Source organism: Miniopterus natalensis, chromosome 8 (assembly GCF_054644295.1).
Source record: "Miniopterus natalensis isolate mMinNat1 chromosome 8, mMinNat1.hap1, whole genome shotgun sequence".
Taxonomy (NCBI): Eukaryota; Metazoa; Chordata; class Mammalia; order Chiroptera; family Miniopteridae; genus Miniopterus; species Miniopterus natalensis.
Window position 1 is genome coordinate 51,583,151 of NC_142088.1, and position 144,179 is coordinate 51,727,329.

At 37.5% G+C, this 144,179-nt stretch overlaps 2 protein-coding genes across 4 annotated transcripts; both read left to right on the forward strand.

Moving 5' to 3' along the window:
- Positions 1–4,644: 4,644 nt before the first annotated feature.
- ACVR1C (activin A receptor type 1C) lies at positions 4,645–41,417 on the forward strand. Of its 3 annotated transcripts, XM_016201827.2 has the most exons (8): positions 4,655–4,867; positions 25,898–26,137; positions 30,795–31,025; positions 33,780–33,947; positions 35,304–35,460; positions 37,176–37,300; positions 39,282–39,412; positions 41,282–41,417. In XM_016201827.2, the coding sequence occupies exons 1-8, from the start codon at positions 4,714–4,716 to the stop codon at positions 41,408–41,410; spliced, it is 1,335 nt and encodes a 444-aa protein (XP_016057313.1). In that variant the 5' UTR covers positions 4,655–4,713; the 3' UTR covers positions 41,411–41,417. The 3 variants fall into 3 exon arrangements, with proteins under 3 accessions (XP_087675556.1, XP_087675557.1, XP_016057313.1); XM_087819430.1 differs by lacking the exon at positions 25,898–26,137 and having other exon boundaries at positions 4,645–4,867; XM_087819431.1 differs by lacking the exons at positions 25,898–26,137; positions 30,795–31,025 and having other exon boundaries at positions 4,645–4,867.
- A 69,251-nt stretch (positions 41,418–110,668) lies between these two features.
- On the forward strand, positions 110,669–134,171 carry CYTIP (cytohesin 1 interacting protein). Its single transcript, XM_016195611.2, has 8 exons — positions 110,669–110,842; positions 117,317–117,366; positions 117,598–117,652; positions 120,371–120,473; positions 120,701–120,794; positions 123,880–123,949; positions 130,598–130,664; positions 133,292–134,171. Exons 1-8 carry the CDS (start codon positions 110,669–110,671, stop codon positions 133,756–133,758), a joined length of 1,080 nt encoding a protein of 359 aa, XP_016051097.1. The 3' UTR covers positions 133,759–134,171.
- Positions 134,172–144,179: the final 10,008 nt, after the last annotated feature.

Below are 144,179 nucleotides of genomic sequence, written 5' to 3' on the forward strand. Positions count from 1 at the left end.
CTCATTTGACCCAAAAGCTTGCATTTATATTACCTGTATTTTATTAATGCTTTCTTCCTCTACTCTGTTTTTTCTTCCTGATAAGAAAGGAAAATGCTTTCAAATGCCCATATGACGAGAAAACAAAGTTTTGAAAAGGAACAGAAAGGGAAGACAGATCTCTGCCCGGTTTCCTTGGCCCCTGCCTGGCTTTGCCTCACAGCCACGAGGCCAGGTGTCCGCTTCCTTCCTGCTGCCGTGCTTCTCGGACTCAGCGCACCGACCAGCTTGAATTGCTCGGTTTGTTCATTCACAAGCCTGCAAACGCTGAAGATTCCATATTCAGCAGGTCAAATTTGAGAGTTTTCTGAAATTAAAAAATTATCTTGTGTTTACTAGCCTGCCTTAAAATTAGGAATTTTGAGTCAACTAAAGTCTGTAAAAGAGGAAAGGGTATGTGTCAGAAATTTACATAGCACACTGGTCAATAGATATTTTATTATGTAGACCCAACAAGGAGGAAGCCTAGAAAATATAAAACCAACTTACTGCAGATCGTATCTAGTATAAAACAACTCATATTTCTCAGGCAAATATTTGACATTTCATGCAAGTAGCACATAAATGCAAATCGATAACTTTGGTTCATGTTTTGTAGCCTGGCAGTGTTCACGTTTCCGGACACCAGCGTGTGTTCGCCGTCACCTGTAAATATGGATGAAAAGTTATTTTCTGGTTGATTAGGAGCGTGCGCATCCGATGGTTTCATGCGGCTGACAGATGTCTGTGGGTAACAGATGTCTTGGTTCTTACAGGCTAATCGGCAAAGTGGAGGGAAGGGGATAATTAAAGGGGTGGGACGAGACACGGGGAAAGTGCAGTCTTGCTTGCGGGGAAACCCTAATAGACCTCCTCGTTACGGGTAATTACCTCCTCCTTCAACTTCATTTGCTATCTCTTTCCATATGACTCAAGTAGAGTATAATAGGAAAGTGTAAAATAAAGCAACGTAGGGCTGGACTAGTTTGCTAGCAACCAGATTTATCCTGTCATGGAATATCCTAGTATAATTGATTCATTTAAGAGCAGCTTTTTAAAAACCCCCACAAACAAACAAACTAGGAAAGCATACATCTAATCACTAATGGCAATGTATGTTTTAATTGGCAACACAAGGGTTCTACGTCGAGAATGGTTGACGTAAATACGGTTTAATTGTGTACCCAATGTGACCAGAGAGAGGCTTGGTGGGAAATGAAAAACGCCAGGCTGAATGCGCTGAATGTTAGATATACATCTTCGGCTCTTGTAACTTGCTGTTTGTTCTCTGTCAGTGCTATAGTCCTGCCAATTGACCTGGAATAAATGAGAACACTAAGCAGATGTTTAAAACCGTTCTCATCAACAAATTCTCAATTTTGTCAGTGTTTCCCATTGCGCAACATTTTAAAGCAAGGTGTCATTTGCTACGTCTTAGCTGTGTTACCTAGGTCTGCATTCTGCTTCTGGTTTCTACCTTTCACGATAAACTGAGGGTCATTTTATAGCCTGTTAAACAGTTAGGGAGTGTCCATATTATTCCTTGATGAGAACTATTATGTAATCATTTTTACAAGGAGCTAGTATTGCTTCGAAGAGAAAGTATCAGGTTAGGTACTCGGAAGCTTACGCGTAATACAAAACTCGGATAACCTGAAGACAAGGTTATTTATGCTTGATAGAAGGCACGCTATGGGCTTGTATGGGACCGCCTGTCTCCTCAGAAAGTGCGTAGGCAGAATTTGTTTTAAAAATATTCAGTGCTTTACAAGGTACTTAGGGCAGTGCAGATCAAAATCCCAGTTGTTAGTTGATTTTTCATTTCTTTCCACTGTCTTAGAATTACATTTTATTCACCATCGCTAGAACTTGGTGAGATGGGAGAATGGTTTCTGTCCCCATTTTAAAAATGTATCAGCTTGGGTAAAATAGAAGCAACATTGCTTGAGTAGTCTAACGACCACATTAATTCAGTCACTTGGTCTTTTTGAGCCTCATTTCGTTATCTGTAAGATGGGGAGAGTGACAGGTAGCACCCACAGTGGCACTGGGAATTATACGCAGTGATAAGCACACAAGAAACATATGTCTAGTTGTTGAACACTTTACGGGTGTGTTCGCTCAGCGGGTCTGTATTCCTTAGTTGCCTTGGTTTCCAGGTCAAGCTTCTCTTGGAAATAGAAAACTCCAGGGGACTCTGATGAGGAGTCTAGTAACAAATGGGCTGAGATTGTGTCAGGAGATTTATTCTTCCCAACTTCGGCCCCTAAAAATACGAGTCCGTCTCTTTATATCAAAGAGTGTTCCAGACTTTGTAATTGTGAAAATCCATCAATTATAAATTTATAAAATCTTATAATGTTGGGACCATATGAGACTTCAATATTTCTGGATCCATGACCACCCCCAGTTTATTTCTCATTTTCCGAGGAAGGCAGTGAGAGCCCATGAAATTCAGCATCTCCAAAGACAATCAGCGAGTGAGGGACAGAGCAGGGACTGGGGCCTTGATCTTTTCCTCACTTTTGTCTGGACCATCACCAGAGACCGCCCTGCTGTGGGTCTTTCTATCTAGGTTCTAGTGTGAACAGTTAAAAGAATGAAAATACTGAACTCACTGGGCAGAGCAGAAAGAGATGTATTTTTATGCCTTTAACATGGCCTGTGCACCCTAGTTCATTCAGCCATTCCTTTATGGATTACAAATGTATTTTTATTATTTGCGTAGGGCAACTGCCTTTCTCCCCTCTAGTAGGAAAAGAGATAGTCACTAATATTTACATAGTACTTTCTATGTACCAGGCACTGTTCTAAGGACTTTACATAGATTAACTAATTTATTCTTGATAACAACACTATGAAGAGGTATATTCTTATCTTTGATATAAGGAAATGGAGACACAGAGGGGCCACATAATGCCCAAGATTAAAAAGCTGTTATAACCAGGATTTGAAGTCCTTAGGTTAGAATTAGAAGATGCCAGAGGGATTTCACTTTCCAAAGGCACCTGGGTGGATGGACCCTCATGATATGAACTCTCTTTTATGCAAAGAAAGTGACTTAAAACTCAGATCACTTAGATTTAATATATCTAGTTCTACTGAATCCCAATCAATCCAGATTATAGATTGTGTGTTCTACCATATCACATAAATATCAACCACAGAGTATATTTATATTGACCACCATCGGAATAAATAGAAGAATGAGCTATTATGCTTGGTCCAATGTTGATAACAAAATAGGATTTCCTTTAATGTTTGTATTTCTCTTAGCACATAATAATAAAAATATTTATGGGGATGACATTTTGCTGGTCAAGAAAAATTATCAAAAGAAGAGATAATTTCTGTTAATCACTATGTAATTTTTTCTTTCTTCCTCATCCACTGATATAGGAATATTAGCCATATTTGCTCCTATGTTGGTATTTGAAGTTGAGCATATTAATTGCCATTTATGTATCAAATATTTTATAGGTATAAAATCAGCTCCAATTTGAATAATTTGTAATTTAAAGACTTTCATTTGAGTAAAAATGATTGCATCATAAAAGTCTGGATATTCAGATAATTGTGGGGGGAAGGCAGTTATGATTTTAGAAAAAGTTTATTAAAGTAAAAATACAAAAGGCTTATTCAGTATTGTATTATTTGAAAACAATGTGATTAAATAAAATTTAAATAAATTGCTCACAATCACTGGACTTTTCTGGCTGACAGATATTTTACATCAGAACAAAAGTACTGCAACACTTGGAGCATGTGAGTTAGTGTGTGTGTGTGTGTGTGTGTGTGTGTGTGTGTGTGTGTGTGTGTGTGAAGTGGGGAATGTGGAGGAAACTTGCGAGGTAAACAAATTAATTTGACAAAATCAATTTTTTGAAAGTTTTATTGCAGTAGAGATGTGAAATTCTATAATTGATGTGTTTTGCATTATTGAATAGATGTGTTCACTAAAGAAAATTGCCTGAAGGTCATGGTCTATGTTCAAATGACTCTCATTCTAAGCTTTATTCTTTAGTGAAGAGGGGGAAACATAATGGCTCATCATTGCTTTAAAGCCACTACAAGAATAACAATAATGTGAAATATCACAGCATATGCATATACTGTCTTTTTAGAGCTGTAAATATCTATGGTTAAGTTTGTGTTTAGCACATTCACTTAATAGATTATAGGAGAAAGAGTAAATGAACAGAAAAACTGCATCGTTTGGTTACACAGCTGCTGTAATCACACTTGAATGTTCTACAAGTTCTGCCAGACAGGCCCCCTTGGTTGCTGTGTTACTGTATCCTAGTGTTTCATAGGAGCTATTGATTTAGGAATGAGCTGATTAAGCTTAAGAAGGAGGGATTTAGACCGTGGATGAGAAAATGGTTTTAAAATATAATAGCAATAAATTCACAAAAAATCCAAACAAAGTAAATGATTGGGCAACCTGTTTAACCAAACACATGACTGAGAGAGAGGGAGTTAATGTGTTCAGCTTGTGTTTATCCAGTGCTCCCTCCCTCAATTTTCATCAAGATTGGATTGCTACACTTAAGTATTATGAAACAAATTTTCATGGTGTCTTTTGTATCTTAAAGCTTTTTTGCCTTATACTTTTCAGGACTGAAGTGTGTATGTCTTTTGTGTGACTCTTCAAACTTTACCTGCCAAACAGAAGGAGCATGTTGGGCTTCAGTTATGCTAACCAATGGAAAAGAACAGGTGATCAAGTCCTGTGTCTCACTCCCAGAATTAAATGCTCAAGTCTTCTGTCATAGTTCCAACAATGTTACCAAAACCGAATGCTGCTTCACAGATTTCTGCAACAACATAACACTGCACCTTCCAACAGGTAAGGGGTTTATCTTTGTTCATTCCAAGTTTAATTTTACTTTTGGGAAACCATACACATGGTAGAAATCAACCTGTTCTATGTTTCTCTAAACAAAATCTGTTTTACAGTCCCCACCCCCCCTTCCCCTTTGGACTGGTAAAATTGTCTAAAGCCTAGCTGAGTTTGATTTTTTAAAATTGTGCAAGACTGTCAAAACATTGACAACACATTATAATTTTGAAAAAATTTGTCCACGTGAATTATGTTTTTGGAAGTGATTAATGGACCTAAAGTAAATGTAAATTTTTATGGATTCTTTTAAAGGAAAGAAAGACATTTGTACACCAAGAAAAGAAAAAAGAGAAAAAAAGAGCAAAACTAAAAATTGTAGATTTCCAATGTTTATGGTGTCAGAATCTTTTTTTATGGATACTTTCTGCGTAGCTTCTTTATGTGCCCACACTCATGTGAGAACATTCATTAGCAGAAAGATATTAGTTGTTAAGATATATTCCTGCCTTCCCCCAATTTCATGGTGTTTTATCCCAATTTACAAAATAGTGAAAATCTTAATGTCACTTTTTATCAGCAATCTGGGATCTAAAACTTCGGGGGATATTCAAGAACAAGTAATTCAAACTAAAAACTAACTTATGACATGAAAATGTCATGTTAGTGAATCTTCTTCAATATTTATTAACACAATAATAATTCAGTGCTTATTGATAAGTTAATGTCTATACACAGATACATATTCTTCCTTGTAAATTAACATTTTAAGGTACTGTTATCTAATCTTAGGTGTTTGTATATCACCATATCAATATTTCACTATAGTATTTTTAACCTATTTTTAAAATAAATTGGTTGCTCCTCTTTTTTTACTGAATAACATTTATTTTATTCAGTACCTTGGAATCACTACCACAAATGAAAAGCCAGTTTACTTGCCATAAATTAAAGATAACTATGTAAATAAACAAACAAACATTTCTATTGTATTTCAGGGAATTTTATATATATATATATATATATATATATATATATATATATATACACACATATATAAATAAATATATATAAATATATATATATATATATATTTTTTTTTTAAAGACAGAAGGCATACTAGCACGAAGTGAGGCTTTTTGAGACATAACTAGAAAAACTAAGAACTAGAGAAGGAATCATCGTGTAATGTACTATCATGTTTGGTTTACCATTCCAATTCACCTCAAGAATCCTTAAAATCATTTCATGTATCACCACGGGTACTTGTTCAATTCTCTGGGAAAGAATGTGCTGTGAGGCATTACCTATATTATTGCATCCTCAGAAGTTATACTTGGCATATTTCATCCCTTAAAGCCACTTGCAGTCTTGCTTTTGTGGACTACACTTACCTTCTCTCAGATTCCGTAGATTCCTTGGTTTGGTAGTGATCTGAACACCGAATGTATTCTGGACACTTTTTTTCTTTATATTTTCTCCCCTGGTTATCTGTGGGCCAGAGATACCCTAAAGTGAGGGCTTCCTATGTTTGATGTTTGTCTAACCCATGACCAAGATCCAAAAGGTTAAGGAGGGGAAGGGGCGTCTACTCGTTAGTCTGTGGCAGTGGCCTCTTAAATGTGCCTTCTGAGTAATGAGTTACCTGCAAGACCACAGTCTGCCAGTAGCAGGGGTACAAGACAGTACTTTCACTGCAATAAAAGGACTTGGAGAACAAAATGGCTAATGTGCAGTTGAGCAAATCAAACCAGATGTACTTAGTGCATCGGGTATGCAGCTCTTTCCCCGCCCAACAAAAATTCAGCCCAACTACCGAGAAGCCTATATCCTACCCTCAAATGTAATAAGGGGCCAGTCTTTCTTTCAAAAAAACCAATTTTATTTGTGATCTAATTTAGATATAATGAAGCACACATATTTTAAGTGAACAATTTGATGAATTTGACACATATATATACAGTGGTATCTCGGTTTTCGAATGTCATCCGTTCCAGAGGACCGTTCAAGGTCTGAAACGTTCGAAAACCAAGAAATCCACAACCGACACATCTAAGCCTCAGGATCTTGCCCTCAGTGGAAGCTGTGTGGCATGTTCGACTTCCGAGGCGTGTTTGAAAACCGAAGCATTTACTTCTGGGTTTGTGGCATTCATAAGCCGAAATATTCATCAATGGAGATGTTTGAAAACCGAGGTACCACTGTACCACTACCGCAGTTTCATTACCTCAACATGATCTGTCAGTCCCCACTTTCGTTAAAGCTAGATGACTGATCTGTTTTTCACCACTGTCATAGATTTACCTTTCCTAGAGTTTCACATAAAAGGTGTCATATGGAACATATTTTGCATTTGGTTTCTTTCACTCAGCATGTTTTTGAGATTTATTCATGTCATTGGGTGTATCAGTAGCTTGTTCCTTTTTTGCCTCTGGGTAATGTCCCATTGTATGAATATACTACAGTCGGTTTTTGTTTTTATTCATCTACCTTTTGATGGGCAGTCAGGTTGTTTCCACTTGGGGACTGTTATTAACAATAAATAAGCTGCTATGAACATTCATGTGCAAGCCTTTAGATAGATGTTTTCACTTCTCTTGAGAAGATAACCTGAGTGACCTTGCAGGGCTATATGATATATACCTTTATACATATAATTTCCCAAATAGTTTCAAACCGTTGATACCATTTTACATCTCAGCAGAAATGTATGATAGTTCCAGTTGGTCCATATTCTTGCCAACACTTGGTATAATGAGTTTTTTTTTAAATGTTAGCTATTTAAGTGATTATACAGTGGCATTTCATTGTGGTTTCAGTTTGCATTTCCCTGATAACTAATGATGTTCAATTACTTTTACATGTGCATATTGGACATTTGTGCTTCTTCCTTTATAAAGTATTAAATCTTCTAGACATTTTAAAATTGTATTAACTTCTTATTGTTGAGTTCTCTTCGTGTTCTGAATATGAGTCCTTTATCAGATATGTGTATTAGGACTATTTTCTCCTATTCTGTGGATTGCCATTTTGTTTTCTTGAAGATTAAAATTTGATGAAGTCTGTGTTATCTTTCTGTTATCATGGTTCTCTGTTTTCATGTCCTAATTGAGAAGTCTTTACCCAAATGTTATAAATATTTTCTTTTATGGTTTCTTATAAAAATGTTTACATTTCAGCTTTTACATTTAGGTTTACGTTCAGTATCTTGGTTATTGTAGCTTTACAGTAAGTATTAAAATCAGGTCTTATGACCCCTCCAACTTTGTTCTTTTTCAAAATTGATTTGAGTGTTTTAAGTCCTTTGCATTTCCATTTAAATTTTAGAATCAGCTTGACAATTTTTACAAAACATATGCAGAGATATTGATTAGATTGAGTTGAATACATAAATTTATTTGGGGAGAATTAGTCATGTTAGCAACAATAAATCTTTTGATTCATGAACATGGTATGTTTTTCCATGTATTTGTTTTTTCTTCAGTTACTTCTGTGGTGTTTTGTAGTTATCAGCAAACAGGTCTTATGCATTATTCATTGAATTTATCTCTAAGTATTGTATGTTTTTGGATGCTATTGTGAATTGTTTTTAATATCTTAATTTCTAAATGTTAATTGCTAGTATATGAAAATTAATTTTGTGTATTCACCATATTTCCTACAAGTCTGCCAATTTATCTTATATTAGTTCTAGTAGATTTTTTTCAGATTTTTGACATTTTTACATATACAATCATCTGTGAATACAGACAGTTTTACATCTTCCACTCTGATCTGTATGCATTTTATTTCTTTCTCTTGCTTTTTGTCCCTGGCTAGCACTGCCAACATGATGAATAGGAGAGATGAGAGTGAAGTTCCTTATCTTTTTTCTGCTCCTGAGAGGAGTTCCTTCACACTTTTACCATTAAGTATGATGTTATTTAGTTTTTTTATAGATGCCTGTCATCTATGGAAGAAATTTACTTTTATTCCCAGTTTAGGGGAAAGTTTTTTTTGATCATGAATATTCAATTTTTTCAAGTGTTTTAATGAATTTATTGAGGTTACCAAATGATTTTTCTTTTTTAGTCTATTGGTATGATGGATTACATTAATTGATTTTTCAAATGTCATTTATAATAGGGAAGATATATGTTGTCTATCCAGTAATTAATCCTATGGGATATTTAACTCAATTCAAATTTTTTTTTTTTTTTACTTAAACTGAGATTTTTGTTGTTGTTGTTAAAGGAATTGTGTGGTAAATTGACATGAAATTAAATAAGACTGTATATGCAGTCATCATGTGGCAGGTTGTTCTCCCTGTGAGGCAGCACTAAGTGCTTATTAGCTGTATTTGGAACAGCAGCTGTTTGGAGAGGCTTTGGGAATCTCCAGGCTGAGTGCCGACACACCCAGTGCCAAGAACTTGCTGTTTCAGTGTCATCAGTGAGTGTGATTGATGTCCCCTCTGCCTAGCAGGGATTTATCAATTTTAAATGTGATCATATATATATATAGGAGCACTCTGAAAAATAGTGTGACATTTCTACAGTACTTAATACTCTGCATCACTTTCATGGGCCAAAGAAGGAAAGGTTGGGAGGTGATCAGAAGAAGCTGGAGAAAATCTGAGACATCCCTTTGAAGGAAGCCAAGTGGATCTTTGCCTCTTTGGCTCATTCATTCATCACCCCAGACTGTGGGGCCATCTCTGGAGAGCTGTCTTGATGTAGGTATGGTAACTCAGTCTTGTCGTATTTCAGCTGGCCCCCTTGTGTCCTCAGATCCTATGTGTAATCTTGGGCTATTGCTTACTTTCTTTGTGACAAAGTTCTTACCTGGAATACTGCTTGGGACATTTCTCTCCTCACTCCTCTCCCTCCTGGTTCTCTGGCAATTTGGAGATTGGAGCACCGTAGGGGCTCACTCTCGCCCTCCTAAAAAGCCTCTTACGTGTTTGACTAGTTCCGAAAGCCTTAGACTAGTGACTTTCATACATGTTTTCATTGTGACACACAGGCAGACATACATTTTACATAATTTCCCCCAACTTGCATTCACACACAACTGAAACAAGAATTTTACAATATATTCTTACCATTAAAATGTGTGAGGTACTCTATACTCTTTCATGCTCTTTCATTAAGTAAAAATATTGGTCAGAACCCACTAATAGATTATGTTTACAGTTTAAAAAACACTGTTTTAGTTGATATTTAAAATGTGGTGATTTTAAATGGAGCAAAGACATTTATTATTTTAATTTAGTAGTAAAATATCTATTAAGAATCTATTAATTTCAAATGTTTTTCTTTTAAATGACCTTTTTATTTTAAATCCTCACCTGAGGACATTTTTTCCATTGCAGGATAATTTTTCCATTGCTTTTCAGAGAGAGTAGAAGTGGGGGGGGGGGGGGGAGAGAAACAGCAATGTGAGAGAGACACATCAATTGGTTGCCTCCCACCTACTCTCTGATGGGGGCCGGGGGTTGAGCCTGCAACCAAGGTACCTGCTTTTGGCCGGAATTAAATCTGGGACCCTTCAGTCCTCGGGCTGAGGCTCTAACCACTGAAGCAAACTTGCCAGGGCTTAAATGGCCTTTTAAAAAACCTTCTTACCCATTCACTTTCAAGATTAAATTGCATTAGACTTAAGTCTAATTAATTCATATTTTTGTAAGCAGTATTTGATTTAGATCATATTAAATTCAGTCACTTGCCCTTAAAATATACTTTCTTCTCTGACATTGCCTATGGGTTTAATTTTTAGATGTTAATAATTTATTGATAGAAATAATTTTATAGTTTGGTAGACATATAACAACTTGCCCTCTTCCCTGAAACTTATTGAAGTAGATATCTTTGATGTCACTGGAGTGACCATCCAAGTTCAACTGTTATCACAAAAATTTAGAGGATTTTTTTCTATGTAAAACTTGAAAGGCAACAACCATTTCCAGAAACAGCCATTTATTTGAATAGTGCTTTGAGTTCATGTCCCTACTAACAGCAAATATGTTATTATTTTCACAAAACAGAGTATTGAATACTGAAAAATTAAATATAGACTATGGAAATCAGTTAAGAAACAGAAGCATATATATTTTATATAGTGCTCCCTAATTTCTTCTTCCTCTTTATTTTTATGCCAGATAAGAATATCTATCTTCAATTCTAAAAATATCTGCCCACGTTTCTGGATGCTACTTTTCTTGCTCTGAATCCAGTGACCTTTGATCTAATACTCTCAGGGGTCATTAATATACAGTAACTTGTACAGATTGTCTACTCTTAGCTTTTTCTGAAATTAGGAGAGAAGCCACATTGGTGGAAAAATTCACCTCCAAAAGTAAATGATGTATTCTTAACTCTTCAAGAATATTCTGTTTCAAAAATAAAAGATTTATCTAAATAATGTGCACTTTGGGGGGTAGGGGGCACAAGGTAGAGTAAACAAATAATAAGTGAAAAAGTTCCATTCGCATAGGAAGATGTTTTGGGGGGTTTTTATACAATGGGTTCTGTCTGTGAGTCCTCTAATAAGTTCTCCTCAGTTCTTCTCACAATCCCTTCACTGATTTTGCATAAGTTGGGCCTTCTGTAGCTATTCCCCATGCCTCTTAAATTCCTTTTCTCATATTTGAATCTCTGATAATTTCAGTATTTATAGCTTCTGTGAGTTTGAATCTGCTGTTTTTGATTCTACTGGCTCATATTCTTAGTGGCTGCTTTTCTTGTGTGTTTTGTGATTTTTGATTATGACAATCTTTTTGGGGACCTTATCTGGAGGAAACTTTTGTTTTTTTAATTTCTCTTTATTGTTGAAAGTATTAAAAATGTCCCCCTTTCCCCCGCGTTTATCCCCTCCCCCAACACCCCTCCCCCCAGCCTTCACCCCACTATTGTCTGTGTCCATTGGTTATGCATATATGCATATAAGTTCTTTGGTTAATCTCTCCCCACCCACCTTCCCTCTGAGATTCATCGATCTGTTCCATGCTTCTATGTCTCTGGATCTATTTTGTTCATCTATTTATTTTGTTCATTAGATTCCACATATAAGTAAGATCATGTGATACTTGTCTTTCTTTGACTGGCTTATTTCACTTGGCGTGATACTCTCCAGGTCCCACCATGCTGTCTCAAAGGGTAAGGGATCCTTCATTTTTACAGATATATAGTATTCCACTGTGTAAATGTCCAAGAAGGTGCTTGATATGATTTCAATCTTCTTGAACATGCAGACTTTTATGTCCTAATATGTAGTCTGTCTTTGAGAATGTCCATGTGCACTTGAGGAGAATGCCTTTTCTGCAGCTTTGGAGTGGAATGATCTGTAAATGTCAGTTAAATCCATCTGATCCAGTGTGTCATTTAGAGTCACTGTTTCCTTGTTGGTTTTTTGTTTGAAAGATCTATCCAGTAAGTTTGGTGGGGTGTTAAAGTCCCCTAATATGACTATATTGCTGTTGACCTCTCTTTTAAAGTCCTCCAGAAAGTCCTCCCCCCCCCCACCCCCCAGCCTATGTGACTCTTTTGTTCTGAGGTGGGTCTCATGTAGACAGCATATATTTGGGTCTTGTTTTCTTATCCATTCAGCTGCCCTATGTCTTTTGATTGGAACATTTAATCCATTTATATTTAAGATTATTATTGATAGGTACTTATCTATTGCCATTTTATTCCTTTATGCCTATGTTTCTCAATCTCTCTATTTCAATTTCTTTTTACAGCAGTCTCTTTAACATTTCTTACAATGCTGGTTTGGTGGTGATAAATTCCTTCAGCTTTTTTTTGTCTAGAAAGTTTTTTATTTCACCATCTATTTTGAATGATAGCTTTGCTGAACAGAGTATTCTTGGTTTCAGATCCTTGCTTTGTATTACCTTGAATACTTCATGCCATTCCTTTCTGGCTTATAGAGTGTCTGGTCAGAAATCAGCTGACAGCCTTATGGGAGCTCCTTTTTAGGTAACAGCTTGCTTTTCTCTTGTTGCCTTTAAGACTCTTTGTCTTGGATTTTTGGCATTTTAATTATGATGTGCCTGGGCATGGGCCTCTTTGAGTTTTTCTTGCTTGGGACTCTTTGTGCCTCCTGAACTTGTGTGACTTTTTTCTTGATCAGTTTAGGGAAGTGTTCTACCATTATTTCTTCAAACAGGTCCTCTAACCCTTGCTTACTTTCGACCTCTTCTGCCACTCTGGAAGAAACTTTTGAGCCTATATTTAAAATGTGTTCCTCCAGAGAAGATTTATATTAGCTTCTGTCAGATATCTGGGGTGATGTTTTGATTAAGTTGTGTTTTTCTTTTGGCCTGCCTGTATGGGTACACACATGTGGTAAGGAACTCTTGAAAAGACTTTTTTTGTTGTTCTGTACTCAAAATCAAGTTTGAGACAGACAAATATGTACACTGTCTCTCTCTGCACACCATGTTCTCTTTTGTTTTGTTTTCAATGTAATGCCATTAATAATTTCCTACTTTATACAAGGACCTCTAATCTGACCTTTCATTATTTTAAGAACCAGTTTTTTAATATAATGTTTTTATTGATTTTTTTTTTTTAGAGAGAGAGGAAGGGAAAGGGAGAAAGAGAGAGAGAAACATTGATCAATTGCCTCCTGCATGCCCCCCTACTGGGGATTGAGCCCACAACCTGGGCATGTGCCCTGACCAGGAATCAAACTGGCAACCTTTTGATGCACTGGATGATGCCCAAACAACTGAACCACACTGGCCAGGGCAAGAACCAGTTTTTATCTCCTGATCTTGTGAATCAGCCTGGTAAACTAAGCACTTAACCACCAAGAACTGGCCGATGCTTCCAGGGTATATGGCAACCCTTGTGCTTAAGCACCTCTCTCAATTTGCACTTTATTTTTGCCTGCTGAACAATTTTTTTTTTTATTTTTCCACCAGCTTAATCATGTAACAGAAAAAATGTTTTTCATTTATAGTTTATTCAGCATTTTTGTTTGTGCTATATCAAGAAGAGTGTCTGTGGACATTTAAGTGTAAGTTGGCAGAAATGGAAATTCCAGGACAGTTTATTTTTGAAAAGATGCTGTCATAATTATCTATCCATCTGGAAGAAAACAGGGCTGTACAACAGTGTCATACCATATACAAAAATAAATTACAGCTCAATTAAATATCTAATTGTGAAATGCAAAACAATTTAAATGTCAGAGAAAAATTTAGAAAAAAAGATTTTTGTGACTTTATCGTGTGAAGGCTGTTCTTAAATTAGAGGAAATCCAACTGCTATAAAAGGAAAAGATAAATATAATTGACTATATGCAAAGTAAACTAAAAATGAATGATGAAAGATAACATAAATCAAAGATAAATTAAATATGGGAGAGAAATATTTGTAGCATATATGACTGGAAAAGTGGTAACTACTTATAAGGTTGGTTCTGTGATTTACTAACGCAGAGACTCAATAAAGTCACCAGCCTACTTCCAGATTTCTTGTTATATGAATCAGTGAACACGCTTATTATTTAAGATATTATTTTCTAACTTTCTGATACTTTTATCTGATAGTTTTATTGTCATGTGTGTCTTTTGTTTCTAATAAGGAAAATCTTGGGTTTTGTTATTAGGGATCTCGAGGTTCAAGGAAGACAAAAGTTAAGAAACACTGTTTCCCCAAATTGGGTTGAAAAGATGCTGGCATAATTATCTATCCATCTGGAAACTTCTGTGTTTAGCAGAGATATCAAAACTCTCTGTCCTTATTGTGAGTGTAAAGCAGATATAAGCCTGTCTTCTTGTAATCCCAGGGAGGAAGCTTGGGCTTATGATTAAGCAGAGCAGGGAAAAAAGAAAAAGAAGGAGAGAGAGAGAGAGAGGAGGGAGGGAGGGAAAGAGACAGAGAGAGAGAAAGACAGAAAAAAAGGAAGGAAGAAAGAAAAGGAAAGAGAAGAAACAACAAGAAAACAAACAATAAACCTTGTGTCTGAGAAGCTGTCAATATAGCCTGTCCATCACACAGATTTTGGGCTTAATTCCTCTTACCTGAGTGGTTCAGGGACTCTCCAGAGGAGAAACGTTCTTTAAGGCAGTTCCAGACTGTTAGTTCCCCCAGTTGCGTGCTAGAAGAACATACAAACTATCTATAGGAAGGCACTTTAATATTAGGCCACAAGAGACACAACAAACACTTTCCAAGGACATGAGTAGTATGTAGTAAAGAACAGGAACCCCAAGCAAACAGGGATGTAAGACAGCATGAGCATGAACCAGCAGAATAGAGAGCACAGCAGAAACAGATCGCAAAGGTTTCATATGTTAGAATTATTGCACAATAATTGTAGATCAACTACTCTTCTAGTTAAAAAAAACAACCAAAGACAAGTTTAGAAATATTTTCAGAAGATTTTGTATGCAGTATATAGAGAATAATAATGGAAAATATGGAAGAGAGAATGACAAATAGAGGAAAACATAAGAAGGTTTGATCTTTTTTTTTTTTTTAATAGTGGTCCATAAAGAGAAACAAGAACAAACTGGGCAAAAGTAATATCTTTAAAGACAATAGCTCAGAAATTTCCAGAATTGATGAACAAATCCAAGAAATTTAGTGAAGATGAAGAGGACACATAAAAATAAATCCAAACCTTGACATAGCATAGTAAAACTGCAGAACACCAAGGACAGGGAAATGTTAAAAGTTGACAGACAAAAAGGTAAATGAAATTCAAAGGAATTACAGAAGAACTTAATTTGTTTTAAAACATAAAGTAAAAAGAGAAAAAATGGAATTATATCTTCAATATTCTGAAATAAAATAACAGGCAGTCCAGGATTCTATACCCAGCAAAAATATCTTTGAAGAATGAGGTAAAGGTAAATACATTTTCAAAGAAACAGGAATAGGTGAGTTTGACATTATCAGATTCTTTGATAAAGGAAATTCTAAAGGATATATTTCAGGTAGAAAGAAACTAATACCAAAACTCTGACATGCAAAGAGGAATGAAAAGCAAAGAAAGTGATAAATATGTGAATAATTCTAAAGAATATTAGTCTGTTATATCAGTGTTTTATGGGGTTTTAAAAAAAGTGACAGAATAGGCATTCCATATAAAAATAGCATATAACATATGTCAGGAGGGGGGTTAAATGAGTTAAAATTTTCTAGGGGCCTTGTTTTGTCTAAGAGGACAATAAAGATATTGTTCAGCTTTATGCTTTAAATGTACTTGTCATTTCTAAGTTAATCCTAAAGAATAGACTGTGACTATGTTCCCTCTAATCCACAATAAATAAAAATGGAATAATTAAGAAAAAGAAGTAAAAAAAAAAAGAGAGAGAGGAGAGAAAAGGAAGCAAGCACACAATAGATGTAACATAAAGTATCCAAATATGTCAGTAATACTTAAATGTAAATAATTTAATGGAAGTAGACAAAACATTTCAGTTAATAAACAATGATTATTATATGGGATAATCCAATTTAATTTTTAAAATGTATTGAAAGTTTATAGAAATGTTAAAATTATTGTGATGGAAAAGATAGGCCATGCACAATTAAACAAAAATGTTGATTTATTTATATTAAGAGCAGACAAAATAAACTTTAAGGTAAAAAACAGAGTAAAAAAGGGTCACTTTGTAATAATTAAAATTTAAATTTACCAGGGATTCTTAATAAATTTAAATTTCTGTGTGCTAAAGAACATGGTCTCAAAAATAAGGAAAATATTTACAGATCTATAAGGACAAATAGAGAAGTTCACAATCTCAAAAGGAGATTTTTAATACACCACTATGCTGGTAATTGATAGAAGTAGATTTAAAAAATTAATAAGACTATATAAGGTTGAAATGACATGATTAATAACAACCTAATTTTTTAGAACATTATAATTTACCAAACTTGAATAGTCTTATGACATTAAAGAACTTGAATGAGTAGTTTGTAAAATGGCAGTAAAAATATATACCCATAAACAGAATTTTAAAGCCCAAGAGGCTCTAACAGAAAATTTTGCTAAGCTTCTAGGAAGAAATATTCTTGTACAAACTCATCCAAAACATAGATAAAGAAGAAACACTCCTTACCTCATTTTATGCATAACCTTGATATGAAAACCCAGCAAAGACAAGATGAGAAAAGAAATCACAAGCCATTCTCATTCATGAACACGTATGTAAATATCCCAACTTGAACATGGAACCATATAGAAAAAGGGGTTCTGGGAACCACAGTACAAGGGCAAGGAAATGAGCATTCTCTGAATCAGGATAATGGTTACTCTGGGGATAAAGTTGTGATCATGTTAGGGTATTTCAGAGTGGGGTTATGGGGGACTGGGGGGGTGGGAATTTATATATTTCTATACTCAATCTATAAACATATCATGTGTACTTTTCTGTATATTATATATCCAACAAAAGAACACAACATCATTTTTAAAGTAAATTTTGAGTGTAGTAAATTTATGGAAATATACACATTCTATTAACATCTGGAGTTGAGATTGGAGAGCTATCTGGCTAAGGACATTATGTAACCCTTTTCTTATCAATTCTTACACTGGCCTGTTTTGTTGCACATATGTTCTTTTCCTAATGAAAAATATCTAATGGATGAATCAGAGTTTACTATGAGTATAAATAAGTGTTTCAAAGATATCTAGTTTCTTCCAATACCCATTTAGTAGCAGAACCTAGACTTTTAACTGGTTGTATGGCTGTCCATCTAACAGTATTTTCAGCTACCCACACAGGTAAGTGTGGCCGTATGACTGAGTTCTGGCCAATGAGATGAGTGGTGTGTTTCGGAGAACTTTTAAGAAGACTCTGAGACAGAGCTGGCACATTACTATGCCCTCCTCCATCACACTGCCTGGAAGTAAAGGGTGGAGTCCTAGCAGCTGCCTGAGGCCATGGGGGTAATGGCTACACCGCAGGGATGGCAACAAGGCAGACGGAAGGAGCCTGACCGAACACTTCAGGCAGCCACACTGCTAACATTGGACTACCCGTCTTCCAGTTCCTTTTACATGAAGGAAAAGGGAAAACTTCTCTCTAGTTTCCTCTGTTATTTGTAGCTAAAGCCAATTCTAACGAACATGGAAACAGCAAAACAGGTCATCCAGAGTTTTATCTACTTTGTACCTGGCCTACAGACAAGTTTTGTTTGATCAACATAGTTTCTGGAAAATAGAAGTGAATTTTTTATAATGTTAAAAATGAAGAGTCTTAAAATGAAAATCCTGATGTGTCCTGAAAAATCAGGAGATTTGGCATCGTCGATGTCTTTCTCTTCTTACCAGTTGGCTGAAACTGCAGTGACTGACCCTTCCTTATTGGGCATGGGCTTTCTCTCTTCATTCATTTATTCAGTATGTAGTGAGCTTATAGCCACAAGCCCAGACCTCTCACTATAATAGTTTAGTATATTTTCTTTCTTAGTATAGTTGTGTTACACTGTTTAGTACAAGTTTCTACCTTACTTTTCTCCCTTATTATTAAAACATACTTTCAATAATGCTGTTTTCCTATGTGAAGGAATCACATTTTGTTGCTTGATTCTTTCATGGCTGGATTGCATTTCGGTTTGTAACAGAAATGATTTCTCCATCCTGGCTAGTGTGGCTCAGTTGGCTGGGCGTCATCCCATGCACCAGCAGATTGCTGGTTCCATTCCTGGTCAGGGCACATGCCTGGGTTGTGGGCCCGATTCCCAGTGGGGGGCGTGCAGGAAGCAGCCGATCTATGCCTCGCTCTCACACCAATGTTTCTCTCTCTCTCCCTCCCTCTCCTTTCCTCTCTCTTTAAAAATCAGTAAAAAAAATCTAGAAAAAAGTATTTCTGGTTGAGTCTAGGTGACATCAGACAAATGCTTAGACAAACAGTGGTGATATCATGTAGCATTAAGGGTACTCTAAAACTGTATGAAAATTCATCCAGGATAAGGTCAAGAAACCTGAGTTAGAGAAGTTGGTTATTTATAGGGTTAATTTTTATAGGAATTGCTATTTAGTTCCTGCTTGCACTAATTACTACCCTTCATATGGAAATAGACTATTCAACAAAAACATTCAAGTTCCTGGTATCTTTGTTCCCATTTTGCTCCCAAAACATACAGTGCTTGGAAGGGTAAGTGTAGTAATAATTTCTGATTTTTCCTTTCAGATTTCAGCACACTGTTTTAATAATGCTATTATATTTTTGACTAATTCAAATAATTAGTTTCAATAAAGAAAATACACGCACAATATTAAAATGTAGGTGCTTTATTAACCTCAGTACAATTTCCACCTTCCTGTTCTGTTCTCAGTTGTGTCAAGATAAAAAGAAAACATTATTTGAATCAGTTAGAGTAGGTGAACAATGAATATTGATTAGGCACATGTCTAAATTAGACTTCAATATATACCAAACCGAAGGGAGGTAAACTGCCAAAACATTAGAATTGAATGTATCAAAAATTAATAATTTTAAAGCATGCTATAATTATAAAAATTGAAGATTTAGTAGTGAGTAATATTTCGGGGGGGGTTTAAAAGTCTTATTTGTATTTCTTTAAAAAATTTATGATTGTCTTAACTTCTATGGTTTTTTTGTTTTAAACATAAATTCATTGATCTAGTCAGTGTAAGGTGACATCTACATGCTGAGAAATGCTCATGGGACCCCTTGTGGAACTGTTCTGCTATCACATGAACAAATCCATTTATAGCTCATTCTCTGAGAATTCAGAGCACACCTGGCAGGTGTGACAGATGTCTTTTCTCCCTACAAAATGAAAGATGCCATGAATTTTACATTTTGGAAAGGGCTATGACATACAAGTATGCAAAGAAGTTAAACTTGTGCTTTAAAAGCTTAATGTAGGCAGATAGGAAGCATTTCATGTCTCAAGAAACATGTACACTGATTTCAATTATAAAATTTTGTTCTCAGGGATGTAATGGAAAATTGAAAGTAAAATTTAGAACCAATTCTAAATTTAGGATTTTACCTATGTAAGCCCCTACTCTCTCAGTTCTGTAAATACTATTACCTGTTCACTCAGTGATCTTTTTGGTTGATTATCATGTACGGACATTGAGCTGGGTCATGATGTGATTATCTCACATCCATCTTTTCTAAATGAGCAAAATGCTCTGTATGAATGTGTTACCTGGAGGAGAAATTATATTAGCATGAACTTTAGGACAGAAAAGTGTAACTTTTCCTTTGTCATCAATATTTTTTTAAATATATGTTTTTTTAAATTAATTTCAGAGAGAGGGAGAGGGAGAGAGATAAAAACATTAATGATGAGAGAGAGTCACTGATCAGCTGCCTCCTGCACGCCCCCTATGGGAGATCGAACTCAAAACCCGGGCATGTGCCCTGACTGGGAATCAAACCGTGACCTCCTGGTTCATAGGTGGAAACTCAACCACTGAGCCATACCAGCCGGGCTGTTATCAATTTTTTTTTGTGCCTTCTCTGAATGGGGTTCTCTGCTGTGAGCTGGGGAAACAGATGTGAGAGCAATGGGTGGGGCTTCAAAGGAAGTTTTCTTTTTCCCATGTAGAAGGTTGGCTTAAGGAAAAAACTGAAATATTCCTTGAGTAATTACTATCTCATGTCTTCACAGAGAATATGTGTTTTGATGACAGATTAAGAAACTAATCGCTGGGTCCATACCCTGAGCGCCCATTTAAATCATCCTTCCTATGTTGTATTCACCTCACTTCTGCTTGAGTCGAAGTTCTTCATACCCCTTGTGCCTAAGACTATATTCTTCAGTCTTACATTTCTATTTCCTTAAAATATAAAAACATTATTATACTTAAATTCAGATGCTAGTGGACAAAAGAAGATTTGAAGCTTCTTAGTGTTCCTCACATCCTCCCAGAAAAGCAGAAGCACAGGAACTGTTCGGGAAATCTTTTTGTATGTGTGGTGCTCCCTGCCTGCTGTACACTCATGAAATCAGGCCGGATGAAGACAGAATATGCGAATGGCCACTTATAGATTGTGCAATTAACAACGGAATGGTCCATCAATGGCTCATCTGATATAGTTAAAAGGCAGAAAGAATTTCCATGTTATTTCTATCACTGTCATGGCTCAGTTGAATCTCTAAGATTAGAAAATATTCTGATGCTGTTCAGTACTTGAGGTCCATGTTGATCAAAAAACAACCTGTTTGACATGATTATTCTTGCTCTGAGAAAAAGGGAGACCATTTGCTGCTCTTTATAGAGGAGCGTGTTGGAGGGATCCAACCGAATTAATTTCTAACTGGATTATTCCTGATGACAAAGGTGAAGGAGATTAAGAGGTAGAAACTCATAGTTATAACATAAGTCATGGGGATATAAAGTAAAGCACAGGGAATACAATCAATAATATCACAGTAACTTTGTACGATGACAGATGGATAGTGGGCTTTTTGTGGTGATCACTTTGTAAGGTATAAAGATGTAAAATCTCACTATGCTGTACACCTGAAATTAATATAATATTATATATCAACTATACCTTAATTAAAAAGAGCTTTACATACCAGCATAAAAATTAGACATGAAGCCAAAAAACAAGCAAACACACAAACAAAACAACCATGTTTGTGACTTAGCTCCTTAGACCCATTTTGCTTCACATATGTGTACTTCACACGTGTAAGTGTAGTTACATATTCTTTTATATTGGACTGATTCACCATGAATGGAACTCTTCATGATGATTTTTCCCCCCTCCCATCTCCCTTGATCTTACATAAAGTTTCCTCCATATTTTTACTTGCAGAATTGCTTTGGAATTGTTCCCTAGATGAGCCATGTATTCCTTAGTAGAGTTTAAATGCCACAAGGATGTGGACTGTGCCCACCTTCTCTGGCGTCCCCCCGCGGAGAGTAGTCCTCAGTGCAACGTTATACAAGCCAATCCACCTGGATCCAGTCTTTGAACCAATTTAGTAAAGCAACAAGAAACCAATTAGAAATGTATTTTAATTACTACCAGGCAAATGTTTGAAAGATGGTACCCACATTTAAGGATGCTTTGAAATGGCAGGTTAAAGGACCTTTATCATGAAGATTTGGGAGGTTTCTCATTGCTTAGCGTGTCACTCTGTTTTTGACGAACAAAATTATTCATTTGTTAATACTTCCTTCCTCTGCACTGCCTTGGTTTAATGTGTGTGGAACTTACACAGGGGAAATATTTGTGAGCTGGCTCTCACCCTTCTAGATCGGTGCTTTTCTCTCTTCTGCTCCGCATTCTCTGTTCAGTTTACTAGGCAGTGAGGTAACTTGAATTAGCAATGCAGCTCTTCCCAGACCCAACTTTTGGGATTAACATATGCCCCCATGGGGAATGCATCTCAACTGACAATCTCAAAAACTGGAAATGATCAAGTAATAAGAGTTCTCTTACGGTTTAAAAATGTAAAACCTGCTAGAAAAATTAATATGCACATCAGATGTAACTTATTAAAATGTCTTCTTAACTGTACTGCTGTCTCCTACCATGACTCATGGGATGTAGACTACAATTTTTCTTCATTTATCTCCTATGGAGATGGCAATCAACATTTGATATAGAAGAGAGTTTTACAAATGTTTGCTTTAAAAAAATTGCTCAGTGTTTAAGGAGCTCTTTCTGGATGGTGTTGCTAGCCTTTTTCTAGCTGAGTAATCTTTTTTCTTACTAACTTGTATCAGTAAATTTATTCACATAAAAAGAAACATTACCCACCTGTAATAAACATCCCTGAAAGTGCAGTAGCATTCACTAGAGCAGTGCACTTTTATGGAGATGATTCTATTTTCAGGGTTGCTGACCTTTTGCCTTCTTATTGGTTGCCATAGTGATGATCTGAGCTCTTAAGAGAGCTTTACTAGAATGAGGGAATCAATATGTTTTTTAACTGTAATGTTTACATTGATAGCTCCTAATAACATATATCAAAATAAAATTTAGTCCAATATAAATGTATCCAATAGTGAACTTTTATTTTTAGAAACATGTTTAAATAGGTCTTTATGTAAATTGCAAGTGATTAAGTGTATTCTGCAGCTTTCTTAGAATATTTTTGTGAGCTCATAAAAATATAGATACAACTTGTAAATGTATCTATATTTTTGTAAATTTAAATTTGAAAGATCCATGTGAAATGGGTAATAAAACTCTTTTATAAGCAAACTTCAGAGGTTGCAAGTACCATGGTTAATGATTCTAAAACAAAGTCAAGTTAGAGAACTCTCTTACACCTTGTCATAAGAACACTAAAGGCCAAGCTCTCCTCATGTGCACCGGTTCAACTTCCAGTGATTGCAGAGGACTCCTGAAACACTCAGGAGAGGGTAAGTTGGTGATCTGCCAAAATGCAGAAGGCAAAGTGGAAGAGCATGGAGTGTGTTTGTTTCCAAAGTTCACTTAACAGCGTTAAATCTTTTACTCATTGATTGTAGATAGGCTACTATTTTTAGGATTATACTGAAACTGCTTTGAACACAATTTTGAGGAATTTGATTACTTTTCCTTCAGAATGAAAGAATAATTGCTTTCCAATTACATTCATATGTTTTGGTTGAAATTGTAAGTAAAATGTAAGTACATTTAATATAACTCTAAGATTGTCAATTGCAAAGGAGGAAGTGTGAGGAATGGCTTAATTCACAAGGTCCATTATCGTAATCTGTCTAGACTTTAAGGTGCAGGTGTTATGCTATTGCTTTCCGTGCCCTGTGTCTAACTAACCGTCTCACTGGCCTACAGAGTCAGCTGGCAGTGGGATGGGGGAGGGTGCAGTTTGCCCAAAGCAAAATAGCCGCATATAACTTGCTTCCCTCTTTCCCAAACCTGCATTTTTCTTCTTCTCCTTGATGTTTGAGAACCTAGAATTAAGTTAAGACTCCAGAATTCTGTGTCCATATTCTATCAAATATACCCCAAGGTTTATTTAAAAAAAAACACAAAAAAACAAAAAAAAAAAACAGCGCCCCCTGATGGTAGGACTAGGGAATACAATTAAAATTGATGCTGAGGCTGGCTGTGGTGAGTGAAAAAAATGAACTATGTGCTTATTTCAAGTGTCAAAATAACTTCTTGGAAAAACACCAGAAATATCTGACATCATAGATTTTTCATGTATCACTGTTTTTTTAAATTAAAAAAATGTCTTAAATGTAGGATGAACTTTTAAAAAAGTTGGCTAGATGTGTTTTAAAACTAGAGTGACAAATTTAATTATATCCCTATGATGTTATTTGGTTTCAATTATCATATTTATTTTTCTAAAGCTAAAAATCTTATCCTTTATTTATTAAGACCAAAACTAATAAAACTTTTAGTGATTCTGCTATTTAATTTCTATTTATTGACCATCTACCACTGTAAACATGGGACATAGTTGGGAACAAAGAAGGCAAAGTTCTTTCCTTTACGAAGCATATGTTCTTTGGAGGAAATCGGATAATAGATAAATGAATGTATGATGTGCCAGGTAGTAATAAATCCAGGAATTAAAATAAAACAGGAAAAGTGTATAGGGAGTGAATGGGGAATGAAAAGGAAGGACTATTCTAGGTAGGGTTGTCAGCCAAGATCATCATTTCCTGCCAGGATTATTTCATTAAGTTTCTAATCTGTCTCTTTGCTTTTACTCTTGTGCTCCTAGTGACTTCACATAGCAGCCACACAGAACATAAGTTGGATCATATTTTATTTGCCTGCTGAAAATCCCGCAACAGCTTCTACTTAAGAATAAAATTCACAGTCCTTTTAGCCTACAAGACCCCACATTACCTTTCTCTCTTTTACTTCCCTGCCCCACTTCCTTCTATCTTTCTCCTCAATTACGGCACTCTAGGCCTTGGTTGTTCCTAACACAACAGTAGGTCTCTATCTTGGGACACCTCTTACACTTGCTCTCCCTTTGCCAAAACACACCTCCCTGAGACACCTTGTGTTGTTGCTCCCTGACACCTTCCAGAGTGGTCTTTTAAGACCAGCTGTTTAAAGTAGCATCTGCCATCACTCTGCCCTGCCCAGTGTTGCTCAGTGGTTAGAGCATTGATCCGCCCACCCAAGGGTCTCTGGTTCAGTTCCTGGTCAAGTGGGTTGCAGGTTCGATCTGGGCCTTCGTCGGGGCACATGCCGGAGGCAACGGATTGATGTGTCTCACGTTGATGCTTCTCTCTTTTTCTCTCTTTCTCCCCCTCCCTCCCTTCCATTCTCTCTAAAAATCAATGGAAAGCCCGGCTGGGCATGGCTCAGCGGTTGAGCATCGACCTAGGATCCAGGCGATCGGGGTTTGATTCCCAGTCAGGGCACATGCCGGGGTTGTGGGCTCGATCCCCAGTCGGGGGCGTGCAGGAGGCAGCCGATCAATGACTCTCTCATCATTGATGTTTCTATCTCTCTCTCTCTCCCTCTCCTTTCCTCTCTCTGAAATCAATAAAGATATATTTAAAAAAATAAAAATAAAATTAAAAAAAATCAATGGAAAGAGTATCCTCAGGTGAGGATTAATAAAAAATAAAAATAAAAAATAATAAAGTAGCATCAGCCATCACTCTGTCCCTTTCTTCTGCTTCCTTTTTCTTCATAGCACTTACCTTCTCTTGCTGGGTGTGCCAGAACATACCATCACAAAAGCAAGGCCTTGGTCTCTCTCACCCCTGTATCTCCTCCACAACTGGAGTGGTGGCAACATATTGCAAGAGCTCAGTAATTATTTGTGGCATGAATGAATGAATGTGTTCTAAAGATGGACTGCTGAAAAATGGGGAGAAAATAGTAGAAAAATGCCAAGTGCTTGGAGGTTTTAAAAACGATCCCCTGTGCGAGTGCTTTCCTTGGTCCTAATTCTGTCTCCATTGTCACCTGGCATAACCATTCCTAGCTGCAGCCTAACCTCAGCTCCCTTTCCCTGTCTTTGCTTATAACACAGAGAGTGTTTGTCAACTAACATAAGTGTACACTGTGTAGCTGCACATGACAGACGTGAAATTTTGGTGACTGCATTTCCAGTTTCTCAAATATTTGAAATGGGTTGATTTATGGTCATGTTCTTTTTTTAACTGCAGCATCACCAAATGCCCCAAAGCTCGGACCCATGGAGCTGACCGTTGTTATCACTGTGCCAGTTTGCCTGCTGTCCGTGGCAGCAGTGCTGAGCATTTGGGCGTGCCAAGGTCGACAGTGCACCAACAGAAGGAAAAAGAGACAGAATGTGGAGGAGCCCCTCTCTGAATGCAATCTGGTAAATGCTGGAAAAACTCTGAAAGATCTGATTTACGATGTGACCGCCTCTGGATCCGGATCTGGTATGTGCCCATGGTCCATTTTTCAGTAAGGAAACTCTTATTTAAAATGAATAAAAATAGCCCTGGCCACGTGAGCATCGTCCTATACACCAAAAGGTTGTGGGTTCGATCCCCGTCGGGGTGTGTATGGGAGGCAAGCAGTTAATGTTTCTCTCTCACATTGATGTTGTTGGTGTGTGGTTTTCTCTCTTCTTCCCTCTCTAAAATCAATAAAAACATATCTTCAGGTGAGAATTAAAAAAATAAAGGAATAAATAAAAACAATTTTTAACAAAAAAGGGCCCCAGTATGAATTGCACTATTTCAAGTGCTTCATGTGGTCCATGCTAAGTTCTCGTGTAGAAGCTTGTTTTAGGATTTGATGAAGAGAAAAAAGCCTCATGGCCTAAAGAATTAAGTCCTTTCAGTTGGCTTTTGTGCCTTTAGGTATTTAGATTCTCCTCCTGACAGTCAGAATTTCTGAAGCATGAAAGAGTCTCTCCTCTGCCCTGTCCTCCGTTATGATTAGGAATAATCATTGTTGCTCTCTCGGTAATGATTCACGGGCACAAAGGAGGTACCTTATTGAAGGAGTTGAGTTCTGAGGAAGAACACTCAGTTATGCAAAGTACTGCTCTTAGAGCACCTTGGCTTGTGGCTTGAAGGTCTTCTGAATCTGTCGGCGCCCCTGGGATGTGTGGGTGAAGTTCCCAGGGAGCTGACCTGAAATTAAAATCAAGAATCTGTTCTTAAAGCACAGAAACGAAAGATGAAAGGGGGGAGCACAGCATTCCTGCGCTGGCTCTTGCTGCTGAGGTTGTATGATGACTCTTCCGCTCTAATGGAACCCCAGGAATCGGTGGAGCAGCTCATGGCACCCCGCTGTGCTGTGGCCTAAATGGCCCTTCTCATAGCACAAAGCGTCTGAGGGCTTTTCAGGTTTCTGGTGACGGAGCAGAGTTTCCCCTGTAATAGCAAACTCCCTAAATGGCAGCAGGCTCCCTGCTCTCATATATACTCTAGAAATCCTGTCAGCATGCAGTGTCACAGAAATGTGACCTTGGGTGAGCCCAGGTGAGCCACTTCAGACTCCCTTGTACCCTCCCTTGCTTTGGAAAGATCATTAAGGATGATTAACCCAAACAGATTTTAAGGAATGCCCATTGCCTTTAGGAGCATCCAGGCAGGCACAGTTAACAGGGGTAGACAACAGAGGGACACTAGCAGCTATATGAGCATTCATATGGGACATGATGCAACTATGGACTCACCAGGGAGCCCAGAAAAAAGGGGCCTGATAATGCCACCAGGAAGCCCAGACAGTTGGCTGCTTCTGGGGCAAGATCGCCTGCTCACTCACTGACCAAAATCTCAATGTTTACACCGTCACTGCACAAATTAGGCGGCATGTCTCCAGGGGAGGAGTGCTGGAAAAATGTCTCTGAACTGCAAAGTTTATAAAACTGGAATCCAAATTAAATTCTTGGCTAGAAAGCTGGCATTCTTCCTTTAAAAGTAAAACTTGTTCAGGTTCAGTACTCTTTCCTACCTTGGGAATTTGGGGGCCCACTGCGCCCTAATTTTTTGAGCGCTGGCAACAATCTAGGCACAGAATATGTACACAGAGAGCTCTGATTTGTGCCAAATCCCTTGAAACCTTAAATAATTTCTTTATGAGCCCCAAGTGATTAAATAACTATCTACTTAATTACCAGCAAGACATTTCAGTTCATCAGTGTTGGGCTGAAATGTGTATTTTGGAGCAACTCTCTGAATATGTTTAATATGACCAAGGATTTTCCTTTCAAATAAATGTAATAGAGATTTTATAACTGGAGACTGTATATTTAGTTTAAGAAAGTAGTCATGAGCCAGGGCATAAAATAAAAAATTAATGTTAAATTTTTTGGTCTTTTTGTTCATCTTTAAACCCATTTCTGGATTTATTGACTGCTGGGCTCTCTCTTCTTTAGTCTTTTAAGATCCCTCTTAAAAAGAAAGCTGTAAATGTACCCATGCTTGGATGACTTTTTTAATGAACAATTTGAAAGAGTTTTAAGCACTTTCTCCTTCAGTCAGCTGCATATCCTTGGCAGTGACCACTGGCTAAGAGTGAGTGGTGGCAGCACTGCCTTTGATAAGCAGAGCTGGGTCTACCTGCAGCAAGGCTTCTTCCATCAAAGCTCACCCCTGGGGAGGGAGTCGGGCGGTTCTGCTTCCCCTCTGCCTTTCTTAATTGGCCAGTGACGTTAAACAACAGGCAACTTTGTCAAATGTTGAGAAACAAAAACTGTGAAGCTTATCCTTGACCTGGTCAGGGACACGTTTCAAAGCGATATAATGCCTGCAAGAAAGGAAAATGCACTGATGTGTTCCTGAGCTGTCTTTGAGAGTGGACTGTGTCTGGGTGGCTTCTAAGAGACTGGATAGGTTGCTGCTTTACTCTCATGATGGGACACTTCTGACGGATGGTGACATTCTGAAAGGTGCCGTTCCATCAGATAGGCATCAGCTTCTACAACCCTGTGAAAAAGAATAAAGTGAACCTACAAGGGAAAGCAGTGTCCATGTATCTTCAAATGAAATCTCTAAGTGAATAACACAGGAATTAGATTATTTGGGTGTTGCTTTGAAAGATACTGAGGCAGCTTTCATTGAGTTTTACTGCCTCAACTTAATTGCCTTGCTGAGTACTTTAGGTGATATTATCTTACTCTGTCTCTGGTGTGTAGTATTGATCGTGTGCTTGATCAATCTGCAGTTTGAAAACATAGCCAAATATTGTTGCGTTGTTGTTGGTAGCGGTGAGTGCATGTGCAAGCCAGGGGAAGGAGGAGAGAAAAGAGGTTGAGATTTGGCCTAGTAATTGTTAGTACAACTTTTATTGTGTGTGGTCAAGTGGTAAATTTGACTGTAACCTACAAAAATAACCCATATAGTTTGCTGCTAGAAATCTTCCCAGCAGGGGAGGAATGCATCATAACCACTAAGTGGTAAGAGAGCAAGAGTTTGGACTGAAGACCAGTGTTTTAGTTGTAGGTCTGCTGCCCACTAGCAGCTTATTCCTGGGCCAGTCCATGGTTATTGCGGGGCCCCAATTTTCTCTTTCCTAAGATGATGAAGTTGAACTAGATGATCTAAGAAGAACTTTCTGGCTGTGGGGCTTTGTGACTAATTGTTGAGACCCGTAATAGCAAACTTACAGTCTGTGCTTATTTAGTCATAGTGGGTGGTTCTCATGATGATGAGAACATGTGAATAAACCTTGGCTCATTTCAGAGCAGAGGCGAGTCCTACCGGAGCTTGCACAGTTGCTGCAGTGAGGGTTTCCCAGCTATCGAGCACAATGACAACAACTAAACATGATCTTCCAGAATAAATTATACTGTAACTCCTTTAACTATAGCCCTCTAATTGTAAGAGTCATGAATACCCACTGTAGAAATCTAGAAAATGTACAAAATTAGAAAGAAGCCTATCACAATTCACCTTGACTCTACTGAATAGAAGGAGCATTTAGCATATTTCCTTTTCAGCCTTTTTCCCTGTGCATGTTTTGAGTAGCTAGGTACACTTATTTAGATGGTTAAAATTTACTGTGCTATTTTAATTTAACACAGCAAAAGTATTTTCCCATATCATTAAAAAATACCTCTTCATAAGCAGCATCATTATTATCGGCTCTGAGTAATCTGACCTAAGACATAATATTAAGGACTACCGATTATTGAGTGTGTAATATGCTAGATACTGTGCTGAGTGCTTAACATGCTTATTAATTCTCATAGTATCCCTATATGATAGGTGATATTATTACCTCCTGTTTTTCAGACAAGGAAGCCAAAGCTCAGAGAAGTTCAATAACTTGCCCGTGGTTACCATGTGGCACAGCTGAAATTTGAACCCAGGTTTTTCTTATTTGTACTCTTAATCTCTGCACTATATCTACAATTTTTTTCTATTATAAGATATGTTTCCATATTTTTCCTCTAAATAATAATATTTTAAACATTTTTGACATAATCATTTTGCATTTGCATTCAATCTTTAGGATAGATTTATAGAGGTAGAGTTATTGATTCAAAGACTCTAAATGTTTTACATGTACTCAAAATATATTTTCTTTGATTTTTTTTATTCCACAGAAAGTATCCACTTGATATTTTCTATGACTGTACCTTGCTTTTAGTAATAACATGATTGATTACCTCTTAGACTATTGAATTTGATTCTTGACTTTCCAATTTTAATTTGTTTCTTTAAAAAATGCTCCAAGAATTCTTCTGCATTCCCAGTTGTACCAGGAACCATACATTTTATTTTAAAGGCTAACAGTGTTTTTTGTACTTTTGTGCATTTAGTAATCTGACTGGCTTTAATGCACGAATCAGGGAGATGGTGGGCAATTCCAGAAAATCAGATATCTGCAGCAGCAGGCTCTGTTCAAGAAATTTTTATTGTGAATATGAGAAGAGAAACTCATACTAAGAATTTGGAATCTTTTTTGAGCATGCTTTGGCGTTAAATTAAAGTTTGGTGTAAAGGTGCTTATTTCTTCAAAATCAATAAAATTAAAGTGCTTAAATGTTTGCTTTTAATGTGAAAATAATGGTCATCCGACAGTCCTTTTCTGGCACTTACTGTTTTTAATCATCTATTCCATGTTTTCTTTGCTTAGGTTTACCTCTGTTGGTTCAAAGAACCATTGCCCGGACGATCGTACTTCAGGAGATAGTAGGAAAAGGTAGATTTGGTGAGGTCTGGCATGGGAGATGGTGTGGGGAAGACGTGGCTGTGAAAATATTCTCCTCCAGAGATGAAAGATCCTGGTTTCGTGAGGCAGAAATTTATCAGACGGTGATGCTGAGACACGAGAATGTCCTTGGTTTCATTGCTGCTGACAACAAAGGTATTTTCAATCTAATTGGTTTCAGCAAATAAAATGTTACATGTATTATCAGATGAGAATAAATAACCTTTTTGTTTTAATAAAATCTACATAAAAGTCTGATTTCTTTTTTGAGAAAAGAAAAATCCTTTTCTCAACAGATAAATGTACATAAGTATACAATAAAGCAGGACAAACCTGTGATATGAAATCGTGATGACACTACAGCCAGGTTGATATTTAAAATACTTGATGACTGGCCTGGCCGGTGTGGATCAGTGGTTGAGCATCGACCTATGATCCAGAAGATTCCCTGTCAGGGCACATGCCCTGGTTGTGGGCTTGATCCCCAGTAGGGGCGTGCAGGAGGCAGCTGATCAATGACTCATCATTGATGTTTCTCTCTCTCTCTTTCCCTTCCTCTCTCTGAAATCAATAAAGACATATTTTAAAAAAATAATAAAATATTTGATGACTGGTGAACCACCCAATCAGATCAGAAACTTCAACTGGAACAGAGTCCTTGGAGAATCCCACCATGCTGCATTTATCTGGAGGCATCTTATGGGGGGAGTGTTTTTGGTGTCCAGGGCAAAGGGATGCCATTGGGAGTTTTCAATAGCAGCTCTTAACTAATCAGGACAGAAATATTTCAGTAGTTCGATAATTGATACAAATATATCAGTGGATGCTAGCTGAATATTCACCTTTGCTAAGACTGTACTTATCTGTACAACAGACTTAAACTCCAGGACTCAGGCTTTCTGTGAACATTATGGGAATGGTGGCAAGCAAGACAGTTTTAGTGACATTTTCTATTAATGTACTTTGAGGATGATTTATATCTTGAGGTTTAACATTAACAGCTCCAAACGATATTACTTTTTGAGTTTTGTGGAACAAGACAGAGCATCAACTTTATGGTATTTAAATAATATTTATAAAATATTGTATATGTCCCTGAGTAATCAGGGACTGGATATGAAGTTTGTGGATTACCTGTGCTCTCTTTTCTCTTTTTGTATAGCTTGTACTCACTTAACTGTGCATTAATTTTCTTAAAGGGAAACAGGGAACAAAGGTGAGCAAATCTCCAGTCCATTGTTTTTTATTCAAATCAGTAATATGTGAAGAACTTTGGGAGGCAGAGATTGTAACCTCTAGCTAAAAATCAAATTATCTGTGGATATCAGGCACCCATCAATACTTAAGAAAATTAAACACCTATGATTATTTTTATCTAATATAGTCTAAATCATTAAAGTATTCATTATTGATTAAATGGCAAAAGAGAAGCTTAGGCTCTTGTACATTTTGGCCATAATTGCGTTTGTTCATGATTTGTCTTACCTGATTCGCTAGAGAGAAACTGAATAAAGGCAAGATGAGCTTAAAAAAAAAGATTATTTCCAAATTCTTAACTACATATTCTTTGAGAATATATCCAGCCTACTGAAAATGAAACATTTCTTATTAAGCTGTTAAGAACTTCTTTTCCTTCCTAATGTTGAGCTAAACTACCTCCTGGTTAGATTAATTAGCAATGTGGTGAAAGCAGTAATGACTGTAGTTATATGGATCATCTTGATGGGCTAATTTAATCATGACATTTATTGGATTATAAAACAGTATGCACAAGAAAGATCATTCTTGACTTTCTCTTCTTCACTTACTGGTCTATCTCTGTCAATAGCTTCCTTGTTGGTGACTTTGTGCCTCATTCCAGATGGTCTCTAACATCACTTTCATCATCATGAATTTTTGTATCTTTTGCAACACAGTTTCACTTTTTCTTCATCTGTCTGACAAAGACTTTGATGTGAGAAGGCAAAGATAGCCACTGGTGTTAAGCTGGGGGAGAGGTGTGAGTAAGGGTTTGTTCTATATGAGGTCAGGTTATTAGTGAACTTTATCATGTTCTGTTGATTTTTTTTCATTTCCAGGAAACTTTATCACTATCAGATTTGCAAATTAACTGTTTGGATAACAAGGAACTCTTGTACATAAAACACTAGGTAGCAAAAGTCCTTAGCAAATGCTCAGTATAGTTTTGTTTCTCTGAGTATTAGAACCTGTCAGGACTGTCCAGGGCTACTGTAGACACTTTATCCCAAAAGCTAAAGCTAACTCTAGGGTGTCTAATATCTAGAGAAGTTTTAGGCCAATTTCTCTTCTGCTAAAAATCTTTTACAAGCTCTATTTGCTTTTGGCTAAATGGGGCAAATTATTTGAAAATGTCTAGTTGTGTTTGGCTCTTAATGTAAGCTTTCGGGGAAAATCATCAACTTCATATTGGAAAGGTGATTAACATGAACGTTCTTAGAATGTCAGCACTCTTATGACAGTAAGAATACTTTGTGTAAATTTGTTATATTTCTGTTTTTTATTGATTTAATCTTTCTTAAAATCTCAAGAGAAATTTATAACACAACACTGAGCCTAAATGCCTCTCTCGGTAGTTTCTCCTATAATGTAGTTGCTGTTACCGGCAAGTACTGATATAGAGGGAATAAGAAAGGAGTTGTTCAGTTAGAATCACTGCCTCACGGCTTCCTATAGTTTTGGTGGGTACATATAACAGGTTGTAATATGTCAGCATCTTCAGGAACTCATTGAGAATTTTTACTTTACTAACTCGAACTGTTAGCATTATCTGTGGAGGAGCTAACTTTGTTTTGTTAACAATAGAAATTTACTTTAAACATGGACATTGGTTAAAAGCTTTTGGCTTCTTTCTCAACATATATTTACAGCAACAAAATTTTTTCCTGTTAGATAATGGAACTTGGACTCAACTTTGGCTTGTCTTGGAATATCATGAACAGGGCTCTTTATATGACTATTTGAATAGAAACACAGTGACAGTGGCTCGCATGGTCAAACTGGCACTCTCCATAGCTAGTGGTCTGGCCCACCTTCATATGGAGATTGTTGGTACACAAGGTATGTATTTTCTTTCTAATTTTTTTCTCCTTAAATGTGAAGATAGGAACACTAAGTTGTATTTTAGTGTTTAGTTGTATTTTAGCTTATTGCAATTATCAAATGTAGAAACGCTGAAGGTACTTTATAAGGCTAAAGATTTTGTCATGATAGAGCCAACTCTCAGCTTGTCATTTTGTATGTCATCCTTAATGATATTTTCATTCCTGGTCACTCCATTTTGTTTTAGCATGTATACCTGGAGGATCTTGCTTTGGTGGCAAGTGCTTTATGTTCAGAAAATACAAATAATTTAAATGCTTACTTTTGATAATTAAAAGAATTGGAATGGGCAATGTGGTCTTGAAAAAAATATCTATATATCATCTACTTGAAGGCCAAATAATATCCATTGTCTTTTCTATTTATGGAGTTAATAGAGAATTGGCTCTAGAAAGTTATTAGTCTAGTCAGGGTAGTGGTTCTCAGATTTGGACTTATGACCCTTTTAATCTCTTAAAAATTATTGAGGAGCCCCAAAAGTTTGTGTGTGTGAATTATATCTATTAATATTTACTAGATATTAATGTTTAATATCTATTAATATTAGAACTAACATTGAGAAATTAAAAATATTAATTTACTTAAAATAACAATAATTATGTAACCAATTAAATATTAACATAAATAACATAATTTTTAAAAAATTTACATAATTTTTGTAATACGAAAACTAGTCTAGTAAAAATTATGTGGATTCTTTTACATTTTTGCAAATCTATTTAATGCTTGGTTTAATTTCTGTATTTTCATACCTTTTCTTTATTCAATCTGTTCCAATATATTGTTTTGGTTGAAGTAGGTGAAGAAATGGTGATATCACACAGACATGTAGTTGAAAATGGTCTCGAGGACCCCCATGGATCTTTGGGCCACACTTGAAAACAGCTGATCTAGGGTAGTAGATGTTTGAAACTTCTTTCGTAAGAGAATATTTGCTGAGTTTTTATGTGTACATAGCAATGCTAATTATTTCCCTATTCATTCAGCAAACATATATTACTTGCTACTAAATGTTACCTAGTGATCTAAGCATTGAGGGCATGGTTATTACTACGACAGTCTCTGCCTTCATGCAGTTTATAGCCTAGTTGAGAGAGACAGATAATTGAACATATATGAATTTACAAGACAATTGAGATAATAATAAGAGCTATAATGAAGGCAAAATGGGAGACTGACTTGGGATGAAGAATGGGTGGTCAGAGAAGACCTCTTTTAGGTGACATTTGAGCCAAGTCTTCAAAATAATTCCTTTTGGAGAGATTCAATCTTCAGTAACGAAAAAAGTGAATATGCTTTTCTTATGCATCACAGGTAAACCTGCCATTGCTCATCGAGATATAAAATCAAAGAATATCTTAGTGAAAAAATGTGAAACCTGTGCCATAGCAGACTTTGGATTAGCTGTGAAGCACGATTCCATACTGAACACCATTGACATACCTCAGAACCCTAAAGTGGGAACCAAAAGGTAAGGTAGCTTACTTTGGTGGTAGTTATGACTGACCCATAAACATGAATGCCTGGGATGTGTGTAGGGAACGGGGCGGCAGGTCCAAATGGAAAATCATTAAGTCCAAGAAAGCAAGAAGTCTTCTCTGGGTCACTGAGAAATTAGTGGCACCATGGTTATAAAGCACGGAGAGTTTGCATTTTGGTCATATAGAAAGTAGCCATTGGCCAGTGGGGAGAGTATTGGCAAAGGAGATGACACTATACTACTTCTGAGAATGCATTTTCCTACAGAGAACAAGAAAAATGTCAGCAGTGTGCAGCTCCTCCAAAGCCCTTACACCTCATAAATGAACTGAGACTCAGGGCTAGTTCCATATGCTCAGGTTCTTAACAGATACAGAATCAATATAGAGGGCTGGAGAGGTGAGGGACTGTATGTAATACATATATGCACTATTGTGTTCTCTCAGTATTTGAAAATATTATGTAACAGCTTATGTATTTACCTATAGTTGAATTTACCCTTAAGTCTCCCAAATTGATATGTATTAAAATGAGTTCAGATGCAGTTCCCACTTTCAAGGAACAGAATCTCTGAAGTTAAGAACAAGCATGATATAAATAAGTGTACCACACAAGTGTCAGGAAGGCCCATTAGCAATGAGATGTCTGCTGTTTGCTTGTTATGGCCAGCCCCATGGCGCCATCCTGTTTCCATTTCCTTTTATTTGTATTTCGAGTTCTGTGCCCCTTTGGCAAATTTCCAGGTTTCTTTACCTTGAAATGAGAAACAACTAAAACATTTTCTGGAGTTAGTAAAGGCTCTTGAGAGTAGAGAATTCTAAGCTGGCTTAGTTGGACTCCAAGCATATTTGAGCATCCAGGCCAGTCCCTCTGAGTCCTTCACTTGGTTCCTGGGAGACTTTAATGAGGCCCCAGAAACACGTCAGGACAGTTTAGTCAGACTGGGCAACCCTGTAGGGTTGCCCTATAAAAAGCAAGCTTTGACTTGCCTGTCTGATTGACCCCACATTAGGGACCCCCAGGGAAGCCTTGGATGCCAGATTCCCTTAGGGGATCTAAAATTTTTTTAAAAGTTTGGGAGGGTATCGCACCCTCACCTGAATATTCTGAAAATTTCTCAAAATCTCCCTAGGACAGCTAGGCTCAGTCAGGTCCCATGAACTGAAGAATACTTTGGTTTAGTCTTGTTAAAACAAGACTGTAATTTTGTTGGAGCCAATATACTAGGTATATATTTCTTGGAGCCAATGCGTAATAAAATTGTTCATTCTGAGCAGATATTTGTGGAATGCTGCTGAGCACTGTGTTGGGGTACTGGGCCCACCATGAGTAAAACACACTCTTTGCCCTCAAGGAGCTTTCCTTGGCAACAAGCTACTGGTGGAAATTGAGTTTCATCTCTCCCATTGAGTGTTTGCCTACTGAATCCGCTCCGGCTTGTGCTTTCCAAGTATTTGGCTCCTGGCACACAGGCTTTAATACTGAGTGGGATGACCTCTAGGTATATTTAAAATATTTTGAAAGTTATGGTTGAGTCAATAACTGTATTATTTAATTTTATTCTATTACAGTACAGTGGTTCAGATCTACCTGTAAAATTGATGTAAGCTACCTTAACTTGTATTTTGCACCAGGGTTGATTAAGGTTGTATCTTACTGGATTGCTATAAGGTCACACACAGAGTCTGAAATGTGCATGTTTTGAAGGTATATGGCCCCTGAAGTGCTTGATGATACAATGAATGTGAACGTCTTTGAGTCCTTCAAACGAGCTGACGTCTACGCTGTTGGTCTGGTTTACTGGGAAATCGCCCGAAGGTGTTCAGTTGGAGGTCAGATATTAGACACATTCTTTGTGTTTACCTTTCCTTGAGGTTCAGAATACAAGACATGATGTTCTGTTTTTCAAAGCACTATATTGAATCATTTCTTCATATTTAAGAGAATGCTCTTTAGCACATCTTTTAAGTGAGAAAAGTAGAGTATCCTGCATAGAGTGGAGATATTATTACTGCTTAGGTGGGGTGACAGTTCTCCTAATAATTCTCATTTCCATAACAGCACTTTGCGAAGTGCTTGAAACTTTTCCTTGAGCTTGTATGCAGTTAGCTGTATCCCTGTTTTATGCCAGAAATGGACTCCAAAGAAGCGAAATCGCTCACCAAGGCCACAGGACTTGAACTGAAGTTTTCTGGTTCTTAGGCTTTTCTTATTCTTTTCTTCTCTGCAATGAGGAATTTGGGGGGGATAAAGCGTAGGTCGGGGTGAGCTAAGACTAAGTCCCTGACTACTGCTCCCAGCAGTTTGGAGACGAAGAGTGAGAGGAAGAGTGAGAGAGAATGAAACCCTGCAAATGCAGCCTCATGGACCTGTTTCATCAGTGGGGAAGAGTAAATACTGGCATTAAATGGTTCAGTTTTCTCTTTCGAGTGAGACAGACTTAAGGCTAAGTCTTGGTTTAGCAACTTCCTGAACATCTGACTTTCGGCAAGTTACTTGGTTTCACTCTCATCTGTAAAATGAAGAGATGATAAAACGGACCCCTCCGGCTTTGAGGCTTTAATGGGTTAATTCAGTTAATTCAGGTGACGCTTTCGATACAGAGCATGCTCATAGTTAAACATTCAGCAAAAGAACTGTCCTTGTTAACCCACTGCCACTTTTTGCATTTTGTGTTGATCTCATTTTGCCTTACATCGGTCTCATTTTTATTCTATTTATTTATTTATTTATTTATTTATTTATTTATTTATTTATTTATTTATTTAAAAAATATGTCTTTATTGATTTCAGAGAGAGGAAGGGAAAGGGGGAGAGAGAGAGAGAGAGAGAGAGAGAGCAACATCAATGATGAGAGTCATTGACTGGCTGCCTCCTGCACGCCCCCCACTGGGGATCGAGCCCCCAACCCGGGCATGTGCCCTGACTGGGAATCGAACTGCGATCTCCTGGATCCTAGGTCGATGCTCAACTGCTGAGCCATGCCAGCCGGGCATATCAGTCTCATTTAAAAAAAAAATTTTTGAAAAACTTACAAGTTAAAGTTGTATTTGAGTGAGAGAATATACTTTCCCCCTTTATGCATAAATGAGATAATAAAACATTCAGGAAAATGAAACTATTTCTAGAAGCAATACAAATATAGTGGTATAGAACAGGGACACTGGACTCCCTGAGCCTGGGGTTAAGCTCCATATCTGCCACTCAATAGCTGTGTGACCTTCAGCAAATGTACGACTATCTTTGTGCCTCAGTTTCCTCATTCTGTAAAATAGGGATAATATGGTACCTTCTTTAGTCAGTGTTTTTTGAGGAATGATTAGTTAAAACATCTAAAGGGCTTAGAACAGTGCCTGCTAAACATCAAGATTCAAACATATTTGTTGTTATTTTTTAAACTTTATGTTGATATTTGTCTAGATTTGCTTTTTGGTTTTTGAACTTAAATTTTCTTCAACTGTAGGAATAGTAATGTAATTAACATGATGGACCCAGACAATAGTGTGGTGAGGGCCAAGGGAGGGGGTGCCAGGCTGGGTGGAGGTGGGCAAAGGCGAGGGAAATGGGGGACATCTGCAATAGTGTCAACAATAAAAAATGTAAATAAAAAATATAAACTTAAATAATAACTATTCAACTGAGTACTTTAAATTTATATATTTAGTTTTATAGTGATACATAGTTTTAATAAGCCTGGCTTTCTAGTGTCCCATGGTACCACTTGTGCCTGGAAGACTTAATTGTTATTATTTTAAAATAAGCATCTTTGTTTATTATTCACACTGGGAAATTTATTGTGCATATTTCTTACAGGAATTGTTGAGGAGTACCAGTTGCCTTATTATGACATGGTGCCTTCAGATCCCTCAGTAGAGGAAATGAGGAAGGTTGTTTGTGACCAGAAGTTTCGACCAAGCATCCCAAACCAGTGGCAAAGCTGTGAAGTAAGGCTAAGTTCTTATGTATATTTTTCCATTATAATTTTGAGGTGAGTATCAGGCAGGCTTCTCAGAGACCATATAAGTTTCTTTTAATCTAGGCATCCAGTTAGCTTCATACATGTAGGTATAAGTCTACTTTTATTCCCTTTAGCTGCATATATACATAATGCTAAGCCATGAGCCAGTAACAAACCATCACATCCCAGGGACTTTATGCAACAAGATTTTATCCCTTGCTATACAAAGTCCCCTACAGGTTAGGGGAGCTGTGCTCCCTGTGGTGATTCAGAAATCCAGGTGACTTTGATCTTTGATGCTATCTCAACACAGTTTTTAAGTGTCTAGGTCAAGAGAAGAGCAGAGCTGGAGGGTCACACATGCACTTTTTAAATGCTTTGGCTCCAAGGGATTCACATTCCTTCCACTCATGGTTCACAGACCAGAACCAGTCTCCTGGTCCCATCTCATGGCAACGGGCCTTGAGCTGTGGGGAGCAAGGCACACTGGGAGGGTTCTCAATGTCTGTGCCACACAGAGTATTACAATTTTAGTCATCTTTTTATTCCATAGATCATTCCTAATCCCAAGCCCTGCAGAAGCTTGAGCTTATTCCCTTGCCTTGGAAAAGTTTCCTTTGCTGGCAGGGACTGCTGTTGTTTATCTGCTCATCCCCAACAACACACACAGTAACCATCACAATAGCAGACACACAATAAGTGGTTACTGCTGCGCTTGCTCTGCCCTCCCTGAAGACAGAGAGCTTTCTAACTCCCGCAAGGAGAAAGGAGGGGAGGTGGGGAAAGACTATCAACCATCTAACCAGTTCCAGAACTATTTTAATGCTTTAATCTCCCCCATTCCTGTGTATCCATTACTGTGTATCTTCTGCCATATTTAAATGTAATGCACGAAGCCTTTTTTTTAAGTGACATGTTTTAGTTTGGCTTTGTCATAGGGATTATTTTATACAGTTGCTTTTCCCCCACCATGTTTCCCTCAACTCCTTTTCTATTTAAGGCAAGATTTATGTCTTGGTATTTCTATTTTGTGTAGCTAGCTTATCTACATACTTATTTTAGAAGCAAAATTTGAGGCATTTACAACCAAATTGAAATTAATTTCCCCCAATATTAATAATTTCATGCATATGAAAGAGTAAATGCCATATATGTAAAGTTTAACGTATAATAATAAAATGAAAAGCAGTGAATTCACTACCAAGTTTTTAAAATGGAACATTTCCAGCACCTAGAAATATTTTTATCTCTCTGAGAGGTTCTTATTATAATTAATTATTATTGCCTTGATTTTCTTTAGAATTATACGTATATATTTGTGAAACTTATTAAAACTTACTGTAGATGCTTCTTAAATATATATATTTTTTACTTTCTCTTACATACGTATATAAAATCTGTTTATTTTTGTATCTATGTAGTATTTCATTGTGCGAACATAGCACAATTTCTTTTTCCACTGAACCGTTTATTGTCATATCTGTAATTTTTTATTTTTTTGAATAATGCTGCTATATATGTGTGTATGTGTGTGTGGCAAAGTTTCTTTAAGGTATAAAATTATAGACTGTTTTGGAGTGTCCACATAGATGATTATATCTCCAAATAATAAGAGTTCTGGGACCAGTCCTCATGCCTTTCTTTCTTGTTGAACTTCCAGTATAATATAGCATAATATTGCCTGAAAGTGATGAGAGTGAATATCTTCGTTTTGCTCTTTAAAACTTCGTATTTTCACGTCTTGTTTTTTATTCACTATTTGTTCATCAGAGCTTAGCATCGGTTTGTGGGGTTGTGGTTTTGCTTCTCTTGTGCCGAGTTTTGTGTGAGTAAAGCGGCGTTTCCTCTCTTGAAGGCCCTCCGGGTCATGGGGCGAGTGATGCGCGAGTGCTGGTACGCCAACGGGGCGGCCCGCCTCACTGCCCTTCGCATTAAGAAGACCATTTCCCAGCTCTGTGTCAAAGAAGACTGCAAAGCCGAATGATGATAACCATGTCAAGAAGAAATCTCTCCCAGCTTTCTTTCTCCCGCCCCGTGTGAATGTCCTTGCCTTTGTTGTTGTTGTTGTCTACCTCAAAGATAACGCAGTATAGTGTTTAAGTGCACAAAGGCAGCCTGAAAAGATAAGTCTAAAATCAAGCGGGAGTCGACTGTATCAATCTTCATGTTGTCTTTAATTTTATTGTGAAAAGCAACTCATCTATTTAACAAGCAAGATATTGTCAAAGTGTAAAATAAGCTACATAAAAATAATAAGCATCGTTAAGGTTTTATTTTACTTGAATCAAGAGCGCATGAATGAATGAATGGGAAAAAATGTGTTGGAAAAAGTGAAATGAAAATATATTCATGAAAAATGTGAACTTGAGTATGTTATATCTAACCAGAACTTTATGTCATGCAATCTATGGTGTTCTCTATTTCTTAAATTGAGTAGGATCTTTTAAAAAATTAAATGTTGCTCCAAATTTTAGTATATAAAACAGGGGTGGAGCTGCTCAGTTGGAAGATGGAAGTGAGGTCCGGGTTCCCAGTTACTTGGTCCCCACACACCTACCTTTCCCTACTCTTCACAATCCATCACCACAGCAGCCCCTGAAGCAAACAGCTTGAAAGCCACTAAAAGTGTTACTTCCTCTCATTTACAAATGAGATACCTGACATCTTGAGACAGAGTCTCAAAGTCGCACCACTTAGTAAAACAGAAGACAAATTGAGTTATTTTTGTAGAATCTTCATGGACCTGCATGATATCTTAGGACCATATCCATTGACGTTTTCTTCATAGAAATTTTATAGTCACCCTATTTGTTGATAAGTATTAATGTTTTCTAAAAATTCCCAAAATTAATCAAGGATAGAGATCCACTGTCAGATGTCTTTACGAAGCATTTCAGAGGTCCCTATTACTTTTGTACATACACATTTATAAAGAAAAGAACAGAAAAGGGAGAGGAAACTAGGAGATATCTTGAGAAAAATTGAGAAAAATTTTAAATGAAGTATAACAACCAAATTCTACAGAGGGTATCAGTAACTAAATGAACATTTTCCCACCCTTTCAAAATGAGCGAGTGGGTGCAGTAGAAGGTTCGTGATAATATTGCCTTTATTCCACTTCCTGTGGAGACAGAAGTGATGAATTGTGAATAACACATGGAACATTAAATATTTCCTACAAATCTATAATTCTTCTTTAATGAAGGAGTTTAACATGGTATCTTTTATTGTTTTAAAATAGTGTTTTCTCAACTCTGTTCCTTAGAACCCTGTTTTGCTGAGATGATCCAAAACGAAAAGGATTCTTTGATAGATTCTTAGGAGGTGATACCACACATGAGTTAGTGTGTCCTGTGCTTTGAGGAGTCTAATAGTCAAGAAATGTTACTTGGGCTTCTTTAGACTGAATTTCCCAAATTATTTGACCGTGGAACTCTTTTATTAAGAGGAGAGGGAACGTTTTTACTGTCCCACATTTTAATGTTCTACAAAGCACAGCTTGGGTAACAGTGTTCTGAAGGATATACCTATGTATTTTCACATAGACCACACTGCAGTTCTTGTAATTTATTTCTTTGTGGAAATATGTTGCTGAACCCGTCTTCACTTGACTGGGATATCAAAGGCAAAAACCTGGCAGCTGTGGTTTATATATACTTTCACCTTCATTCATCCATTGTTTAAATAATATGAGGTATCTCATATCTCCCTTGTCACAATATTGGACCCAACAGGGAAATTAAAAGATAGATAGATTCTGCCCTCAGGGATTTTAAAGTCTAATTTGGGGATGGGAACAGACATGTAGGTGTGTGGGGGAAGAAAGTAAATTGACAAATAAATATAACACAAAGTAAGATGTTTTGAGTTCTATATGACAAATTACTTTCAATTTGCAACACATTTAGGAATTATCTTTATTTGGCTATTGCAGACAATCTAAATCATATGTGAACTTTTAAAAAGTACATACATGAAGGATTTTTTTAAAAAACAGCTTATGTGAAGGGAGTAATCTTGCTCGTGATTGTAACCTTCATTTCTCATAGATTGTTTCTGCATATATGAGGATGAAATTATTTATTTGCGATGGTTGTACTATAGTTTCAAATAAACAAGAATAATATTTTCTGTTTTATTCACTTATGTGGGTTTCATGTATTTAATTTTTAAGAATGGATGTTTTAACATCTCCATTTTCCTTGTCATTATGTTTATAATTTATTTGAGTGTGTCCAAATATAATTTCGTGTTTTCATTGGTTCAACTTTCAATCCAGAGAAATCTGTAGATTTTGAGGTATTTTTCTTGTTTTTGTGTTGGCTAACTAGAACTCCTAACTGAATAGTCTTATATTTCAATTACCAAGTACATTATCTTTAAGAAAGGGGGTAGATTAACAAAAATGATTAGGAAAAGTTAAAAGTTCTAATTTTTCTTACCTCTCAACATTAAAAACAGAAAATGCTCACTTACAAAAATAGGATAAAGTTAAGAGCATTAAGGCAAATGTACTGTATATATCTATGTTGTAAAACTTCATATTATTTGTTTTTGATGGACTCTTATTGTGTAATATTTATTTCTTTTGAATTGTGTTAAAAACAAAAAATATTGCTCTTAGGCTCAAAGTGTTAGTGTTCTTTGCTCCTTTCAAATATTTTGGCTTTGGGTATAATGTAAAGCTTGGGAAAATGCTATTTATGAAATTTCAGTACTGTATAAAGTAGTGATGGAATATATATGCAGCGTCACTTCCTTAAAATAAGGGAAACATTATTTGTTGTCAATTATTTCAGCATGAACTTATTGCCTTATAATCTATGTGTGTAATTGGTACAGATCCTGTCGTGTACTTTCTTCTATGTCTAAAATACTTGCCATGTCACATCTAGAATTCTTAATTTATGTTCTGACTTGAAAGTTAAGTGAAATATGACTGTATCATGCAGTTTTAGGTGTAACACTTGCTTTTTGTCTTTACGCTTTCAATTAACATTGCATTTTAAATTCCATGATTGTATGAAAATAGTATCCCGGTCACAGTGTCTGAGGACTTAAAAATCAGCTTTTATTTTGAAGTGAAGATCTAGAGTAGATTCATTAGGAGTTCCATAATAATTTAGTATTACTCTTACTTTAGTAGAATTATTAAACAAAACAAAAGAAAACCACTGTTATGCTAGAATTTTGCCACCATGTGACTTAGTGGGGCAGAGAGATCTCAGGGCTACCTTAGAGTTTACACAAAAGGACCAGGGCACCTACTAGCAAGTCACTGGAGAGCAGGGAGCCCGTGTTTGCCGTTATACAAAGTTCAATGTAAAATTGCTTGGCAGGAAATAGTTTTTGATTGATTATTTAAAATAAATATGGACATGTATTTTGTTTATATAAATTTATTTAAAGTATAGACATTTCATTTCCCATCAGGAAATTAAGAAAGTAACAGTAGCAACTGAGTACAGTTGATGTCTTCAATAATCACTCCTTTAAATAAATTTACAAATGTATTCTAAGTTACTTGGAAATGTCTGAGAATTAGTATCTTAAAATGCCATTATCGTGGTCTTTGAAGATATTCTAAATATAATTTCTTTTGTGAAACTTGTCACTTCTGTGTTTGACAATGCTTTGTATTAGTTCCCTCCATAAACTAATACTTATTGTGGACTTTATGCACTATTTAGTGAAGAGAGTAATCTTTTTTGCTCCCGAGGGCTTCTTCTAAACTGAAAAAATGTCCGTTGGAAAATAAGAAAATTTATCAAAATGTTAATGTTAAAAAAATTTCTATAATACAGGCAGTTTTTCAAAACATTTCAATGCAAATTTTCAGATATTTGACTTTCTTTTCCCCCCTCTGTTTTCTTTTACATTTCATTATTTTTCTTACCTCTTTTCACTCACTGTCTTCCAAAATTATCTTTAGTCCTTAATTTTTAAAAATAACTAGTTATTATTTAATTTAATCATCCTACTACTTAGCCTTCTAATGATGGAGACTCTCTTGCTGGCTTAAAGTATTTCAGATATGTCACAGACAAAAACAAAACCAGAACTTGGGAATTGTAAAGGATGTAAAAGATTTTATAATTCGATTCCCATATTTTATAGATGGAGAAAACAAGGATCAGGGATTAAATAATTGCTAATTATTAGCAGAAGTGATATGAGAACCCAGTGGGGACAACTACCACAGTGCCCTACTAGATCCATCATTTACTAATTAAAAAATAATTGACATGCATCTAAACCTTCCTTGAATGTGTACTACCTGATGTGCCATTTAATGGCCATGATCAAATCCTATTCTTTATTTTTGCTGAAGTAATTAGCTCACTCATGGTGAGGTCAGTGAGAAAAACTAAAATAGGCTAAGGAGGAGTTTTTAACAGCTACGTAGTGCTGAATAAATTTTAGGAATTGTGAAAACATGGAATTTCTTAGTGCAAGTAATGATAAGAGATGCTTCCTAACTCCTCTTCTCTCCTTTCTCTAGGATTGTTGTTTCTCTGCATTGGAATGGGAGGGAAAGAGGATTTGCTAGTTGACTTTGAGACCATGTCTATAGCCTATTATCTTCTTTCCTAGTTTCTCATTAATAAATCTTTGGCACTCACTTTTTTATTACATTAAAAAATGTACTTTCTCAATTCCAAACACTATAATTACCATTCTTCTAGTGTTCTAGCCCCTGTCAGATAGCTACACACTGAACTTCTTAAGATTTAAATTTATCTCATGCTCTCTAGTAATTGTTCACTTCGAATGATGAAGAGGGTATTTGTTAAAAGCAGAGAAGGCTTTCTTTTACATTTTAAAAAGATTATCATTCTAGGTATATTTTAGCTCTCAGCTAGCACGTAAGGAACATGTCTACATTTGCCTTAATGCTAAAGTCCATTTAAGAGATGGTGACTTGAACAGAGAATGTGAAATATATGTCCCATAATGTGATTGCTACTATTACTTCTGCTATGTTTCATACTATTGCTTTGTTTTGCTATGGCCATCTTTTAAAATTAAACTATTATGCCATATGGTTGAATATAATATTATATTGAATTAGGTAATAATCCCCTTTTAATATCCTTCTATTAAGGGTGGCCAAGATATTTCTTAATTCAATTGTAGATTTAATACATTTGGGAGAGTATCTCATCTTAGATTTTAACATTTTCAGATATAACTCTTTTTTCTTATTATTGGTCCATGTTATACTACACAAAGTTTTTCTCTCCAGATCTAATAGTTTTATCTGCAATAGTTTTATCTAATAGTTTTACCCTGGGCTACATGAACCTGGACGGTAATGTAGCCCAACACTACAATCTGAATGTAGTGGGAAGTTAGCCTATACTGAGTGTCAACAGAGCCAGCCGGGCATGTGTGCTCTGCACAAACTCTCAGCGGAGGGCAGATAGGGACTGAAATCCAACCTGCAACTGGCTCCTCAACTCAGAAATAGTTTTATATTTTGCAGAAAAGCACCTTATGTGCTTATATATCTTCAGAAAGGAGCCCGCTTTATACATCTTCAGAAAATGAAAATTAAAATTTCAAAGTGGTTTTTGGCATCTGCAAATACAATAGAGAAGTGAGAAGGGAAAAAAAGAAAGACATAAGATTTTCATCCTACCATTCCCAAGAGAGAAAAGAGATTGTATGATTATCTTGTTGATTAAAATGTTCAACTCAGACATTCTGCACCAAAACACATGGACCCTCATTTTGACATCTGCATTGAGTTTTCATTCCACTTGCAAAAATATTCATTGACTTTGCCTGTAAAGAGGCAATTACGTGTTTAAGTTCTGACTAATGCAGGTATAGAATGAGATTTACTAATGTCTCCATTTCCTCCAGTAGGCTAAATACAAGTAATTAAAATTTTTTTTTAAATCCAACTATTTTTTTCTCTTTATATAAAGTAAGTGTATCTGAGCCAAAATATTAAATTCCAGTTCATTTCCACAATGACTGGCATCAAGATCTTCTACTGTTTGATCCTAGACCAGAGAAAATTATTCAAACTTAATCTGAGTTTCAGGTTTTAAAATGTCCTAAAAACAGAAAATTAGATTCAGATTTCAAAAAAGGGAATTTTGGATAGACTTTCAAAGTACTAATACTAATTATACTTTGGTAGTGTGACTTTTCTTATACCGAAGAACATATTACAAATGTCAAAACCACTGCAGTTTGACATTGCAAAACATGCCTTGAACTCTTGAACTACTGTGAAAAAAATCATTGTTGTAAAGACTTATTGTAAGCTAGCTGATATTCTTCAGTATGTGAAAGGTAGTACCTTTGAACAGATAGGCCCAAATGAATGTATATAAGGAATATGAAGAAATAGTTATGTTTTAAAATGAGAATTGGACAATAAATGCTATCAAAAAATATGCAGATGGCAGTTTTAATAGTTGCAATTAATTGTTGGAGCTGGAGAGAATTCCAAATTCCAAAGAGAAATGAATGATATTCAAGTGTTTCATTAATTTCTAGTCTGTGGAAATATGCATTTTCTAGTAATATATATATACTTATTTTGTTTAGAAATAATAGTATTTTAAATTTAATAAGAACTCAGTGATAGCCTCATACCAAAATGTTTAAATTTACCAAGAGCAAGTCATAAAAGTATTTATTTTAAAGCTTTTTAAATATAGCATAACTTTCAGCTGCTTCCAGATGTAAATACTTATCGGCCTAAATGTTATATTTTTATGTATGCATTTTCTGAAAATGTATTGTTTTGTAAAGTGGCAGAGATAATAAATTGAGCACTCCTTGCACTTGTTTCTGTGAAGCATATAGAGCTCTATTTTAAATAAAAAGAAATTGTGTTGTACTTTGGTTTCTATGAAATTATGTTCTATTATTTTAAAATTGTATCTACATTTTCATGCAGGATATGGAGTGGGTTTTGGAAATGTAAATGCTGGCTTTGGTGGGCACTTGAATTTTGCTTCCTTCCTACCTGGAAGAGACACTTTCTTCTTCAGCAGCCACTTCTCTATAGGGCACTTAGGACAATAGTCTTTGTTTGATTTTTCCTGTAGAGTAACCATTCTTTGCATTTTTTTAAGCATTTACTCAAAGACTACTGGATTGGCCCACTCTCAAGCCTGAAATAGCTTCTTCTACACTTAAATTTCTAAATACTCATGTGGTCTACGAGTGCCTTAGGCATGTGGAACTTGACCACCTCTCCGCCTTCATTTCAGGTATCCCCCCACCTTCAGCCCCGACTGTTCTGCTTCTTGCTGTCGCTGAACTTGCCATACACATGCCTGTCCCAAGGGATTTGCTCTCTTCCTTCGCCTGAAATGGTCTTCCTCCGGATGTTTGCATCACCCTTTCTAGAGTAGCACCCTTTGTCATTCACTGTCCATTTAGTCTGCTTTGTTTTTCTTTATAGCACTTTGCATTAACTGTCATTGGATTAAATCATATATCTTTTGGCATATAGTATCATAGTGACTAAATCCTTGAGCAGTGGAATTAGGAGTAATTTCACTTAAGTTTGAAGATGTAGTTTTAAGACATTAGAAGTAATATGTTGTTTTGCACAATGAAATATACTCGGTGGAACTCAACCCCCTCCAAAAAAAAAAAAAGTCTTAGGGGATAATTATAAACCCAACCAAGAATAGTTTAGCAAAATTCATAGCAGCTTTTCCAGAACAACATTAATGGAAAATTAGGTTGTTTGGTTTATAGTTTCAGTCCTGCAATGATGGTGTCGTGTCCCCCCCCCCCCCCTCGCCTAGGACTTAGCATAAGAAAGGCAGGACACGGTGTTGGTTTTACTCTTGATATGGGTGCTTAAGTTCTTTCTATTCTTTTTTTCCTCCATTTTGGGGCAGTTTTGTTACTGTGCTCTCATCTTGCATTAAGTGGGTACTTACCAGATTCACAAACCAGATATTCCCGCTCAACAGTCATGAAGTCAGGTTCTCATCTGGCTTCATTTAGCTGCTTCTTGGAGTTGTAGGGAAAGGGAACGTATTTATTTCACATCAATCTAGATTGTGAAATTTACGCCTGATATAAAACAAATGCTGTAGATTCAGTAACACCACTAATAGTGTTTTTTTTTTCTTTCAGTTGTAATAACTTTTCAGCATTTTGATTTTTTAACACTAATGTGCAAAAATTGGTGAACATCACATCTTTGACATAATTTACTTAATGAGAAAACTTGACACTGAACCTTCTTTTTCCCCCTCAGGATATAATCCTAGAGATTGGGGGAATCACTAAGTCTAGGCTGTTTTATGGGGTGTCCTAAGGTGAGATTTTTAAGAAATGCTGCCTGACTTTTAGACGAAATGCATGTAGGCTGTGGTTAAGGATAGTTATTAAAACTTTGATTTGACTACTTTCCTTAAAATCTATTTAATGAGAAACATTTTTCTACAGAGAGTTTCTGTGTTAGCTCTATATCTAGCAAAATTGTAATTACAATCACTTCCATTATTAAAACAGGTTAAAATTATTTTTTCCTCAAATATTACCCAACACATCTTTATGGAACATTGCTGCTAAGTGCATAGCAGAACAGTCATTGCAGGTGGTGCTAGAAAAAGAATAAGCTGCTGCATTTAAGAAGATAATCTAGGAAGACAGCATGCGCAGGGATAGCTATCCAACCTTAGAAGCTACTAATGCAAGACATGTCATAAGGAAGAAATTTTTAATGAGGACAGGTATTGAGGTATGAGTTAAGTTTGAAGATTTAAGAAAATCAGCAAGTTGATATTGTAGGATTAGAAATATTTTTATACGGGTTATATAGACAGAAAAAAAGTCCCTGGTAAGGAAAATGTCCAAAATAACGTGGGAATGCTCATGGCAGCAAGTAACCTATGTGACTAGGATGGAGGGTTTGTATAAGGTTCAGATTACAGCATTTGAACTTGATCTGTCTTGGAGGCAGACTGAAGGTTTTAAAGTAGCAAAGGTCATGTGAATTTAGTATTTCATAAAGGCAGTAAAAGAGTTACCATCTTAGGAGATTTATTAAGGAACCCTGAAGGTTCCACGTTACCTTTTTTCCCTAATTGGTGAATATTTGGAGATCGATGGCAGGTGAAGAATTTTAAGGCGAGCTGTACAGTTGGTGTGAAGTAGGTGTCTTTATATGGTGCTTTCTCCCTACATTTTAGTGTGTCTCAAAAGTAAAGCAATATGTATTCACAAGAAAGAAAAAAGAAATGAAAAATTATTAAAGATGTGACCCAAGGATTTTTAATGCACACACACGAGAAAAAAATCATTTAAAAAGGTCTACCTAGCAATTCCATCTCTGCCTGAAGACATTTCCAGGTGCCACTGAACTGTGTGCAGTAAATTTTCAATATAATCAAATTGGGTTTAGAAATACTAATGGTGATTTCATAGAAGAACCCTTGCTTCAGCAACTTAGGAAATTACACTTGATTTTCTTTTGAGTGTTACTCAATTGTGCTTGAAATTGTTCATCTGAACTCTTCCAAACAAGAAGCAGGTGGTTCAGTGAGGGTGCTGTTTAACATTTACACAAAACATTCCAAACACAATGCTCTTTTGCCCTTTGAATGTCATCCAGCTTTTGCTTCTCTCACACAGCCTGTCCTTCTTTAGCCCCTTGATTCGACCTCACTGCATCCCTGAAAGGAGATTTGGTTCAAAAGTAGTTACCTGCTAGGGAGCATTAGACTATTTTTATAATCTTCCAGCTAAAGCTTTTAATGTGGCAACTACTGGTTACTGAAACATTTTAAGAAAAAGGAACTGCTGAGTTTGCCTTTAATTTTAAATGGAGAAATGCAAGGTGACACAATCACATGAGATGTAAGTGAACCAGAACAGGGAAATGCAGCTTAGTTTTCTGCACAGAGCAAAAGCAAGACTTTGCAAAAACACATTTCAATTCTGTAATGCAATCTGGATCTTTGCTTTTACATAATACATGAACTAGTTCATGAAATTCACTTTTCTCTAAGTCAGCTTTTCCTTTACCAGAAACACATGGATGATATCATGAACCTCTTACTGAGAATCCACTTGCTGCAAAGTACTTACTAAATACCCCAAATTCACAAGCAGGTAGGAAGATGAAATGCAGAAATACACAGACTTGGTTATTTCTTTATTTCTTCTTTCCTTTCTGAAACAAGCTTTCGTAGAGGTAGGATACATTCTCTGCACCTGTCTCGTCTGTGCCCATACGCTCCTTGATCCACCACAATTGACCTTTTGCTCTCATTGCTGCTCTAAAATTGACTTTTCTGCACTCACAAATGATGCAGCCTAGTGCAAAGAGTATTTTACCTTTTTCTTTCTTGGTCCCTCTAGGATCTTTGACATAGAATATCCTCTCCCAGAATTATTTTCCTTATTTCTGAGATGTTACTTTCTTCTGGTTCTGTTCCGCCTTTTCCTATTTCTCGGTGTTCTTCACATATTTTCTTTTTTTTTTTTTTGCATGTCCCTAAAAGCTAATCTTTACCCAGGATTCTGTCTTTGGTTCTCTTCATCCTGAACCTTCCTTTTTGGTGAGCTCATTTACTCTTTTGTCTTCAACAAACCTGCATATTTGTACCCGAACTCTCTTCTAAGATCCAGTCCTAATTTTCAGTTGCTTCCTGATGTATCCACTTGAATGTACCATAGTTACTTCAGACTCAAATGTCAAAATGTACTTTTTGTATGTCTGACTTCTTTTGCTTAGCATTACATTTTTGAAATTCATTCATGTTGTTGGATGTGTCTGCAGCTTGTTCTTTTGTATTGCTGGGTACAATTCTAATGTATTAACATGCTATAATTTGTTTTTCTTTTTGTTTAAAATATTACAGATGTCCCTTTTTCTCCCCAATGACCCATTCCACCCAGCCTCATCCCCCTCCCCAGTCCTTCTCCCCACCATTGTCCATGTCCTTTACAATTTGTTTTTCCATTCACCTTTTCGACACTTGGATTTTTCCAGTTTGGAGCTATTATGAATAAATAGGCCATGACTATTCATATATAAGCCTTTTGTGGATATATGTTTTCATTTCTCTTGAATAAATAACTAGGAGTGCAATTTCTGGGTCAGATGGTAAGTGGAAATTATTGTCCAAAGTATTTGTACCATTTTACACTCTTGCTATCAATGAGAGTAATAGTTGCTTCAGATTTTTTTCATTTTAGCCTTTCTCGTGGGAATGTGTAGTATCTCACTGTTATTTTAAATTGCACTTTTGTGATGGCTAGTGATATTTAGCTTCTTTTCCTGTGAATATTGACTCATCTACTGCGAGGTATGTTAAAATATTTTATCAGTCTTTCATTGGTTTGTTTTCTTATTATTGAGCTGTAAGTGTTCTTTATAGATTCTAGATACAAATATTTTGTCAGGATCAACTCATTAACTTGTTTTTTTCAAGATAGACCTATGCTCTTGCCTATGATCCCTCTTGTTCCACCCCCAAATCAAGCTGCACTGTTTCTATTTCCTTAGTGTATCTCTCTCTCCTCTCCGGCTTTATGCCACTACTACTTCAATTCATTTCCACTCCTGCATGTTTTCTCCCTTTCAGATAACACTAGCAATTGTTCTCAATAATAAGTTTGATGGTCCCAAATAATAAAAAATAGGGTGGAGCAAATCCCATTCTCCTTCTTTCCACTTATCAAATAAGGATGAGCAAGTTCTATATACTTTGACCAATAGGTTCCTGGGAAAAAAAGAGCATCTTCCCAGAATTTGGCGGCATTTCCCCTTTGCAGATATGTTGTCCTGGTTACTGGAATCAGTCTTCTGAGCCCAAATCTCCTGACTGATAGTTTTGTCCTGAGTTGTCCATACTAGGAATGGTTTCTGTTCTCTTCAGTTTATTGAGATTTGATTTATGCCCCAGAATATGGTTTGTTTTGGTGAATGAGTATTCTGTGTGCTCTTGAAAATATATGTATTCTGTAGTTTTTTTGTATTGTGGTCTTTAAATGTAAATAAAGTCAAGTTGCTTAATAGAGTTTTCAACTCTTTTTTATTCTACCTGACTTCTTGTTCTATCAATTATTGAAAGAAGGTAACTGTGGATTTGTTGGCTTCTTCTTTCACTCAATCAGCTTTCGTTTATGTGTTTTGAAGTTCTGTTTTTTTAGGTGCAAACACATGTAGATTTTATTCCTTCCCTCTTCGCCCCTCCTCTTTCCTCCTCTCCTCTCCCCCCTCCTCGTTCTTCTCCCTTTTTAAAAATCTCATCTAAGGGTATGTTTATTGATTTTAGGGAGAGGATGGGAGAGAGAGAAAGAGAGAGAAACATCAATGTGAGAGAGGAACATCGATCGATTGCTTTTTGTATGCGCCGTGCCTGGGGATTGAACCCACAGCTTAGATATGTGCCCTGACCAGGACTAGAACCCTCAACCTTTTGGTGCATGGGACAGAGGATGCTCCAACCAACTTAGCCACCCAACCAGGGCAGATTTTATGTCTTCTTGATAATGAACCCCTCTATTATTATGAGATGCCTCTTTTTAGGTCTCATAATGTTCTTATTCTGAAGTTTATTTTGTATGACATTAATAGAGACACTGCACCTTTCTTATGATTAGTATTTGTATGGTATATATTTTTGCATTCTTTTACTTTTACATATCTGTGTCTTTAACAGATATGCTTGCAGATAGCATATAGTTGGATCTTATTTTTTTATCCAGATTGGCAATCTTTGACATAAAAATTGGAGTGTGTGGACCATTTAATAATTATTATGTTTGATTTTAATGAACTACCTTGCTATTTTTTGTATTTGTTTCATCTGTTTTCTTTCTTATTTTGGATGAGTGCAGTATTTTTAGTATACTAATTTATTTTCTCTATAACTTATTTATGATATCTCTTTCTTTAGAGATTGTTCTTGGGTTTACAGTATGTTGTTTTTTTAATTTTAATTTATCATAATCTACTTTCAAATACTGTCGTGTCAGTTTACATATAATATAAGAATTTTACAAAATATATTTTTATTTTCTCCCTCATGTCCTTGGTTTTTTTGTTGTCATACAATTTACTTTTATATATGCATAATTTCACAATATATTGATTTAATTTTTGCCTTAAACTGTTAATTATATTTTAAATAATTAAATTAAATTAAACATTATATTTACTATATTTAATGTTCTTTATTTCTTTGCTTATTTTCAAGTTTTAATCTGAGTTTTAATTCTTCAGTCAGAACATCTCCTTTAACATTCCTTAACAGCACTAAATTTTCTCAGCTTTTGTTAATGTGAAAATACCTTTCAGTTTTGAAGAATATTTTCACTGGACATAGAATTCTAAGTTAACAGCTTCCCAGTTTTTGTTTTTTGCCAACCCTTTAAAGGTGATGTTTTATCACCTTCTAGTTTGCACTATTTCTGATAAGGTCAGTGGTAACTTGTATCTTCCTTTGCTTGTGTTGTACATTTGTTTTACTGTCCTAAGAGTTTCCCTTTTCACAGGTTTTTAGCTATCTGATTATGATGGGCCTAAGTGTGGTTTTTTTGTTTTATTTACTTTTGTTTTTGTTGAACTTCTTGGATCTGTGTATATACAGTTTTCATCCAATCTGGAAAATTATCTGGCCTCTAAAATATTTTCAGATTTTTTCTACCCCATGCACTATTTTCTTTTTTATAGGGGCTTCAAATACATGTACAGTGGTACCTCGGTTTTCGAATGTCATCTGTTCCAGAAGCCCGTTTGAGTTATGAAATGTTCAAAAACCGAGGGACCAACAGCTGACAGCTGGGCCTCAGGGTTTTGCTCTCAGCGGAAGCCCTGTGGCATGTTCGACTTCCGAGGCGTATTCGAAACCGAAGTATTTACTTTCAGGTTTACAGCATTCGTAAACCGAAATGTTCGCCAACGGAGGCATTCGAAAACTAAAGTACCACTGTATATTAGACAACTTGATAGTGTTACATTGGTAACTGAGATTCTATTTATTATTTTATGCTTTTCTCTCTGTACTTCGATTTGATTCATTTAGATTGCTTATGACTTCAAGTTCATTAACGTTTCCCAATCTCCTAATACACCCTTATAATAAAGTTTCATTTCAAATATTGTATTTTCTAGTTCTAGAAGTATCAATTGGATCTTTTATACCATTTCTTTTTTCGTTGTTTTCATGTGAACTTTTGTTCCTTGAGCATATTTATAATAGCTGTTTTAAAGTATTTTCCATTCCTCTGGGCCTGTTTCTTCTTACTGCTTTTTCTCTTGTTTATGGATTATATTTTACTTCTTATTTGCATGTCTAGTAATTTTTTATTAGATGCTGGACATTGTAGATTACCTTATTAAGTGTCTGGATTTTATTTGTCATTTTTTTCTGGAGAGTTTACATTTGATTTAGAAGGCATTTAAGAGGCTTGAAGAATAGTTTTATCCCTTCAAGTCTTGTTTTTTGAACTTTGTTAGGATAGGCCTACGGTAGCCCAACTCTAGGGTTAATTTAACCACATTATAAAGGGATTTCAACTGAATGCCCTAGGTTTAATAAGCTCTCTACACCTTGTCTGGTCAGTACTCAAACACCTAGTCCTGTGAGATCTCTGGAAATTTTCTAGTTTACAGCTTTTCAAGAATTGTTCTTTGCCTTGTTTCATAAAGATTCACCTAAGTAGCACTACTTAGCATTTAGCAAAAGGTTCAAGGGTACCTCAATGTAAACTTCAAAGCTATTTCTCTGTGAAACTTGCTCCTGTTCTGTGAATACGAGTTATCTTAGCCTCCTGAAACCCCAGCCTCTGTCTCCTCAACTCACCAAGACTGCCATGCTTATCTTGGTTCTTCCTTTTGCCTCACAATCCTCCAGGAAGTGCTTCCAGGAAAAGATCCTGGACCAATGGTGGGATGCTTGTTTCTTGTATTTTCCTTGTTTTAGGGCTTATAATCCTGTGTTCCCTATGGTTGTATGTCTGGAGACCATCAATATTTATATATACATATATGTGTTATATATAATATAAATGTATAATATTCCATGTATATTTCATATATCTGTTTCACATTTCTATTGCACATATGTTTCATTTATTTCAGATTTTTAACTATCACAGGAGGGCAATTATAGTATTGATAATCTATCATGAATGGAAACAGAAATCTCTCTATTTTTAAAGCTTTTAATGTATTATATTTCCATCCATTTATCAAAAAACTTGACTACTTATATACTAGGTCTCTAAGACTCAATCAAGTTAAATGCATCAGCATAAGTACTTAAAATAAAATTTTGGATACATTCAACTGATTATAAAGTATTAATAACATAAAGAGTTGCTGGGAACATGCAATAAAAAAAAGATTAGAAGAGCTTCACAATCACTTGTTCATATTGAGGAGTTAGTATAGACCCCTCATTTTCAACATTTTTCATCTAATGGCACAAATAAACTAATTACTAAAATTCTGTGGCACACCAAAAAATATGGTTTTTGCCAATCTAACCAAAAAATAAGTGTAATTTTGATTGATTTACAATAATAATAATAATAATAATAATAGTAATTAAATACTCTTTTGTTCCAAAGTGACTTTTTAAAAAGTCAGTTGTCTATACTTGTATATAAGGATTTCTGGTGCCAAGAATTTAACCAATCCGATACAACCATATTATGCAATGTAACCAGTATGATGCAACTCTACTATATATTTATGGTTCAAGATAGGATATTCATACCAGATCTTATTGTTGTCTTGGCTGTTTTTTTTTTCTTTTTTTACAATCTAAGGGAAAAGAGGTCAGTGCCCTGACTAAATAGATATTGCATATTTTAAAAATTCTTGTGGCATGCTGGTTGAAAATCAGTGGTATAAACAGGTGGTAAGAGATGGTAAATGATAATAACTTTTTAGGGATGGAATACTTCTAAGCAGTGCAAAAATCTCCAAAATTGTCCCTGTAATGTTCAGTTTCATTGTAGGTATAGCGCAAACATAATATTTTATATGGCACCTTACTTACTTGTATCTTTAGTATTTGTTCTCTATAAAATTTACAATTTTTAGAAAAGTCTAGAACAAAACCAATGATTATTATTCTAAATGGATGTAGGTAATTAAATATACTTTTGACACTTCTAGCTTATTTCTAACAGTTACAAGTTTTTTCTCCTCTGGAATAGTTGGGATTGGAGTGGTAAATGACAGACATGCTTCCTAATGTGGCACTTATGCTCCCCTTTTAAATTGTCACTTTTTCTTCTTTTCCTTTCTGATTTTGTGTATTTTTCCATTTCCTACTCTTTGTTACTCAAAAAGCAGTGGATAATGGGAATTATGTGGTGAGAATTGATTTAGAAGGGGAAAAGAGTTTTGCTTCATTAATTCTTGCTTCTTACAGCTTGCCCACCTCTGAATCATGACCCACAAAATAACCTATCTTAATTGACTTGCAGCATTACAGGAAATAAGTCAATTTTCTAAAACTATAATTTTTAAAATATTGTACTCTATGATATAGATCATAGCATTAGTTTTTTAATCATATTTTTTCTGGTATATTAAGAATCTGATGGGTTCTCTTCACATAAAAGAATTATACACACATATACACTCATGAGACTTTACATTCAATTTAAGGCATCTTTAAAGACCATGAATTTACCCCACGTTAAGGTACTATTGTGGATGAAGATAGAAATGTATCTTTTGCTTGAGATGGGGAACTGACATGTGTGAAGCATTTATTTTTGTTTTTAATTTTATTTTTTACTTTATCACCATTTATTAAGTGATCTCACTGTTGTAACTGTTATGTGTCAGCTTATTCTTAAAGCATAAAATGTTCTTCCAATTCCTCTTGTCCAGGAAAGAAGAATCTTCCAGATAGCACACAAATAGAACAAGAGAGTTTGATGTTGGGAGAGGTTCATGGTACATTCAACCATGGCTTCCAGAGGTATTAAAAAAAGAGGTTACAGAGCATTTTTTAATGTAAGTTATTTCATTTAACTCTTTTGAGGTAGACTGTATTTTCTAAAAATGGTGGCAATAATATTTTTAGTCCCATATGCTCTTCCAGAAACTTGCCACTGCCCCATCTGTGAAATATATTTCTCCTTCACTTGAGCTTATGGGTCCTGTGTGGCTGTCTCAGTGAAAAGAATGTAGCAAAAGTGACATACGTGCCTTCTGAGGCTAAGTCATAAAAGGCAATACATCATATCCTGGCTTACTATTTCTCTCAAAATGTTCACTCTTGGAATTCAGCCACATGTTGGAGCTCAGGACACATGGAAAGATCACATGTAGGTGTTCTGGCCAACAGCCCCAGAAAAGATCTCAGCCAACAGCCAGTGTCAACCACCAGGCATGTGAGTTAATAGGCCCTCAGATAATTCTAGGCTCCAGCTTGAGAGTCATACATAGGCTTTAAAGTCCAACTGAGGTCCCAAACACATCATGGAGCAGAGACAAAATGTGAATTCAGTCCTCAGCCTTTGAGCTGTCCCTGAAAAGGCTGAGTTAAGTAGAGATAGGCAATACCCAGAGTCTTCCTCAAACTGCAGATTTCTGAGCCAAATAAATATCATCCTTTTAGGCCATTAAGTTTTAGGGTGGCTTTGTGGGCAGCTGTAGATACCTAGAACACATTTTGATTTCAGGAAGTAAAGTCTACACAAACTCAACCTAATGTATGTGGTAGCAGCTTTAGGACCAGAAGGCAGGTGGAAATGGGAAGCACCTGTACAAGATTGTTATTGAAATCTTAAAGAGATCAAAGATACTATTAGAGGAAACCTCATGGACCATGAGAAGGCTGTTGGTGAAGACTTAAAGAGAAGAAAATGGTATTGAAAGCTAGAAGGAAGGGGACTCTTATGTAGTGATGGAAAGTTTAGCAACAATGTCTCCTGCAGTAAGGTAGAAAATAAGAAATATACCTATTTCTGAGCTAAAAAGACTTACAGAAAGGATTGAAAGTGTGTTGCCTCCTATCTGCTTCTAGCTTCCTGTAGTAAAATGTAAGGAAGGGATATGAGCTAAAGAAAGAAATGTTATATATAAAGTCTCCAAGACTTGCTGGGTTGGAAAAGAAAACTGTTTCTCATTCCCAGCCTCTCCAGATGGCAAATGATGCTAAAATTAAGTTATGGCTTCTGAGTAGAGATCAAATCCAGGGTGCTGTCAGGAAAACATGTCTAAATATAAAACCTTTTGTTAAGGACTCATAAAGTTTTAAAATAGTGCCTTATAGACCATTTCAAACAGACAAAAGGCCCTCCAAGGATCTTAAGGGGTGTTTCACAGACTCCTTCCATAAAACAATAGATTTTCCAGGAATCTTAAGGTAGGTGTCCTTAAAGGGGGCTCAAGTTAGAAAGAAGCTTATTTCAATGGGATTTGAATAAACTGCATGTGTCTAATGGCGTGGACTATAAATTGATTCATAAGAAATCCACAAAGTGTTTAAAGGAATTTTTCTCACCTTCTACTGAAAAGAATAGAGACAGTACAAAATTTAAAAAGGCTTTTTTATTCCAAAAGTCTATGGGTGGGTAGCAGACAAGAAAACCACTCAACTGCAAAGATTACCTACACTTTATGGAATAGAAAAAGTAAGTTAATGGGTTGAAAGAGACCAAAAGGCAAAGAGCCACAGAGAATTCCTTGGTAGTAGGACTGAGCCTTAATCAAGGATCTGGTAATATGCACCTGTCTGTATTTCAGAATTGTTACGAACCAGTGACAGCTAAGTTTCATCTGTTTTCCTTTTTAAAATGTGAGTCATTTGATGGTTTTCCTCCATCTATCATATCTTTGTTTGTCAGGTGTTTGTGGAATATTTGAAAAAAAATGTTTTTAGTTCACAGATCAGCAGATCAAGAGGAATGGCACTCAAAGTGCTAAACCCAAGGAACCACACCCAAAGAACTTCATCTGATTTAGATGATGATTTCCTGGACCTCAAGCCTACTCCTGTAGAGCTTGGGGGAGGTGTGATGAGGAAGAAATTAATGTATTTGGCATGTGGAAGAAATATGAACTGATATGGCCTGAAAGTGGATCATGGCAGATTTTATTTCCAAGGATAGAAGAAGCAATACTTTTGGTCCCAAATGCTCTTCCTGAATGTTGCCACTCCTCCATTGATAGAATATAGATTTCATTTGTTAAAACCTGTGTAGACAATAGTGACTACTTCAAAGAGAAGAATGCTGCAAAATTGATGCTGTGTGGCTTCTGAGGTTAGAACATCTAATGAAATTCTCTTGGGATGCTTACCCTTAGAACCCTATGTATGAGAAATCCCAAGATACAGGGAGAGACCACTTATAGATTTTGGATGACAGTATCAGATAACAGTCAGAAAAATTCCAGACTTATGAGTAACTAAGCCTTTACATGATTCTACCCCCAGCCTTTAAGCTGCCCCAGTGACACTGAATGGAACAGATAAGAGCTCTCCCTACCAGACTTTAATTAAATACAGAATCAAGAACAAAATACATATCATATTTTTAAACCATTAAATTAGGAGGTTTTAAAAAATATAACAATGAATAACTCAAACAATCACCAAAAATACAGTAAGATAGGTATGCTTACCTTTTGTACAGATGAGGAAATATGCTGACAGCCACATAGCATGTACGTGGCAGAGCTGAGCTGTGGATCTAAGTGTGTCAGAATCCATAGTTTGAGTTCTTTCCACTCCTCGACCCACTCCTTTAAGAGGGCATAAGTTGACCAGAAAGATATTGAATCGAACTAGAAAAGCCACTGAGCTCTAGCCTGAGAATACTGAGCCCAGAAGAAGGAAGATGAGATTGTAACCTGTCAGATGTGGAGGCTTTTCTTAAAAAACAAGACAAAAAAGGGGAACATCTGTAGTACTTTCAACAATAAAGATCTAAAAAATTAAAAATAAAATAAAAACAAGACACACTTTGTAGTAAAAAATATATTATGGTCAAATTCTGTCCATATATTTGCTAGCTTTGGTGTGACCTCAAGCAAGTTACATAATTTCTCGGAGTGCAATTATTATTATTAGTCTGAATATCTTAATGTAGTCATCTGAAAGTCCTGCTAGATTATGAGTGACACACATCCATTATCCTCTGGCCTCTAATCAAATGTGAACACTGAACTTTACCATTGTCCCTTTGTCTTTTGAAATCTTGCTGTCACCTGCCATCTTTCCCCCTAGTTTCTGATACTTACTGCCCTCAGGAACTCTAGGTACCAGTTCCCCTACTCCTCAGAAAGGTGCCTGACATCTCCTTCCCCTACCACAAACTTTTCTGCCTTGAATTTTAGCTAAAATTGATTATTTGTTTAATGGCATTCAGGTGCCCATGAGCTTTACCTTATGAGACCTTTGACTTTAAAATAACAGCTTATTAACTACTATGAAATCTCTAATTGATAGAATTAGTGGGAGGGACACTTCTGTTCATAGAGTTCTTTGCCTACTCTTTCTTTACTTCCACAATAAGCAAAAAATATTACTGAAAGCTACTTTGTAACCTCTCTGCATCCATTTTGGAAAACACTGTACAGGTTGGAGTAAAAGTAGGTTTACAGTTATTTGTATGGAAAATAATACAATAATAAGTAATAATATAAGAATAAACTCTGTGTTTTGCTTACTCACAACTGTAAACCTAATTTTACACTGCCCTATATATCCCAACAGGGCCCAATAAACATGAATTTGCCTTGGGAGAGAACTAAGATTGGCAGCAAAACACAAATCAACCTTATTTTAAAACTGTGACTTTTTTCCTACCACTTACCCTCCTCAAATAGTGGATAGAGTTGGGTGGCGGAGGGAGCAACCATTTATTGACCACCTTGACATAGCAAGTGCTTGATGTAGCTCTCATTTAATGTCATCACCTGCTTGTATTTAACTGTCTGGATTCGCCAAGCTTTATTTTCTTAAAGATATACTCACTATTAGTGATTAATTAGATCCAGAGAGAGAGAGAAGAGAGAGAGAGAGAGAGAGAGAGAGAGAGAGAGAGAGAGAGAGAGAGAGAAACAGGTAATCGTGTTGTTCCTTTGACTATGGCAGGGCGACTTCATTCCATTCTATTTGACGTTGAGGCATTTCTCTATACCGTGCTGTGGAGGCTCAAGAGGTAGAAATTGCAGAAAATAAAGTGTATAATTGTAAGGTATTTTGAGCAGGCATTTGATTAATTCTTTAGGAAATATGCAAGGGAGATTTTTACAGCTCAGGATAAAGAGGGAAATGAAAAGGAATAGGAGTAGATAGAACTAACATCACAAATATTTGTATCCATTCATACACTCTCTAAAATACATTTAAAAACCTTAAAATGCATTATAATTTAATAAATATATAAGGATATTTTGGTCCTGCAGGTGTGGTTCAGTGGTTGTGTGCCAACTCACGAACCAGGAGGTCATGGTTCAATTTCTCCAGCAGGGGGCGTGAAGGAGGCAGCAGATCAACGATTTTCATTGATGTTTCTGTCGCCCTCTCCCTTCCTCTCTCTGAAATCAATAAAAACATTAAAAAAAAAAAAAAAAAAAGTAGGTGATTCCTCTAAAGCTACAGGTTTAAAAATAAAAAAGAATATTTTGAACTAAACAATATTGAACAGCCCCCATTCAAACTTCTGGCTCTATTTCTAGTCAATGTATAGTTGTCCATTCTATTACATTTGTTTTGGACTTATTATTTTGAATTTTCGTTTTGTTCCAGTGCTCTGTCTTATAATAATTAAACCTACAACTTTATCATGGGAGCCTTCCATTTTCCTTAGCCTCAATCTGGTTTCCTCTGAAAGCTAATTCTTATGTCCAGGGCTCATGTCTCTATGAATGTCACCATATGGTGCCAGTACCTCTTCTAGTCTCAGAGTTCCTATGTTTGGCTGCCTTCAGAATTTTCCAGGGAGCTTTTGAAAATTATAGGTTTCTAAAGTCTATCCAGAACTACTGCATCGTAATGCTTTTCATTTCTGTCTCTTTCTTTCCATTCTCATTACTACCACCAAAGTCCAAATCTCTATTTGCTGGCTTGTTGCAATGATGTATTAATTGGTGTCTCTAACTAGTCTCTTGTCTCCCCAACAATGCCTTTGCCAGATTAATCTTCCTAAAATAGTACATCACAAGAGTTGTTTCAGTGTTTAATAACTGTTAATGGATCCTTATCGCCCTCAGGAAAACAATCAATTATCTTTAGTGTGACATTTAAGGCCTCTACAATTTATTCTCCACATACCTGTTCCACATACTTCAGTCCTTATCCAACTTGACTTCTCACTAGCAAATAAATCTTATCAATCTTTCTGTTGCAGTTTGGGCTGCTATGACAAGATGTGATAGGCCGAATGGCTTAAAAAACAAGCATGTATTTTCAGAGCTTTGGTTGCTGAGAAGTCCAAGGTTAAGGTGCTGGCAGATTCAATGTCTGGTGAGGGCCTTCCTTCTGGTTTGCAGGCCCAGGTTTCTTGCAGTATCCTCTTCTTATAAGGGCACTAATCCCATGGTGGGGACTCTACTTGTCAAGGTTTTATCTAGACCCAATTATCTTCCAAAGGCCGTGCTCCTAATACCATCACATTGGGTTTTAGGGCTTCAATATATGACTATGGGGGAGACACAAACATTTGGTCCATAACACCTTTCTTCTTATGAAAAGGCATTCTTCCTATGATCTCTTTGAGATCATAAATTGTGTTTATAACTTTATGTTGAAATAATTTCTGACTTACAGAAAAGTTGCTAGTATAAACAATTTCTTATTGCCCTTTACTCAGAGTTCCTTGGTTAACCTTTTACCACATTTTCGACATCATTGTCTTTCTCTCTGCTATATATATATGTCCAGGGCTCATGTCTCTATGAATGTCACCATATGGTGCCAATACCCCTTCTAGTCCTCTGCCTACTTCAGTATGTATGTCTAAACACAAGGATGTTTTCTTAGATAACCACAGTATATTGTTCAAAATAGGAAATTAACATAGATACAATACTGTCTTCTAATCCACAGAAAATGAAAAGATAAGACACTAAGCAGAATAAAATATTGGCAAAATATATATCTGCAAAAGGCCAATATAAAAAGAACTTTTATAATTCAACTATAAAAAGATAAATGCTCCTCTCTCCACTTAGCCAAAGACTGGGATACCTCACAAAGAAGACTGACAAACAATGGTCAATAAGCATATGAGAAGGTACTCAATATTAAAAATGCAAGTTAAAACCACAATAAGATACTACTACACACTCAGTAAAATGCCTAAAAATATAAAGACAATATAACAATCCTAAATGATACAAAAATATGGAGCAACTGGAGCTATCATGCTTATGGAATATAAAATCACTCAATCACTTTGAAACTGGCAATTTCTTACAAATATAAACAGAGTTTCCCTACAATTTATCAATTCCACTTCTCTTATCTAAGAAGGCTGAAAACATATTCCTACAAAGAGATTGTACAAAAATACTCATAATAAATTTATGTATAAAACCCAATAACTAGAGACTACACAAGTGCCCATGAATAGAGGAGTTCAATTGTAGTATATTCATACAATGGCATAACATTCACAATAGAAGGAGATGCACTAGAAATGCAATTATAGGATGAATCTCATAGACATGATGTTGAGGGCAAAAAGCAAGACACAAAAGAATAAAAACTATGTGATTCAATTTATAGAAGTTCAAAATGGGCAAAAATAATCTATGGTGCTGGATATCAGTGCTTGCCTTGGCAGAGAGTATACTCACTTGAAAGGGTCCTGAGAAAACATTCTGATATAATGAAAATGTTCTATATCTTGATTGGAATGTGGGATTTACAAGTGTATACACTTGCCGAAGTTGCTTGACTCATGTATTTCACTGCATCAATTATACCTTAATAATAAATGTAAAACAAAAGATGTGGGTGGGCCCTGACTGGTAGCTCAGTTGGTTAGAGCATCGTCCCAAAACACTAAGTTTGTTGGCTTGATCTCCCTGTGAGGGCACATACAAGAATCAATCAGTGAATGCATAAATAAGTGGAACAACAAATTGGTGTTTTTTTCTCTCTCTCCCTTCCTTTCTCTCTCTCAAATCAATTTTTTTAAAAGTTGTGGGTGGGTGCAATGGAACCCAGGTCCACTATCAGTGGAACTACTAACATCTCTAGATAGGAAGGCTTGGATGGGAACAGAGATTTCCAAAATTTAGGAGAGTGAGTCCCCTATAGCAGGCCAGTGAGCTGACTTCAACAAAGAATACAGATAAACTTTGGTAAATTTGTAAGGATGAAGCCAATGGAATAAATAACTAGAATTCAATTATCATCTGTCCCTTCTATTTCATGCCAGGGCTCTCCATGGATTGGACCATCAAAATGCCAAGGGGCATGGGAGCTCTGTCTATGTAGTCCTTATAGGTCAGCTTCTCAGAGCATAGAGTGGGGAGGTGAAAGGAGAAGATTGGATCTTAAGGAGAAAACAGAAGATACTTGGTATACACTTTATTTTTACACAATTTCAAAGGGCACCATTTACTTGAATAATGGTGGCTTTGTCAAAAGATTCTATAGATTGAGAGGGGCTTAAATGAATTGAGGGCATATGAAACAGAAACGAAGCTCTTGAGTAGTGAAAGTGAGCACACGATGGGATGCGGGACAGTGCAGTTGTGGTAGGGTCAATGGAATGCAGAGCCTAATCAAGTCAAAGTACTGGCGTTGGAGTACTAGAAGGGGTTTTTGCAAGTGAGACTGTGAGGGATTTCAGTTAATAGTAATGAAAATTCAAGTATCTGTCCATGGGAATTAGTGGCTAAAGTGACAGAATACGAAATGATTGAAAGAGAGGAAATCAAATAACCAAGCGACCAGGATAACGGAAGGATTATCTATACACATTTTGAGATCATCAAGAATTATTGCAGGGTACAGAGAGTGACAGAGAGCTAGGAGTTAAAAGTTCCCCTAAAATGATGAGGAACGATGAGGGGGAAGGCCACAGATGACTGCACAAAAGAGGAGCAGTGGGTGGTGTAGTCTGTTAACTTGAGTCATCCTTGATACCTTTCTCTCTCAGCCCCCTGAGCCAACCAATCATTAGGTCCTGTCAATCTATTGCTTTTCTCAATATTAATACCTCTCCAGTGTAATAATTTTTTTTTTTTTTAATTATTTCTCCTTGTTTCAAAACATTTGTTTTCGAATTGGTCTTCCTTCCAGTAACTACTCTTGCAGGTCTGTTTTCTCTGTTGCAGACACAGCGAACTTCTCTTAGTAAATTTGACCATATCATGCCACTCCCTTTATCTTCCTCTAATTCAGCACTTAAATTTTTTTCAGTAGGTCTCCACTGCTTTTAAGATTAGGAGCAAAATCCTTCAGGTCTAAAAGGACCCCAAATGATCTGGCCTCAGGTCTGCCTGTCTCTGTCTGGTCTTATCTAGCAGTATATCCCCCCATCTCCTCTCTGTGTACCAGTCACACCTAATTTCCTGCCCTCTCCTCCTTCAGGGTCTTTGCATACGCTGCTTGCTTTGCCTGGGATGTGCCTTCCTTTACCTCCATGTGTTTCACCAGGTTAATTAGTAGTCATCAGTTAAAGCGCAGTTCAAATATCACCTAAGGAAACCATTCTCAGCATTTCCCAGACTGTGCCTCTGCTAGCTAGACCCTTTATATATGGAACAGTATGAGTGCTTCTTAAGGGGGACAAAAGACCATCTCCTAGGAGAGAGATTTAAAATTTATGATGGCTTCTGCTTTGTCTGGGGTTATGCACAGCTAGTTGCTGGGATAGAAGGGAGGAATTTTCATGAACAAGGGAATACCCTTAAAGAAGTCACAAATGAAGGGAGGTTAATGGCATGGTTTCAGCACAAGAGTCTAGTGGAGAAGAATCGATTTGGACAAGTGTGTAACTTCAGCGGGAACTCCCTCGTATGCAGCCTTTATAGCTCAGGGATTCTGAGTCCACTTTGAAGAATAAGGACTGGGTTTTTGAGCTGCATGGTTTTCTTCAATGTGAAACACGGTCCACTGGGTCTAAACCAGCAAGGGAGCTGCAGTGCAGGAAAAGCGCAGAGCCTCCAAGTAGCGACACCATGTGGAGGTAAAAAGCACCAGCAATGGTGGGCCACTTCAGAGCTTTGGAAAGATACCAATCCTGGTGGTGTTTGCAGAACTCTATAAATTTACTTTAAAAATATTTAATTGTACACTTAGAGTGTGTGAATTTATGGTGTGATTTGTACTTCAGTAAAGAAATAGAAAGTATAAAAATATCAATTCTTATCCCCACTCTTCAGCCAATTATATCAGAACCTCTGGGGAGTAGAGCTTAGACACTGAAAGGTATTAAAAGCTCCCCAGGCCTTGGCCGGCTTGGCTCAGTGGTTAGAGCATCATTGGCCTGAGGACCAAGGGGTCTGGGTTCGATTTTGGGTTTGATTCCAAGTCAAGGGCATGTACTTGGGTTGCAAGATCCCTGTTCTGGTGGGGGCGAGTGGGAGAGGCAGCCCAAAGATGTCTCTCTCTCACATTGATGTTTCTCTCTCTCTCTTTCCCTCCCTTCCACTCTCTCTAAAAATCAATGAAGAAAATATCCTCAAGTGAGGATTACAAAAAAAAAAAAAAAAAAAAGAAAGGAAGACCTTTGAATTTTTAAGTAATGAATTTCAAGTTGTATTAAAGTTTATTTTGTTGTTGTGATTATCCATGAGTAGATTGTTTGCTTATTTTTGCAGGCTTCTTTTCTTTAAGAGGAAATCTGTATATAGTACCCAGAGGAGTACATAAATAATACAGGTAAAATTAAATTGGTCTCATTTGATTGGGGTGGAAATGAGAGGAGGGGAGTGGGTTGGGAAGTAAGGCAGAGCCTGACCAACCCGCTGTTCTTCACCCGGACACCAATTCTGGAAGCCTGAGGTACGGATGAAAAACTTGTCCATAGTGTGAAAACTCTAAAAGATTGCTACGCTTTTTCGGCCACTTTCAAAAGCACTGGTCAGTTTCTCTGTGAACTGTGGCATTTATCCCTGCTGCCTTCCATTTTGCATTTACCAAGGAATGCACTGTATCATTTTAGATCTAAGGCCTGATATTAAACCTTTGCCTAGTAGTCGGTGAAAGTTTAATGATGCTCACCGGGGCCGGGATCTCTAGAAACTTCCTGGAAGAGGTGCCTCCTGAGTTAGCCCTGGGGAGGGAGAGAGGATTGTAATTACTGGGCATTGGGTCATTAACTCTTATTAGTGGGGGCTGTGCAGTGATGACAGATCAAGGAGCCATGCAACGGGGAGCCGTTAGGAGTTCTGAAGGACAGAGAAGGATAGTAGGTGAAGGATGGGCTAAGGTGGCAAACCCAAGACATGGCATGTGAGTGTCATCTGTGACCTGAGATGACCTAAAATCAGAAACAGAAATTCTTATGCTATATTTAAATTAATTCCCCAGTGTAGCTTCTTCAGCAAGATATTCCAGAAAGATAATTGAAATTGGCTAGTGTCCAGGTATAGTCAAGATCAGTTCCAAGCAAAATGTAGGCAGCCTCAAAAGCAAAACTTTTCCTGACATTTCCCAGGCCACGTCACACAGCCCTTATTCTCAGCGCACGCCTGCACCTTTTTTCAAATCCAGGTAAGAAAATTATGATTGCTGTCAGGTTAGAACACTCCACCAGGTAGTGGCACTGGTTTGACTGGTAGCTCCAGCCAGCTGGCTGTTGGTGGGAGCATCCTGCCCTCTGCTGGATTTGGCAGAAAAAATGAACTTGTGTTGCCTGCTAAGGAATTAATGAAGGTTGAAAGGTTTTGGTTTTGTCTGAAAATAAATATTTGCTTGCATGTTGATTAGGTCTAATTAACCAGGGAATGCATCCTCCAAATGACATTTGGATTCTTAGGGGATTTCCAGTATCCAGGAAAAAATATTGTTGTGTATCATACGCATACTTTCTGTTCAGTAAACATGAGTGCAAAATATACAGTGACAGCATTTTTAAAGAAATGTAAAGAATCAAAGCTGCATCTGTAATGTTAAAATATTCACATAGTATGATGTGATAGAAAAAACCTTGGGGATACTGTCAGACAGCTTGTGTTTATTTATTAATTCTGCAAGATACTGAATTTGTCTGAGACTCTTTTTCTTCATCTGTACAGCATCATAATCACCCTAAAAGGTTACTGGAAGGATCAAATGAACTCATAAAACATGTGAAAGCATTTGTGCCCACTAAAAGTGCGAGGTTTTAAACATATGCACTATGCACAGGTTCACACAAGAGTACACACACACACACACACACCATACACACTTCATAAAAAAGAACAGAGCAACTTGGTTCAATTATTGACTTTCTGAAATTTATTTTGGTTGAATTTAGGAAACATATCAATATTTCAAATTTAGAGAATGAAAGGAACCTTCCTAAACATATTGAAAGAGAGCAGGATGCCCTTAAAATAATTTTTGTCAGAGGCTCTGGAGACAGAACAACTTTTCACTGAGTAGTATTTGTCTTTGCCTGCCTGTCATTAACTTCTGTACAACCTATAAAAGAACGTCTATAGTTTTCACTTTCAAAAAGATAAAATTGGCAAGAACGAATTCTAAGGATAATCTTTCACAGAACCCCCCCTCCCCCTTCCTCTTTTCCTTTCTGTTCTGGGTCCTTTCCTATCTCTCTCCTCTGTCTTCTTGTTTGATTTGAAACCAGAAATAAGTAGTTTCAATTAGCATTGTCATTGCTGTCATGGTTCACTGTTTCCTGTCTCCTTTAGCAATTCAGTAAGTCTCCTGTTTTCAGTGCTGTTATTACAATTGGAGTAGAATACAGTCCCAGCCCTTGAGCTATTGGCCATCTGAAGAGTGAAAAACTGAATGACAATGGTGTTGATATTAATGTAATAGCTCTTTAATTTAAAAAAAGATGTTTTTAACTTAATAATTTATTTAATTGCTTTTATTCCCTTTCTTAGCAGCTCTGCTTAATAAAGGGGTTTTAAACATCCCATTTCTACTTCCAGCTGCAGAGTAAACCCAAGTGTGATCCATCACCTTGCCAGCCTCAGTAAGTGCTATATTGATGTTCTGTAGAAAATTCAGCTTCAACAAAGATTTGAAATTAGCTGCTGAAAATACAAAGGAATGAGATGGGATCGTTCTACACGAGATATTCAGGCTTTAGTTAGATGCCTATATAAATACGTGATAAGCTAGTGGTGTGGGAATTGGGGAAGAGATAACCAGAAGATGTGACCCAATCTTGAGGAATGAATAATTTTCCAGTGGACAAAGTGTATGTGTGCTTGTGTGTGCATGTGTGTGTGTGTCTTTGTGTATGCCCATGTTGGAGTGAGTTGGGGAGAAGCCTTCAAGGCAGAGGGTACCAGATAAGCATGATATAGTAAAAAGTATGAAAATCTACAGTGGTTAGAGTAATAGGGAAGTGAGTCTGAGCCTGAAAAGGTAGTTTGGGGCCAAATGACGATGCTGTGTAACTGATAAGATATGGAGCTTGAATTTCACTGGGTATGTGTATTAACCAAAACATGTGAGTGGTGGATCAATATTGTACCTCTATTATATAGTGTTTAGTCAGGGTCGTGTTTATCAAGGAGGGAAGTTGGGCTTTAGGTGGTGGTGTAATTCCCTAGGACTTTTAAAAAATGTGCTAATTTCTGAGTGAAAACTGCAGCAGCCTTTATGTCCAGTCCAAACTGGGTTGGGTTAGTGTCTCCCAGAACACACTAGAATCCTTATCTAGCATCTTTGAAACAAAACAGCTTAAATCTTTCTTGACTCATTAGAAAGTCATGAATTTTTAAAAAGCAGTCACCACCCTGGTCCAGTTAGTCATAAATAAAATATTCGGAGCCGGTTGCCTAAGAAGGGTGTAGAAATGGTGTAAGCCACTTTCTGCACCTGACCTGCCATTTTGTGACAGAAAATGAACAAGAGGCCAGAAAAAAACCCATGGATAAAGGCTCTCTACTTCACCACACTTCATGCTTGCTCACCTGATTAATCATTTTTAAAAAGCCAGATTATTTATATAAACTGCTTGGCATGTTATTTCTGATCTTAACTCTCCTTGTCCACTTCTAGTAATTCCACAAACACTTCAATGGACAGGATTGCTCACAGTAAAGCTTTGTTTATAGCATCTTAAAGGAGAATACTTTCAAAAATTGTTTTTCTTCTGTGTGTTTGCTCAGCACTTAGCGCATTATGGACATTCTAAAGAATAGAGCACATTCCATTAAACAATTTGGGCCAAAATAAAGTGCAAATGAATGTAATAAGTAATGTAGCCAAGTACTTCGTGCCCTGACTGGGCGAGCAAGTGGGCATGGACTAGTGTGGGAGCCTGTAGGAGCACAGACTTTGTCTGTCTTGCTCCCTCTTCTACTTCCAGTATCCAGCACATAGTAGGTGCTCAATAAGTATGTGAGGAATTACAAAATAATGAACAGACTTGCTTTCCTAGTGATTTTGCTTGCAGGGGTTATCTGAAGGGCATAATAAAGTAATAATTGCTCTATGACTACTTGGTCTCATGAGTTAATGTTTGCAAAGTGCTTTGAACTCCTTGGGAAAAAGAATGGTGTTTTTGTTGGCACCATGTCATGTTTGCAGTGGCACACACATTACTCCTCCTTTTCTTCCTCCAGCTGCCCACACTGTGCCCTCCCCCAGCTCTGTGCTGGGCCAGGATCTTCCAAAGTGCTCTTACTGCTTTCTCCAGCCCTGCAGAAGAGGTAAGGACAAGGCACACACCAGATAGATTTCTTTTAGGCCTCTCAAGAGACTCTGGGGAAATGGAATTTAGGTAGAGCTTAATGACTCTTAGAGCGGTTGTTGTATAGAGGAATGCAAGTTCTTGGCCAGGCATGGAAGAAGATATTGGGACGGACAGGCTGGTCTGTGAGGACACATGGAAATAAACCCTGAAGGAGAGATAGAGGGTGTTATATAGGTGATTGGGAAGATGCGCCAAAATAGCTGGTTTCTAAAGTGTATATGGTTTTATACCCATAATACAAAACCTCAACTATAACTGGCAGAAACTATTATAGTTTTGTTAGAAGGAACTCATAAGACAAGCCAGATTTCTCTCATATGGGTAAAAATTTTAACTATTATGATTATATTCCCCACAAAATTTTAAAACTATTTGATCCTGGCAAATAAAGGAGTCCTATCTCACAATAAGTAATCATGGGTTGCAAATTTTCCAATGCATTTATTACTATAAAAATTGCTTTTATTTTTAGGAACTCAATAATTAAATAGTTTAAATATGATTTGAAAAACAAAAGCTGTTTTCTATTAAAAATGGCTCTTCTTCATGAACAAATTAAAAAAAAAAATTTCCCTTTTGAGGTTCTATTAGCTTTCAACTGATCATGCATAATAAATGCCTCAAAGTAGTGCACAGAGGGCTGGTTACAGGTGTGGAATCATTAGAATGACTTTCGGTGGCAGATCTTGCCTTTAAGGCATGATCAGTTTCCATTTTCCACAACTTTGAAGTGACTTGTTTTCCAAACCAAATCGTGAAGTTTTCTGTGTGTGGAAACTTTTTCATGATATGATTTACATGCTAGTTGCTATACATGTGGCAAATTTGCTGTCTCTATAAATTGTTTGTAAGGGCTGCCAATGAATGTTTTGTGGACAAAAGCTAGCATGGTTTTCTGTTAAAAAGATAAACTGTAAATGATGTCTGTTTTGCTTCAAAGAAAAAAACTCAGGTAAGTTTGGGTTCAGTTGAACAGCATGAAGTTACCCAAGTTTTGTGTTTTGCTTTGAAAAAATATTTACGGAAGGAACCTTCTTTCCAAATAAATTGCACTCCTTATTAATCTGAAAACAAGATCAAGCATAGTAAAATTCATAGTTAGATCAGAGTAAGCAGCATTTGAAACTCTGAAATATTAAGGTCCCCATAAAAGCCACATGTGAAACACTGATTCGGGAGTGACTCCAGATAAGAAATGGTTTGTTTTTCCGTTTCATTCATTCCAGAATGAAGAACGCTGATTTTCCTTTTGTATACGGCTTGTGAATCACATAGGCATCATTGATTTTTGTTATTTTTTTTCTCTTTTGTTGGTAAGGTATTTGATACTAGACAGTTTGTCCAAGTCCTGCAATAAACAAATGGGAGGGCCCTTCAGGAAAGAGGAGGAGGGGAGCATGAGTTAGGGGGAGATCAGATTTCCCTTCCAGAAGGTCAGTGTCCTGTTGCTTGCAGGGCGCTGTAAACTCATGTAGAGCAGAAGCCGCGAAACCTCATACGCTCTGGCTGGGAGACTGGGAATCGCTGCCGGCGATTTGCCCACTAACGTCCACTTGCCAGCTGAAGTTCTATGGTAAGTGTGGGTTTGAAATGTGCGGGTTGATTCTCAGTACGGATTATAATTATTTTCTTTGATGTGGGGGAGTGGAGGACGTGAACAGGTTTCATTGTAGAATTATATATTAAGATGAATAAAATATTAGGGGAATTATCTCTGGCCATTCTTTATTCAAGTGTTTAATGAGTAAGCTGGTTGGCTCTTAGGGTTTTTTCCCCCCTAAATGTTCTGGATTTCCACTGGTGTTTTTATTGCAGTTATTCTTGTTACTAGGTCTCTTCCATTCTTTCTTATATGGTCAGTGGATTCGATAATGGGCATGTCTTCCCTCAGGTCAAATGTTGAGTTTGTGACAGCCAGACAATTTTAGGTAATAACCAGAGAGATCCAATAAATACAGGAGTGTGATATCATTGCAAGGAGAAGGGAAAAGAGACTGGTCAAGAAAGTTAAACGTTCATATTAAAAGAAAAAAGAGGGAGTTGGTGAGAAGCCAAGTTTAAATTGGCTAAGCACTAGAGCTCAAACCTGATATTCTAATGAATACAGGGTAAGGCAGCTCATGGAAATTTACTCTCTCTGTGTGTGTGTGAGAGTGAGAGAGGGAAAAAGAGAGAGAGAATAGGATCTTTTCCTTTTCTACATCTATCGTAACCTTTTAAAGAACAGGAATCCTGTCCTTTCAGCTCTGCGTCACCTGCTAATAGACAATCAATAAATATTTTTTGATAGAAAAGATATCTATTTTGTAGCCACTACCAAAAGGTGTCAGGAAACTAGTTGCTTTGATGTGCTTTCTGTGAGATAGGTCTGAATAATGTCATCAGAGCTCAGCCAGAGGCAGCTGATACTTAATCAAATAATTTGCAGCCAAAGGTGAGCTGTGAGCTTATCACAGAGTATTTCCTCAAATTCTCATCATGGCAGAGTCACACTTTTGGGTTAGACCACCAGGGGTCAGGGCATTGTTTCCAGGAAAGCTTTATTAAAGGACACTTTTGGTGTCAAAGAAGAAAAAAAGGGGCAGTGGATCTCAAACTTTTAAGCATGAGAAGTAATCAAGGACTGGCTCCTGGGTCTTACCTCTAGTTGTTACTCTGGTTCAGGAAGTTGGCGGAGGAGTGTCCCTGGGAACCTTTATTTTGTAAAAGCTGCGGTTGTTGGGTTTCTCTAGCTTGTATATCTCATGAGAGGACTATAGGTTCAGAACCCACCAGGAGCCTGCCTCTGAGACTCAGAAGCTTAGACGAAGAGGCAGTGCCTGTTGCAGAGACCTGGGTTTGGATTCCCCGAGGCTTTGCACAAAGGGCTTTTCTTCTCTAAGATTCAAGTTCCTCCTTTTTAAAAGAGGGAGAGCGTATTGCCTACCTCACGGTGTTGCCAGTGAAAATGGGGTTCTTCCACGGAGTCGCAAGCAAAGCATTTTGGGGACCCACGCGTGGGGGGGGTGCAGTGGTAAGATTTATTGAAGCTGGGGCAAACACAAGGGAGCATCCCTAGGTGTCCCGTGCCTCATCCACTAGCAGGTGGCCTCGCTCCGTGTCGCTGTGGAAGAGGTCCAGCTTTGTCTTCATCGAGCCCGGAAGAAGGGCCAGAGAGCAGAGATGTTGTGTCACTACCCGGCGCTGGCAGAGCATACGAAGCTGCAGTCGTTCAGCTTGGTCCATGCCCCGTCCGTCCCAGTCTGCGCCTGGCCAGCTTGGCCTCTTGCTCCCGCTGCGCCCCGGCGGGCGGCGCTGCTGCATCCAGGCCTGCCCTCGGCGTGGCACTCGGCGCCCGGCCTTGGGCACGAGCAGCTGCCAGGCCTGCGTGGGGGCCTGCACTTGGAGCTTCACAGATGCTACAGAGAGAGAACATGCAAACAGGCAAAGAAAGCGGTGAACAAGTGCTACCGAGAGGGGCCTTTGTTAAGCCTTGATTAGATTATTTGGGGCTTGGGAAGAGGTAAGTGTTCTTACAAACTAACCAGTCTCTGTCCTGGCTCTCTGCGGCTTGTATTGGCTCTTCCCCCTATCCAATCTGGTCTTTTTCCCTCTCCTTTTCAGTCACCATCTTGGCTCCTACTGAAGAGGAATTTCCTCTCTATTGTTTTATCTCTCCCGCCATAATCCTGGATAATGGCTTGGTTTTCCCCTCAGGGAGCCTGCTTTGGGGATTAAGTCCTTTTGGCAGAGGATTGGGGGGTCCCCTGGGGAGCCTAACGTTATAGCTTCCTAGTAAGTCAGGCTTCATGTCCTACTCAGCTGCCTAGTTTATTATGCTTAATGCCTGATTCCCTGTGCTCCCTTCCTTTATTAATAACCAGCTACCCACGCTGACAATGAGATTGAAAGGAATAATGCATACAAAGCACTTAGCAAAGGGACTGGCATATAATAAAGCACTTAGTAAATGTTAGCTCAAGGTGGGGAGAGAACGGAAATGTCAGTGACAAGCCCTCTGTAGCCAGGAAAATGGTTCTGGGCAGACAGAGCCAAGGTGTGACTAAACCAGGAGGTTGGTGCTTGGATGTGGGGGTCCCGGGCCAGTGTCTGAACATAGGACCTAGAGCAGAAGATGAATAAACATGAGGATGGAAGACACACTTCTCACCATTACAGATTTCCGCCAGGAGTGGTGATGAACAACGCAGATGGCACAGTTAATCGGAATTATAATTGATTCCCAAGTATTATTTAAGTCAACGGTTTAATTGGTTTTCCTCAGGAAAACTATGATGAGAACTTCTAAAAGGGAACACACTGGAATGTATCAAATTTGGTTATTTGTTCATATCTGCCGCCCACACTACGTGGAGTGACGAATGAAGAGAAAAATAGTCAAGGGAGGAAGGGAACCGGGACCGCGAATCAAATAGGCTGTAATTAAGTGAAATCCTTGTCTGGTAAATGTCAGGTTGTACCGAATCTACTGGCTGGCTCCCATGTGGCTGTTGCCAAGTACTCTCCCAAGATGAAGCCTGAAGAGCAGAGGAAACAGGGCTGACGCCTTAGTTAGCTGCCTTTCTTAAAAGACAAAGATGAAATTGAGCGGCACTTAATGCTGCAAGTGAAACAGCCAACAAGCGTATAGATGGGGCATGTGAAGGACGAGTGGGGGTGAGGTGGGGTCACACTGTCTCAGGAAAATCATTTCGTTTCGTTGGGCTTTCCTTTCCTAAGTCACCTTCTAGTCCTGAAACATTGTGGTAAGGTACAGAAAGTGGACTGAATCCTAACCCTTTCATATTTTTCTTACCTGGAAAGTAGGGTACCTAAGTTATTGCCACATGCTAACTATTTTGAGGAATTTTGTTTACCGTGAACTATGAATGTTTTAGTGTTGTGGGTTTGTTTATTTTGTTTTTTGTTTTTTTAAATTTATCTTTATGTTGAAGGTATTTACATAAGCCCTGATTTCAACTTAAATATGTTTTTACCAACACTGTTAACTCTCTGGATAAATAACCATGATAATAGATGATAATGATAAATGAATGGTAAAGAAAAAATGCTGATAATAGTAGCCACCATTTTTTGAGCACCTATCATTTGCTAGGTATTGTGGGGGCTAAAAAAATATTAATGCTTTTCCTGCACCTTTTAAATTCTTCTGCTGGTTTAATCATCAAATTAACAGAGGCAGATTAACAGAAGAGAATCAGTTTTAATGTATATGTTATCAGTGGAAGTGGAGTTCTTGGAGTGCTGTGAGGATAAGAATTTCCTGAGATCCTCACAGGAGGATGGGATTTCACGGAAAGCTTTATTGATGTAAAATTCAGAGAGTTCCCCTTCAAGGTCTCATCTTTTCCATCCCTCCGTGGAAAAAGCCCATTCTTGTCTTCAGCAAGGCCAGAATAAAAACCAGTGTCCAGAATTTCTGTTCCATGTTAAAGTCCAGTCCAGTCCAGCATTTGGCTAGCTTAGCTTGTGTTCCCAGATGCAGTCTGTTGCATGTGGGGTCTGCATGGTCATGGGCCATGTGGCTGCCTAAGGTCTCATGGCTGTGCAGAGAGAATACAGGAATGCATGAGCAAGTACAGGTCACAGAGCCACAGAGAACAAGTGTACAGAATTGAGCAAGAGAGAGGGAACTCTTTGGGAATTTTAACCTTCCAAGATTTTGCACATTTTTTGTTGGGGTCCACTTCTTAGCCAACCCATTGTTCCCCAGGAACGAGGGAAGATAAGCACCTTCCCTCACCCCAACTTCACTACACATGCACCCATCTCCCCCTTTGTTTGATTCCTTTCCCCAGTGATCTGTAGGGAATGGACCGGTGGTTCCCTGGGGAGCATGATGCTGCAACTTCCTTTGAAGCTGCTCAGATGACCATGCTTATAATGGCTGGCTTCTCCTTTGCTCTCTTCCTATTATTAATCTTAATAAACTAGCTAATTATGACAATTACACATACACATGGGGGAGTTCACATAGGCATGAAAATTCCAAAGACAGTGAGGCAACATTGGGTACATAAGACATTTTGGACAAAGGAGAAAAGGAGGGGAATGAGGTCTTATTTCAGAAGTGAGAATGGGTAATTTTCTGGTAGATGAGGAATTGAGGGACATATGAGCAGGGAAATTCCTGCTAGGCGACTCAGAAACCGTGGGACACCCGGGGTGTCTAGCTAACAGGCACCTATCTGAGCCTCCCTATTTACCATACTTAATTCAAGTTAGGCTGAGGGGAACATCTTAAGATTCCCTTTCTGGAGCAGGTTTTTTTTTGTGTTTTTTTTATCTGAATCTCTTGGGCAGGAAAGGGGGGAGGATCAGAGTTTCCCTCTGAGTCCTGCTTTCCAACAAACAGCTTAAAATCAACATCCCCAAAAGGCAGACTCGGGGTGGCAAAACCCTGGTTCCAATTAGTGTTATGCTTGTCATATTTTTAATTCTTATACTAACCTGGTTAGGAGGTATTACTGTGGCCCTTTTCCATGAGGATTTTGAGAGGTCACAGAGGTAGCAAATAGCAGAGTGAGGATTTGAATCCAGGTCTTTTTAATTCCTACCCCCATGTTTCTCCTCCTGTAATATACCATCAGTCTGCTGTGCTGAGTGCATTCATAGTAATAATCATGTATAGTTTGTTCTTTGATTCAGGGTCTCCTAATATTAATAAAAAATACACTGCAATGTGGCCTCCTCCTTAACTTTTCCCTTGTGACCACTTTAGTGGAGCACTTTTTCTAATGGCAGTATCATACTATTTTGTTTACTAAGAGTAATGAGTTTACTGACTAGTTGGAACCTGCCTGGGGCTTATAAATGAAAGTAACATTTTTTCCCTCCTCCAATTACTTTAGCTTTTTGTCAAATTTCCCTTTTCCTTGTGCAGATACAATGGTCTTTTGGGCAGTTGTGTTTTTTTTTCCCTATAACAAAAGAAAAACAAACACAACTAATTCTGTGTTATAAAAACTCAATTTCAATCCATTTGAAACTATACTAACTGATAGGTTAGATATAGGATATTGGGATCAGAAGGATAGGGGTGTGGTATATCCCTAGGATCTTTCTCTCTCTTCAAGGCTGTTACAGTTTGGGGAGGTTTGGGGTGGGGAGAAAGGAGAAAAAAAAAAAGGACAAGTATCTCACATTTAATAGTCCTTCCTCTGTAAGATTTTGACTCTTTCCTGGTTCACGTGGACTGGCAGGCTGAGGCCTTCCGTGTGGCTGGCATCCACAGGAGAGTTCTCAGCACCCTTGGGCCATCCCCAAGGCAGTCACTGATGTGGGAGATCTAGTCCAGAAAGATCCTGTCCATGTGATCATCCCCAGCACCTGGGACTGCTCATTCAGCAGGCAGCCCTCATGCATGGAAAATGGCAAGATAACACAAACCTGGCCACTGTGCCTGAGTTCACTTGGCTCATGGACACAGTTTGTGAGTTGCCCCAGGGTTGTAACTGCTTCTCCACATCTCTTTTTTCTCCTTAGTTCAGATAGGTGCAGGGGTGGACTGTTAAGGCCACTGCATATGCAGAGGTCAAAGCTGGAAAAGAAATAGAGGCATTCCTTTCCTACAGGCACCCCTCCTCGCTTTAAGAATGGCTCTCTTGGCAGCCCCCATACTAGGTTCGGTGGTGACAGGCGTGTCCTTGGGGAGTGGATGAAAACCCTGTGGCATGACTCCCTTCTACCTTCACCAAGGCCTCCTCACGGCATTGCTGATTTCCCGCTTCTCTTTCCCCACTGCTGTCTCCTTTTAGACTCCCTGGGGGAAGGGAAGGGCACAGTCTGGGTGACAGTGGAAAGCAGCAGAGCCTGTTCCCTGTCCCTTAGTAAGCCTGAGAGAGAGGGTGGCTCCAGTTGTTACTTATGCAGCATCTTTGCTCCAATATTCTGGCACTCATATCTAATTCTGGGGTTCAGGAAAACTTGCACTTAATAGCCTGTTACATTTGTGCACTTTGGGCAGAAAAGTTAATTGATGTAAAATGTAAGGCTTCTTATTTGTGAGCAGTATTGTTAAGATAATAAGACACACCACAGACCGGGAGAAAATACTTGCAAAGGATGTCTGTGATAAAAAAGCTGTCATCCAAAATATATTTGCCAAAACTTGAAAGCAACCAAGGTGTCCTTCAGTAGGGGAATAGATACACTGTGCTGCCTCCAGGCAATGGAATATTATTCAGCACTAAAAATAAATGCGCTATCAAGCCATGAAAAATATATGGAAAAACCTTAAATGCTTATTAGTAAGTGAAGGAAACCAATTTGAAAAGGCTACATACTGTATGTTTCCAACTTTATGACATTCTAGAAAAGACAAAATGATAGAGACAATCCAAAGAGCAGTGGTTGCCAGGGGTTAGGAAGAGGGAGGGATGAACAGCGGAGGACAGGGATTTTCAGTGCAGTGAAACTAGTCTGTCTGATGTTAGAGTGGTGGAGACATGTCATAATATACTTGTCAAAACCCACAGATTGAACAACACCAACAGTGAGCCCTAACGTTAACTATAGACTTGGGTGATTATGATATGCCAGTGTAGGTTCATTGATTATAACAAATCTATTGATGGGGAGGTTGCGCCTGTGTAGGGACAAGAGGTATATGAAAACTTGGTACTTTATGGTCCATTTTGCTGTGAACCCAAAATTGTTTTAAAAAATAAAGTCAATTAGAAATGAGTTTATATTAAAAATATTATAAAAAGTCAAATGTAGACAAAATGGAGAAATCTGCTTTCTAAATGGATAAAAGAGTACTTCACTTTTGTATGGTTCTGAGTAATGTTTAGTTGTATGACTCCGTCCCTTGGACAGGGAATGTCTGGGAAATGACAGACACAGTTCGGTCTCCTGTCTCTTCTCTGTATCTTACACTCGTAGCTACTGGTCCTGAGATGACTGGGAGCAGCACAGGTGGGTGACTAGAGAACCCTCTTCCTGGAAGCCTTCTCCTTGATGATGTAGCTGCCTCGGGGCTGCGCAGAACGGCACCAGTTACTGCTGTGAACGGTGCAGCTCCACAGTGACTCATTGTTACCTAAAAAACAGTAATCCCCCAAAGCTGTGATTCTGTTTTCTTAGAACATTCTTTTCTGTGTTCATAACTTTAGTTTGTCTTTAAACCAGGTCTGAGAAGCAGAGAAAGACAGAATTGAAGGTGGCAAGTTAGACGTGGTATAGTTCTGAGAAATTTAGCTACTTGAGCAAAACTGGCATTTGCCAATTATGATATTCATTCACATTTAGCTACAAATACCCATTCTGGGCCTTGGCCTCTCAGGCTACCTGCAAAATAAGAGGTTTTGCACAACTAACAAAGAGTTAATATTTGGTAATTTCCTAGCTAAGTGTAAAAAACATATGTTTCTGGGTGATGGGTTGTAGGCGTTTTTAAATTATACTTATGCATTTTCTGAAAAACGTTCTTATAATGGACATGCACTTTTAATCATCAGAAAAAATAATCTATTCTCATTTGAAAATTAAGGTTACCTGAAAAAAAACACAGATAAAATATTTATGAAATTTTTGAAAGATGAAGTTTAGGGACTTACCCTACTAATATAGAATGACAACAATAGTTAAAAGTTCTGTGACACTTTCAATGTGCCAAGCACTCTTCTAAGCTCTGTATTTTATTAACCAATTTAATCTTCATAGCAATCTCATGATGGAAGTAGTATGGGTATGACCATTTGACGGGTAAGAAAACTGAGTCATCGAGAGGGCATGACTAGCCCATTGTTAGATAGCTGGTAAGGGGTAGATTTGAAATCTGAATTTGAATCCCTCTAGCACCAAAGTTCCAGAGTAGGATTCTTAATTACTGTCCTGGGTTGCAAAAGCCCAGTAATAAGAACAACATTTTACTACCTAAAGATCAGAGCTATTAATGTAATAAAAATAAATAGGCTGCCAATAGAAACTAGAATACAGGAATGTTTAATAAGATGAATGAAGCACCATAAATCAGTGAGACAGGGGATGGGTGATTGTATAATGTTTTTTGGGGAAATTTACTATTCAGATAAAAAATTTCAGGTTAGTACACCCCCCACAAAAATAATTACCAGTTTTACTCCAAATAGATTAAATTGTTAAATAGAAATAGTTAAGCCAAAATAACATGGAAAAAATATAGATGACTATTTCTCTGATCTCTGGATGGAAAAGGATTTTCTAAACTTAAAATAAATTAAAGAAATTACAGAGGAAAATATTGATGGACAAAATTTTTTAAAAAGTCTGTATGTAATAAACAAAATGAAAGATGACAATTAACCATTTAAAAAATTGTTATTTTTAAAATACATGCCTGTAAGAAAATCAACAAAAGAAGTGACAGAAATGGTTAACAAAATGTGAAAAATACCCTCTTTTGTAAAAGAAAGGCAAATTTTTAAAAATTCAAATCAAAACAAAATTAAGGTAGCATTTTTCACAGAGCACCTAGTAACAAAGATTTTTAACTGGTAATACTAAATGTCAGGAATTCTGCAGGATCAATGATTTCATGTACAGCCTTTCTGCCAATAATTTAGCAATATCCATCAAGAGCCTTAAAACAGCCGTATTTTTCAAACAATAAAAATGGACTAGAAGCGTCATGGCAAATGTTCACAATGGCTTTCGGTGCTAGAGCGATCTCTATATTCTACAAACTGTCTAAAACAAAGAGCTAATAACTGAGAAAAGCTTATTTTAAGTAAGAAAAAATATATAGGGGGCAAAGCCCTGGCAAGATAACTTAGAGCATTGTCCTGAAACGCAAGGTTGAGAGTTTGATCCCCAGTCAGGGCACATACAAGAATCAATGAATGAATGAATAAAAAAAGAAAGAAAAAAACAGAAATACAGGGGACAATACAGAAACAAAATTAAAAGTCAGATCATTGCAAATGGTGAGGAGCACGTGAATATCATATCTGAAATGACAGCAGAGCTGGGATGGAGCTTAAGAAGATAAAAATATTAGGACAATTAATGCTTTTGAATAGCACCTTGAAAATACTAGTCAATAGAAGAACTAAAAGGACAGAACTTTGCTTCTCTCTTTACATTTGGGAAGAGATGCCCCTGGGAAATGATGTTGATAAGATCAGTGTTTTTTCTAAAACAAACCAGCTCCCTGCCCAAAATCACATTTTTACAGATGTCACATAGATGTTCAGCGTCCCCTCTAAAATGCTTGGTTAAGATGTTTTCAAAGGAATGAGTCTTGGAATTCAGTCTCTAGTGTTCTCTCCTTATTTTGTCTAAGTCTGTGAACTTTTCAATTCATGCTATAGTATAAATTTTGGGGAGTGCAGGAAGCAGCAGCAAAAGTAAATGTAATTTATCAACTTGTGCTTGTATTTTTCGATAGTCTAAACATATGGAAGTTTCCAGCTTTTCCTACCCTCATTTGAGTTGCACTTCCTAAAATGTCTTAAGAGGAGTTTGAAGCTCTAATTATTTTCTTTTAATACTTTTCTTCCCTGGGAAATTGGATGTATTTACCTCTTGCCTGTAGGCTCTGCTCCATGGCCAGGAAAATTTATTTCCCCACATTTTTAGTTCTCATGTGGACCTCTTGCTTGTAGTTACACTCTTCCAGAGTTGGGCCCTTACATGCTTGTTCTCAGCATACTGGGTCTCTGGTCCACATGGTCAAATTTACACTTTCAGTTCCGGTCTTTTCACTTTAATCTGGGCTATTCTCTTCCTGGCCTCCCTGGCACTAGCCTGCCTACCACCACTTAATCCCATATGCCAACAGTGAGTGACCTCTTAGGGAAGCATGGCAGAAAAGGACATTATTTTCTTTCCTTCCATCTTAGGAGATATCAACGTATTTTGGTTAAATCATGAACATAATTTTTTATTTCTAATAAACTTGAACAGAAACAAAGTGTAATTAAAGCTGTATTTTCCATTGAGTCATCATTGAACTGTTTTATGTAGAGAGGAGCATTTTTTTACCCCTCAGTCTCAGTAAGATTCCATGGGGTTCTCCACCCTCCCAGGAGATGCGATTCTGGTTGTTGAATCCACAAAGCATGATGTCACCAAGTCCCAAGGCATTAATCACCATGGCATATGCATTGTTTTGCTGCTTTGCTCTGCCGATCCAAGAGATGATGCATATGAATTCACACTCCTCCACTCTCACCTTTCGTCTCCCATCTCCATTTTCTCGCTGAAGGCAGTTTTGGCTGCCACCAAATACTGTACCCCAAGTGCCAATTTTTAAATGCAAATGGCGCTGTTCCCACTTACAGGAACATCTTGTCACTTGGGCCAGTTCATCTTTCAGTGGGTACATAACTACTGGTAGTACAGCTCTGAGTTTGGCGCTGCTTTGTAAATATAAAAGTCACAACCAGAATTGTGCAATGCTAATGTAAAATTGGAAGGGGCATTGGTGTGCTCAAATGTCTCTGGAGTCACTAAGTCTCCTTAGAAGTGTGGAACTGTATCAACTGGGGTTTTACTCTATGTCCTTCTGTTCCCTCTTGGAATCTCTGTTGCTATGAACCTCTGCTGCAAACCTTACCACCATTGCTTCTACCTCTAGCATTCAACCATTCATTTAGCAAATACAGTATAGAGAAAGCACCAACCATTGCCAGGCACTGTGCTAGGCGCTAGAGGTAAAAACAACAAAGAAGAAAGAGACCCGGCCTTGAGGGAGCTTACATTCTATTGGAAACTAAAGAAAAGAGAGAGCCAATTACAATATAGTGTGATAAGAAAAATCCCCTGTGCTGTGGCAGAGCATAGTACACAAGAGGGACACTTAGATTGGCCTTTGGAGAGGGTGGTCAGAGAAAGTTACCCAGAGAAGCAATCTAGAACTTGAAGGAGAGGAGCCTAAGGCTGTGTGGGTCTGATGCGCCCAGGTCCTGCCTCCATGGGAGGCACATGCATCATGCATGTAATGCAAACACACACTGGGATTCCAGAAGCCCCAGGGTGACAGCAGTAAATCATCCAAACCAAGCTTGGCCGGGCTCTGGCAAGCTATGAAAATTATTAATTTATGTTTCTGGTAGTGTTTTGGTTCATTAAAATTGTGGGGTGTTTTCTCAGTGTTACTTAATACAGGTTAAAAAGAAAAATATATAAATAGTGATTTCTTTTTATGAACAAAAATGCTAATGTGCTTTGCTGGGTCCAAGGATTCTTCTGGTATCTTACTACAGATCTAACTTTCCTGGAGGTTGGTTCAAGGCCCGTAGAGTGACATCTGAAAACAGACCCACACTGCGAATTAGAGAGGATTTGTGTGGACAAGGCTGAAATAATGATGCCATTTCTCCAGGACGCCTCCTGTGGGTTCTTCTTTGTTCTGCTCGGAAGCAGACTTCACTGACTCAGGTTTCTTGAACCTTAGTAACCTAATGCCTTCCACAATCGCTCTTTAACTTGGTCAGCCTGTATGTCCTAGGTCTCCACTTGCTTCTCTCTTCTCATCACTCCTTTAATAGCATTCCAAATAGCATCATTAATGTTATCATTACTACCAATCCCACTTCCACTTGTACTGCTACTTGTACTATTACTAGTGCTAGTACAACCACTACTATTGCTACTTCTAAGACTGCTGTGGCTGCTACTACTTCTACTACGAGTATCACTACTACTCCTACTGCTGCTGTTACTATTACCACTACTATTTGTTGTTGTTGTTCTACTAATATTACTTCCATGGCTATTACAAGTTTTACTACATTTACTGCTACCATGTCTGCTGCCACCACAGCCCATCTTCCTCTTCCTCTTCCTCCTCCCCTTCTTCCCCCTCCTCCTCCTCTGACCACTCCTACAAATGCTTTTTTTTTTTTTTTTTTGAGTGACTTTATTCTAGGCACTGTCTTAGGCATTTTTCCAAGTGTTTTTAAAACAATCTTGCACAAATATATTATCTACATTTTTGCAGGTAAGGTTACTGAGGTTCAAATAATTTAAGAAACTTTGGTTCACTGAATAGTATTCTTAGTTTGTGGAGTGCATTAAAAATTAATATATGAGATCTTATCATTGGCGACAGCATGGATGGACCTAGAGGGTATTATGCGAAGTGAAATAAGTCAGTCAGAGAAAGACAAATATCACATGATTTCATTTATATGTGGACTCTAAAGAACGATATAAATGAACAAGCAAAACAGAAACAGGCTCATAGATACAGACAACACACTGATGGTTGCCAGAGGGGAGGAGTTGGGGTGAAAAAGGTGAAAGGATTGAGAAGTACAGATTGGTATTTACAGAATAATCATGGGCATGTAAAAGATAACATAGAAAATGTAGGCAATAATATTGTAATAACTATGTATAGTGCCAGTGGGGTAGTGGAGATATAAGGAGAACACTTTGTAAAGTCTAACCAATATGCTTTACAGCTGAAACTAATACAAAATAATACTGAATGTAAACTATAAGCTTAAAAATAAAAAATAATAAAACTGAAAAAATTAATATACAAATTTTACACCAAGTTGCTATTGAGCTCTGTTTATAATTTCCTTGATTCTGAAGGCCTGTGGGTTCCAGCAGTGCTTCCTGGTATGGGACACACTGGTAGTAACATGACCGGATCAACCTGGTGGGCTTGGTGTTTTTGACAGTTACCACAGGTTTCAAGGCAGCTTAGTCATGGGCTGTGATTAAAAAATAGCATAGGCTAGGGTGGCTTCAACAACAAACTTTTAGTTCTCATAGCTCTGGAGACTGGGAAGCTCAATATCAGGGTGCCAGCATGGTGGAGTTCTGCTTTCTCCTAGCTTTGTCCTCACATGGTGGAGAGAGCAGAGACAAAGGCAAGCTGTCTTTTCTTTTCTTACAGAGACACTAATGCCATCCTTAGGGCTCCACACTTACGGCCTAATTGCCTCCCAAGGGCCTCATATCCAAATACTACCACATTGTGCATTAAGATATCAATATATGTATTTTTGAGGGACACAGTCAAGAAAAGGGTCTTCTTGAGGGCAGGCAGATCCCATGCAGCAAAAACCCAGTCTGTCAGACTCCAGAGTCAATAATCAGTAAGGAGGACTCAATACTCCATCCTGGGGCAGAAGTGTCACTAGGCATTAGTTTTCTGATTTGTTTTTGTTTGTACTATCTGCTAGGTATTGGTTGTTATGGGCTTAGAGCCGTTAATTCTTGGCCAAAAAGGAAAATAATCTTAAGTATTGTAGTTGAAACCACCCCTCTTGGGGAGAGAGGTGCTTCGATTATCAGATCAGCATTATTAACATCTGCAGTTTCTAAGTAACCCTGCAAATATACTGATGCTTTGGCATGCTCCAGAAGTTTTCTTACTTTAAAAAAAAATCAGCTTTTTATGAAATTTTAAAGATTTATTATAAGGATACATAAAATAATAAAGAATACATTAAAAAAACAAATTTAAATTTTTACTCTCTAAGCGGCGTGTGTGTGTGTGTGTGTGTGTGTGTGTGTGTGTGTGTGTGTGTGTGTACAGACTCACATACTTTGGCAGATGGATAAGAAAGTGTAGACATGCCTTACCTGGAAGGAATGAAGTTAGAGCAGGTGTCATATTGCTTCTAATCAGATCTTTGAAGAGGCACTTATAGTGGTAGAGAAAGGTTTGGCCTGGGAGGCTAAGAATAGAACATGTATTTAGCCACAGGTCATGGGGCAGCGTGGCTCTATTTCTTGTTGTTTTGGAGTAAAGTAATGTCAACCTCAGTGGACTTCTCTTTTTTCCTTCAGCTTTATTGAGATATAATTGGCAAATAAAATTGTAAGATATTTAAAGTTTACAATATGATGATTTGATATATATACACATTATGAAAGGCCCCCCTCATTGAGTTAATTAACATATCCATCACCTCACATAGTTACTTTTTTGTTTCAATGAGAACATTTAAGTTCTACTCTCCTGGCAAATTTTAGTTGTACAATTCAGTGTTATCAACGATACTCACATGTTATACATTATCTCCTCAGATACTATCCACCTTATACTGAGTAGCCTTCTTATTGAAGCAACCCAAAGGCTTGTGATAAAAGGGTGCTACAAGATAGCAAAGAGAATCATTGACTCATTGTTATCTAAACATGGCCTTCTACTTTCTTTTCCAAAATGTTGTTGTAGGAAAAGACAGTGAAAAGGAGGGGAACATGGTCTGGAAGAGGGCTGGGGCTGACTCTTGCATTGTATAAATCTTGTGTACAAAAATTTTTTTCCTGGTGGTTTTAACCAACTTTCAGAAGTCCCAGTTAAGTGTTGTCACAAAATCTTTGTAGGCAATTTTTCCCCTTCAAGAGCTAAACATCCCTATAGAGCTCATTAGGAATGCTTCATGCCCCTCTACAATTCCACCCAATGTATCAGTGGGAATTTTGAGTATGCACTTTGTAAAGACCATGCTTCATATTCCTTACAATTCACATACACATTTGTTCATATTCACTACATAGTGTTGGAATCAGCAAGATTTTTCTGGCACTAAAATTTTTTTACTGAATTTATTGGGGTGACATTGGTTATTAAAATTATATAGGTTTCAAGTGTGCAATTCTATAATAATTCATCTGTATATTGTGTGTTCACCACCTAAAGTGGAGTCAGCAAGATTTTGTTTGTTGTTTTGTCAATCTCTTGGTTTATTCAATGTCACCCAGTTGAAACCAAAAGGGTTTTAAAGTGGCTAAATTTTAGTAAAATTCAGCAAGTTAGCTCTTGACTACATTTAGCATGAATTCTTTGTCTTTGGAAGGCTTTTACTTTGTTGTTCAATTCACTGTGCATGTAGAGAGTTCTCTTATATTTCAAAGGCTGGTATCATCTCTAAGCTAAAAGGAGCGGGAAATGGAGATGTAAAATTATTCCTAAAATGCCATAAACTTGAATGATGTAAAATGCCTGGTTCATAAGAAAAAAGAAAAAGAAAGGAAAAGATCAAGTCCAGCCACCTTTAAGGAGCTGAAATGATAATTCACGTGTTTCTAAGATACTTAGGTAAATTAAACCAAACAGGAAAAAACAGAAGTTCCTGAGTCAGAGAGGAACTTCTCATTACTCATTTGACTTTGCTAGCGGGACGATGATGCCATTACCCTGAAATCTACAAAACTTAAGATAACCCATTGTCAACCATGAAAATGCTATGATTGTGCTCTCACATCATGAATCCCATGAGCAGCTTCATTTTATCTATTTTTTTAGACCACTCCAACTCTTCATGTCTCTAGAACTAGATCATGCTTTCACCAAATTTTTAGATTATGGGGCATTTTGGGGAAGACAACTTAACCCCACCCCATCTTTTGAATGAAGTACCTCATTCTATATAACTTGAATGGGAAAACTACATATGAGAACAAATAAAAAGATTGGTTTTCCTTTGACATAACTGAGATATGCTCAGTTTCTCAAAATTCAGCTAAAGGTTAGGTGCAAAAGTAAACACTAATCTCTTTGGCCCCCTCCATAGGGGGCCAGTCATCTGTAATACGCAGACAACTGTCACACCCAATGAAAACCATGAAGGGGAAGCAGAATGGGGAAGTAGGTGCGAAAGTTTAATTTAGTGGTCTTGTAACATTTTGGAAACTATAAGTCAGAGTGGTATTTGCAGAAGTTCTCACAATGTTTTCAAAGATGTCATATACCCTGTCTTGCAACATCACCTAAAAATGCTGGTTCTTTTTAATCCTTTAATCTAGGGAGGAGAGAAAATGTTTCCCTTCCTAAAGCAATAGTCCGCTTCTGTCACTTGGGTCCCTGGGTCCACATGCCATGTCCGTGCTCAGCAGCTTGGGATTTCTTAGATATTTTTATTAACATTTATTGAGTGCTTAGTATTTGTCAGGTACTTCTAAAGCACTTTAATTTTCCCCAAAAACCCTGTGAGGTTTGTACTAATTTTTATATAGATGTGTAAACAGGCAGGGAGAGAGAAAATCCAGCTATTCCCAATAGTTTAGTTGCATACTGTCCTCATGGGACACCTGAAGTACAGTCCCCATGTGGTACCCACAGCACTTTTTTACCTCTTAATGTACAATTATTTGAGAAATTTAAACAGATTTTGAAGTTACAGAAGTACATGCATAAGGTAAGGGTTAAAACATACAAAGAGATAGACCGAAAGACGTCTTCCTTCCCTTACACCCAGAGACTACTCCACAGAGGTGTAACTATTACTGATCTTTAATATATTTAGAAATAGTCTATACATAAACCAGGATATATACACACATGAATGCATATTTTTTTTAGTGTGTTGTTCTCTTAAAGTACTTGTGTTATACCTTTACATATTATAGTCATTCATGAATGTGCTTATTTCCCTGAATTGACTGTAAGCTCTCTGAGGTCATGCGATGTATAGTGTTCTAGTTGGCTATTATTAAGTAACAAATGAGCCCAAGACTTAGTGGTTTAAACTAATGAGAACATTTATTTTGTTCAAAGATTTGCAATTTGGGCAGGGCTCGGTGGGAACATCTCATTTTTGTTTTACTCAGCATCAGTTGGTGGCTCAGAAGCTGGGGCTGGAGTCATCTGAAGGCTCAGTCGCTCACAGTGCGGTGCCTGATGCTGCTCTCAGCTGGGGCCTTGAGGGAGAGAGCAACTGGAACAGCTATGCATGGTCTTTCCATATAGCTGCTTGGCTTCCTCGGAGCGTGGTGGCTGGGCTCCAAGCATCCCAATAGAACTGGGCAGTAGCTCTACTGCCTTGTCTAATTTACCCTTGGTTGTCACAGAGTCATATTCCTGAAGTGGTCACAAGCTTACTGAGACTCAAGGGGGAGAAGGTATATCCTGACTCTTGAAAATCACATGGTAAGAAGAGCATGTGGGTTGGGCTGCATTGATAAGGTCATCTTTGGGAAATACTATTTGCCATAAGTATCTTTACTTCTTAGGCTCATTCCTCTAATGTCTAGACCTTTATGCCATAGCTTTGTATGCAGTAGATGCTCAATTAGTGTTCAGGAAATTAAATTGTTGAATCAGGGTTAGGAGGAGACAGCTCTTTCTTCTGAGCTAGGCTAACAGGAGAGGGAAGGTGGTGGCTCATGCTTGGGAAGGTGCTGCCCATTTTTTTTCTTTTCTTTTTTTTTATTAATCCTCACCTGAGGATATGTTTTCCCCATTGCTTTTCAGAGAGAGTGGAAGGGAGAGGGAGAGAAACATCAATGTGAGAGAGACACATCAATTGGTTGCCTCCCACATGAGCCTGACCAGGGCTGGGGATTGAGCCTGCAACTGAGTAGGTGCCCTTGGCCAGAATCAAACCCAGGACCCTTCAGTCCATGGGCCAACACTCCAGCCACTGAGCCAAACCAACTAGGGCTTGCCCATTGTCTCAGAAGCAAGATCCAGGGTATAAAATCTCACTAGGGGCAATTGCCAGGAATGGTTAGAAAAAGTGTTTCTAAAATCGTTCCCCTGGGGTAAATAGCAGATGCCTTGAGCTTTCTTCTTTATCCAGAGGGTTCTGAGAAGTTCCATTTTGATTGTGAAAGGGAAATGGGCTAGTACAATGCTGAGTTTCATGTGAGCAGGTGCACTGAGACTGAATCTTCTAGGAACCACAGTTACCGCATCTGCCCTTACCCTTTCTAGTGAAGCTCACCTGAATTGCTCAGACACCTGCACTGAATGTTTGGCAGTGGCTAAATTAGTATGAAGATGAAACTCTGGGTAGAAAAGATGAGGCCAAAGTGTGAAGGCTGAACCTTCTTTGCTCTTAGATTTTGTGGGAATAGATAGTATAGGTGCCTATAAGAGCAAGGCCTGCACAACCGATAGTATCTATGCTGGTCCTCAGCCCCAGCTGAGGTTTGGTATTGAAGAACTCGTCTCCTAACCAAGCAAAGCAAAGTAAGCTATGTGTAAGAGAAAGGTGGGGACAGCATGGAAGGCCCCATTCACAGAATGTGTTTCAGAACACATTCTTGTTATGTGTTGTCTTTTTTGGGTTTCTCTCCCTTCTCCTCTGTATTGACCTTCACACTCTCTCACTTGGTTTCTGCAGTCAGTTCTCATGCTCCTCTGCTCAGCACGCATTGATTAAAACACTTGTTCGCATGTGGCACTGCATCACTTAGGCCTGATAGCCCCGGGTCAGACCAACTGGCCCGGGAATAATCCCCACCACACCCCACCCCCACCCCCTGCAACGTTCACAGGTACATCTACAGTGCACATACTCTTGGTCTTCCTTCACAGGGGTATTAATTGGAGCATTCAAGGTCAGCTTTTCTTCCCATTTTGGCCCCCATAGAGTTAGAGCAAACAATCATTAAGATTCAGTGAGGATGTGTTTACAGGCCTTAGATCCAAAGATACAATTTAAAGAGAGCTTGTGTGCTCATATTTAAGTGTGTTTGGAAAACTTATATCAAAGAAACAAGGTCAATATCTTTGGCTAAATATTCCCAGCTACTTGTAGGAGCTTTCTGTCACATTGCCTACACTGACATCTCCACCCAAATGGGTATTTATAGTGTTGCTTGACCCAATTCTTCTCTTAATTTAGTTTATTATTTTTTAACACTTAAACTACTTTAAATCCTTGCTTTTGACTAGGTTATTAAAGGTCAAACTTTAGCTGCCTACCCTTCACTGTCCACATTCCTCCCCTTCTGATAAGAGTCACTGGTAGAGTATGACTTCATAAGGGTTGCTTGCTGTAGGAAGAGGAAGCAGCTGAAACATGAATTTCATGACAGCCTTTGGTGCTGAGGTCAGATTCTCTGACTGGACATTTGTCTGAAGGGGTGGTCAGACAATTATTTAGTCGAGTTGAAGATGGACACTTAGTATGACTTTCAGAATTGTTGTGTTTGGAAAGCTACAGAATCTTGGTATTTGTTGACCTGCCATTACAAATGGCTTCTGTAGTGTGGGATAAAGCAAATATAAGACTTTCCATTGTGATTTAATTTTTGGACTGCAAAGGTTGAGCACTGTTTGCTGGAGCTTGACTGCAGTCGTGGCAGTGAAATGGCTGCTTGTTTCATAGCATTATCCTTCCTGTTGCCCAGGATGGCGCAGAATCATCCATCCCCTTTCCCATTTCTCCTTACACCTAAGAGTTACAAAGTCCAATTGTTTATCCATCACCAGTGTTTCTGGTTTCTACTCTTTTCCTTTTCCCTCCTCACCGACATTGTTTTAGTTTAAGCCTTTAGCGCTTATTTCTAAGGTTATGGCATTAGTAGAACTGGACTTTAGCTCTCTCCTTTACAATTATCTTATAATCCACTACCAAGTCAATTTTCCTAAATTTTTCATTTAGTTAACTTATATCTTTGCTCAAAAAATTAGAGATTGTCCTTTGATTATTTTTTAAATTTAATTTAATTTTTTATTAAATTTATTGGGGTGACATTAGTTAATAAGATCATATAGGTTTCAAGTGTTCATTTCTATGATACATCATCTGTATACTGCACTGCATGCCCACCACCCAAAGTCAAATCTCTTTCCGTCGCCATATACTCGGTAACTTTGATTATTGAATTAAGTCCAAATTATTTAGAAGATAGGGGTTTTTTCCCATCCAGCCCCACAATAAAGTGCTTGGTAGTTATCTTTTACTAAGCAGCCCACCCTCCTGAAATACCAGCATTTTTATCAATCTCTGATCGGTTTTCTCTGTGTTTTCTCCTCTTGACTCTCCTTATACTCTCATTCACATGTGAAATATTAATTCATCACTGGCTGCCATATCTAACTGTTGAAATTATACTGATTCTCTAAACTTGTCTTCATCCTTCAAAGGCAACTACTTCCACCATCACAAGAAGAAATCAGTCTCTGTGTCTGTCTTCTTGAAGTGCTTTGTACCATTTCTGTCTTGTTCTTTGTGGACGTGGGCAGGCTCATCTCTTCCTAGACTCATGCAGGACAGAGACAAGGTTTTAATAACTTCAGCCCAGAGCCACTTTCCCTTAGCCCAGAGCCAGATATACAGTAGGTCTTTGATAAAAGTTTTGCTTTGAATTTGATTTTCACAGATTCTTTCTGGGAAAAAGTTAAATTTAACTCAGAGCATGAAATGTTTTTCTGTATATCAAGTGTGTAAAGCTAGTGTGGTGAAAATGTCTTGTTGATTTGATGTCTAATTACTCTGATTATATTTTCTAAGTCAAAAATTTTAAATGTGATTTATTAAAGGATGTTTAAGAGATATAATTGTTGAAGGACATTAGGACGGTTTCCTCAAAAAGTGGATGTATAGTGATTGCTCTGTGTGTTAGTTTCTCAACTCCAACCACTCTTGCAGGCACAAATGATGTATATATAGTAAAGCCAATGGTTGTTTACCCAATGTGCTGATGTGAGAAGTCTTTACATATTTTGATTTATATACTTTATGCCTTTATTTTCCTCATCTTTTTTTAGAGGTAAGCTCTATCATGTGGTACATTTATGAGAAGTGAGACCACCAGTGTGTCTTTCCATCTTCATCTGCACTAACAAGTTCCAACTAATGTCTAGGCTAGTCTGAGAATTAGGGTCATAGAAAATTAGGTATTAAAGCCATAAAATTGTTATATTAAATTTTTTTTCTTGTGACTTGTTCTAAACTGTTCTCTTGTATTAAAAGTTGTAGTGTTCACAACTGATTCTCTTTGCTCCTTGTAACAATATTTAGTTTTCCTGTTTTCAGTTTCGAATAGTGTGTCATGTTTCCATCGCTACCTTCAGGTAATATATACTTTTTTTTGGTAATTTTATTCATAATGGACCTGCTTTTCAGTCCCCCACACACACTTAACTATTTCTTTTGGGTACAGATCTTCCTTTGAAGCCAGTGGGAGCTTTGTTCACAGATGAAATATGTGGCAGGAGGGAACGGTTTCCCACCTTCCCCTCTCTCTCTGATCTTTTCATCATGTGTAACAATGTTTTCCACTCCTCTATAGATAAGAATCTTTTTTGTGAATTTTCTATATTTAACACCAGCTCTAAAATGCTGTTAAGCAACATCAGCCGTTCTCACCACATCCACTCAGATTAAAAGTGAGTCAAAGACAATTAGGTTACTCTGGCAGGAACTGTGACCCCACAAACTGATAATTTTTTATAGTATCTTCCAGTCCCTGTAGATACAAACAATGTGTTCTCTTCTGCAAATGCCTGGAGACAGATTAAGGCAATTTCCTTTGTACCTCCTTTTTCTTTTTAAGAGAATAGGATATATTTATTTTTTCTACATTCTTGGTCCTCTGTTTGACATGTTAGGGCTAGAGGGCTGCTTGATGATACTAAGTTCTTATATGCTCAGTTCTTATACGCAGTCACTGGATTTCATCCAACCCTCTTCCCCTGATGTCTTGCCTAACTTTGTAAAACTTCAGAAAAAGACACTCCCCAAATTCTCTTGACAATACACACTAATGTTAAATGGTGTTTCCTTTCTGGATAGTGCCACCTCAAGTACTCACTTGAAGAAGAATAACCAGGTTGTTCCTGTCTGGACATCTCATGTCAGTCGCATCTTCTTTTAGATAATCAAAATTCGTATCAGATTAGTCCTCAGGCTCTGCCGCACCGTCATTCAGGTCTTAGCTTCCTCCTGATTTCCTCTCTCAGTCTTCTTCCAGATACCCACAACCTATGAAAGGAAAAAATTGGGACTTTCTTTGTTCTAAATTTATTTCTCATATTTAAGTTTTTCCTACATAAAATAAACTCGGTGGGGAAGTTTGCTTTTCACAGACTAATTCAGCTCTACTTCTAGTTAAGAAACTCAGGGACCTGGGGAAGAGATACTCCTGTGACAATTTTTAGTAAAAGGACATTCTTAGCCCTTAAATTTGAGTGTTTTTATATACAAGGGATCGAACACTTGAGGATAGACAATATATCTTTTCTAAATATTCAGTTATGAATTATTAGTAAACTGATCTAAATGACTATTCCCCCAAAATTGCTCAGAGTAATTTTGTTTTAAAATAATTTTTTCCTTTCTAATTTATTTCAAATAATTTTCTATGTGTCCCTGGGAAAATCAAATACCCTGATTCTATCAAATTTTCTTGTCTATAAAATGAAGCAGAAGAAGGGGATTGTCCCAAGCATGTTTTAAACTCTAATCATATTTTTAAAATTTTGTAATTCCAGATAAACTTTGTTGTGGTTATAAAGGTGATTTGAAGGGACAGTTGGCAGAAAGACATGAATTATAAAGTTATTAAAATTTGACTCAATAAATTTAATTAAAAAAAATTTAGAATCAAATTAGATTCATCTTTCTCCCTCTGACAGTCTTCACATAACGCAGGAAGAGCCTCCAACCTTCTCCTCCTGCTGCTTTTCTTCTCCTTTTCCCCTCTTATTTCTGCCCCCCCCTTTTTTTTTTAAACAAAAATTATGTTTTTACTGATTTTAGAGAGAGGAAGGGAAAGGAATAGAAACGTCATGAGAGACATGGATTGGCTGCCTCCTGCACGCCCCCTACTGGGGGTATGTGCACTGACAGGGAAAGGAACCCGGGAAGTCAGCTCATGGGTTGATGCTCAACCACTGAGCAATACCAGCCAAGCCTCTCCTCTGATGCCCCTCTTTCCTCTCCTTTCTTTCCATTTTATCCTTTGAGATGAAAAAAGACACAATTTTCTAAGGACATTTATGTAATGACTCCTCCAAATCCCTATTGTAGTGGAGACCAATATTGAACAACAAAACTGTGGCAATGTCCACATGTTGTTTTTAAACTGTACTATTTGTATGTTAAATTAACTTTGCTTTTCCCTAGCCTTCCACCTGAGACAGCAAGAGCTCAGGAGAAAGAATATTAGAGTGTGAGGTCCCTTCCATATGCACAACGTTTTTCCTTCTCATGTGCTAATTCAGTGTGCACATTTAGTACAATGGGTGTTTATTGCTTTACTATACTGATTTTATTTTCCAATGAAATTCCGGTTACAGTGATTGACTCTATATTCTATCTACCTCAAATATCAAGCACAAAAAAGTGTCTCATGTTTAGAACAGACAAAAAGAAAATCAGTATTTCATTTAGTGTTGTTTCATCTCGGACTTTTCCGGATACCTAAAGAATGAAACTTTTTTTTTCCTTTCTTTTTTTTTTTTTTTTTGCTTTCCTATAATTATGTTTTAGTATTGAGGATTTTTTTCTTGTCAGAGTATATTTCTAGCAATTTGGTAAAATGTTGTAAATCAGTCAGAGTCTTTAAAAAATTTGTCCTGCCAAGACTGAAATACGTTCCTACATATTCATTTTTGAATTGATGGACGGATGACAAGCAGTAGGCAGCAGGATTGAGTACGAAACGATTCTTATGTCAGGCTTCAGAAATCTTAGCAATGTGATCTGTAGCAATGAAAGGGAGTAGGAAAAGAGCAAAACCAGGAATATGTATGAGAATTTGGTTTTAAGTCAGGAAATAGCAGCAAAGAGTTATTTTTAGGCCCTGGCCGGGTAGCGCAGTTGGTTAGAGCACTGTCCCGATATGCCAAGGTTGCATGTTCAATCCTTGTCCCAGCACATACAAAAAGCAACCAACGAATGCATCAGTAAGTGGAACAACAAATCAATGTCTCTCTCTCTCTCTCTCCCTCTCTCTTTCTTCATCTCCCTCTAAGATCAATAAAAATAAAAAACTAAAAAAAAGAATTATTTTTACTAAGTAGAAACCTTTGATACCATTATGAACAAATGAACTGATTATCTTAAGTTTCGTCGAAAAGTTGCCTATAGTCTTATGCCATGCTGACATTTTAGATATTAGTTGAAAGACCATAAAAATGATGGAAAATTTTGAAGGCTGATTTATGAGGAGAGAAGAAAAAAAGGCAAAGTGGTTTCTAATGGCGACCTCCCAGGGAAAGGTGGTGTGGTTTGGTGGGAAGATCATTGGTCTGGGAAATAGAAGGCCTGTGACACATTTTACTGCTACTCCTAATGACCATGTGTCCCCAGGCAAGTTGCTTCACTTCTTTGTGTCAAATTGTTCATATCAGTAAAATGAAGGAGTTATATTGGGTGATTATTAAGGCTCCCCCCCCCCCCCCCCCGCAGCTCAAGCTTTATGATGGCTTTTCATCTACCAGCAATACAAATTGAGAAGAAATGTGCAGAGTGTGGAGTTCACCTTGGTAAGAAAAAAATTGAGTGTTTTTAAAGCTAAGGATAAAACATTCAGAATTGGGGGAAATTTTATTTAACCTATGATGTTGACATTTGGGTTCAATTCTTATCTTCTTCTTTTCCTTCTCTTTGCAAAGCCCATTGTACTAGCTTATTCTTAGCAGTGTTCAAATACCAGCCATCTAAAAGAAAAACAAGAGTGTAAATAGGAAAATCAGAGCCAAGTACAATTTCTTCTAGGGAGTCCACTGGTTTCCTCTCGGCCTGCCCTACTTTTTTTTTTAAAACCTGGTTTGCATGCCAATTTTTTGTATTTCTTTATAAACCTCGTTAGAGCCTTCACAAAAAGGTGACGAAAGATGAAGAAAAAGAAAAACACAAAACTACATAAAATGAACAGACTAGCAGTACTTGAAAGCAAAATAATTTCATTCCTCTCTGCACCAAATCATTCAGGAACCCATGGGATCAAGTAAATAATTAACTACTACTCACTTGGAGAACGACACAGAGGGCCTCGGGGTTTGTTGAGCAAGGACTAGATGGTCTTCCAAGTCTCATGCAGTCCAAAGGTTCTAGGACATGATTCCTGCCCTCAGGGAAATCACATTTCAAAAGTGGAGGAAAAGGGAAATTTACACAAAGCCAAGGTAGTTCACTTGAAAATGACAAAAGCTACTTTACCTCCTAGTGTGTCCCTAAACATTGCTAGCATTCCATACAAATGCACTGCTTTTCCTGGGGGGTTCACGGATTTAGGTGGTTTTGGTTTCCAGTTGCTTGAGACAATGAACCATATTCCAAAAGCTAAACCATAAAGCAAAGGATAGCAAACAGCAAGCAAGGGATACAGTGGAGAGGGATGAGTCTGTAACGGTACACACTTGTGAACTGTTTGCTATTTAAAGGAATTTTTACTGTTTGAAAGATTCAGAAGCATGAATATAATGAAGTCATCAGTTTGTAGTAATTGGAATACAAATCGAAGTTAATTGTAGTGAACACATTGCTCATATCATCCCTGCATTTTAGAAAGGCTGTTTTAAAACATTTATTTTTAACGATCTACTCTAAAAGCCAGCTAGTAAACGGACTCTCTAAACCAAGGAGAGTTGGGAGGCCATAGTCTGGTGAAAAAGCACACACATTGCAACCCCTGTTTTCTGGAGTGAAGAGGGAAAGAAAAGTTCCCTATTTGGTTATGTGTTGGTGGTGTGTGATATGTACAGAATGTTTTGCCAGGGGTGTGAGTGAGACAAAATATGTGACAAACACACTTTGCCCTTATGGTAGCTATTATTCAGAAAGATGAAATACAGCAGCCGGAGAAAGACTGGGGAATATTAACAATCTGCTTCCCAGGGAGTGAATGTTGTCCTGATTATGGAGTGGAATATCATATCATAGATGAAAGCGACAGATCGATACAAGCCGGCGTTTTCCCTTCATTCAGTTTCTTAGCCTGCGGCTGGAAGCCAGGGACTGGTACATTTTCCTGTCTGGTCTGCTCTGGGTTGCGGTTGTCACGCTTTCCTTTTGTCGCTTAGTGTCCTGATCAGTGGGCTTCTTTGAGTCGGCAGTGAGAATTGTCATCGGAGCCGGCCGGTGGTGACTGTCGTGCTCCAGATGCATCTCTGGCACAGGCTTCACTTTTATTCTCGTCAGGAGAACGCAGGGCGGCCCGAGATTCTCCCTGGGAAAGAGCTGGTCTGCTCAAGTCGCGCCCCCAGCGGGAAAGCACGCAAGGCTTCCTGCTCTCTCCCTGTAAAATGCCGCTTTTCCCCGTCTCTCTCTCTAGAATGGTGATGATACCTCTCTCTGGCACTGCTAACGTAAAACACCAGTATTTTGGTGATTGCATACACTGTAGTGCTCCTCCTCTCCATCCACGAGAATATTTAATGTTTCATCATTTCCATTTTCCATTTGTTCTACTTGGTCTAAACAAAACAAGTTGGTTAGGGACATGGCTGTTTAACTTTGAACACATCCCTAAAGATGCTCCGTGTGTTCATGAACTCCACTTCTGAGTGTCCCACCGAATGCACATGGGAAAGAGTTTGGAATAAAATCCTTAATGTCAGTAATTTTTATGTCTTGACTCCTCCCGTGTTACTCAGTAACTTCTATGTGACATCCAGTCAACTGAAATATCTGCTCCCAAAATCATATTAATTTATTTGACATATATTTTTTACTAAACCAAGATGTTGTTTAAGCCTATGAGGGTTTAACCCCATATATATAAAATGGGGCTCCCAGCCTAATAGGAGAATGGCCATACAAAAAAATTACTAGGATATGTGGTAGTGTATCAAGGGCTGTGTGAGTGGGGCAGATACTAAACTGTACAGGAAGGAGTTCAGTAGTGACAATGAGACATTCTGGCTGCTGTCATCAGGGAATGCCTCACACAGCAGGTGGCATTTGAGCTCAGCTCTTAACAATGGAGAGAGTTTCAATGAATAGAAACTGGGTTTTAGGAAGAGGGAACAGTTTAAACAAAGATGCAGAGGTATAACAATGATAGGTATATTCTCAGGAGGAAGAATATTGCATCTTGAAGCCTCTAAATCAATTTATTAAATTAAAAGTTAAGACTGGAAAGTTAGATATGAATAGGATTATGGGTGAACTTGAATGCAAAACTGAGAAGTTTAAATTTAATTCAATAAACCTGGCATAGGACATGATTAGATAGGAAGGGTTAAGTTGGGGTGTCTGTATATAGGGAGACCGGTTGCATGCTTTTGTGTTGTGTTGTGGGCCATACCTGGGGCTTGGAAGATGCAGGTGGACATGGAAAAGAAGAGACAGATGTTGAATGATCTAGAAGCAGAAGTAACAAAATGTGAGGACCAATCAAATAGAAAAGGAGAAGTCTGAGACAATGAGATGGGAGGCTGAGTTCTGCCTGACAGGACTGGCTGAGTGAGTCTAGTTTAATGTGTGTACTTCTTGGGGCATGGAGGGGGCTTTTTTTGGGAGACAGAGACCTAACTGCATTTCTTCAATTCGGATGCATGTCTTCTTCACACTTTATATTTCTGAAGCTAGGATGCTTCCTACGATCTTTGGATACATTTAATGTGGAAGTTTTTCTTGAAAAGTAGTAGTTAGTAAATTAATGGTGCATATTGCAATTGATGGCAACTGATCATCAAATAACTGAAGTATAAAATGTTTATTATTACTGTATTAGGTTTTCCTTTCAAACTACAAATTATTTCATACTCATTACAATTAAGCCAAACAACCCAGTAAACATAAATTACATTTACATATTTAAAGCACACTATTATTCATCAAACACCTACATTGCCCAAAGTAAAGAACCACTGGGAGAATAAATCACTGCCAGAGCTTTGGGCAGGTTATGAACATATTTATCAAAGGCTTACCCAACAGCTTTTGTGAGAAAGTCACCCGTCTAAGTGCTAGAGGGATACAAAGACGAATGACAAAAGAAGTATGTCTTGGGGTGGGAGGGGGGAGGTGAGCTCACAATTTATTAAGGAGGAAAAGACAGGTACACATAATTTGAACAAGGAAAAATATGATTCACCATAATACAGAGCCCCAAGATGTGCTTTGAAAGCTCTAGAGAGGTGATGCTCATATCTGCTTGGAAGTATCAGGCAAGGCTTCATTACTGATGTGGCATTTAAGTTGGGGCTGGGAGAGTGGGTAGGGTTTCTACAGGTAGAGGTGAAGTAGGTAAATCCAGGTGAGCAATGTGTTGTGGACAAAGGTAAGAGGTTGGAAGGATCATGTGTATTCAGGAAACATTTACTGAGCAATTACTATGTGCTGAGTACTGTTATGTTTTACTTGGTGATATGTAGTATGATTGGACCTATTTTATAACTGAAGACAATGAAGCACAGATTAGTTCTTTTACTTGATCAAGGGCCTAAGAGTTCAAGCTGAACCAGTTTGCCTTACTCCTTTCACAAGCAGTATTGTTTCCTTCCCTAATACTAAGGGTGGACACCCAGGGATAAGCAGCTATAAAAGGAGGCTGGAGAGGGGTCAGGGAAGGTGCTACAAGCCATGTGAAGGAGTCTGAAATTTATTCTGTAGCTGCAATTATGGCATTCTCTGGATTTGGAACACTATGGCATCACCCTTTTGGTGTGTATAATGGAACTGGATAATAATGGTCTTTAGAAATGTGGTACCAGAGGAGTTTAGGTTGTATGTGAAATTATAGCACCCTACAGGTATCTTTTAAAACCATTGCATTTTGCTCAGCTCGAGTGGCTCAGTGGTTGAGCATCAACCATGAGATCATGGTTCGATTCCCGGACAGGGCTCATGCAAGAGGCAGCCAGTCAATGACTCTCTCATTGATGTTTCTATTTCTCTCTCCTGCTCCCATCCTCTCTCTGAAATCAATAAAAATATATTTAAAAAACAAAACAAAACAAAAACCTTATATTTTTATAAGACTTTACGTTCTTAATTTTTTTCATTTCATATGTCATTTATTTTGATGCTCACAATGGTGTGGTGTTTCTCCCTGTATTGAGTATATGGAGAAATGTACCGCAAATTGGCACTGACTTTGCCAAAGTCTCAGGCTGGTAGGTGGTAGAGTTAGGGAAGGAAACAAGACCTGGGCCTAGGTCATCGCTCCTGTCTTTTACTCAATCCTCTGTTCCTTTGGCTGGTTTTATTTCAACGCCTCTTTACAATCAGAAGTGTAGATGGGCATACATACTGTAATTGCTAAGTTTGCTCAACACTGGAGATCAGTACTCCTAAGTAGAATTTTTGCCTGATAAGAAAAATGGACTGTTCTCTGACTGACACTGGCAGGACCACATGGTCAAGTCCTTGCCCAAGGAGGTAGTAGCTTCTGTACTTTTCCATTGGTGAGGAGGGAGCAGTCTTAGTGGGCTGCCTCTGGAAACTCACATGGCAATTTCCCCAGGTGTCTGTTTTGGGAACTAGGCCAGCTGTCAAACTATCTTAGGTTAAATCATTCATTTTATGACCTTTTTGCTCCACCACCTCCTCACCCATCAGTAGTTTATTAGTAAAACACAATGTTCACAGTGCTGGGCTAAAAAGAAAGTATCACTGATTCTGAATTCAGCACAATTCTTTCTCATATATTTGTACATAAAATTTCAATACTTGTTATTTCAGACCTTCCTCTGTGTTTTGAATTAATATCCAGACCGAAGAGGTGCTGAATAATCACCTATTCTTAAGATTGACAGCACTTTCCACTTTTATTTTTGTCATAAGGTCTCTAAATGTAAGGAGGACTGGATGTTGTATGAGTTTCCTGGAGCTTCTGTGACAAATTACCACACATCTAGTGTCTTAAAACAACAGTATTTTTCCCCTCAGAGTTCTAGAGGTTAGAAGTCGGACATCAAGGTGTCAGCAGGGCCACGCTCCTTCTGAGATGCTGGGTAGAATCCTTTCTTGCTTCTCCCAGATTCCAGTGGTGACCACTGATCCTTGGTGTTTCTTGGTTTGCATCTGCAAAGCTTACAATCTGAAATCTACCTCTATCATCACATTGTGTTGTCCCTGTGTATCTGTCTTCAACATAACACTTTCTTCTATAAGGACACCAGCCATAATATTGGATTAGGGTTCACCCTAAGACCTCAACTTGATTACACCTCCAAAGACCCTATTTCTAAGGAAGGTCAGACTCATAGGTACCAAGGATTAGGACTTCAACATATTTTGGGGGAAATACAATTTAAGACTTAACAGCTAGAAACCAATAATTGGCACTATTCCTTCTATTAAGGTTAACTGTATACAGATCATATCACTTTATCTAGATTGTAAATTTCTTAGGGGTATGAGGAAGGTCAGCTTGACCAGGATGTGGTATGATATGAGGTCATAGGATCTCCTAGAACATTCAGGACCTCAAACAACAGGCTAAGCAAGGAGTTTGGATTTTATTCAAAGGCCAGGGAGAAATCACCTAGGTCTCACGTGGGTGTTTTGTTGTTCCAAGTACTTACACGAAATTCAAGTCCCAAACAGGTTTCTTGCTTCCTAAGAAGTTACTTTCTAAGCCCTGAAGCCCTTCCTAATTCTGTGGAGTGGCACTGCCCAGACCCATTGGGCAAGCTAAGTAAAAGCTGATCACTGAGGGTGACGCAGAGTGTTAGCTAAGGGAAGTGGAAAGAGCATTGTCACTTGTTTATCTTAAAGTTTGATAAGAGACTTGAATTTTGAAATGGAACTGTGTGTGTGGTGGGGGAAGGTGGGGTAATAAATGACTAATGAGAAAGAATTAGGCCGTTGAGAACTGCCGTATTAGCAAGTGGATTTCAATAGGACAAACCAATGCCCTTTACCTCCGTAAAAATTAGTGGCCCATAATTATGTTACAGTCCTTTACTATACTATTTTGTGGAGACGTCAGCAGTTCTTTTTGAGGAAGAATTTTACTCGGAAGAAAATAGTAAGGAAATATGAAAGAATTACCTAAAAGGATGAAAAATTATCCTATTAAGAAAAATCTTTGGCTATAAACAAACCCCAAACATCCAGTGGATAGACAAATAATTCCCATCAGTCAGCACAAACAGAAGCACGAGGACCTAAAAGGGCTTAAGATAGTATTATCAACAAAATGTGTTTGACTTTTAAAAATTCTTTGTGAATTATTGGTATTTTTAAGTTGATCAAATAATATATGAATGTATACTTATTATAAAAGGTTCAAACTATATATGAACTAATCTTTGAAAGTCTTCCTTCACACTCCTCCCCTTTCTTCCACAACTCCATCTCCAGAAGTAACCACTGTTAACAGGTTGCTGTAGATCTGTGTAGTCTTTTTTATGTCAGTGTTAATGTATCTATACATACGTGATCTTCCTTTAAGAAGAAAGCATAGCCCTGGCCTGTGTGTCTCAGTTGGTTGGGTGTCGTCCTGTGCACCAAAGGGTTGTCAGTTCGATTTCCGCGCGGTCAGGGCACATGCCCAGGTTTCGGGCTCGATCCCCAGTAAGGGGCATGCAGGAGGCAGCCAATCTATGTTTCTCTTTCACATCGATGTTTATCTCTCCCTCTCCCCTCCTCTTGCTCTCTGAAAAATCAATAAAAATATTTACCAAAAAAGAAAGCATAAATGAGATCATATTATGCACACTGTTCTTCTTTCTTTTTCTTTACTTTGTCTCAAAGATCTTAATGCATATAACTGTTTATTTTATATTTCCTAATGGGGCAGAGTGTTCCATTGAATTAAATTATTATAAGCTTCAACTACTTTTCAATTGATATACATTTAAAACTCCAATTTTTTTCATAATTACAATGTGACAAATATTCTATGCTGTTTTGTGCACATGTAAGAGTCCTTCTGTAGAGTAAATTCTTAAAAGCAGAATTCCTGATATGCATGTTTTAAATGTCAATACTATCAAATTACCCTACTAATGAAGTATTATCGATTTATATTTCTACAAAGTGCTAAGATCCCATTTACTGGTAACTTCATCAACACTGGAAATCACCAATTTTTATTTATTTATTTTTTTTGGTGGACAAAAATTACTGTCTAACTGTTGGTTCAAATTTTACTTTCCTCATTACTAATAAGTTGAAACATTCTTTAATAAATGTATTGATGATTTATAAAAATATATTTTCATAGCTTTTTCTCATTTAAAAAATGCTTTTTTGCAAAGTATAATTTTAAGAACTCTTTATATATTATGGCCTTTAATCAATTGTCTGTTACAAATAATTTCTTGCTGTCTGTCACTTAGCTTTAACCTATGGACATGTAGCTTTTATTGACCAGAAGTTTTTAATCTTTATGTTGCTAATCATCTCTGTATACTTACGCATTGTTAGGAAAACCATTCCCTTTGCTAAAACATTCTATATTTTCTGCTGTTATTTTATATATTTAGAATTATTTTGATGTTTAACTCCTTAAGCCATCTTGAATTTATTATTATTTTATAGTAAAAGACTATGACTTAATTTTTTCCAAATAGGTACCAACCCTACTTATCAAAGGGCCTATTCTTTTCCTAATGAACTAAAATAACTTGGTGATATAGTAAATTTCTGAATATGCATAGATATGTTTTGTGATTCTCTGTTCATTTGACAATATTCTATTTTTCAATATTCTTTTTTTAAAATATGTCTTTATTGATTTTAGAGAGAGAGGAAGGGAGAAAGAGAGAGAGAGAAACATCATTGGTTGCCTCCTGTACACACCTGGACCAGGGATTGAACTTGCAGCCTAGGCATGTGCCCTGACGGGGAGCCCAACCAGCCGCCTTTTGGTGTGTGGGACAACGCTCCAGCCAGCTGAGCATCCCAGCCTGGGCTGTCAATATCCTTCTGTTGACTTATTCTATTTGACAACACAGTTCTAACTCTTGTAATATTTTTTGATGCCCAAGTAGAGTAATTTTCTCAATGCCCATCCTCACCTTTGTACCCTACCATTATTATTTTCAAATTCTTCTTGGCTAGTCTTGTGCACTTTCTTTTTCATGTGAGTGTAAGAATGTATATAAAATTTTATTAAACAAACACATAAAACCTGTGAATATTTTTATTTGCAGTACATTGAATATTTTAGAAAATTTGGGGATAATAGACATCTTTTACAAGAAGGGCTCTTCTCATATGGGAGCATGGTGTTTCTTTCCCTTAGTCTGGGCTTTATAATGTTCTTCATAAAAGCTTAAAAATGCTTGCTAGGGCTCGGCCTGGGTTGGTCAGAGCACCCTCCCAATACACCAAGGTTGCAGGTTTGACACTGGGTCAGGGCACACACCAGGATCAACCAATGAAGGCATGCATAAGCGGAACAATGAATCAATATCTCTCTCCCTCTTCCTCTCTCTCTAAAATCAATACATTAAAAATAATTTTAAAAAAATGCTTGCTAGGTTTGTTCCTGTTTTATGACTTTTGGTTATTTTGACAGTGTTCCTTTCCCCTATTGTTTTGTTCTTATCGTCCATTGCTGTGTTGGAGAAATTAATTTCTTTTAATATGCATCCTTTGAATTCTGCCCTTGGCGAACCTGTCTTACGAAGTGTGTTCTTCATTGGATTGTATTATATCCTAGTCATGCAACCATTTCACCAACAAACCTCTTAGTTCTCTCTCTCTCTCTCTACAAATTCTATACCTCTTGTCTGTGATATGGAGTAAAACGGTGACAAGTGGTGAGGGTTATTGCCATCACTGCCTTCCTCTCACTATAATAGAGACGCATTTCAAAATTAAGGGTAATATTTGGTGGGTGTTTCTGGCAGATACCTTTTATTATGTTAAAAAACTTTTTCTCCTGTTCCTAGCTTACTTAGGATTTTTCAAAGCAAAGATGAATCTTGATAGTTTTGCTTTCTACTGCATTGAATTTCTTCTTTCATCCAGAAATTTAGGAATTTGTGTTAATATTTTACATTCTAATGTTGAACTACTTTTGTATTCCTGAGATATTTCCTACTTGGCTGAGAGGCATTATTTTTAATACACTAGGGGACCCAATTTGATATATAAATCAAGACATTTGTGACAGAATCATTAAGTGAGATTGGCTTGATACCCTCCCTCCCTCCCTCATCCAGATCTTCTCCAAGTGGCCCTCATATCACTTTACACAGTCAAAATGGAACCTCTTAGAGATTCATCTCTTCCATATGCCCATCAAGCTCAGAGAACTCTCCCTGAACCTGACAGATTAAAAAGTAATGTTTTTTAGCCCTGCTGGTGTGGCTCAGTTGGTTGAGTGTTGTTCCATGCACTTAAGAGGTCGCCGGTTAGATGCCCAGTCAGGGTACATGCTGATTCACTATTGATGCTTCTATCTCTTCCTCTCTCTCTAAAAAAAGAAAAAAAATCAATAAAAACATTTTTTTTTTTAAGTAAAATTTTTAAAAATACTGTTAGTGATGATTCTGTGTGACAAGTGCACAAAATGAAAGTGTCAAGACATTTATTTTTACATTTAAAGAAGGCTTGAAATTATCTAAGTGGATTCATGAAAAGTCAATCTAGATCATCTATTTAAGGCCCCAAATGAAGCCAGTGGCTTAATCTCTTGGATGATATTATAATTTCCTCATAGCTTCATGATTTGACTGCATTAAACTTTAAAAATAGTTCAGAAAATTGTTTCCTTGTACTTGCGTTAACAACATATGGATGTGATTTATTGTTAACTATCATAATGCTAGGTTCAAAGCTTTGTGTGTGTGCTGTTTTAAATATGCATGTCACAACTCTAAGCTAATATTTGGTTTGCAGCCACTTTAGGATTTCTAACAGAGGGACTTCACAACCTTTGTTTCTTTTATTTCCCTTTCCCGAGCTGGGTAATTTTCTGAACCAATCCTGATCATAGAGTTTTAGTTTACCTTTTTTGAAAGACTACTCCTCTAAGGGAAATGCTCTGAGAACCCCAGTAATCCACACTGATTGAGGAAGGTGGAGCCACCCATCCACCAGCCACTCAACTCAAAGTGAAAATAGGACAAAGCAGTTGCCATTTTAGTGGGCTCACACACGAGAGCAACCTTACCACATTAAATGTACTTTATATAAATTCAAACATAAGATATTCAAACATTATCTATGTGACTTTAACTCATCTCCGCATCATCCAGGAAGCCAAACACAGTCTTCTTGTGCAAGGAAAGGCAAATGGCCAAAATACAATGAACAGAAAACACGCTAGCTATCTTGAAATCAGAAGGACAGAGAGGGCTTATTTTTTGAGTACCCACTCACCCCCATGTCTACCTTAACGAGGAGCTGAGTTGGACTAATGGTAACCCAGAAACTTCAGGCATTGGTTCTCACAATGCTCTGCAAGCACACCTTGGTGGGTGACAGCTAAGGTTTTCACAGGCATTCCAGCCTCTAGACGACTGTGTGGGGCGGTGAGGGCATCCTTGCTGCACTTGGTAATGGATAGGCAGTTTAGAGAGAATTAAAGTCATTTTCTTCAAAGTTTTTCCTTTTGAATTCTTATTACTTGTAACAAAAACCCGGTAGTAATACTTTACTTTGTACCAAGTGATATGTGTGGACTGTTTTCTCTATTTTTATTTTAGAATTGGGGAAACTGAGGCTCAGAGAGTGTATTAGTTATACCATAATGACAATACCATACACTGGGTGGCAGAGACTTCGGCCACTGAAGAATATGTCAGTCATAAAGCACTGTTGACTCTGAAGCTTTTACTGTTCGTACATTTGGCCGTTTCTGCTTGAGCCGCATTTACCTTGACTTTCATGGTAGTTCATGGACTTTCTAACTCCTTTAAATTCCACCATCGACCCTCAAAATGATTTTGAAAATCATAGTTGCCTTTGTAGTCTGTGTGAAACTTCTCGTTTTGATTTTTGTTTTGCTTCTTCCTTCTACTTATGTCCCCGGCTCCTCCTCTGAAACCAGTTCTCTTAGGTCTACGTGTCCCCAACCCCCGCTGAAAAAAGCACCTGTGATCCTGAGCGCGTCCTGATGCGGCCCGCGGGCCGTCCGCACGTGCCGGGCCGCTGGCCGCGGGCTGCGCCGCCTGGGGTGCCTGTGAGCTCCCCGCCCGCCCCACGCCTCCCCGGGGCCAGCAAAGCCCACTCTCAAATATGCCACCTCCGGGCTCCGAATGTGCCGGCCTTCCCCTCCCCTTGTTCCTTGTAAAGATGACGGATAATTTTAGCCAGGACAAAGTAGTTAAAGGACAACCAGGAGAATGCTGCATGGTTACAGTCCAAGTGGCACATATAATGTCTTTCTGATGAACATTAATGGGCTCCGGTGTGCTTTGGGGAAAGTACATTACAAGGACTTTGTGAGAGAACATTATGACCGGACCCTGTAATTCTTGCTTATATTCACCAGAACTGAATGTTCACACATCCTGGCTTTTACGTTGCCTTGCTCATATTAAATAGGAAAATGGATGGAAAACAAATGGCAGAACTTGGGGAAGTTTTTCTTTCTTCCTTTAAAAAAAAAAAGGCAGATGGTGTTTTGAACACAACTTGTCAGAGAACATGAACGCATAAGAGTTCTGGCTGTTTGAAGGGGGAAAAATAAGTTGATTCTTTTTTAGTGGTAAAAAGTAACTTTAGGTTCTCTCAAGGGCTCAAAGGAAAAAAACCACTGAGAAGTGGGAGTGAACTGCAAGATAGGGTTTCTGAAGCAAGTACCTCAAACCACAGGCGTCACATGGGCTCTTTCTGCTTTGCTACTTCTGATTACTTGTCAGAGGGCAATACTTTTAGCTTCCCTCATCCTGCAAGGCCATTCAACCATGTGCCAGCTGGAGTGATCTATATTCACAATGTCTTTACAAAGGCTCATGCAGCAGAGCAGCAACTGCAACTTGGTGGACTGCTGTGCTGGTTCAGCATGCAGCTCTTACTCCACACTCACAGGCAACTTTTCCATGGATGATAATAGAAGGATTCAAATGCTGGCTGACACTGTGGCCACTTTGCCTCGGGGACGAAAGCAGGTATGATTGCTATTTTGCAACTTTTAGAGTGTTCATATTCTCTTGAAAGTAGGGTGATAGGTCTGTCGAACTTCATACTAAAAATGTAATTTTAGAGGCTTCTAAGAGTGCGTGGGGGGTGAGGTAAGGAACTCAGACAGTACTAGTCTAGAAACTTAAGACCATAACAAAACTTGGTCATGGCAAAACTTTAAAGAAGATTGCTTTTCTCACTTGAAGAGGTGTTCAAATAAAACAAAAACCGTTGAGCACATCAAACTTGAAGATGCTATTTATGGACATGACTAAATAGCTTGAGAATTCTTGATCTTTTCCCCCGGTGTGTTCCCTCATTGATTCTTTCCCTCCCAGCCTCACTCCCAGTCATAGATAGTCATTCCAGCTCATAACCATACGAGAGTACTTTTTTTGAGGACAGATTTTCTGCACTAGATTCTCTTCAGCTTGGAAGCATGGGAACATGCCTCATGTTCTTAAGAAGATGTATATTGGATGAGTGGGTGCAGATTGAACACCAGCTCAGTCACTCAGTAGTTGTGGGATCTTGGGCAAGTCATTGGCCTCTCTAAGATTCGGGTTTATTTTTCCTAAAGTGAAGATAATAATAGAACCACACTGTGGGGCTCCTATGCTGCTTAAGTGAGAAACATGCAGTGCTTAGCAAAGAGACTGAAATGTAGTAAATGCTCGATAATTATGCTTTTACTTTTATTTTTACTGCAAAGTATTTCCCTAGGGAGGGAAACACATTTGGAAAAAATCCATGTTTAACAGGATTTATTGTGAATATTTTTTTAATTCTTTGACTTCCAATTAAAAAAAATTTTAAAGCATAACACTAGTTATATAATGTGCTATAGTGCCCCAAATACATATTTGAATTTAGATACAGCATTTGTACAGAAAATACTTAGAATTACTTTAATAAAATTTTGCCCTTAAACGTTGCAAGTGCATCATGTGCTCCACTTAAGCCTCCTAATTTTGGGATTGGAGAGTCAGAGCATAGCAGGAGGCATGATCTTTTCTCAGGGATGTACATGGCTGATTCCTCGGGATTTGTCACAGTGAAGATAAGAGCATCATTGGCGATGGTTTGGATTGTCGACCTTTTCGATCCAAAAGTGCTTTTATGATGTTACATTTAACATAATGATGAACATGTCTATTAATTTACTACCTGTCTGAAAATAAAGCAACTATGGGAAGTACCAAAATCTTCATTCGGTTTTCAGGTAAAGAGCAGAATAGGAGGTTCAAGATGAGAACAGGCTTCCTGCCCTCATTGGGTTTACAGTTAAGCAGGCAGAATGAACAGGTGTTATACAAAGTAAAGCAGCATGAATGCTTGAATCCAAGTACGTGTCTTTGAATACACCTTGAAGGAGAGATATTCCAGATACCAGGTATTCCAGAACAAGGGAATAGTTAATATTGAAGCACAGATCTTGGGGCCTTCAGGGAATGTTTAAATAATGGCACATTATTGGGTCAGGAGGAACCAGTGTCTGTGTGGGAGGTGGAGGGGAGACCTCAGAGCTGGGCTGCTTTGCAAAACACTTGGACACTTCCCCCTGAGGAAGCAGTAATTTGAGCAGCACAGGGAGCCACTGGGTGTGTTTGAGCAGTAGAGGGATTTAGGAACCTTATTCTAGAAATGCGGCCTGTCAGCAAGTGAGTAGAGACTAATGGTGAGGGAGCAACTTTGGCACTAGTTGGAGAAAGTGGAGAGAGTGGAGAGGAGACCCAAAGTCTTGAATACCAAAGGCGATGAAGACGGAGGGGTGACATACAGTTTTTACGCCTGAGTGAGGATAGCAGGAACAAAAAGGCAATCAGCAGGAGGTTATTGGGAGAAGATAACGAGAGGGATTTAGGCATATGAAATGTACACAAGTGTGTGTGTGTGTTTCCATGTGTATAATACATATACTTGCACATACACACACACATTCCAACATCAATTATTTGTGTGTTCGCATCTTTTCTAGGTCTTGTCTTCCCCCTCATGTCCTTTCCCATGGTAGACTCCTCCTAGTCAAACAGCTTTTTCTTACTGTTGTGAGAATGACTTCAAGAAAACAAAGGCAAAACAAAACCTCCTGTTCATCATGCTTGTTCATTTCGCTGAACTGGTTTTTAGAGAAGAATCACCCATTTGGCACTGACTGAATTGTGGGCAACATGATCTGCGGGAGGCCATCACATGAGCAGGTGTTCCTCTGCCCACTGTTATTTTCAATTCTTCCAGGGTTGACGTCAAGAGTTCATACTTCTCATTATTGTTGGCTTTGGTTTCTGCAAAGCTGTATCTGGTTAACCTGTAGTTTCAGATCAGTCTTCAGAATCATTTGGGTGTTTACACTCAGAATTGCTTAAAAACAGATTGCTGTGTGTACACATTATCTTAATGCCCATGTTTGTAGGAGGTGAGAGAAACCCCAGTACAGCTCCTATTTCTCAACACAGTTTTAGGGGAAAAAATACCTGCCATGGGAAAAACTTTAGGAAGGGGACTGGGGAACATGAGGATAGTCTTTAGAAATGTTGTAATGTCCAAGGACTAGGGCTGCCCTTCGAAAACAGTTTTTACTAAATGCCATAATGAGGCCAGGCACCTGACATGTGAGAAGCTTGAGTGTACATCAGTGGTACCACAATCTGAATCTCTTGGCCTGATTTTCTCTTGATTATCAAATTACAATTGACCCTTGAATAACCTGGGGATGAGGGGTGCTAACAGTTGAATATTGGTGTATAAATTTTGACTCCGTAAAATCTTAATTATTAATAGCCTACTATTAATAGGAAGCCTTACTGAGAGCATAAACAGTCGTTTAACACATATTTTGTTGTAGTTATATGTATTATATACTGTATTCTTATAATAAAGTAAGCTAGAGAAAAGAAAATATTAAGAAACTCATAAGGAAGAGAAAATAAATTTACAGTATTTATTTTAAAAATCTGCATATAGTAGACCTGCACAGTTCAAACCCATGTTGTTCAAGGTCAGCTATATTACTAAATCAACAGCTTCTGGAAGGGTAATTTTACTTAAAACTTCAGACACAGGATATTGTGTTCAACTCTGTAATGAATGTATTTCTGGGACGGGTTCTGCCCTTAAGGAGCTTTTACATTATTTGTGGCGCCACACCCATCTGTTACCAAAACTCCCAAGTGCTCCTAACCACAACAAAGTATTTTGCTCATTTAATGAATTTTTTTTAGGTAGAAAACTGTTAATTTCACCACAAAAGAATTTGAAAAGTATTCTCTAATCCAAATTGTTGCATGCTGGGGAGTCAAGCTCCAGCAGTTCTTCCTGAAGAAGAGGTTCATGAGCCCAGAATGAGACTTCCCCGGTGAAGCTGCAACCCTCTTTGGGCTCCCTAAGGGCACTTACAAGTGAAGCAATTGAGTTCAGCTCCTTTATTCTGCTGTATGTTAGGATCATCTGTGCAGCCCGGCTCTCCTAAGAATGCTAATTTAAGAGGGAGAAGAAAGCTGTACCCATGGAAGAACTGGGGAGAGTGAGGCAGGGGACAGGAAAGGGAGCAGAGCACATGATTTTGGAACTTTGGAAACAAAGGAAAGCAAAAAACCTCACCTACGAATAAGTATGGCCCCCTTCCCCTCCCCCACACTGTCAGGAAGCGAGCACACCAGCGAGGACCAGGAAGCAGCCCTCTGTTACCTAACAGCAGAAGTGGCAACCGTACTGACCTCTGAGCTCCTCTGAGTCTGGCAGGCTAGCTGGCTGAGCTCCTGCAGGTCGTCCCCCTTTTGCAAACTGACAGCTGAAATATTTGGTCTTGGTCTCCCACCGAAAAGGGACATTGTAAATCACTGGAGAGCAGGAAAAATTACGTCTTGAATATTAATGCCTGATTTTTAGGTCATCTGATTAAACCAAAAGAAGAGGGATCATAAACTCAACCCCAGGCATGTTTGTGTCCGTGGCTAGCAAGGGGTTAAAGAGCTCTGTGTACTCAGCAGTCTCAGTTGAATTGCCAAATTGCTAAACCTAGCAGTTCTCATATTAGATAATGTGTAATAAAAGACAGCTGTTCCCAGCATATGCTGTTCATTGCACACCAGTTCCTCATTCATGAGTTGTGGTGTTATCACTACAACCCTGAGAAAAGGCTCAGGGAAGGCAGTCTTTAGGCCCTAGAACAGTGCTGCTCACGTTAGGGAAAGGGCTGCAGGGAAAAGTTTTTCCAAAGTGCAAGACCTTTGATAAGACCTTAGACTTCTTTTCACTGAGGCAGATAGTCTGGTGTGTGAGCAAGTTTGAACCCTGAGAACATTCCTTTCCACATCACCGAAGTCTGACAGCCCTGATCAAAAGCAAGTAGTCTTTGTGTCAAGATGTGGCACGTGTCAGAGAAATTGATGGTGCCTAATTTATTTAAATTGTTTTTTATTTAAATGTTAGGTCCTAAAACAGGCTCATTGCTAATCCGGAGTGGAAACTAATTTGTAATTTGACTTAGTCTGATTTTTGTGTGTGTCACTAATAACCCAAATCAGTCAGTCCACAGGAATTGAGTATCTATACTATATGCCTCACACATTGTGCTAGGCAAAAATTTTCATTTTTCAACAAGTCAATTAGCTAGATAGAAGGGGTAGCAGGATAGAAGTGGGGAAATTTCCTTCTCTGTAGAGCTCTTGGAGTTGTCTTGTGGATTTAAAGATTTTAAGTTTGCTCTATCTAGAATGATTTTTGATTTAGAAGACAGGTTGAAGGTGGACCAGCTGAAATCTTGAGGTTCTCATCAATGCTATGATTAATCTACTAAATAATGATAGCAAGAGTTGCATTTTTAAATATAAACCCTGGTTATGGTTACAGATATTAGATATGACCTACCTAAGTAATTTACAATCTGCAATAGGATAAAAGCTAAGCAGATGCAAATAATAAAACAGATTAAGAAAATGAGAGTAACAATAGGAGGGAAAGATTGAGGATGCTGGGGAATATCAAGTTCCTTGCTCTCTTCCACCAGGAGTTAGACTACCACATAGCTGAATGGTCCCCGCTCTTGTTATTGATACTTCTCAGGGCAAAATCAGGCTGAAATAAACCGTGCAAATTGTTGTAGGTCTTCCACAGTCAGTCCTTATAACTTGAAAATAAGTACTTTTTAGCAACTCGAGAGAATCCTTTTGGGTCTGAGCCTCCCTATTGCTGTCTGCAGGATAATGGAAATGATTTGAGGTCCAGAACTGACAAGAGAGAAAAATGTAATTAATTTACATCAACTTGGTGGGAAGAGACCAGCTCCCAATACATTAACTTCACTGACCAACAGCCAAAGTCTGCCCTAACACTGAGGCATTCCAGAAAATTTGTCAGAATGCTGGCATCTGGTACTGGGTAATCCCAACTCCTTAGTGCAGTCGCCTTATCTCCTAACAAATGCCTTAATGAGGATTTATTTTGTGTGTTAATTCCTTCTATGCATTTTTCTCCTTCTGGTTTGCATCCTCTATTTATTTTATTTTTATTTGTTTGGACTCACTATGCATTGACCTCCTGACAATTTATGTGTTCGGTTGACAGGTAAGCCTCATGGGTTAGCTAGGAGCAAGAGCTTATGTTTTGGGCCCCTGGACTAACACTTGAGAAAAGGCTAATTCACATTGTTCTTTCCTAAACAAATAAACACACAAAAGAAGCTCACTTTAATCACTTAGAAAAGCACCTAAAAAACAAGATGCTACCTTTTGTTAACTTTTCCTCAATTTACAATGGTTGATTGTATTTTGGAATTTTATGTTTATATGATCTTTTTCCAAACCATAGAGTGAAGCTGATATTCTTTATGCTATTTATACCATTCCGAGGTTACTTTCCTTTTTTGTCTGGAAATCTCGCTGCATTCTTCCAAAACAATTTCAGAAATAAATCATAAACAGAATTGAGGGTTTGAGTGTTCGGTTTTACTTGAGTTGTATTTCAGCATATGAGTTGGTTCTTTAGAGATTATTTTAACCTGCTTTTTAAAAGTAACATTTTAAAGTAACTATTACAGTAGTTACAGTCATTCCATCAGCATCTCCAAAAACTATTAAGTATTTGGGGTTTGTATGCCATTTTATGGGTGTTATTTTTCTTTGGATTTCAGTGTGATTATAAATTGCTATGGTTAATCTCCCAGAGGCTATTTTTAATACAGATTAGATATGAAGTTCTTTTGGGAAGCTTTGGAGTTTTGCCACATTACATTAACTCTTGCCACCGTGTATTATTATCAGAGACTCTTAATCTTTTAAACAGAATGCCTGAACTTCCCTTTGCCAGCTCTCTTGCTATCACTAAAGAATGGAAATTACTCCATTACCTTCTTTGAGCTGAGCCAAAGACGGTGATAAAGAACAAAGTCCTTTGTGACTTAGAATATTTACAGATGTGTCTTAAGGACTTTTTGATAACTGTGTGCCTGTTGTATTTTTCAGCTTGCTTTGATGAGATCAAGTTCCTTAGGTGACTTTTCCTGGTCTCAAAGGTAAATAGATTCATTTTTTTTTTTGGTCTCTCATCAATCTATTTAGGAACACAGCTCTCTGGACTTATTGATAACACACATACACACACACACAATCACAATACTACAATTTACATAAATGTCAGCTACTTTAAATTGTGACAATTTAAAAAAAATAAGTATGTGACAAATGTGATACTTTGATCTTCATGCATAGTAACTTTTAACATTTAAAAATGTTTTTTATTACAGAAAGCTTGTTACTGTGGAAAAGCAGGATAATGGAACATTTGGATTTGAAATTCAGGTGGGCAGTTTTCAAATTTTTCAGACTTTTAATGAAGACAGTAGCACTGGTATTGTCCTGACATTTGCAAAGCAAGAATGAAGTCAGGATTAGAGAATGACCTAGACTGTGGTTTTTATTCATTGTGTGTTCGGGTAGTTCTTTAGTGTCTTTGGTACCATCAAGGAAAGGAAACACTGAAACATAAAATAAACCCCCTGAGATTTGCTCAACTCCTTGCCTCGGTCTCCCTGTAAGTCTGAGACTGATCAGAAATGCTTGGTGTCAGCCAGGTCTTAAATAAGAAAGTGAATACTCTTTATATGTGTATTTTGTATATTTGCATGTCTGATGTGTTTGCATAATTATTTTTATACTACATGTCAAATTTTAAATCTGTACTTTGATGTTCAAAATATACATGGACTGCTTGCATTCTTGAATAGCTCCTATTGCATTTCAAAAATACTAAAGATGTTATTTTTGACACATTTGTACTTTTTTATTAATTATGACACTTTATTATTTGAAACACTTAAGAACATTGTTCTACTTGCATAGTGCCTCTTCCTCTGGGAAATTTTTAAAACAGCCTGTAGGTTTCTATGTAATAGCTTAACAATTTCAGTTCTTATTTGCTGCCTGCTTTTTAATGGCCATATTTGTAAAGATGGTGAATTAGGTCAAATGACTAGTCCAGTTAAGTGCGAGAGCAGTAGCTTAAGTATTAACTGTTTTTTTCCGTTACACTTTTGCATTTTTTAAAAAAATGTGTTTCTCACAATCATATTCTTACACTGCACATCATCTTTTAGGTCTTAGCTTTGGTGCTGCTTTCAGGAAACTTTGTTGACTAAGTATCAGCCCCACAGTTGGAAAGTAAGCCTGTATTTTAAGATAAAGAACAGGAAGCTGCTGAGTAAAACATGCTGTTTGAATAAAGAAACAAAATGGATCTCTACCTTCCATGAGCAGGAAGAAGGCTGCAGGAGAAAAGGAGATGCCTTCTGCTTTCTTGACTCTTCTACTTTTAAATTTGGGGGAACCTACAGTTCTTCCATCAGGTTTTAGACACTAGCACTCTCTCTTATTCCCCTCTCGCACAAAAACACTCCCTGTTCTGTTGGGGAGACTGTCTTTTTGTGACTGCCCCTTTTTCAATGAGGATCCCTGACTACTCATTCACATACCCTTATTTAAAGTGACAAATTAGTATTTTTCTCTCACCCTTCTATATATGTCACTGCTCCCCCAAGTCTCCCTGCTCCAGCACCATCAACACTTATACTGTGTGGAGCAGGAGTCAAAACTGCCGTTAGCGGACCACAGGCCACAGCACCACGAACCTTTCTAGCTCAGCACGAGCTGATGGCTTCACCTCTGAACCGGAGCACATATGTGTTATCTTAGTAATGCAGGAACCCACTCCTCTGCACATTCCTTTTTGATGTACTCTTTCCATGACCAGCTCCATGTCATATCTCTTCTCTAGTACTTACAAGATTTGCATTTTCATCGAATAGAGAAAACTGCTGTGGGAACTTTTTGAAAACCAGAGAGAACCTCATGTACTCATATTGTGCACCCTTTGTTAACACCTCTTTGGGCCCTGGTTTACCAAGTGAGTTGTTTTAACAGTGGTTTCCCAACAGAGCATCTGTTATAGCTTTGGTTCGTGCACCACGTGAACTAGGCCATGCACTGAAAGGTCACTGGTTCAATTCTTGTTCAGGGCACATGTCCAAGTTGCAGGTTCGATTCCCATAGGGGTGAGTATGGGAGGCAACCAATCAATGTTTCTCTCACATCAGTGTCTCTTGCACTCTTTCTCTCTCCTTTTGTCTCTTTCTAAAATCAATAAAAAAACATGTTTTAAAAAATAAGAAGGAATGATCATCAGACATTAATTTCTTCATAAGGAAGCAGTACTGGAATGTGGTTTATTTTTAGGAATCAGAATAGTAATTTTGAGTCTAAATGGAACTAGACTTCATAACTTAAATGTGTTGGTTATAAGTCACTGGGCGACTCTACCTAGCAAACATTTATCCAGCGCTCTTGATACAAATTAAAAAAACAAAAACAAATTGCTTCTGTGAAATTGAGGCAAGAGGCAAAGTATAACTTCCCTAATTTGGTTGAGTGATTAATGAACCAGTGAGTATTCAAGGCAAGTGTACCAGCAAGTGCTCAGAAATGAAGGTAATTGAGTCAATTATAGTACTTCTGAATTAATGCAGGGCAGACTGTCATTATTTACAGAACCCTAATGTCAAAGAATTATTATTGGCATGTCTCCATTGCTGGATCTGTACTGTTTTGTCTGCTTCTGTATTAAGTACTTTAGCATGGGGGATCCTCATGGACATCTTTCTCTTTGCTCTTGGCCACCATTTTTTTATCCCATTGGGAAATGAGAAACTTTTTTTTTTCCAAGAAATATGCAATAGTGATAGCATCAGATGGTCTCTTAGGCCTGAAAATATAAAAGCTTGAGCCAGTCTTATCCCACTTTTTTTTCTCAAGGCAGAATTTTTTTTATGAATGGGATTGGCTGAAGGTTGTCTGGTAGGATTGCAAAATTTGTACGTTTGCTTTTGTTTATATTCAGGAAAGCCTTTCCAAATGGTTCTTTGCATTTACCATTATACCACTTAAGGAATCGGCACCATTTTATTTTTTTACAAATAGATTTTGAGTTTTGGGAATAGTAATTATGTATCACTTTAACTTTTGCAGACTTACAGGCTCCAGAACCAGAACAGCTGCTCCTCAGAGCTATGCACTCTGATCTGCAAAATCCAGGAGGACAGCCCAGCACACTGTGCTGGACTGCAAGCCGGTAATTTATAACTTTGCTCATGTTAAGAATTATTTAAATAGCAAGAAGAGAAAACTTTTGCTAGCGAAGGTCAGGGCAGTATTGTTGCTTTGAATTTTCTTAGCGCCTTTATGCCGTTAAGGTTTGAGGCTTGTTTTTCTTCGTTTGCTTGTCAGAAAGGATTATTTGTCAGAAAGGATTATTTAACCAACCTCGTTAACACTCATTTTTTTCTTGGCATCTCCCAGGTGATGTCCTTGCAAATATCAATGGTGTGGGCACAGAAGGCTTTACCCACAAGCAAGTTGTTGACCTGATCAGATCGTCAGGAAACCTCCTAACGTAACTATCTATCTGCTTCCCGTGGGGCTTCAGAAATGTTATGGTCTCTCATAATGGCTGTTGAGTGAATGAATAGAGTTATTGTTCGGGATCACAAGAAGGGAGGCGGTGTGCCACAGCTTTGGAACTGGATCCAGACGTTTTTATCAGTTTCTTTTGTTTCTCAAGGTTTCCTCAATCTTGCACATGTTGTCAACATCTAAAGTCAGAGGACATGGATAGCCCAAACATCTGAGTGGGAGGGAGAGCATTTGAAAAAATAATTAATGTTAAATTCAATTAAACTGGCACTCACTTTCTTTGGATCAACAAAAAATGGTCCAATTTCCATGGTTGATGTAATCTTATGGTTAGAACAAATAAAAGGTCAGAAGGGTTGAGTTTTTCATTTTATACCACAAGCCAACTGTTTCTCTATCTAGTGTGTTCCATTTGGAAGGAAGAACTATGTGTGCCAACCTTCCCCACCCTGCGCACACACAGACACTCACACTCACACCTGCTGCACTTCCAGACTTACTAATGGGACATTGGTCTCCCCTATTGGAGATTTGACTGACTTCAATATACCATCCCTAGAGCCTAATAAGACTTCAGTATTTAGTTAAAAGATGGAATTAACTAATTCGTTGAAATGTATTTCTTGAGCAAATATGATGTTTCCAGCACTGTGATAGGCTCAGGGGAGATGGAAGGAGATAGATAAGAAAAACTTGCAGAAAAAAATAATTTTGATATTTCAATTATTCTTTTAAAATATATATATATATATCTTTAATGATTTCAGAGAGAGGAAAGGAGAGGGAGAGAGAGAGAGAAGCATCAATGATGAGAGAGTCATTGATCGGCTGCCTCCTGCACGCCCCACACTGGGGATCAAGCCCGCAACCCGGGCATGTGCCCTGACCGGGAATCGAACCCCGAGTGCCTGGATCCTAGGTTGATGCTCAACCGCTGAGCCACGCCCGGCCGGGCATGATATTTCAATTATTGATAACTGCTATGAAGAAAGTACAGTAAGGAGTGGGTTAGGACATTGAGTAAGAGGGCTGATACTTTAGCTTAGGTCTTTAACATGGTCCTCTCGGAAGAGGTGGACTTTGAGCTGAGACCCAAATGAAGACAAGGATGGTTGTATGAATTCTTGGTGAGAGAGCATTTAAGGTAAAGAGAGAAGTCTCTGAGTTGTCAAAATGGGCTTGGCACATCCAAGGGAGGGAAAGAAAGCCAGTGTAATTGGTGGTAGGTTGAGTATAATAAGAGATGAAGACAGAGAGTTGACCGGGGGACAAAGTATGGTTCTATCAGCCAGGATTTATTTTCTCATTTGTTCTTCACAACCATCTCATGAGGTTAGTTTTATTCCTATTTATAGGTGAAGTGACTGAGGTTGAAATGAGATTTAGTTAAGATTAACCATCTAGTAAGTCACAGGGCTAGGATTTGACCACTTGCTCTAGATGCCATGATCTCTTCAGCCACACCACAGCTGCTCATTGCAAGCTGCCAACAGAAGATCCACTGGACACTCTTCAGTGATTGTGGTCTAAAACTTCAAAGGATATTTTTGTGTGTCTAGGAGTAATTTTGAAAGATAACTAGTGGTGATAAAGGACTGATTCTAACTGCCAGTGTTTTCTTTTGGATTCTGTATGGTTTCCACCTTGCAGATTCAAGCTTCTCTTTACCCTGACTCATAGGATCCATAGAGTTGGACTTGGTCACCTATCACCACCAGAAGGTTGTTCTTAACTAAATCTCATGTAAGCCTCAGTCATTTCATATAGTGGGCAGACCTCAGGAGGATATTTAAGGAGTAAAGAGTGGAAACAGTTGGAAAGCCAGAGATCAGGAAAATGAGAGACAGTCTGTACTAATACTGAAGAGAGCAGCCAATCTAGGCTGGAAGTATTGCCCATAGACATCTATTGCTTGGTCAGGTCAGATCAACATAAAAAATCCCGATGGAACAGATTCACAGGGATTCTCACCATTGCCCACAATCAAGACTGCACTAATGAGAAAGCAGATAATGTCTTGGCTTGCTGTCATCTCATTATCTTGGGTATGATGTTATTAGAAATTGAGGAAAATTGAGCTCCGCATTTAATACTATTATTTTACCATGCCTTGAAAACTTCATGCATCTTTAGAGAGTTACAGCTTATTTATCAGAAGGAATTTGAACCAATACTTTAAAAATGCTTAGGAGTGTGACTCACACATGAAATTTATCTTATCCAGATTGATGGCCTAATAGTCAAAATAAAGGCCTCTAACCTGTGCCCACAAAACATATCAAATCACTCAAGATAGAACAAGTGTTTTTATTTTTAGAAAGGTACAGGGAGAAAGTACACTATTAAATTAATAATTCTAGGGTTAAAATCTGTGGACTTGAAAGGTTTGGAGATGAAAGAGTCATATAAAGGTGACTACAGTTACTATCATATGAAGGTTGGACTCTACATGGTTTCCACATTGCAGAATTAAGCTTCTACATGATAGTAGTTCTGGTTATCTTTGTTCCAGTTCCAAAATAAAGGCAATTTACAGAAGTCAAGGCTCCTGGCATCTTAGGGAGGAAAAGATTTTTTCTTTTCAAGGAATAGCATGTTGATGCCATAGTTTGCAAGTCCTAGTGATTGTTATTCTTATTGCTGAACTCCTCATGCTTAGCATGGTGTCTAGTATCTGGCACATAGTAGATGTCCAATAAGTATTCACCAAATGAAAGAGGTGATCCAGACAGATCTCACAAGAATAGATTCTGGTATAGAACAACCATCCTTGTCATACAGTGGCTTCTATAAAATGAGCTACAATTTACAAACTAACCAGAATCTTTCAGTCACCCTCTTAAGGGGTGTTGTTTTTGTTTGTTTGTTTTTTCCATTTTCTTTCTCTGAATGTTGTTAGAAGATTTGAAGTAGGTCCAAATACTTTTAGCGCCAGGAGAATTGTAACATTTATGTTGCTTTTTTAAGGATGGTCTGTGCTCAACTTGTAGTACTTCATAAGGATGGTACTTGTTTGAATGAATCACTCATGCTATTCTCCTCCCCTCCTTTTTTTCTTAAAACAGGATAGAGACTCTTAATGGAACAGCAATTCTCAAAAAAGCAGAGCTTGAAGCCAAGCTGCAAGTCTTAAAGGTAATTTGATTTAATATAGTGAGGTACATTTTTCATCCTTGAATGTGTGAGTGATAAGATAAAGATCTATTTGAAGAATTGAGATAGCCCTTGAGGATGAAATGTCATGATGAGTCTAAACTGCTGAATTATCAAGAGCCAGACAATTAGCTTTGCAGGAATATTAAATTTCACAAACCAGTGCAAATCACTTCCCTCCTCCTCTGTGTGTCTGTGAGGCTCAGAAAGGCAACAGGAAGGCACATCAATTGAAGAAATTTACATTAATGGACCTATCTCTCTTGACTTACATTTTTTTGTTTGGGGGGAAAAAACAAAAAACAAAGAAGGAGGAGCTGGCCTTTTTGTCATTTTCCCAAGTGCCACATGTGTGCAGAAGGGCCTGGAATTTTTGCTTTCTATTGTTTTTCTCTGGGTCCTCCATTCTGCCTAATTCATACCACGAAAATCATCTCTCTATACTCCTATGGCTGTCCTTGAATCTACTCTCATTGGCAAACACACTACCAACTTTGAAGAGGAAAAAATAAAATTTTTAGGAGATAGTGTACAATGCAGGATATTCGTGAACATTCCCTGGGATCGCTCTTGGAAGGTCATAAAATCTTCTAGACTGGAGAGGCTCTGCCAGGCCGTGAAGTCCAGACCCTCACTCATGGGCACCTGGGTCAGAGCCCTGCAGGCCCCTCCCCCGGCTCCAAGGACCTCTTTATCCTGGGGCTGCCCCCTGCATGGCAGTAAGGCAACCCCCCTGAGCAAGGACTGGATTCGTTTGTGGGTATAAGTTAAAGGCCTTTATTTTGACTATTAGGCCATCATTCTGAATAAGGATTACAGGCAGGCTGCTCACTTGGGTTTTGAAAAGCAATAGTTGCCATCTATTAGTTTTCTCTATGAAGTATGCAGTTCTAAATTATTGAGCCCATGAAGGTAGAGTTACTATACAATATTTATCTTGTATTCCCTTCCCCCACATCTAATTTATCAAAAGGCCTGTTTTCTTCTTTGTTAACATCTGGTTATTTTGCTTATTCCTGTTATTTTTTAAATCAATTTGTAAAATTCTTTGAAAAAAATTTTTTGTTCAGATTTTCATAGAAATTGAATTTATAGAATAAATGAGATCAATTGATATCCTTATAGTTTTCACTTTTCTTATTTCAAACGCAGTTAAATAATTGGAGGTAAAGAGGCAACACTTTCATTATTTACAGATAAAATTATATCTATACAGAAAACTCTAAGGGAATCTATAAACATTTTAGTAGATTAAAGAGTTCTGCAAAACTATTGGATTTAAAAACCAATAGCAATAAATTAAAAATATTTTAAAATTAAAAGATTATATTTATTAAGAAAGAAAAATTAGAAGGTACCTAAGAATAAATATAATATAATATATATACATATTTATGTAAATATGTAATTGTATTAATAAATCACAAAATGTTTGTGAAGTAAATAAAATATCCTATAAATATTTAGTTAGATTTATTCTTTTATAACTTATGATTTTTTTCTTACAGTTTCTTTATTTAAAAATTAATATTTTGATTGAGATTAAAGTATAGATATGTAAAATAAAATTTTCTATGTTGTCACTGTATTCAAACATCTTGCTAAACTGTATAATTTCTAATAAACTATCTATAGATCTCTGGGGCCTTTCTATAAAGATAATAACTCTGTTAAGAATGACCTTCAGTTCTTTTTCTTACTAACTGGCTAGGGCCTACAATACAATGATGAATAGAAACTATGATGTAGGCATCCTTGGTTTTCTCTTAACTTTAAAGGGAATTTTTTGAATCTTTCGTGTTAGGAATGAACTATGAATATACTTTTCAGGTTGAAGAGGCTCCCTTCTATACCAAGTTTGCTGGTAGTTTTTATAGGGCTTATATATTAAGTTTTACCAAATACCTTTTTTTGATTGTGTCTTCTCATTTTTTTATTTTAAAAAATCTGTCAATATGGCAAATGACATTTCAAGATTTTCTAGCATAAAACCACCCTTGCATTTCTAAAACCCAATCTGATCATAATTTATAATATTTTTTATATACTTATAGATTTGACTTGGTAACATTTTCTTTAGGCTATTTGAAGGCAGCATCATTTTACAGGTAGAATTGCCTGTACCTTTTCCCCCCTCAGGCTATCTCTCTTTAGTTTTGGTATCATGTTTACTGGACTCTTAGCGTGAGCTGGGGAGTATTTCTTTCCCCTTTCTGTTCTCTGTAGAATACTTGTAACACTATGTGAATCATCAGGGCTTGAAGTTCTTTCTTGGTGGGGATGCTTCTGAATTCTGTTTCAGTTTCTGTATTAGTTATAAAACTGCTCAGCCTTTCTGTTTTTTTGTTTTGGAGCCAGTTTTATCAAGTTATGTTTTTGTTAATAAAGTTTAAAAATTTTTAAATGTATTGCATGAAGTTTTTAATAAAAATTCTATTCTCATCCGGCTGGGCGTGGCTCAGGGTCAACCTGGGATCCAGGCGATCGAGGTTCGATTCCCAGTCAGGGCACATGCCCGGGTTTCGGGCTCGATCCCCAGTGTGGGGCGTGCAGGAGGCAGCCGATCAATGACTCTCATCATTGATGTTTCTCTCTCTCTCTCTCTCTCCCTCTCCTTTCGTCTCTCTGAAATCAGTAAAGATATGTTTAAAGAAAAGGAAAAAAAAAAAAATTCTATTCTCAGTTTTTTGTTTTCTGTCACAACTGATGATGTCCCCATTCTTATTTGTTCTACTTTTTATGCCTTTCTATCTTTTTAATTCTCTCAAAAGGGTTTTTTAGTCTTTAAAAAAAACAGTATTTCAATTTGTACCAATTTTTTATCTTTTGCTGGTTGCTCTTAAGCTATTCTTTTGTCTTTATCAATCTACAGTTTCACCCCAACGTCATTACATCTGGATTCACTTTTAAATTTATACTGCTTAGAGCTTAGAATTTTCAGTGTCTTTTCAATCCATACACTGGTAACTGTCTTTATTTTTGGAAAATTATTACCTTGATCTCTTTGAATAGACAGATGACCCTTGAACAACATGGATTTGAACTGCACGGGTTCACTTATACAAGGGTTTTTTTTCATCTTGTAAACAGATGATGTAAACTTATGGCATCAATATCGATAGTACAGTATGGTAAATGTATTTTTCTTCCTTATGATTTTCTTAATAACATTTTTTTCTCTAGCTTACTTTATTGTAAGAATACTGTGAATAATATATATAACATACAAAATAAGTGTTAATCAACTATTTATGTTATTGGAAAGGCTTCTGGTCAATAGTAGACTATTATTAGTTAAGTTTGGGGAGTCAAAAGTTATATGGTTATATGCAGACTTTTCACTGTGCAGGGGTGGGGGGGACTCCCACATTGTTCAAGGGTCAACTCTATCTTTTTTACCATTCCCTGAATTATCTCTTGGAGTTCCTGTTAGACATATTTTAGAGTCCCTTGATTTACCTTCCAGGCTTCCTAGTATTACTTATCTTTTATGTTCTTTTTGAATTCCTTAGCAATAGCTTCAGTAATAGTTGTCTGTGTTCTGTACAGAATGTGTTCTATTAAAAGTTAATTTTTTATTTTCAGATAGCTCTTTTTCATGTTTATCTGTTCTTGTTCTTTGTTTCACATTTCTTATTCTTATTAATATTGATATCATTTCTCTCTCAGAGGATTATAAATATTATTTGAAGTCTTTTTAGACATTTTCTATTTACATTTTATTTGGAGAGAATTCATATACTGATTATCAGTTTTGTTGTCCTTGTTACTAACGGTCAGTGGGTGTTTTGGAATTTAGGCTGCCTATTTCCCTTGCATGATGGCCTGTCCTTTCTGCTCAGTGTGACAGTTGGGCAGTTGCCTCCACTATACACTTCAAGGCTCCCAGTCCAGAGCCAGGTCTGGCAGCTGGGATGCCTTCCCTGGCGGTTCAGTGTGATGCTAAGCTCAACACACCGAGGCTGCATTTATGTACTCCTGCCCATCTAGGTGCAAGCTCTATATGAGTCATAGCCACCATTAGACTCTTTTCCCAGACCCCTTTTCATGGTAGTGGAGCTTCAGACAACGTTCTTTCTCAAGCAGGAAACTTGTCTCTGTCCTGTGCCCTATAAGTGCATTTAAACTGTATATCATCGTAAGACCCAAGTTCCTAGCTACCTCTTTCTGTCTCTCCAGGTCCAGCAGACCTTTAGGCTCATCCTTGCTTGCTTCTTGCATTTCTGTTTCTTTTCTAATCTTGAAATTATGAAATTTCCAGTTCATTTCTTGAGCCAGAAGTGTCTTGGGTGTGACCTATAACCGGGGTCAGTCTGGTTTCCACTTCACAGAATGACATTTAGTTTGTGCATCCTACGTAAACGTGCATTCTGTTCCTCAAAGACTCTATGTGTTTTCAGGGATTCCCTTTCCCATGACCTATGATTCACATGTTCAACATGAAAATAGTACATCTAATGGGCTAACTGGGGGAGTTACTTTTTAATCTAGCTCTGTTATTGACTGGGTTTAGTAACCCTTAGGAAATAGTTTGCTACATTGAACCTTTATTTTCTGATCTGGAACTTTTTTGGATAGTTAGGAAAATTAAGTGACATGTTACCCATGAAAGTACTATAAAAGTGCCATGAAAATATTTAGCTACATGTGTGCCTCATGTAGATTGAAAACACTGGAAATGTATCCAACCCAAAATATTTAATCTGTGATAGTTACTTGAGTGTTGTTTCAAGCAGCCATTCTTTTATATATTCATTCAGCCAATATTTACTGAGCTGCTGCTGTGCCAGGTCCTGACCTCAGCACAGTGAGGGAATGTGGCCCAGTACGGTTGAATCTCCCATGTGCTTTGTCTTCTAAGGGTGAGAGATTAAATTTGTCCAAATACACAGCTGTAATGCTAATAGCAGCCAGAAACAGATTCTGAGGAAAAAAGGGAAGCTTAGATATAAACTAAAAACTCTTAGTCACTTTGACATATCTGCTCTTTACACTGGTATTTTCTTTGTTTAAGTGACGACATACTTAGATGACTGGGCCAGATTAAAAGATGAGATATTTTAAAACCTTTATTTTTTTCAAAAATTATGTGGCAATCCCTGACTTTGTATTTCTGGATAAGTAGGGGCAGAAATACAACTTCCTCCTCTCTCTGTGTTTAGCCTGTCAAGCTACCTTTATGCTCCCCTACTAGATGCTATTCACTTGCAGGGGATAAACCTCTTTAATAAAGAAGAAAGCAGTTGGTATATAGGCCAGATCTTGTTAGTTTTATAGTCCTTGGGTCCCTAACTCTGACATGGACATGACCAACCAAAGATTTACACAGATAACAGCTGTGATTCAGGTATTCCAACAGTCTTATAGCCGTAATAGACTACATTATAATACAGAAAGAACAAGAAATTAATGGAGCCAGGTATTTTATGGCTTTAATTTATTGCTTGCCTATTATATTGGCAACCATAGGATTGCTGCTAAATGTTCCTGTTATCAAGGATTGGAAAATCTTGCCCAGTGATTATTTTGTCCCTGAATTGAGGAACCAGCCATTTTGCCCGTCAGCATTTAATGACATTCTTGTATTTTATGATTTTCTTTTCCTTAGGGCTTCTCCTTCCAAATGTACTTCTTTTTTCTTCCTTTTTAGACTTTATCTGCCCTTTCCAGATTGCACCATACCCAGGACCCTTTTCCAGTGAGGCTGCCTTTCCTGTGGCATAGGTGCCCACAGGCAGCGCTGAGCGGTGCCTGCCAGCTGGGCCGGCTGTGGGGCCTGGAAGGCCAAGGAAAGGGCGGAGTGGGGAACGAAGAGCCTGTGGCATTGCCTCGGCAGGTGCCTTCTGCCTGGTTGGCTTTCAGCCCAGCCTGGGGGCTAGTCCAGGCCGCACCTGCCACCTTGATCATCGCATCAGCCACCTCATTCCCACCCTGGGCCGCTGCTCTCATGCGCTGGGCAGCAGAGGAAGGAAGTTAAGAAGTCGGGGTGTGTAGCAGGGTTTTAAGTTTAGCCTTCCAAGGAAGCCTCTCAAAACAGGTGGACTTCCCCTTTTTGGTGCAGAAAGTAAAAAAATGTTCAGCAGAAGAGACTGTGTTAGTGCTCCAGGCTTATAGAATGATGATGGTATTTATCGAACAATTACTAAGATATAGTCACCGTTCTGATCACTTTACATCTACTAACTCATTTAATTCTCATGACAATCCCACAGTTTAGGTTCTTTTATTGTCTTCACCCTGCTTATGGGGGAAGCTTAGAATCTAAGTCTTTGTCTAAATAGATAGTAAATGGACACAGACCCAAGCAATCTGGTTCTATAATTTTATTTAAAGTAAAAATATATAAATGTCACTGTTTCTATTGTCTATTGTTTTTATTGTTTCTATTTTCATTGTTTCTACTGAAATTGTATGTCATAGTTTCAATTTGTTGGTGCTACTAGGTTATTTCTTGAGAAAGTAATATTCCTAATATCTGCCTTTTATACAGAAAAATCTTTCAAATGAATGGAGAAGTTGTTAGTGCCATAAAGAAAGGGAAAATTTTTAATGACAAATCTCAACACCTAGAAGTAAATTGCTATTTTCACTGGGGTTTCCTAATATTTATACTTTTTTCTTTTTTCTCAGCAAACCTTGAAGAAGAAATGGGTGGAGTTCAGAACTCTGCAGTTACAGGAACAGCGCCTGCTTCATGGTAGATGTGATTTCCTGTTCAGAAACCACTAACATTTCACCCTTTCAGTATTTCTGCCTCTAAATTGCTTTAAGATTATCATCATTATAAGAAAAAATTGTCTAGCATGGATAAAGAATACTAGCTTGTGTTTCTTTGGAGTGACCTATGTATTTGAAGGAGAGATAAGTCACAGTCATATCCCCTCCTTCATACACATAACACATATGCACATGAAAGCATGCATGTAAGCACCTGTGTGCGCACGCTTGCAAGAGGCACCTGGAGATTTTAGAAGAGCCGTAGGAATGACTGCCTGATTTCAGCAGATGGATGAAATTCCTGAGGACGTTCATGGCTGTGTAGTTCTCAGAATCTGTTGAGGCTAGAATGGCAGCATGCTTCTTGTGTAGAGCTTCTATCATTTGTTCAAACTGTATAGGTTACATTAATTCAGAGAAATTCTCCTTCATGGCCTCCAAACCCAAGACAGAAATGTGAATGATCATAACGATAGTAAATTCATGGTTTTTGCCATTGTGTATATTCTAAAGGGAAGAGATGCATTTAGAATTTGTTGATTTGACATTTGCTATGTGACTAGTGTAACCTGAAGAATGAACTTATATGTATAAATAATTCATTGACATCACTAGCTAAGTGGGTGTGAAATATAGGTTATATCTTCTTTAAATAATACCAAGCCTAAAGTTTCTATTCATAACCTAAATATCTGTCAAAAGTGATCATATCTTTACAGAAAAAAGATACTTTTCATTTTTGATTAGGCACTCAGTTATGGCTTAGAAGTTGTGTTGAAGTTTTTTTTAAATGAAATTTGTATAAGTTACTTCTCTTTTTTATGTATTCAAGTTAATATTTAAAAAAAATTCATAACAAATTATTTGGGGTTCTCAAGATAGTTAGCAAGACAGAGGTACAAAATTTATCTACCTGTTGGATTCTGTAGACTTGAAAGTTTGGGAAACCTTTGCCTCCACTTTTGGAGCATTCTGTAGTAGAGATGGGCTTTGTCCTGGGATTCTATAGAAATGGCCTTGTAGAGACAAGGTCCTTATGTCAGAATCAAGGAGACTGACCCGTCATAAGGCCATTGCTGTACACATTTTTTGAGAGATTGAAGGAGTTCTTCTTTAGTTTTCTCCTCCTAGACCTAGAATAAATATTCAGGGCATGAGATTCTACAAAGCAACTGCTCTCTAATCAACTTGTTGCAAGATGAAATAAAGTAGGTCATATTAGCAAAAAGAAAAGAATTATGATTAATCACTGAGGGCTGGTCATACTCAACCTTGCAGATCAAAAGGAAAAATAAACAGTCTCCTTTTATATTATCAACCAAGGACAAAGGAGAACCGTAGTAGAGATAACACAAAGTGAAACCATTTCTGAGTGTGCAATGTCCTAATTCTTTTCTTAAAGTATTTACTGTTTAACTATAGCTGCCCCTTGGCATTCATGGAGGATTGGTTCCAGGACCCAACTCTGTGGATACCAAAATTTGAGGATGCTCAAGTGCACTCTGTAAAATGCTGTAGTATTTGTATACACTTGTATTTACATGTAGGCTGCCACAAGGTGTGCCTATTTTTCACTTCATTCATGTGGATTCAGTGTAGTGCTTGGTGCCATGGCAAATTCAAGTTTTGCGTTTTGAAACTTCCTGAAATTATTTTTTTTTCTTAAATAATTTAGATCAGAGATTGGTTGAATCCACAGGGTTGACTATATCTTTCTCAGGCTGATATTACAGATAATCTCCTTTCATTTAGCAGTATACCAGCTAGTAGAGAAGCAAGTGGGGTATGGACAGGATGTTGGTTTGCAGTTAAAATTTGAGTTTGGAGAACCCAGATATAGGTTATAAAAGGTTGATGAAAAAATTCAGCTAAGGAGATAAAATTCAATTTCTTCGAATGAATTATTACTTATTTGAGGACAGGGCTGTTTTCTGAGTACAGTGCCATTCCAGAACATTTAAGCATTACAGTATTCTAATAAGGAACTTGGAATATGGAAGCTGGTCAATACCTTTTCTTTCTTAAACATCTTTGACTTCTCTATAATGAGCCTACAGGTGCAGGTTTTATAACTGTGTTTCCCCTACATTTCAAATGATATTATTATAAGTTTACAATCATTAAAAAAGGGCAGTAGTTAAACATCAGAGGAACCAAATGGAGAAAATCTAAAGACAGTATTTCCCCAAGTATATTCTTTAGAACCCATTTCTGTAAGAATTTTAACAAAAGGTTTCAGGGTCACTTCAGTTTAAGAAATGAACCTTGTAAAAACTCACAAGTCACACTGGCACACTGTCAGATGAATAGAACCGTTCTCATATGAAGAATCTGGTTTAAATATATTTCATATAGCATCAGTGTTTTCATGACCATGAACCCTTTTACGTGGCAGGTAGGCCATGAACAGTAGTTTGGGAAATCCTACTCTAAGGTTTATCAAATGACCTCTTAACCAGTCACTTATATGCACAAGTCAAGGCTCAGTGAAAAATATTATTCACCCTACTCTTTCTTGCGCCCTTTGAAGAAAAATTGTGGTGTATTTACTTGTAGGGAGTGATGCTAAGATCTGGTCCACAGTAGACTCTGTTTTCTGCATTCTAGGTGATGCAGCTAACTGCCCAAGTTTGGAAAACATGGACATAGATGAATCCATTTTGTTCGGGACCCTGTCCGGATCAGGCTCAGCCTTCCCAGACCGGAACCGATTATCCAGCGAGAGCAGCTGTAAAAGCTGGCTGAGCTCCATGACAGTGGACAGCGAGGACGGCTACCAGACATGCGTGTCTGAGGACTCGGGCAAGGGGCCCTTCAGCCGCCAGACCAGCACAGACGACGAGTGCTTTGTCCTCAAGGACGGGGACGATTTTCTGAAGAGGTCGTCTTCGAGGAGGAACCGGAGCATCAGTACGGCCAGCAGCGGGTCCATGTCTCCCATGTGGGAGGGCAACTTCTCCAGCATGTTTGGGACCCTGCCCCGGAAAAGCAGAAGGAGCAGTGTCCGTAAACATCTGCTGAAATTTATCCCTGGCCTTCACCGCCCCGTGGAAGAGGAAGAGAGCCGCTTCTGATGGGCCGCCATGCCCTTTCCTGCGAGCTTGACTTCTGGACTCGTTCAGATCAACTCCACCCAGTTCGGTGGGAAAGTGCAAATGAATTGCAAAACTGACATCCCATTTCACGGCAAGAGTGACCTTTATTTAAAGTTTTTCTATAGTTATTTTTGCTTCTTAATTTTTTAGGGGGAACAGCTCAAGTTCTAAGCAGACAGTAAGGAAATAAGGTTATAATTTAGATAATACAACAAACTAACACAAGTGCTTGCTCATCCTAATGCTGCCTGCGAAGGCAAGAGTACTATTTATTTTATAGATTACCCGTGTGAAAAATTGAGAGCTTTTGAGACAAGTGTCAATAAGAGAGTGATATAATTATTTGGAATATCTTCTGTAGGTTAATAGGTACATATCAAAGCTTTATGTTCACTTACGTTCAGTAACCTCTGGGGGTCTTAGAAATAGGCAATTTTGAATGTATCTATTGAAATCTATGAAGGATTATAAACAAAGATGATCATGAGCTATTTTTCACATCCACCGTGACAGTAAAGCAGGAAGTCTAAGATTTAATATGAGGGTTTAAGCTTCATGAGATTCATGGAAAGATACTGTCTAAGGTGGGTGCTGAGGAAGATTATAATAAGGTGTGTTTCTACCTAGCCTAAATAAAATGGGTGGGGATGTTATTCTTACCCAATTCATTTTTTATTCTGCCTAAATATTGAGGACAAGACTAGAACTCGCAAGATACATCTTTGTGATTTTTTTAAAATCAAATCTAAAATTCGAAAAATTAGTCAGGAAAAGGATTTTCCTCCTGTAGATGTTTCCCCATATTACTCCTCACCTTATGTTATGTATTTTAAATACTTATTGCCTCGGCACTCTTTAGTCTATTTGTTATGTTAGTATCACATTACATCTAGCCATTCAACCACATTTTTATTCAATGCCCATTAAAGTCCATAATTTTTCTGTTCTGGTGATACAGATGCCCCCTGTATCCTCGAGTAGATAAACCAGACAATGTAATAAAATCAGCCCTTACTGATTTTAAGGGGTGTGTGTGTGTGTGTGTGTGTGTGTGTGTGTGTGTGTGTTTGGGAGAAATAGTCATTTGATAGTTGACTTTCAGTGGAACTGCTACACTTAAATAAACTGAGTGAAGAATGAACATTTGAGAAAAAATAGAGGAGATGGTAAGAAATAAATAATAACATAAAAGTGATTTCTAATTGAGACCTGCTCTCCATTAATTCTTTGAATTCAGAAACGTCAGTGGGCTCTGCTTGAGAATCATTCATATGAAAAGCAGTGTGCAGCACATTTTACAGAAACAATGCCAGTCCTGTCTACCATTTACTGAATCTTAGTAGGTTAATGTGGTTCTTATGGGATCCCTGAAATAACCCTGCAGATAGGTGTTAGGCATACAATAAGGAAGCAGGGATTTGGAGAAGTTCCCATGGTCAGTGGCAGGACTGAAATTGGAAGCCAGATCTTCCTGGCTCTAGCCTGTCATTATAGCCTCTTTAGATATTGGTTACTCTTTTGCTGATTCTGTGTAGTTATTTTAATCACCACAGGCCACAGGATCTCCCTCCTCTACCCCCTCCAAGAATATATAAAATGTGCAATTATGGATACTGCATTGATAAGGATACTGTTTTTGGTAAATAGGAAAACTAACACACATTTAGGGTGACTCTCTGGGTCTCCATAAGCAAGTTTTCAGGCATAGGCACATTTGTAACTGCATGGTTAGCAATATATTTCTTTTCAACAAGGGCTAGCACATGGATTGTGCTTCAACTGATAGTGCTTATTTCTTATCATAGACTAGAATTATCATGTCAAAGATCTGCTTACACGAATGCTGCATTTTCTGTTAATCCTATTTCACAAAGTTCAGCGGAAAAAAATGTCACATTTATTTGAGGAAAGATGACTTTAAAGTCTCCTACAATGTGAACAATGTTTTGAGAACCACCACAGGTCATCTGAGAAAGCAGAACATAGGTCATTTACTTTTCTTGTGGTTTTAAGTGTTAAATATAGTGCAATACTTTCTTCCAGTAAACATCAAACCCAAAAAGGCACAGGGAAGGGACAGAGCAAGTTCCACTGAAGCATTAGAGCCAAGAGTTAGCTACATTCTGGAAAAAAAGAAAAGCACTTTTTAACCAAAGTACAGGAAGGAAGGGTATGACATGCTTTGTGTGTTCACAAGGTGCAAGAAAACTAACTGTTGTTTAGTGGAAATGTGGGTAAATTTCTCACAACATAGCTTTTCGGACTGAGTATGATCTCAGGAGGGCTTTAGATTTCATTTCTCCGATCTGATGCAAAATGACTCACTTGATGCAACTTACTAAGAAACAAATTGAAAAGTGAAGTGTTTTTTTGAACTCCAAACTTGTCAAATATGTAATATTAGTGAATAGCATTAATTGACAATTTGTTATGAAAATGCATTTTTTAGTATTCATTGATAAGCCAAATTTGATTCAAGCATATTGGGAATTACATTGTCATATGTGTAAAGGAGCATCACCATGTCAAAAAGGTTGAGAATTATAGTTTTTGAAGTAAACTTTTATTTATCACTTTCTGTTTTGTAATACTTTTATATCTTAGTTACATGATGCAAACAGTATTAAAAATTGTAATTTGTACTGAAGAAACCAAAGGTGAACACAGTGTATGTGTACTGATTATCAAGTACAAGTATTTGTGGATGTATATAATCTAAGTACAATAAATAATACCTAACTATTGAATCCTTCAGATCACAAAATTATTAGTACTTTATATCCATTTCTTACAGAACTATGGGCAATAAAATAAAAATTTGATACCTTTCTGAAATAAAGAATATTATTCAGTGTCAGAACTTTTTCCCTATCTATCTCTTTCCCTACCTACCTTAAAGGAAATGGTTGTTTTAAGTGCAAATTTTTAAAAATCTGGGGTGAACACTTGACGCCTCTTTAAGCCTCTTTAAGGTTCTTAAAAGCCATTACCTACTAACTGAGGCTTTGCACTTTTACTAGCTTTCTCTTGTTATTTAACAAATTACTACAAACTTAGATGCTTAAAACATATTTATTATCTCAAAGTTTCTGTGGGTCAGGACTATGGGCAAAGCATAGCGGGGTCTGCTCGGTGTCTCACAAGGTTGCAATCAAAGTGTCACCCAGGGTTGAGTTCTTTTCTGGGGGCTTGACTGGGAAAGGATTTACTAAATTCCCTCAGATCCTTGTCAGAATCATTTCCTTGTGGCCATAAGATTCATAGCAACTTGCTTATTAAAAACCAACAATGGAAACAAAGACCGCAAGCAAGACCGGGCCTTAAATAATGCACTGTAACCACAGGAATGATATCCCATATTTTTTGCCATGTCGCAGAACAGAATTGCAGAGGGACATCTTATCAACTGCCATATTCTCTTTGTTAGACACAGTCACAGGGCCCACCCAGATTCCAGAAGCAGGGGTTATGCAAAGGCAGGAACGCCAGGGGATGGAGATCAGGTGCTGCCTTAGAGTCTTCACAACACCTTTCAGGAGGCCACAAATTTGATGGTATAAAGGTAATGAGTTTCTCTAAACTTTTTTGAGTAAAAATAAATGGTGAATATCGGTATTTTTAAGTTTTCTAATGGTAAGAGTAAAGATCTTTGAAATGAAAGAACCTGGTCAAGATTGTATAACTAGTCAAAAAGCTGAATAGAGAACTGGATCCAGGTCTATTACTAACCTCCCAACTTTGTCCCCCATGTGCATGAAATGATAGAAGGTTTAAAAAGAATATTGTAGAATAAATTGTTACTTGCTTTCAGATTCTGCTGGGGAAATCGGAATGTACTTAAGTAAATTTAGTGATTTATCACTTCTATATTGGTGCATCTTTATGGGCAGAAGACAGGAATTTCACAGAAAAACAAAACAAAACTCATAATCAAAATTACAAAGCACTGAAGGAGAGGAACAATGATGAGGAAAGGTCAAGAGATATAATTTGAGAAAACAAAGCAGTTTGAATGAATGTAAGACATATATCTCTTAGGAAGAGTATAAGTCCCTCAGCTTAATAAAGAACATCTACAAAAAAATATATAGCTAATATCATAACAGTAAGAAACGATGCTTTCTCCTTGAGATCATGTACAAACTAAGGATGTTTTCTCACTAGGTCTATTCACTATTGTACTAACAGTCCTACCTATACCTAGTACACAAAGACAAGGAAAGAAAATAAAAGGTATAGAAGTGGGGAAGGAAGAAATGAAACTGTCTTTGTTTGCAAATGATATGGTTATCTATGTTGAAAATCCCAAAGAATCAACAACAAAAATTCTGGAACTAATAAGTGAGTATAGCAAGGTCACAGATACAAATTACTGTATAAAAATCAACTGATTTTTTATATACTAGCAATGAACAACTAGGATTTGAAATTAAATAAACAGTACCATTTACCCCCAAAATGAAATACTTAGATATAAACCTAACAAAATATATGCAGAATCTATACAGGGAAAACTCTAAAACTCTGATAAAAAAAAAAAATACAAGAAAATCTAACGCTAGATGCTCTGTGTTCATGGACTGGAAGAGTCAGTAGTGTTAAAATGTCAGTTCTTCCTAACAATCTATAGATTTAGTAAAATACCAATGAAAATTCCAGCACACTATTTTGTAGACATTGACAAACTGCTTCTAAATTTTATATGGAAAGGCAAAGACCTAGAATAGCTGGTGTAAAACTGGAGGAGGAGGGAGGGGAAGAGGGAGAAGAGAAAGAGGAAAAGGGTGCTGGAGAAATCACAATACCCAATTTCTAGACTTTTAATAAATCTACAATAATTAAGACAGTGTAGTATTTGCAAAAGAGTAGCTATATAGATCAATAAAACAGAATAGAGTGCTCAGAAATAGACCCACATAAATATAGTCAGTCACTGATCTTTGACAAAAGAGCAAATGCAGTTAAATGAAGAAAGGACAGTGTTTGCAACAAATGTTTCTGGGACAATTGGACATCCATATGCAAAACTTTACACATTTTGCAAAATTAACTTGAAATTGCATCATAGACTTATATGTAAAACATAAAATTATAAAACTTCTAGAAGATAATATAGGAGAAAGCCTAGATGTCAGTGGGGTTTGGGGATGAATTTTTAGATACACCAAAAGCATGATTCATGAAAGAAAAAGTTGGTATATTGGACCTTATTAAAAACTCTGTTTTGAGAAAGATGTGTTAAGAGAATCAAAAGTCACAAAGTAGGAGAAAATATTTGCAAAACATTTGTAAAAGGACTTATATTCAAACTATAAAAAGAACTCTTAAAAGAAAAATAAAACAAGAACAAAAACAACCCAATTAAAACATGTTCAAAAGATATGAATAAACACAGCTCCAACAATGGTATATACATGGCAAATATATTCATTAAAAGAGCTCAATATCATTTGTCATTTCAGATTTTCCAATTAAAACAAAAATGAAATATTACTACATGGCTATTAGGATGACTAAAATCTTAAACAACAACAACATAACTGTGAATACCAATTGCTGGCAAAAATGTCAGGCAACAGGAATGATTTTCATTGCTGATGGGAATATAAAATAGTACAGCCACTTTGGAAGACATTTTGACAGTATTTTACAAAGCTATATGGTCAATATGATTCAGCAATCAGGCTCCTAGGTATTTACCTAAATGATTTGAAAACTTATGTCCACACAAAACTCACACACAAATATTTGTAGCAGCTTTATTCATAATCACCAAATACTGGAAACAACTAAATGTCCTTTTATAAGTAAATGGATAAACAAAACTGTGGTATATCAATACAGTGGAATATTATACAACCATTAAGACATGAGCAATCAAGCCAGGAAAAGACATGATAAATCTTAAATGCATATTGCTAAGTGAAAGATGCCAGTCTGAAAGGGCTACATGTTGTATGATTCCATTTATATGACATTCTGGAAGAGACAATACTACAGAATAGTAAAAGACCAGTGGTCCCCAGGGGTTTGAAGGTAGGGTGGAATGGTGTGTGTGTGGGGTGTGTGTGTGTGTGTGTGTGTGTGTGTGTGTGTGTGTGTAAAAGGTTAAATAGATGGAATACTGGTGAGTTTACAGAGTTGTGTTAGTCTGCTTGGGTTCCTGAAACAAAATATCACAGACCGGGTGGCTTAAATAACATAAATGTATTTTCTCATAGTGTTGGAAGCTAACTGCCTAGCAGAGTGTTCGGGGTAAGAAGGGCCATTTAAAGACAAAGCAGCTATTTGCAAGCCAGGAAGAGAGCTCTCATCAGAAACCGAACCCTGCTGGGACCTGGGTCTTGAACTGGAACCGGAACCAGCATCCAGAACTAGGAGAAAATAAGTTTTTGTTGCTTAAGCCATCCAGCCTGTGGAATTTTGTTATGGCAGCAAAAGCAGACTTTGTCAAGAGTAGTAAAACTATTCTGTATAACATTGTAATTGTGGATACATAACCCTATGCAGTTGTCAAAACCTATAGGATTTTATAGCACAAAGAATGATTCTTACCGTATACAGATTACCAAAACCCACTTAGGAGGTTGGGGGAATCCCAGGATGGAGTGCAGAATGTGAGAAAACAATCTAACTGTATTACTAATTATGCAACAACTTACTTAAGAAAGTGGAAGGGAAAGGAGCTGAACTAAGTGACTTTAAAAATAATTGGAGTCTATTAAACTAAAAATAAACATTGTACTCTAGTTGGAAAAGTTGTTTCCCATGGGGTTTCAGTTAACCATTCTGATCCTGCTGTACATGTATATTGGAATTGAAATGTTAGTAATGAATGACTGATGATGGAGCCTGGCTTTTGGCTTTTGGAGTGGAGTTTATAGATAATCAAGGGTAGAAGCTAGAATAATCCATGAGGAAATGGATTAGAGTTTGAAACATCAGTGTGCACTCAATATTAGCTTAATATAGACACAGATTACATAGAAAAATATTTATAGATATATTATACTTATGGGGTATTATACACATATATATTAACTTGCTCTGTTACCTGAGAGGTCCTGGAAGTAATGATACCCTAGTAGCAATGAGCACAACTAACACAAAGATTTTGGTTTCTAATTCTGTTTTCCAATGAAAGAAACCAGGGTTCCTTAAAGAAATGACCAATTCTACAACTGGGGCAGAAAATGTACCAGAAGAGCTTGGAATATTTTGTAGTGCCAGAATATAAGGAAATATTTAAAAAACAAAAACAAAGCGAAGAATTTAAAAATATTTAAAAAACACAATGATGGGGATATAGCAAAGGGACACAGAAGCCAATTAAATGAGCTTCCAATGGCCAACCATGAAACAGTTTGAGCAACAAAATAAATAAAAAAGTATTAGATTATAACCCAAAATAAAATATAACTATCCATGCATGAGTCCATCCATACTGATATAGATGACTGAATAAATAATAAATGGGTGAAGGGGCAAATTTCCTATAGAGAAGAATTCCAAGTACATTATGTAGATGCTGCACCATGAAGGAGACAGAGTATAATTTCCCATTCCTTAAGCATGGTAACTTTCTTCCATGGAGTGCAACATAGAAAGAGAAGAAAAAAATGTAACTCCACATTGGAGATACCCAACAAACACTACTTCAGCCAGATGATCACGGTCAACATTAATAGTAACAGGTCATGTTGATAACATGTATGCTTGATATGATATAGAGAGAATGACACTTTATGCCTGTGGTCTTCCTCCCTAAACCTGGTACCTGAGTCTAATAACAAGAAAATATCAGACAAATCACAGTTAAGAAACATTCTACAAAATACCAACCAGTGCTTCTCAAAACTGTCAAGGTCATCAAAAACAAGTACAGTGTGAGAACTGTTATAGCCAAGAGAAGCTTAGCTAGACATGACGACCAAATACAATGTGGTGTCCTGAAAGGAATCCTAGAACAGAAAAGAACATTATGTAAAAAAATTTTTTAATAAAGCATGACTTTAGTTAACATTAATGTATCAATATTGTTTCATTAATTATAACAAATATGCCATACTAATATAATAGGGGAAACTGAGTGCAAGGTATATGAAAACCCTCTCTACTATCTGTACAATTTTTCTATAAATCTAAAACTTTTCTAAAAAATAAAGTTTATTAAAATTGAAGACATTGAAGTTGATTAAAGAGAATTTTAAAAAGTGAATAGAAACCATAGTGGAGTAAAAAATATTAACATTAATTGGAAGGATTTAAATATAAATACATTTTTATTCTAAAAAGATTGTCTTTGAAATTAAATTTTAATGATGGGTGGAACAGCATATAACAGATACTGAGAAAATTTCTGAACTGAAAGGTATAGGAAATTACTTTAATGGAGAGAGAAAGAGAATGAAAGTATCAAAACAGGTTAAGAACAGGGAGAAGAGAATGAAAAGGTCCAACATACATCTAATGGGCATTCTTGATGGATGAGAGATGAGAAGGAGAAAGAGAAAATGAGAGAGAGGTAACATTTGAAGAGCTGATGACTGAGAATGAGCAGAATGGACAGAAGCCCATGAATTATTAGAGTCAGAAAGTTTATATCTTGAGCAGGGTAAATAAAAATAAACCTACACTCATGCATTATAGTAGAGCCATGAAACACTTGTTCAATGAGAAAATCTTAAAAGGTACCAAAGAGGAAAAACAGATTATAATGAACAATAATGATGTTGACAGAATCAAGTTTCTAAACATGTAACAGTGAGGAGGAAACCTAAACCTACCTTGGCTAAATTCCCCATGGTAGAGAATGACACTTTGTTAGATATCTTTTGTGAGATTGTCTACTAGTCTCTCCTAGGTGCACAACTTAACCCACCTTTGGTGGCATATACAATTTTCCTTCTTTCTTATATTTCTGCAGTTACTAGATACAGATAATATTTATTAAAGGGGCAAGACTTTTGGTGGGCAAATGAGTACATATGTTCAATTTTCATTTGTTTCTTCAATCCTCCAACAAAATGAAGAATTATTGAGACAATTCTAATTTGTGGGAACTGTGTTAGAAACTCAAAACAAATAAAAATTCATCATGTCAATACTTAGAGTTCTGTCAGAAGACAAATATTTATATTATAATATGGTCAATTCTAAGGTAAAGATATCCAATATATTTTAAAAGCCTATAGAAGGACCAACTAACTCAGATGAAAGTTAGAAATGTGATCATTATTGTTTATAAATCCTTTAAGAAAAAAGTGCAAAGAACTTCACTTATGTTATGACATTAAATCAGACATGATGAGTGACGTTACATAATCATTAATCTAAGCAATTCACTTTGATTTAAAGAAAGCTTTCTTTTTTCTTTACAGCAATGTCTATTTGGTGATTATGACTTAAGAGGATTCTGGTCAGATTACAAATTTATTACCCACAAAACAGTTCAGGCTGAAGAGCAGAGAAGATTGGATGGTACCCACTTTCTTTTCCAGTGACCATTTGAAAAGAAGATCTTCCATTCTTTCCACACTTGTTTCCTTTCTGAATCTCCAAACACTAATAAACCTGCAATACGAAAGAGAAAATGAGAAGAGAGATAGCCTTTGCAATGTTTAGAGGCTGAAATTCTGGAATTGTCTTGATCTTATAATGCACAGAGTTAAGTTAATAGGTCGATATAGCCCTAGCTGGTTTGGCTCATTGGTTAGAGCATCAGCCTGTGGACTGAGGGGTGTCAGGTTTGATTCCGGTCAAGGGCATGTACATAGGTTTCAGGCTCAATCCCTAATGACCCAAGTGCAACCATTCGATGTGTCTCTTTCACATTGATGTTTGTCTCTCTCTCTCTCTCTCCTTTCCACTCCCTCTGCAAAGCAATGGGGAAAAAAATAGGTCGATATATTTTCAATTCTCACCACTACTTCAGCTAAATAGTGGATAAAATGAGAAAGAAACTAACTGACTAGACAACACAGTTTACAGTTACAAAATTTCCTCTACCATTCTTGACCTTCAATAAATAAGTGAATTTTAAGTATTTTTTTAAAAAATTAGAAAAGTGATAACAGATCAAAGATGATAATGGGTATGGGTCTGATCCTTACTTGCTGTACTTGAAGACACAGTTGTAGTTTCCTCACCGCAGTGTTTGACACTTTTATTTTAGCTTTAAAACTGCAGACAGAGCCACTGACTAAAAACAGGATGTGGGTGAATAGTCATGCATAAACCTCCCTGGACTAGACGTGAGCTAAGGTAGTAGTTCTGAAAGAGCTGTCTTCAGACAGCTGCAGGCTGGCTACAGGAGAATCGCCTAAGAGACCTATTAAAATGCAAATCCCCCGGCACTGAATTCCAAAGAGCCTGTCGAATAAATTTGGGCAGTGTTCAGA

What these genes read in the sequence shown, in the direction of transcription:
- ACVR1C (XM_016201827.2), top strand. Translation starts at nt 4,714, where the DNA reads ATGCTAACCAATGGAAAAGAACAGGTGATCAAGTCCTGTGTCTCACTC. An exon ending in CGCCTCTGGATCCGGATCTG is followed by an intron (nt 26,138 to 30,794) that starts GTATGTGCCCAT and finishes TTCTTTGCTTAG; the next exon opens with GTTTACCTCTGTTGGTTCAA. An exon ending in CCTAAAGTGGGAACCAAAAG is followed by an intron (nt 35,461 to 37,175) that starts GTAAGGTAGCTT and finishes CATGTTTTGAAG; the next exon opens with GTATATGGCCCCTGAAGTGC.
- CYTIP (XM_016195611.2), top strand. Translation starts at nt 110,669, where the DNA reads ATGTCTTTACAAAGGCTCATGCAGCAGAGCAGCAACTGCAACTTGGTG. An exon ending in TGCCTCGGGGACGAAAGCAG is followed by an intron (nt 110,843 to 117,316) that starts GTATGATTGCTA and finishes TGTATTTTTCAG; the next exon opens with CTTGCTTTGATGAGATCAAG. An exon ending in CCAAGCTGCAAGTCTTAAAG is followed by an intron (nt 123,950 to 130,597) that starts GTAATTTGATTT and finishes CTTTTTTCTCAG; the next exon opens with CAAACCTTGAAGAAGAAATG.